This window comes from Ciona robusta, unplaced genomic scaffold (assembly GCF_009617815.1).
Source record: "Ciona robusta unplaced genomic scaffold, ASM961781v2 AP042737.1".
Taxonomy (NCBI): domain Eukaryota; kingdom Metazoa; phylum Chordata; class Ascidiacea; order Phlebobranchia; family Cionidae; genus Ciona; species Ciona robusta.
Window position 1 is genome coordinate 91064 of NW_028323116.1, and position 109690 is coordinate 200753.

Consider the following 109690-nt stretch of genomic DNA (forward strand, 5'->3'; position numbering starts at 1 on the left):
TTTTAGCTTGTTATTGCAAATACACTAAATATACATACTAAAAATGGTTTCTGTAAGGTTTTAAATAGTAAATGATTTTAAATTTAAGTAAGCAACAGTTTCAAGGGTAAATTGTAATAAATTAACTTTAAATTTTCCAAGTTTTTATATTCTTATTTTCACCCTTATTTGGCAATGTTGCATTTTTGCAACAAATAGTGACCGCCAAAATAGGGGGGTGAGAAACAAAAAAGTAGAAAATCTTAAACTTCACACATACATATATACCAAAAAACATAACAAATATTTTTTTGTATAACTTAATCATAAAGTGCCAAATAAAGGGTTAATCTCACAAAAAAACAATTTTAGCCTGCAACTTGAATTAATTTTACGTTACGACTTGAATTAAGTTTACGTTACAACTTGAATTAATTTTACGTTACGACTTGAATTATTTTTACGCTACAACTTGAATTATTTTTACGTTACGACTTGAATTAATTTTACGCTACAACTTGAATTAATTTTACGTTACGACTTGAATTATTTTTACGCTACGACTTGAATTAATTTTACGTCACGACTTAAATTAATTTTACGTTACAACTTGAATTAATTTTACGTTACGACTTGAATTATTTTAGCGTCACGACTTGAATTAATTTTACGTTACAACTTGAATTAATTTTACGTTACGACTTGAATTAATTTTATATCCGGTAAAATCGCTCATGCGTTTCGAAACTTCGCACGCAAAGCAAGGTTGTGTTTTAGTGCCGCGGTGCGTCACTGTAGAACGCAACCAATTAGTGTAATCTGTTTTTGTGGATGATTAGTGGCTAGTTTAATAATTTTCTTATGAAGGTAATGTAAAATGTCATATAATTGATTATAGGCTAAATTTCAAATCAATATGAAAATATTTACAGCAGTCAGCACTAGTATCACTATCGGTATTGTTGTCAATATATAAAAACTAACCAAGGAATGCCTCGTAGACGCGGAAGACAGAGCAGTTTGAATGAAAGAAATGCAAATGGTTTTAGACTTTTTCTGAACAACTTTAAGGGGGTGATTAGTACCTTAAGCAATCACGGTTTGAATTTATCATCGGCTGATGATCTCGAAACATCAAAGCAGAGACTAATTGAGGCATCTGGTACTCTTACTATGTTGTTACATGATGTTGGGCAAGGATATCATAATGATACACTAAATACTCTTAAGGCTTGAGCTGCCAGATGTATGTGAAATACTAAAAGGTCTTAATTTTGAAATAATGGACATTGTTCAACATTTAGATATCTCCATAAATACTGATGATTTAAAAAGAAATGAATGTACTATTTATTCTGCTCCCACTTTAAAGAATAATAATCAGGTAGGACGAAAGCGTTTAGAAATTACAGTCGATCAAATAAAACATCTCCGGTCTCTCTATTTCTCATGGACAAAGATATCAAAATTGTTAAACATTATGATTTGGATAAAATTTATAAAGAACTATCAACTCTTGAAAGTAATTGCATTGTAACTCCAAATATGGGAAGCAGACGCTTTATTGGTGCATTGCGAAGCAGGGGACTCAATGTGCAAAGAGCTCGAGTGACTGCTTATATACGAAGAGTTGATCCAGTTGGCACCGCATTGCGATGGAGGCTTGTTATAAATGGAAGAAAATATTTTGAACCAACACCAAATAGTTTATGGCATATAGACTCTGCACATAAACTCATTCACTATAAATTACTCATTCATGTTTGCATTGATGGGAAGTCGAGATCATTAATTTATGTGAAATGTTCTGACAATATAACAAGGCGGAAACTGTACTAAACTTTTTTTAAGATGGAGTTGATAGGTGGGGTTTGCCATCCCGCGTTAGGTCAGACTATGGAATGGAAAATTATCTAGTTGGTGCTTACATGATTGAAAAACGAGGTATAGGGGAAGTATAATTACTGGCTCCTCAGTTCTTGAAAGAAGTCACAGAGATATATACATGGGGGTGCTTGTATTTTATCATAAAATATTTGATGAATTACAACATGATAACAAATTTGACCCACAATGTGACATTCATATATACTGTCTTCAGTACATATATAAACCAAGGATACAAGCATCTTTAGATGAATTTGTGAATCATATGAATCACCACCCACTCTCTTCCGAAGGAAATATGTCACCACTTCAGTTGTGGGAGGCAGGAATGCTTGAAAATTTAAATTCAGACTGCTCTGCTTTAAATTTACCTGAAATTGAGGATTATGGTGTAGACCCTAATGGAGTTCAGACCATTGAACCAGGCTTATCAAGTCAATGTTGAGCCCTGCTCTATTGATGTTGATCCATCTTTTGTTAGACTACCAAAAATCCCTTATTTCATGATCAAAACTTTGGAAAAGACTTGTATTGGAAATCTGTTGCTTTACTGAAACATTTTTTTGCAAACAGAAGATGTATGAGCAATTTAATTTTCAAAGCTATCGATGATTTATCATCAAAACATTATGCTTATTAAAGGGGCAACCAACGAAAAATGAAAATTTGTATATATGGATAGATGAGATAGGTGGGGTTTGCCATCCCGCGTTAGGTCAGACTATGGAATGGAAAATTATCTAGTTGGTGCTTACATGATTGAAAAACGAGGTCCAAATAGGGGAAGTATAATTACTGGCTCCTCAGTTCACAACTGTAGAGTTGAAAGAAGTCACAGAGATATATACATGGGGTGCTTGTATTTTATCATAAAATATTTGATGAATTACAACATGATAACAAATTTGACCCACAATGTGACATTCATATATACTGTCTTCAGTACATATATAAACCAAGGATACAAGCATCTTTAGATGAATTTGTGAATCATATGAATCACCACCCACTCTTTTCCGAAGGAAATATGTCACCACTTCAGTTGTGGGAGGCAGGAATGCTTGAAAATTTAAATTCAGACTGCTCTGCTTTAAATTTACCTGAAATTGAGGATTATGGTGTAGACCCTAATGGAGTTCAGACCATTGAAGACCAGGCTTATCAAGTCAATGTTGAGCCCTGCTCTATTGATGTTGATCCATCTTTTGTTAGACTACCAAAAATCCCTTATTTCATGATCAAAACTTTGGAAAAGACTTGTATTGGGAATCTGTTGCTTTACTGAAACATTTTTTTGCAAACAGAAGATGTAGGAGCAATTTAATTTTCAAAGCTATCGATGATTTATCATCAAAACATTATGCTTATTAAAGGGGCAACCAACGAAAAATGAAAATTTGTATATATGGATAGATGAATAAAAATATGTAAACTTTATTTTGTTTTAATTTTTCGATTGAACCTGGCTGCATACTAGATTATGCTGACTCACCAATTTTTCAAACGTTGGTATGCCCCTTTTAGTTGGTTTGAACTAAAAATGCATAATTTTAAAATTTATTGAGATCTATTTTAAAAATATTGAAAATTCTAAACAGATAGATTTGATTTTTTAAATTGATTAGTTTGTATATATCAATATTTGTTAGCTGTCAAGTTGTCACATTTCCCCCAATTGCGCATACCCATGTTAGGCGCCTAAGGGTACGCAATATGTTTTCAATATTGGCTAAAACATCAGCAGCGCAAGAGAGGTTAACTTTATAAAATTTTATCTTAAAATCTAATTCTGATTTTTTTCTTATTGTAGAATTGTACAGAAAAATGGAACAAAATAATAATATAACACTTGAAATAAAGGATATTGCTGATAGTGCAATAAAAAATATCAACAGGTTGACCACATTGCTTGTATCACCAGCTACTTCAAGCAGCAACAACAACCCAACACATTGCAGAGTGTCTACTACTGCTACTAATGCACAGTCCTCTATTTCAAATGCTGTTTCAGAGCTACAAATGCGATTTCCCAGTACTGGATCTTCTCATCAGCAACGAAGAATTGGTCGATCAGTGCGACCATATGGAAGAATACCTTCAAGGCCACGACCTGGTCGGCCAACAGGTGGAATAGTTACAAGAAACATTGTTTTTGTTGAGAAAGGCACTACTAAAGTACCTACCAGGTTAGACAAGACATATTTTGAGGAACAAAAGTTTATTGTTTCGAGCTTTGATTGAAAAAAGCTGGACTCATGAACAGCTTTGTGAGGAAATTTCAAAGGTTGCACCAAGTTTCTGTAGTAATGAACCGTTTGAGTTTGTGAAAAACTCATGTGGTAGGCTTCTAATGCCTAATTTGCCCGACAACAAAACTATTGACGGGCTAACTCTAACTGTTGAGAAAGGCACTACTAAAGTACCTACCAGGTTAGACAAGACATATTTTGAGGAACAAAAGTTTATTGTTTCGAGCTTTGATTGAAAAAAGCTGGACTCATGAACAGCTTTGTGAGGAAATTTCAAAGGTTGCACCAAGTTTCTGTAGTAATGAACCGTTTGAGTTTGTGAAAAACTCATGTGGTAGGCTTCTAATGCCTAATTTGCCCGACAACAAAACTATTGACGGGCTAACTCTAACAAAATCTATTTCACCTTCTGGTGCAATATATGTGAGATTTTTAAATGACATTCGAGAGGAAGTTGGTTTGCCTGAATTAAATCTACGGCAGCAGCATCATTCAAGCTTTAACAATATGACATCACAACATAGTACAGACAAAGAAACAATTGACAGATACTTTTCCTTTAAAACAAGTGGTGGTCAAGAAAGAATCGTTTCCGAAGCAAGTGGTGGACAAAAGATTCTTAAACCCATCAAAAGCAATTTTAGCTTATGTCCTTTTAACATTAACAGTCCTTTTAACATTAACAATATAATTACTGATTGTTTAGATAAATCAATTACTGACCCAATTGAGATTCTCCGATTTCTACAACAACATATTGTAACGGGGAGATGCTTAGAAATTCAAGCTATAGACGAAGAAACTGAAGAGCTTGATACAAATTTTATTTTAGTGGACCGTCAAAAAATACTGATTTGCTCATTTGATAATTTCAAGTACATAGAAGATTTCCGATTAGTATTTAAAGTGGACTTTATGGGGGAAGATTCGGTTGATTATGGTGGCCCCAGGAAAGAGTGGATAAGACTGATGAATCATGCAATAAAGGAAAAATACTTTGGTGGTGAATCATTGAGAGAATTAATCAGCGAGGATTATGAAAATGTTGGTGTTATGTTTGCTATTGCAATTCTGCAGAATGGACAAATGCCCAAATATCTCAATGATGCATGCTTTCAGAAGCTAGTAGAAAACTCCTCTACCAATAAATGTGAAATAGCTTTCCTGAAAGGCTTAGAAAAGCTTGGCATGCATTCATGTTTTTTAACCTTTCCAAAATTGCGTACTCTTGTTCGTATCTTTGACTCCTCAACTTATAATTCAAAGTATTAAGCCACAATTTTCAGAAGAGGGATGAAATGCTCGGGAGGCTGAGAAGAATGTGTATGGGTCTTTTATAGTGTATGTACGCGAAGTAGCCAGTGGAAGGCGTAGTGTTGGTGGAAGGAAGCATATAGACTTGAACATTTACTTGCATTCATAACTGGTTCACCAGAATTCCCAGTACTTGGGTATTCCGTCTCTCCTACCATTCACTTTTATTCATCGAATATTGGATACCTGCCCACTGCCCATACATGCTCAAACATTTTGAACCTGTGTGTGGTTGATCCACCTGCTAAACGAGACATTTTGTTTAAAATGTGGGATTGGGCGTTTTCTGAAACCTATTTTGGTTTACAGTAGAGAGAGAGACCAAACTTTTTTTCGTTCTTTTCGTTTTCCTAGTTCATTTTCAATGTTGGGCACGTTAATGACTAATAGTTGTTTTTTTTTCATGGAACAGTGGACCTCAATTCTCACATCTTTGGCAAAAAATGTGCTCAAGGTTTCCGTCTTACCCCACCCTACTATATTTTAATTAATGTGCCTTTTCGTTATAGTTACTCTCTTCTTTTCTCAGTTGCTTCACATTCTAATAAAAATTCGTTTTGTTGCCAAATCGCAATTTTGAACCTGATGTTTTGATTACCACAATTACCACCAATCGGCATTTTGACCAGTTGGTATATACTCTACAGTTGTGAACTGAGAAGCTGAATCGGTAGAAAATACTACAAATATGACCTGCTAAACGAGACATTTTGTTTAAAATGTGGGATTGGGCGTTTTCTGAAACCTATTTTGGTTTACAGTAGAGAGAGAGACCAAACTTTTTTTCGTTCTTTTCGTTTTCCTAGTTCATTTTCAATGTTGGGCACGTTAATGACTAATAGTTGTTTTTTTTTCATGGAACAGTGGACCTCAATTCTCACATCTTTGGCAAAAAATGTGCTCAAGGTTTCCGTCTTACTCCACCCTACTATATTTTAATTAATGTGCCTTTTCGTTATAGTTACTCTCTTCTTTTCTCAGTTGCTTCACATTCTAATAAAAATTCGTTTTGTTGCCAAATCGCAATTTTGAACCTGATGTTTTGATTACCACAATTACCACCAATCGGCATTTTGACCAGTTGGTATATACTCTACAGTTGTGAACTGAGAAGCTGAATCGGTAGAAAATACTACAAATATGTTTTGAGACGAATATTCATATTCATAATTAATAGTTTTAGAAATTATTAAAATTTTATTTTAGAATCGGTACCGCTGGGGTCTAGTTAGTACAATGTCCAAATGTTATGTTAATGGCACCAGTAGAAGGTATCGAAAATGGCCGCTATAATTTATATATTATAGGATCACCTTGGTAACTAAAACACATAATCGTGCTTTGCCCGCGAAGTTTCGAAACGCATGAGCGATTTTACCGGATATAAAATTAATTCAAGTCGTAGCGTAAAAATAATTCAAGTCGTAACGTAAAATTAATTAAAGTTGTAACGTAAAATCAATTCAAGTCGTAGCGTAAAATTAATTTAAGTCGTAGCATAAAATTAATTCAAGTCGTAACGTAAAAATAACTCAAGTCGTAACGTAAAAATAACTCAAGTCGTAACGTAAAATTAATTCAAGTCGTAACGTAAAATTAATTCAAGTCGTAACGTAAAATTAATTCAAGTCGTAACGTAAAAATAACTCAAGTCGTAACGTAAAATTAATTCAAGTCGTAACGTAAAATTAATTCAAGTCGTAACGTAAAATTAATTCAAGTCGTAGCGTAAAAATAATTCAAGTTGTAACGTAAAATTAATTCAAGTTGTAACATAAAATTAAATCAAGTTGTAACGTAAAATTCAAGTCGTAACGTAAAAATAATTCAAGTTGTAACGTAAAATTAATTCAAGTCGTAACGTAAAAATGATTCAAGTCGTAACGTAAAATTTATTCAAGTCGTAAAGTAAAAATAACTCAAGTCGTAACGTAAAATTAATTCAAGTCGTAACGTAAAATTAATTCAAGTCGTAACGTAAAATTAATTCAAGTCGTAACTTAAAATTAATTCAAGTTGTAGCGTAAAAATAATTCAAGTTGTAACGTAAAATTAATTCAAGTTGTAACATAAAATTAAATCAAGTTGTAACGTAAAATTCAAGTCGTAGCGTAAAATTAATTCAAGTCGTAACGTAAAAATAATTCAAGTCGTAACTTAAAATTAATTCAAGTTGAAGCGTAAAAATAATTCAAGTTGTAGCGTAAAAATAATTCAAGTTGTAACGTAAAATTAATTCAAGTTGTAGCATAAAATTAAATCAAGTTGTAACGTAAAATTAATTCAAGTTGCAGGCTAAAATTATTTTTTTGTGAGATTAAGATCTAAAAAATAATACAACTTGTGATACAAAAATAATACAACTTATCGCATAAAATTCTTTTTTTCGTGTTGTATTTTGACCAGGTTGAGCCCTCATACGTTCTAGTGATTGTATTCCAGTAGGTAGTGTAAAAATGTAATAATCCTTACTCCACCAGGGAGGTACAGAGCCAATAGTTAAAGACTTCTAATCAGTAATAGTCAAACACTACTGTAACTGGATAAATACTTCCAACCTAGTATTTAAAAACTTAAAGACTAAAAAAAGTGAAACTGAATAAAGATGGTAAATTGTGTGTTCATTTATATTCTTTTTCTTTCAGGTAATATACGCATACCTATATTTGTAATAGTCAAAGACTACTGTTATGGATAACGACTTCTAACCTAGCATTTAGAAACAGTTAAAGACTACAGATGAAACTGAATAAAATGTTAAATTGTGTGTTCATTTATATTCGTTTTTTTTTAGGTAGTATACGCATACCCCCATGTTTGGTGCCTAGGGTCGAGTTGCAACAGCTTCGTCTTTACACCATATTATATATTTTAAAAGTCCTATAGTTATATTAGGCATGTTTTTATTTTCATATACATCAAAGCACATTGCATGTTTTGATTTTCAGATGCATTCAAAACATTGTAAGATGAAAAAGTGGAACAGGAAAATTGCAAATGATTAAAAAACATAATATAAAGAGAGAGGGTCAGGTTCAAGGAGATAGATGGGCTCAGTAAAACAATATTTGAGAACATTGTTAATTGTTGGTTTAGTTTTTGGCTGTTTCACCAAGCACCCAAGAGGTGTCGCCATTGTGTATGATTGTTAAGTTTGGTCAGGACTTTGCATATGCAACAGGTAGAACAACATTAATAACAATGTATTATACCTGATTCAAGTATGGTATCTATTATAAGTCATTCTGGCCAACATTACGGCTCTACATTTTTAACAATTATTATACAAAGGTTTCTTCAGATTTGGTTTTTACACTGCTGTTATAAAGTGGGTAAAAATTTGGTTGGTAGCATTAGAAGCATACCACGTGAAAAACAAGTTCAATGGAGGTCTCCACTGAAAGATGTAAGAGCTAACGAAAACAAGTTTAACGAAGGTCTCCATTGCATTTTGCGGTTGCTGGTGGTAAAGCTCAACAATTCTTAAAAATTATTATTACAAAGGTTTCTTCAGATTTGGCTTACACTGCTGTTATAACGTGGGTAATTTGGTTGGTAGCATTACAAGTGCAAACAAAACAAGAGAAGCATATCACGTCAAAGCAAGTTCAATGAAGGTCCACTGAAGGATGTAAGAGCTAACGAAAACAAGTTCAATGAAGGAGTTGGATTGAACAAGCGAAAATGTTGATGTTAAGGAATTGTTATACAGTTAACATAGTGTTTTTGCACGGAGTAGATTATCAGAATAGTTTGCCGTCCTTCTGTTTTGACTGCGTGACTGTTTAAGAGCTGAATAATGTAGAAAAGACCAAGGCTGGAAATCACGCTTTGACTCGTCGATCCGCTACTCTCGTTTTCGGCGAAGAGAAAAAGGTCAGTCGGATCGAAGCCGACCGATCCTCAATCCGCTCAGACTAGTGGTTTACGGGTCGGATTTAGCGATCGAGTTGGATTGACCAAGCGAAAATGTTGATGTTAAGGAATTGTTACACAGTTAACATTGTGTTTTTGCACGGAGTAGATTATCAGAATAGTTTGCCGTCCTTCTGTTTTGACTGCGTGACTGTTTAAGAGCTGAATAATGTAGAAAAGACCAAGGCTGGAAATCACGCTTTGTATATTAAAGCAGAATAGTTTGCCGTCCTTCTGTTTTGACTGCGTGACTGTTTAAGAGCTGAATAATGTAGAAAAGACCAAGGCTGGAAATCACGCTTTGTATATTAAAGCGCAAAAGAAGGAAAAAAATAATTATGCATTTGTAGCGTTCGTTGAGAAAAGGTCTATGACATATCTCATCTTCACGAACTAGTAGAACGGGGTAGAGAAACTTGCCAATGGTTTCTTTAAATGCTTTTATCCTTTAATCACAGACTAAATTTTAACTGAAACAGCTGTGAATAATGTAGAAAAGACCAAGGCTGGAAATCACGCTTTGTATATTAAAGCGCAAAAGAAGGAAAAAACAATTATGCATTTGTAGCGTTCGTTGAGAAAAAAAGAGAAAAAAGAATTTAAGAAAAAAAAAATCTTTAAATGCTTTTATCCTTTAATCACAGACTAAATTTTAACTGAAACAGCTGTAAGTAATCATATAATAGAAATGAAATTCTGTTAAATTTAGTTACCATTGTTTTAAAATAAAGGCTGTTTAAACCAAAGAACATAGAAACCAGAAAGTAAGGACAGCCATTGTTCACGTAAAATCGACAATGGACGCCCATGTTGTTTGCCACTAGAGATGTCCACAAGCCGGGGTCGGACTGTGGTCGGAGCCGGAGTCGTTAGACCCAGTGAGTTGTAGTCGTTGATTGCGACTGCAACGGTGACCGTGATGGTTGGGTGAGGGTCAGAATGGCGTTTCTCCCACGTTTTGTTTAGGTTGTTGTATATGTGGTGAGTTAGTGATATGTTTTTCTTCGCCCTGGACGACAGCCAATTAGTGGTGGAGCTTATAATGTCCACTGCTTCGATGGCCGTTTCAGAGTTTCGTTTGTTCCGGACTCTGCCCTTTGACAAACGGTTTCGTGATGCCCCTTTTTGTCGCAGTAATTGCAGAATGTCGAAAAGGCTGGAGATTATTGTTGTCTAGTTAGGTTCGTTGGCCATTTGCCATGTCCTTTGTCGCCACAATAACTGCACAATCGATCGTCGTTGGGGGTGTGATGTGCGTCGTTACGTATGTAAGTGTTTTTGGTTTGATTGGCGCAGTGTCTGTGTCAAACAGCTGGAATGCAGATCGTTTGCCCGATTCATTGTCCTCAATGAATTGAAGCGATTCATTGTCCTCAATGAATTGAAGGAATTTGTTGATCGATTTGTCTTGGTTCTGATCGCCTAACAGGGCTGCTTGTATATCATTGTCGCATATACCCCTGGATAGAACGTCACTAAGTATGTTGTCATCGGTGTAGTTCACATAATGTTCGCAATTTTGGCACCGTACTGTGAAGTTACAGACGCTTGCCTGGCCACGTAGTCGGGCACTCTGTAGCTGCGGATGGGTTCGTCTCTATCCTTTTTCATATGATGCAATTTTACCCTTGTGACCATGATATTTTCTTTTCTTACTGCAAGTTGGTGTATGGCCACAAGAACGTCCTTTTCAGATCCTCCAGCGTTCCGTGTTAGGTCGTTGCGATGTTCCTCGTCGCAACATTCCAAAAGCTGGATTACTTTGTCTGAACCCTTGACGCCCGTTGCTGTGACATATTCCTCCCATCTGGTGGTGAAATAATTCCATTCCTCTGTGGTGCCGGCAGATTTAATACTTGGTCTCTTTACTTTTACCGTCTTTGCGGCGTTCATTGTCTGTGCCTGGCCACTAGAGTGGCTTTCCGCGTGGATTTTTAGGAGAACGACAAGCAGGTCATCTGTCACGTCTTCAGTTTTGTACCCACAGACTGGGTATGGGCATTTTACTGACGGCATAATAAGTAGGCTCCAATCATAGACGATAAGGTACAACCTATTTCAAAGCTCGATTTATTTACAATAAACTTAATGAATGATTGGAGCAACTCTGCGGAATGAATTAGTTAAGGAAAGACACAATAAACGAAATAACAGTACGCTACAAGCATTAAACGCACGACTGATGAATTCGTGGTTGCATCACACCACGTGGCATTCACGGGCGAACGATGCCGTGTGTGACGTACCGAAAGACGATATTCGTCTAAACCCACAGAAATAAAAAACAGTAGAACGCGCAACTTTTCAAAACCGTGATATATTCTTTTTTCTATTCACGTGACCGCCAACTCCGTCCCCATTTCGCTTGGTCTCCATTGTAAAACATAGGTGCATAAGTATTTTTGGGAGGTTTTAGCGGTTTATTTCAAAACCTACACCAACTAATCAAGTTTATTAGTTATTTGGTAGGTTAACGCTTACAGTTTACCACTTTTTGGGGAAATTTAATTATTTAATAAATTTAATTAAAAATGTTGAAACAAACGGTTTGTTTGAAATATATAAATATTAGAAAATAGTTGTTTCACCCTAAAACTTTAAATTAAGTCAAAAAACGAGAAAAAAATACATAAAACGCCGTCGATTCCATTGACTACAATAGTAAACGGGAACGACCCGCGAAAGAGAGAGAGTGTATCACCTCTCTCCTTTGCCGACATTGGTATGCGCGTTCTATTCTTTTTTATTTCTGTGTCTAAACCTCGTAAGGAAATCCACTTTTTAGTTGATCCCCTAAATAAAGCACTCTGCGAAAATCGGCTGTTCATTATGTCACAAACCAGTTGTTAAAATATTCGCAAAAGAAAGCTGTTGTGTTAAAATATTCGCAAAAGAAAGCTGTTGTACTAAGTGCTTCTTTTAGAAATAATCCTCCACACACTGTGCGTATTGCAGAAGCTGTACTGTGACTAGAAGAAATATGTTTATAGTCAGTTAACTTTTTGAAAATTGTTCTGGCTTTTTTTTCACTTGTGCAGCAAGTTTGACATTCATGGTTTGATAGCGGGTTGGTTTGACGTGCATCATATTTTTGTACCAGCGCATCATGGAGCGTTATACTTTCTCTTAAAAATGCACTTCGCAAGTTTTTGAGCGTTATACCTTCTTTTATTCATGGTTTGATAGCGGGTTGGTTTGACGTGCATCGTGCTTAATTTAGGAGCAAGTTTCAGTTCCTTCCCCTCTTGCAAAGAAACCAGCTGCCCAACCCAATATTTTGAAACCTAAGGTATTTTAGGTAAGCCAAATGCATCTTAACTAGGTTAATTAGTAAAACTTTTGTAGTAGGTAAATAATATTTTTGTACCAGCGCATCATGGAGCGTTATATCTTCTTTTAATAATGCACTTAGCAAGTTCTTGAGCGTTATACCTTCTTTCAAAAATGCACTTTGCAAGTTCGTAAAGAGCAGCATATGAATGAAAATTTGTATATGGATAGATATGCTCAGATGTAACCTAAACGTACCATCAAAGTTTGCCAAAACGATACAGCTTTTAAAAAAACCGCGTGAAAAAAATCCGCTAGAGTAAAAAAACAGCTGTTTCGACAATGCATGGGATTTCCTATAAGAAAAAAATTCACTTAACTGTGATCGTGTTTAGTTTTTAAAATACTGAAGAAAATTCAAATTTTATTTTTGATTTGGTATAATAAATGCTTCTTCAAAACTATATAAAAAAAATATATATATAGTTATAAAAAAATGTGTGCGCTTTGTACAACTCCTCCTGTACCATGTGTTGACATGTAAAACTTACACTAGTTACCTTGTCGTCGCTTAAAGACGTTTGTTTTTGTGAATCTGTTGGATAGCTTAATCACGCAGTAATAGGTAATGAAAGAAGTTAAATTATTCATATTGTGGCGGCTGCATAGTGATTTATTACGAGCGGTAAACTAAAAGAGCGAAGAAACGAGAGACGCGGTGTTTATAACTGTTCGACGAAAAAGGATCTGTATGACCACCTACCTTACTCAACAATTCAAACTATCAATCACACCAAATTATTGAGAATTAATATAAGTGCGGAAAAAATCGCTTTATCAGCAACAACAACGCCAAGAATAACTGTTCGACGAAAAAGGATCTGTATGACAACCGATGGTGGTAGAGGCTCAAATGAAATTGCAACGTGTGTGTACAATGGATTTGTAATCAGCCACCAGAAATAAATGAAGTTTCATTGTACACTGACACATGCGGTGGCCAGAACCGCAATCAAAACGTTGCCTTCATGCTTCTATACTGTGTGCAAAACACCAACGATTCTAAAATTACTAATAATTTTCTCGATTTTCAGGTCACAGCTGCAGGGAGTGCGATTCCATGCATTGTTCAATTGAAAGTGCAAAAAAGTCTGTGGATGTTTTCTTGATGCAAGATTGGCAAAATATTTTTAAAAGTGCAAGAAGAAAAAAAAGGTATGCTCCTTTAACTGTACAATTGTGTAAATTGTTGAAAACTACTTTACCCATTCTTATCGTCGTTGTAGTTGTTGGTATTATGTTACAGATTTTTATTTTACTTGGTTTGTTTTATTGTTTATGGTTGTTATTGGTTGCTGCAAGTTTTATTAAAACAAATTGCATACAATGTGTGTATGTAAATCGGATTTTTGTACACAAGAATGTTTTTTGTTGTAGAAACAGCATGTAGTTGATTTGGTAAAAGGTGGTCTGAATTAAGTCTACCCTTTTTTAGTTTATGTTAGTAGTATTTGCTTTATGCTGGAGAAGCAAAATATACACCATCTGGGCTAAACGCATGGAATTCGCGCCAAAGTTAATATTGGGATTTTACACGAGTGTAGCATTTATACCACTTAAATACTGCGTTACGCAGATGGTGTATAGAAACAAAACTCGTTTAACAGTAAAAGCGTAGATAAAAAATAACATTGTTCAAACGCAATAACGTGCACCACGCAGTTATGAATCACAAGACCATTATTGTCTATGTCCACTGACACGGCGTAATTCAGTTGTTAATCAATTAAATAAGCTAATTATATTGTTACTCGGGATAGATGTGCCCATAATGTTACCATACTGATTTCTGAATTTATTATACAATTCTTAAACTTTAAACGCGATTATCTCAAAATAGCTAAAATGGACATAAACAGCAGCTATTGCACGCAACCAACGAAATACACATGGCACAGAACAAAAACATGGTGTTAAAAGTTCACAATAGAATAAAATAGACGCGTGTTTCAGTTTACACCAACAAGCACTTTAATTTTTAATGTGCATATTTGTATTCGATGGAAGTCCAATGTTGCATAACGGAACGAATTAACAAAATTCTTTTTCAAATCATCTAAAAAGTGTTGCAATAGGTCTCCAGGTAAAGTCTGTATAGTACTCTATATTAATTTATAGTTTTTGGGGTCAATGTCTAATTATAAGTCAGCTAAAAGTAAAAAACAAGTGTAAATTGTTAGATACATTATTGATTCTCTTGCAAACATTTTCCTGCATAGTTAAACTTACGGTGGCCCATAGCGGCCACGTCTGAAACACATTTAAAAAAACGAATCACACTAAAAAAGTGAAAAACATTTAAAAAGTGAAACACATTAAAAAAGCGAAACACATTTAAAAAGTGAAACACAATAAAACAACGAAACGCATTAAAAAAAGCGAAACATTAAAAAATCGAAACACATTTAAAAAACGAAACATTAAAAAAGTGAAGCACATTTAAAAAGCAGAAACACAATAAAAAAACGAAACACATTTAAAAAGTGAAACACATTAAAAGCGAAACACATTAAAAACGCGAAACACATTTAAAAGGAGATATCTGTAATGCAGCACGGTAAAGTTATTCAATTATGACCATTTGGTTGCAGTCCATCACCATCAAAAACAAGCACTTCATTAATAACTGGAGTTCCTAGTTTTAATCATTATGCAGAAAAGAAATCGGAAGAAAGGCGTGCCAAGTCCTACCGACCTAAGTCTAAACTAAAAAAGTCTAAAGAAGTTACCATTCAAATTGCCCTAATTCGGCGCAACGATTATTGTAAAGAGTGAATTCCATTGAGAGGAACGTTGCTCTTCCTCTGACCATAAGAAAAGGTGCTACAAGCGAAGAGATACTCGAGGCTGCTGTGAAAAAGAGGAAGTCTATTCGATGTTGAATTTGATGAAACTTTGCTTATCATTGGTGTTCAGAGATGGCCAGAAAATATTGTAAACGCCCCTGGGAATTTGAAAAACCTTATGAACGATTATGCTTATACCTCAGTGAACAACTGCCCGACAGTAAAAGAGAAATTGTAAGTGAAGCTTGTGATATGATTGCAAAATGCAGAGAAAAATCGTGCAGTATAGTGATAAAAGTTGCCAAAAAACTGAAAACGATACAGACAGTTTATCGTTTTTTTTTTACACCACGGAAGCCAAAATGCGTTGCCCGGTATGCAATCGACAGTACCCCTTGTCCGAGATAGAGATTCATGCTGATACATTTAAAAAGCAGAAACACAATAAAAAAACGAAACACATTTAAAAAGTGAAACACATTAAAAGCGAAACACATTAAAAACGCGAAACACATTTAAAAGGAGATATCTGTAATGCAGCACGGTAAAGTTATTCAATTATGACCATTTGGTTGCAGTCCATCACCATCAAAAACAAGCACTTCATTAATAACTGGAGTTCCTAGTTTTAATCATTATGCAGAAAAGAAATCGGAAGAAAGGCGTGCCAAGTCCTACCGACCTAAGTCTAAACTAAAAAAGTCTAAAGAAGTTACCATTCAAATTGCCCTAATTCGGCGCAACGATTATTGTAAAGAGTGAATTCCATTGAGAGGAACGTTGCTCTTCCTCTGACCATAAGAAAAGGTGCTACAAGCGAAGAGATACTCGAGGCTGCTGTGAAAAAGAGGAAGTCTATTCGATGTTGAATTTGATGAAACTTTGCTTATCATTGGTGTTCAGAGATGGCCAGAAAATATTGTAAACGCCCCTGGGAATTTGAAAAACCTTATGAACGATTATGCTTATACCTCAGTGAACAACTGCCCGACAGTAAAAGAGAAATTGTAAGTGAAGCTTGTGATATGATTGCAAAATGCAGAGAAAAATCGTGCAGTATAGTGATAAAAGTTGCCAAAAAACTGAAAACGATACAGACAGTTTATCGTTTTTTTTTTACACCACGGAAGCCAAAATGCGTTGCCCGGTATGCAATCGACAGTACCCCTTGTCCGAGATAGAGATTCATGCTGATGAATGTTTAAGCAGAAAGCAAACCGCGTTCGCATGTGGTACTTCAGAGGACCATCTGTATGAAGTTAAACGAGCAAGAGAACGATAGTGAATACGCAGTCTATTTGAGATACAACAAGTATAAATATTTTTTGTTTTCAGACCTGGCGAATCATGTTCCTATGTGGGTGCAATTCTTTTTAAAATTCAAGCCGCTGTACGCCATGGTTATGCAAACAAAAAAGCATGCACAGATGAGGCATGTAAATGGAACAATGATTTTGTTCCAAAGATTGATTGTGAACCCATTCACAATATTCATTTTTATTCAGAAAGTGCTGTAAAAAAGTTTTTAAAAAATTGACTCCGAATTAAGCGATACGTCATTTTCGAATCATCAACAGCAAAATGAATTTTTGGCAAAACTAATGACATTGAAAGAACCACCCGTTGTCCTTTCAACCTACACCAACTACTGTAAAAAATTTGTCCCCACGGTTAAAGCACAGGAAAGATCAAAATTACCAGAGTCACTTAGAAAATTATTTTCTGTTTCCAATGGTGCTTTAAGTTATGACATAATTTTCTTCATGATGTTCTTCGTTCCAGTCCAGAAAAAACATCCTACTCCTTGATTAAAAAGATTTGCGGAGGTGAACATTTTGGTAGTACTGTTCCAAATAATAAGATTAGAACACTCCAGTTTTAAAATGGATTCAGTAGGCTTGCGACTCAAGTGTGACAAATCATATATTGGCGCATCGCTTGATGCTGTGTTTTCCTGTGATTGTCACTCATTGAGTTATTTGATTGAGGTAAAATGTCCTTACTCGCTTCGCAGCACATCAAGCTTATCAGAAGCTCTTGAACGCAAGGAATTTTGTTTATCCCCCTCAACTGAGTTAAAGAAGACACATCGATATTACTCACAAATTCAGCAGCAACTGTATGTCTTCAATTTGTCTTTGTGTCACCTGGTGATCTGGACACCTAACTGGCTCCATATCCACTCAGTAGCAAAGGATGAACAATTTTGTTCGGAAATAATATCGAAAGTTCAGCCATTTTTTCTTAACTGCATTATACCGGAATTATTAACACGGAAGAATGAGCTTGCAATATCAAAACCAATTCAGAGCACAAGTGCAGGAAAGTTATACTGCAGCTGCAAATCTGCATACCCTTCCTTAAACTGGATCGGCTGTGACAGTAGTGATTGTCAATTTGAGTGGTTTCACTTTAAATGTGCTAATGTTAAAAGACCTTTAAAAGGCAAGTGGTATTGTCCAACATGTCTGAAAAATAAGAAAAAAAAATAAATATTTGTAAGTTTGTAACGAAACAAAAGTATATTGTCGAGGTAAAACTAAAGTAGCTTACGTCACATTTTTTCAAAACTTTCTCTTTTACAATTTTGCATGCTGTTTGACGACACATTTTGACAATGTTTGGGCAAGACTAAAAAATGTAAATGTTAAAACCTATATTGCAATCTCTCAATTTTTGTGTGTGGCAACTAAACAGTTTAACCAGTAAAATGTCATATTTAATTTTTATTAGCCCTTTGCCTCGACTGTGTCGATCTGTCCTGCTATCCTACCTAATAAATCGTTTCTCAAGTTTTTTTTTTGATAAAGCAGGGGCCCTTCCTTAAGATCAATATTAGGATTATAGGATAAAACTGCGTCGATGTGTGACTGTGTCCTGCTGCAGGACAGCGGCCCTTCCTTGAGATCAATATTAGGATCCTAGGATAAAAACAACTACTAAAACCAGTTGTAAATAAACCACATCTAGCTTCCAAATGAGCGGTCCAGTCCTAATATAGAGGACCACATAGCAATACCAATCATAACATTACTCCTTGTAAACAATACCAGATCCAAGATTAGTAAGAGCAGCAGTGACATTTAAAATCTTATCAATGCTTGCCAACTCAGCATTGGTGCACTCATCAGTAAGAGACTTAAGTGATACCATTGGTATGGGACCACTCAATATCTTGAAACGATTTTTTATCAAACCGATCACTCTTTCTATATGGATTCGAACTGATGAAATTTGTCGCGATACCTCCACTTCTCTTGCAGTCAATTGCGCTTTCCCTTTGGTAAAATGAGGGATTATCAACTCAGCACCACAGTTCAATGCAAAATCTTCAACCAACGTGAAACCACGATCTGCCAGAAGCTGATCACCAGGAACAAGGTATTTGGGACTGATAAAATTTGAACGTCTAACAATTTCAATGTCGGATGCTCTGCCACCCCAGACCTTGGACAAAAATGTAATGGAACCATATGGATTGCACACTATAAACACTTTAATTATAGAATGTTTTTTGTAGTTGGAGTAGACTTGAGCACGAGGTTTTAAGCCTTTTGGTCTGTCAATAAAAATTTCAAAACAATCCATTATTCCCGTTAGTCGTGGAAAATATTGGTGAAATACACGAGGGATGGTCTTTCTAGAAGCATCTGTACTTGGCCAATGTATCAAAAAAGCCATTTTTTGTACATCAGATTTATTCACCTCCAAAACATTTCATGCACCCAAGTACTGGATGAATGAAACATATCTGTCAGTCAATCAAAGGGTATGTTTAATCTAAGCTTCATTATTGTCAGCATCAACTGATCCTTCATTGCGACAGGAGATTTACATAGCCCCAAATTACATAAAATGAAATTAAAGATGTAGTCAAAAACATCACAGGTGATCCCGGTATAAAACTTAAATTTGTCTGCATCATTCCGAAACATTTCATATGAAAACTGCTTGCTTCGGAGATTTTGTATTTCTTGTTTCTGATCTGAGACTACCAACTTCTTCATCAAGCAACAGACGATTCAATTGAACTGCTTCAACTTGTTTATCATTTTCCAGATCTACATCGTTATCGTTAGTATCAGGGTGATGAACTGCTGGAATGCTGGTTTGAGCTTTTGTAGTCGTCGTTATATCAGTGGTTCTGGAGCTCATTTTTTGATAGCTTTCCCGCTTAGTTTTCTTTTCAAATTCAGACATTTGCCTGAAATTAAATAGAGAAGGCACAAAATCTGGATGGCACTCTTCCAATGAGGGTTGTCCTAAAAAGCAGCATACAGTCAACAGTCAGAAAAATATTAATGTTTATAATGGAAGAGCCAAATAGGCATATGCTAAGCACTTTTTATCTCAATATGATATACATTATACACCTGTACCGTAACAGCCAATACCTGTAATAAAGTGATCCTCGCAAATATAGGTGTGTTTGCTTGTTGGACTACAGTCAGATCCATCTTTTGCCTTCCTCTTACAAGCAACGATCCACTTATTTCTTTGCAATGGATCGGTGTTGGAAAAGCGAAACTTTGTGCTGTTGTTGTAACAGCCTATTGCTACACAGCTTGGCATTTTTAATTAATTAACTCTATAGCTCTATTTTTAACTCTATTTACGATCTCGTCTATACTGTACACTGCGTTGTACGGGTTTTCTAAGGATGCAGCAAAACAGTGATTATGACGCAACCCGAATCAGAGAATTGGTGCAGTTTTGATAGATAAGCAGATCAAAGCGTTTTTTAAATGCACATTAAACAGTAGGAAAAAAATGCCAATTCTCATTATATATATTACTTTTGTCAATTATAACACTAATTTAAACCCGGATCAGAGAATTGGTGCAGTTTTGATAGATAAGCAGATCAAAGCGTTTTTTAAAGGCACATTAAACAGTAGGAAAAAAATGCTAATTCTCATTATATATATTATTTTTGTCAATTATAACACTAATTTAAAAAAAGTAAACAAAAAAAACCTTTAAAATTGTGACACAGCTTAGAGGTTAAGACGTAAGCACAATAGTACTCACGGCATATGTCAAATGTGGTACAGGCATGGTATATTATTTAATCTAAAGACCTCAGTAAATTTGGAGTGGTACAGGCATGGTATATTATTTAATCTAAAGACCTCAGTAAATTTGGAGTAAATTAAATAAGTTAAATCTACCGCTTTCACACGTCGATCGCTACAGTAGTTATCAGAGGCTTCTTTTTTTAAAACCACAGATTTTTTTGGAAAATGCTCCTTATGCTAATGCCATTTTATTATTTGTTTATTTGAACCACTACTGTCACAGTTTACATGTTACTGTGTGTCCCCTGATTATTCATGAGTATCATAACGTAAACCTATACCAGGGCATGTATGCATTTCGCTGTGGTATTTACTAAGTCTGCTTTTAATAGAGTAAATTAAAGTAGTATTTTATATTGGTTCTTTTCTTTAACAGGATGATGTCTTTGCTGCGCTGGGGCGGGAGGTTTCTAGTGAGGAAGAATATCTGGACAAGCATCAGTTGTAGATGCTAATCTCAACCAGCCAGTTGATCCAGGTCTCTGCGACACATTTTTTAGCCAGTAAATCTGTATTTATCAAGGTAATTAAACAGTACTAGCACGTAGCACACATGTAATGATTATATTATCATAACAATATTTTTATATTATGAGATTTCTAATATATATATTTTGTTAATTTTACTGTGAACTGGTCAATCATAGTTTTAAAAACAGCTTGTTGGTTCCGACAGGATAAAGAAAATATGCTTTCTCTGTATATGCAAATATTGACCACAAATAAATATCGACAAAGCAAAGCTGTTTCTAAATAACGTGCTGAATGATAAATTTGGTATCCAAATCACATCAGTCGACACAATGACAACAAAGCGTAAGTATCAGAGTGACTACATGAGCTGTGGACCACTGATCTGCATGTATGCAAAGTGGCTTTGTGAAGGAAAATCATTGCTAAAGCCAATTACTGGATCAAAGGGATCCAGAGAACTCATTCTTCGTATAATTACCAAAAACACACCATTTAGTATTGATATATGTGGTTCATGCAGAAGAGACAATGATAGAACTAATAGTTGGGTTCAATGTACGAAATGCCCACAGTGGTTTCATACCAAATGTGTTAGAATGAACATGATGCAAGCAAAGATGGATACAACATTCTGTTGCCCATCAAATAAAGTATCTATACCTGAAAATGTGGTATCAAAATCACCTTAACATTACTTCTGTTAGAGAAACCTTATTTGATAAATGCTTACAGCAACTTACACTATGTTTCGTGTATGACCCGGCCAATGCTTATTATTCAAGCATATGCTATAACAGCAGCATACACTGTTTCGTGTATGACCCGGCCAATGCTTATCATTCAAGCATATGCTATAACAGCAACATACACTGGACCCGGCCAATGCTTATTATTCAAGCATATGCTATAACAGCAACATACACTATGTTTTGTGTATGACCCGGCCAATGCTTATTATTCAAGCATATGCTATAACAGCAACGTACACTGTTTCGTGTATGACCTGGCCAATGCTTATTATTCAAGCATATGCTATAACAGCAACATACACTGTTTCGTGTATGACCTGGCCAATGCTTATTATTCAAGCATATGCTATAACAGCAGCATACACTGTGTGTCTAAGACTTTGCCAATTCTCAATATATTACGTATCGGTACAATATGGCATTGCCGAGGTTGGTTAACATCTCCATTGTTTTCACACCATGGCATTGAAAACCTAACGATCACGCATACAAAGCGACCTTATGGGTGCGTGGTGGAACAGCTGACATATTGATTTTTAAACTAACTATTAAATATACTGTTCTAGTTTTCTACAACATAAAAATGAATGCAAAAATGTTATATAAAATTTATTATTCGGCCACCGGAACAACTTCGGCCGCCGCAACGACCTCGGCCGCCGCAACGACCTCGGCCGCCGGAACAACTTCGGGATCGTGAAAAAGGAGTAAAACTGGAACAATATATAAATACCAATAAATACAAACCTCTGATGCCCTCCTGCGCTTTATAAACTGAAAAAAATGTACAAATAAAAAATAAATCTGGATAATGAATGTATGGAACCTACGTCTTTAAATGGCAGCCATCTGCAAAGTAAAGTGATAATAAGTCATGGTAAATAAAATATAGCCTATCACAACACACCTTCTGTAGGGGGCTATCCTCTTTTTTCTGTAAAACATAAAGGTATTGTAACAAACCTAAAACACTTACTTCGATTCAAAACTAGGTTTTGTAACAAACCTAAAACACTAACTTCGATTAGAATTTACTTTTACATTCTTGCTTTAGTTTTTAAATTGAACTGGTTATAATAAATTATCTCTCACCTTTGCAAAAATTTAAACCGGTGAAAGAGGATGAATCTGTAAAAAAAAATATTTTTTTATGGTTTTTATTCATTGAGTTAAACTAACAATAAAAGTCAGAGTCAAGCTTACCCCCTTTCACCGCCTATTTCTTCATGTAAAAACAAAATGATCATTATTAGTACACTTTTATGTATATACATGCATCTGCTTATACACAAAAAAATTGCTTTGGATAAAACATTCCATTTGCAAAATTAGTCACTAATCTTTTATCCCTAGCTTCATGTTTATGGGACAAATACTTAATAAATATCTTTTCTGGACAAATACTTAATAAATATATTTTCTAAATCTTTCATAGCTCTAAAACTATAATCTAGTAAAAACATACTTTCCCCATCACCCCCTCTTCCGCCACTTCCTCCTCCTTCACCGCACCTTAACACCTCTTCTTCTACCCCCTCTTCCGACGCCCCGCTGGGTCATCTCTTCACTGTGATTATAAAGAAATATAAAAATTATTCCAATCTAATAATAAACTTGGTACTTGTCTGACAACATACCTAGTTGCACCGTTGTGCAGGCTTATGTTAATTTTCCCCATACAATTGTTAATTTTTCCCTATATACCATAAATAAAAATTAGGATTTAATGTTAGAGGTAAAGGATTTAAAATGTGAGGGTTGAATGATTGTTAAAGAATAACACGCTTTGTATATAACTCCAGCAATGAGTACTGAATTGTAAACTTATACCAGTTAACCGTACTTGCTGTGCCAACAAAGGACAACAATTTTGATTGTGAAATAATTAAGTAATATTGTAACTGGCGAGCGCCAGGTTGCGTAATCTAGCAATCATTTAAGCAGCGCGTTTCGGCGCCAGTGTTGCCATTTTGTGTTTATTTCTCTGTTTGGTTTATATGTTTTCGTTAAATAGTTGTATACGTGGCACTGCCTTTTTCTTTTCCTGCAGTCTGAGTCGTTTAAATTATTCATTATAAAATGTAATGGGCTAGACGCAGTTGGAAAATGTATAAGTCCAAAATTAAAGGTATGTTTCTGTGTTTTTGTGCTATAATTCGTATTTGAGTATTTATGTATAACTGCATTTTTCAGTTACGTGTCAATAAAGATTCTGTAACCTTACAAAAGACTGACGAGAGAAGAGGCACCAATCTTGGTTGAAGATCGGGCGCCGCTACAAATATATATATATATTACAAAAATTAGCAGTAACATTACCAGCTTTTAAAACATTAATTGTTTTTAAAAATTTCACGTATCTTTATTCATCTTAATTAGTTAGCCTATTACACAAATAATATAAAAGCAGACAACCAAAATTAACATTAAACAACAAATATGCTCCAGGGCTATGTCAAATTTTACCCAAAATAACACTAAACAACAAATATGCTCCAGGGCTATTTCGAATTTTACTTTAAATAACACTAAACAACAAATATGCTCCAGGGCTATGTCAAATTTTAAAAATATATGCTCCAGGGCTATGTCGAATCTTACATAAAATAATACTTAACAACAAATATGCTCCAGGGCTATGTCAAATTTTAAAAATATATGCTCCAGGGCTATGTCGAATCTTACATAAAATAATACTAAACAACAAATATGCTTCAGGGCTATGTCAAATCTTACATAAAATAATACAAAACAACAAATATGCTCCAGGGCTATGTCAAATTTTACTCAAAATAATACTAAACAACAAATATGCTCCAGGGCGGGCTATGTCAAATTTTAAAAATATATGCTCCAGGGCTATGTCGAATCTTACATAAAATAATACTAAACAACAAATATGCTTCAGGGCTATGTCAAATCTTACATAAAATAATACAAAACAACAAATATGCTCCAGGGCTATGTCAAATTTTACTCAAAATAATACTAAACAACAAATATGCTCCAGGGCTAAGTCAAATTTTACTCAAAATAATACTAAACAACAAATATGCTCCAGGGCTAAGCCAAATTTTAAAAATATATGCTCCAGCATTTAACCCGCTAGTGGGGTGCAAGGTTAGCCACCCAATTCGTCTTTGTCAAAGCTTGGTCCGGCGATACAATACGTTTTTTTCCTATTTTACTGATAGCAGGACTCGTATATTACCATCAATCAAAAGCTTGGATAGAACTCGTTTATCAATTTTTGTTTTTTATTTTATGCAGAGCACGCGATTCAAAACTTCCACTCATGCGGAGATGGCGATGCGACAGCGCGTATTTTAAGTTTGGTTAGAGACTGGGAAGGTGGAAGGGCTGCCAGAACGAAAGTTGTCTCAAGCGAAGTGGGGGAGAATATAGAACCAGAAGGATAAACAGTGACACTTTCATGTTTCCCGCTACCATTTTTGTGAATACATTTGTTCGTTATTATCATACCGAGTGGTTTTTTGAATGGAATCAGCATAATGATGCCATATATCATTAATCTTGTTACGACAGGGAACCTTATTTGGGCTTTCATTCGATTATGCTTGCTTATCATTGGCTGCCTGTGTTGGTCCACAGTCGGCGCGCCAGCTTTTCACCGTCATCGGATAAGTCTGTTTTAGTGTCAAAATAGGAGGATAAATGCTTGGTGCATGTTCGTTCCTATGGCCTATGGATTAACCATGCCGTTGTTATAAAGCGATCGAGGCCCGAAGAAAAAATTCTAACTGGGTACAAACCAGGCATGTGAAAACTTGCCACGGCTCAGGAAGAAATACGGCTTGTGAAAAAAAGTTGTAGGGCGGGCGAAGCCAGTTAGTTGCATATTTTTCACTGGATGTATTTTAATATGACAATAAAGCAGCTTTATTCTTCAGAAATTTATGCGTCCAAACTCCATATTTATACCAGAAGATAAGTTAGATAACACGCCCTGTTTATCATAAGATTAAAGACGAAAAAAAAATAGTTTATACCGGGGCCCCTCCTGTAAAGGTTGCATACCCATGTAAAAACAGTAACACCGACATAGTATACATACAGCGCATACGACACATAGCACCAATACAGCACACGCCACACCACATAGTATACATACGGCACATACCACACATGGTAGAATTTATATAGAACATACATCATATGTAGAGTACATATACATTGTAAACATACAGCAGAATACATTGTAAACATACAGCAGAATAGAGTGTATATATATCTCTTGTTCATATATTTTATTTGCACGAACGCAAAAATTATACACATTATAAAACATAACATAATGAACAGTAAATACGTACATTCAAATGTAATGTTTTAAATAGGACTGCCGCATTATTTACTTTAACCTATCCGTACGTGAGTACCTGAGAAACACCGAGAATATAATTTATTTGTTTCAATTGTTGCAAAAAGTTTTTTTTGTTCTTAAAGCCTCACTCAAAACGTGAGAATATTTTTTTGTATTCTAAAGAATTCTCACCTTTTGACTTCTTTTTACTGTAGCGGAATGAAAAATTATTTTTATTTTAATTATAATTGAAATGTCAATAAAATTAAACATTTATTAATATGCATAGGTGAGTTTCTTGGGAAGGCATCAAAATTTGCATCTAAAAAATTACAGTCGTTTACCAAAAGATACCGTACTAAAGCTCCAAGACATTCTGTTTTCCCAGAATAATATCTTTATAAAACCGCGGTATGTATAGCAATTTTAGTTTTATTTATTTTTCTATCATTAATAAAATTATTTATGCCAAATTTGTTATGATGTTTTGAACTGAACAATTGTAGATTCCACCCAGTAAAGACTATATGCACACCAGTTATAAAATTTGACTTCAGTTCTCCTTTAAGATACCAGATTCAAGACTCCTCGTTGAAGGTTGTAATTGCTGGAAGGGTTAACAACAATTGCTCTAACTGAATCGTTCCTACAGAGAGTACAAATTATCAGTACAGAAAAAAATACGGGAAAAGTCCTGTAATTTGTGTCAAATGAATGTTTGGGTTGCACCAGTGTGTGTACCAATATTAGTCTGTTTTCGTAGTATTCTAATTAGCTGATGCACCGAAAAAAAGTGTATAATTGATAAACAACACATATATATAATACGTCGATTATAAAGTGAAACAGTCAATAGGCAAGTAGACGCAGTTATCAGATTTGTCGAGACAGCGGATATATACTGTCTGGGAGTTAGGGAGCACTGTAAATCGTAAGGGTGGAAATGCAAATGTAGGGTGGAAATTACCACTTTCCTTAAATGTTCCACCCATAGGGTGAATTATTCCCACCCCTCTTAATTTTACAACTCCAAACGTGAAAATATTGAAAAAAGATGGGTGCTCTTGCAGAATTGCCAGATACAACAGTGGCTGGAAATGTTTACACTAAATTTTTGCAAAATGTGTATTAACATAAAAGTCTGCATATATGAGTATAATGCAGGATGTTGTCTCCCTGTTTTCTTCTTTTCATCAAAATTTGTTGCGCGTTAAAGATGGTAAAGTTAAAAGTGATAAAAATTATTTATTAGATAGCGATTGTTTTGTGAGCATGTTGGAAAATCTAAGAAATGAAGCAGTTTTTATTAGTTCCTGTAAATCTATTGGGTATGTTAAACCAAGACAAATTCAATTGGATGAAACTGATTCATATCAGTACATTCCTGTTTTAGAATCGCTATCAGAATTTCTTAAGCATACCGACGTATGTAAAGCTATACAGCACGACTGTACATTTGAAGGTAGTAGGCCTACTACAGTATTGGCAAATGCTACAGATATCCCTCAGTGCAAGTTCTTTCGCAGCTTTAAAGATGGTCAATATTTCAAAAACAATGTCTTTTATAATAAAAATGGAAATTCACTACGTTTGCATTTTTACTGCGACGAACTCGAATTGTGTAACCCTCTTGGGAGTTCAAAGAAGAAAAATAAATTGTTGGGTTTTTATTTTTTGGTTGGTAATATTGGAACAAAGCATTTCGCAGCTCTTCGGAATATTTTTTTGCTATGTTGTTTCCAAATAAAGAAATATGGGTACAAAAGGTTATTGTTGCCTCTGATAAACGATATCAAAACACTGGAAGCACATAGAGTTAAAATTGGGTCAAATGGTGATATTATTCGAGGGGGCATTGCTACTTTATCACCTGGGTGCTCATGACATAGGAGGCTTTCGCATATGTTTCAGCAGTGGACGGATATGTAGGTTTTGTATGTGCACATATAAAGAAATCTTTCATAAAACGGGTGCTACTAAAACACGCCCGGCGGGGCCCGGTGGAAAAAAATATACTAAAACACGCCCGGTGCGGGGCCCGGTGAGGACCCGGTGTTACGAGTCATTTAAAACACGCCCGGTGAGTATTTCGTGTAAAGGGAGCTTTCCCTATGCAAGAGCCACCAAAATGTGTGTGTGAAACAGAACTTGTAAAAAAATTGAAAGATATTGTATGTCTTCAAAGCATAAAGCGGGCAATTTTCGGTGATAGAAATTACATTCTTGCTCCGCACGTCATCGCAGTAACAAAATAAATAAAACATGGTGATAAAAATGAACACGTAATTCGCAAGTTCTTTAATTATCGCTCTGCTAAAACGGAAACAAACTTTGGATCGCGCTACTGAGGGCTTGTCCTAATACGGAAAAGCCTAACACGCTAACTAAAAGACCCATTATGTCTAATATTTACATTTTTCGTTTTAAAAGTTACATTGATCGTCTTTTAAAGTTTTTAATATTAAAACTTTGATTTTAATAATATAATATATTAAAACTTCTCGTCCCATTAAGTAGTAAGCAAAGAACATTCAAAGAATTATAAAACTAGATTCTTAGGACTCCCATAGAACGTTGTTAATTGTTTAAAACACCACGAACAGAAAATTTGGATCTTATGAGCTGAAGGGGATCGTGTTTCAAACAATTAACAACAGTCTATGGAATCATGAGGACATAGTTTTATAATTCTTTGAATGTTCTTTGCTTACTACCAAATGGGACGAAAAAAAGAATGAAAAGGTGTCCCATCTTACCCCACCCCCTATTAACAAAATTCAACGAATAAACTTTTGCTAAAAATGCAGTTCATTATGTAAGTGTACAACGAAACATACTTCGTACATCCTTAATCAAAGTTATTTTTCAAAAATCTCAACTCGGGGTTCTCATTAGGCTAAAAATCTGTATACACGCATCACGTTTTGGTGGATCTTGCATAGGGAAAGCTCCCTTTTCACGAAATACTCACCGGGCTTGTTTTAGTAGGACCAAATAAAACTTCGGACAGTGATTTTAAGAAACGGACCACTGAAGATCACCTTGCTTATGTTGCTAGCGTTGAAAATGACAGCAGTTTCAGCAGTGCTTACGGTGTTTCGTCAAGGTGCGCTCTATCTGACATCAGTGGGTTTTGTCTAACTCAGTCATTGCCCCCAGACATAATGCATGATTGTCTAGAAGGTGTTATTCCTTATTTTCTTCACTTTTTATTCAAGGGAATGGCAGAGTCCGGCAGTTTGTCAGTTAACGCACTAAATTCAAAATTCAAGTCTTTTAAATATGGACGCAGAGATTACTGTAACAAGCCACGCTGTCTACCAAATGATGTAGTTCAGAAAAATGGCAGATTATCTGTAAGCGCAAGTGAAGCATGATGCATTTTTAGACTACTTCCGTTTATATTACATAATTGCATTACAGCATCTGATAAAAATTGGAAACTTTATATTTTATTGTCGGATACAATGGATGTTATTTTTGCTCCTGTTGTTACGGATGCCATGTTAGCACAACTAGCACGACATATTTCAGACTTTTATTCACGTTTTTTACATGTTGCAGTAGATTTTGTGAAGCCGAAATTCCATTTCATGTTGCACTATCCATGGCTCATTCAGCAATATGGCCCATTAAGATATTTATGGTGTATGCGATTTGACTCATTTCACAAAAAGGTTAAACGAGTTGTAAAAACAACACAAAACTTTAAAAATGTGTGTTGTTCCATTGCTACAAGAATACAACGTCAGAAGTGTTTTGAACAAAGTGAGGGTCAGTGCTTAACTGACAGTACGGTTAATTTTACCAAACTAAATGATGTGAAATATGTTTTATTTGATGTAATAATTGTTAATGTAATTGATGAATGTCCCATATTTGCCAAATTGGAATATATCCCGTCATGCCTTGATTGTATTATTGGGCACGTTAATAGTGACCATATAGATCCTTTTTCGTCGAACACAGACTTTTATTCACGTTTTTTACATGTTGCAGTAGATTTTGTGAAGCCGAAATTCCATTTCATGTTGCACTATCCATGGCTCATTCAGCAATATGGTCCATTAAGATATTTATGGTGTATGCGATTTGAGTCATTTCACAAAAAGGTTAAACGAGTTGTAAAAACAACACAAAACTTTAAAAATGTGTGTTGTTCCATTGCTACAAGAATACAACGTCAGAAGTGTTTTGAACAAAGTGAGGGTCAGTGCTTAAGTGACAGTACGGTTAATTTTACCAAACTAAATGATGTGAAATATGTTTTATTTGATGTAATAATTGTTAATGTAATTGATGAATGTCCCATATTTGCCAAATTGGAATATATCCCGTCATGCCTTGATTGTATTATTGGGCACGTTAATAGTGACCATATAGATCCTTTTTCGTCGAACAGTTGTTCTTGGCGTTGTTGTTGTTGCTGATAGGGTAATTTTTTTCCGCACTTATCTTAATTCTCAATTCTAGCATTTATTTTTTATTCTCTTGATTGAAATCAAATCGTAATATATACTTGTAATTTTTGGACTAAATTTTCAGATTTAAAACCGCATGATTAGCGATTAATTAACGATTACTTTCCTCGTGTACTTTACATAGCGGAAACACCTGTCTGGAACACAAATCTGTTAAAATGCCAACATCGGGTTACATCGTAAAATGCTAACATCGGTTTAGTACAGTTTACGTCTTAAAATCAAAAAAGACTGTAATTTCTTTGCTAAAATGAGGTTGGTACTTACTATACTCAGCACTACAGAGATGGAATATTTAACTGCGGATTATTCAATGACCATTATTGGTTGTGTTTATAGCGGTAAGCATTAATTTCCTACGAATTCCTAAATAAAGCCAACTTAATAGAAAGGTATCCCAATGTTTACACACTTTCACTTTAGCAGCACTAGCATAGCAGCAAGCAACTAAAATTTGTAGTTACCTACATAAGTTAAGGCTGTTACATAAGTTATGAACGTAGTTTACGCGAAGACTGACATGCACCGATATTTATCTTTGCCCTGTACATTGTAAGTCATATTGTGTTGAGTATATAATCTATTATGCAGAGCAAACCTCAAGGAAAGCTTAGAAACTGAAAAGATGGTTTTCTATGCACAGCAACAAGGAATCGAACATGTGTTAGTTATTTCTCAAACAATAGTGATGTTACAGCGAGTTATTATACTTTCATCCATTCTTCACTTCATTCATACGTTACTTAGTTTCATTGCATCATCCTACTCGTATCCATTCTATGCTTATTGTCATAATTACCCAGTCACGTGGGCAGTTCTTTGTTATGAACCATGTTGTGTTATCAGCAATGTCTGGATATTAGGAAACCGTATTTGACAGTATTACGTTATAGCCACGTACTAGCCATAAGCTGAAGCAATTAAGTAGATTTTATGTGCAGTATTAGTGATGTACCAATTAGTTTACGTCTTTATATAAAAGTGATTATTGTGATGCTATTTACAGTGATAAAGTTGAAGTACATTGCTTGTTTGGACATTGTGTAATCACCATTGTGGATTTCATTCCGTCTGATTGCCTAACAAGTTGGTGTGTGTATTATTATTCATTGGTGGTAAGTCATATTGTGTTCTATATATAATATATTATGCAGATCAAATTCCAGGAAAGTATAGAAGTTAAAGAGATGATTTTTTATGCATGGCAACAAGGAATCGAACATGTGTTAGTTATTTCTGAGACAATAGTGCACTATAGCAGTATAATACCATATCATGTTTATGTACCACTATTCATAGGCGTTCATTTAGGGGTTCTGGGATGCGTTGTCACCCTAATTTAAAAAAAAAATGTGAGATAAAGTGTTAAAAAAATTGTGAGATAAAGTTTTACAGATCACCACAAATTTTAACCTGCTGTTGAGTGTCTAGCCTATAGAAACAATCAGGCCCAAACCATACTCGAATCATACTATTCAATGTGGTTTGTTTATGTTTCAAGCTGTGATCGTAAATGCATTTAATCACTTCACACTAGATTTTTAAAATGTGAATCCCGATGCCAATCTTAAATCACCGATTTGTTTTGTGCAATACTAAATTTGTTGGGTATTACCATTCAAAAAATGGGTTGTACCTGGTAATTTATTCAATACATTGTTATCATACAATAACATGTTTTACTTTTTGTTAAACACAAATGAGTTTCATAGTGAACTATTTAATGCAAAAATTTTTTTACATCTGAGTTAAACTAGGTCACCTGGTCAAACATAATGTGGCTTTGTGATATGCTAATTTTTATAAATGTGGACGAGACAGATATAATGCATAGAAAATAGAACTGTATTTCACACAATGCTTCTTCATTTGTTTTGGTATCCAAAATGTGTGCAGTTAAGTAATAAATGTGCAATAAGCTAATATACATAAACATTTTATGTATTCTTTGTCAAACTTTACTATTCTTTGTCAAACTTTACTATTCTTTGTCAAACTATAATGTTGCAACCCCCAATAGGTTTATTTGCAATATACCAGCAGTGGCGTTGATTTTATAAAAAGACAGATTCTATACAAAACGGACCCTGCGTATGTATTCTATACAAAATGGACCAGTTGTATATTTTTTTAGTTATACAAATATACTCCCGACATCCCAATAAAAAAATTTCCTACAGCCAATAGAATGTTACGTAAAAAGTAAATTTAGGTAAAGCTTGGACTTAAAAACAAATTTAAAGGTTTGAAAGTCTAAAACACATCGGTAATTTATTTTCTGTTTTAAAAAAAAGTCAAAAACAAGACCTAGAAACGGGTAATTTGTGAAATTTGGGCCCCCTTTTTGGGACGTTGCCGACGTAGCGGCCGTAGTGGACATAGTGAACTGAATATTGTGGACATAGCAAACTTGCACTAATTAAACGGACCAGTGACATTTTAGTCATTTAATAAGGGTAATTTTTATATTATTGTGCAAAAAATGTATTAAAAGATTAATAAAAGCTATTTTACACCTTCCCACAAAAAAAAAACGCAAACAAAACTTAACAAGTTTGTTTATTTTATATTTTATTTTTTCTACAGATGTTTGACAGGGTAAATGTAAGACATTTTACGCTTGCAACAAAACATAATTGTCTAAACACATTAAAAATTCAGGGTGTTTGCTTGAATCTGGACTCACAATAGCAGCAGTGAGACCACTCAGTGTTTCTTTGACCGATAGCATCTATCTTAATGTTTAAATTATACGTGCCCATCCATTAGAGCTTTGCTCTCTTGTATTAGTAGGCCGATTTTTAAAACCAAATTTTTTTGACAAACATTTACATGCTTATAATGTAAAAGAAACATCAGATTACTTGTTTATTGAACCTGGTTTTGAGCTACATTCACAGCCTTTGGATTTGTATCGGTTACAATCTGACAATTTATACATACGACCCCGTTTTAAAATTTGCTTACCATAGTGAAATTATATTTGTAATTATGCTTTTGTTCCCATATATGACTTAAATTTCATATAGTTATTGTACATAAGAACTTTGTTGTTTGTGTTAACCAAAACATCTGTGCTTAGCCTTTACAGAGATAAGATTACAAAATGGACGACTGTTCATTTTATGTGAAATGTCAGAATAAGAAAAAAAAGATTTTCTGCCGTAAAGATGAATTACGAGATAGAATTTAAAGTAAATTTATTATTAAAACGCCATACTACATTCAGTATTATCTTTTCTGCCGTAAAGATGAATTACGAGATAGAATTTAAAGTAAATTTAATATTGAAACGCCATACAACATTCAGTATTACTGTGATAAGTATGGAGATTGGGCTGATGTGGATTTTACCTAATTACGTAATTACTGCGTGATTATAGTTTGCCCAAATTCATGATGAGCAAACGTTTTTAAGCGACGACAATGTTAACCAGTGTAAGTTTACAAGTCAATACATGGTACAGGAGTCGTACAAAGCGTATTTACCCATATTCTTTACCAATCACTCAATCCTCCTACGACATACATCGTAAGTTTCATTAGTTATAAATTATAATACATGTATGAATGCATCCTGCCTACTACTCCACAGTCACAAATGACTAGAACCCGTTTTGCTGGTTACTTCTGATTTGTTTTTAATTAAGCCCAGTCGACCGTTGAGTAAAATGGTTAATTAATATGGTAGGGTGGGGGAAGATGGGACACATTTTCGTTTAGTTTTCTCTTTCCAATTGGTAGTAAACAAAGAATAATCAATGAATTAAAAAACTGTATCCCCACGACTTCCACAGACCGGTTGTTAGCTATTTAAAACACGATCAGGCTATTTGGATATTATGTATTAAAAGTGTCCAATCTTTCCCCACCCTACTATTTATGCCAATTAATTGAAGCCGTGCTCATTCATTAGATATGGGATCTCTTGTATATGTAGTACTGTATAGGACAAGATGGTTACCGTTAGCTCATATCACCTGTTTTGTAGGGTAAGATGGATCCCGTTAGCTAGCACATAATCTGATATTGTCTTATGAGGTAAGATGGGATTCGGTTAGCACATTATGTTACATAGACCTGTGGAGTAAGATGGGATACTACCGTTAGCACATTATATCTCTTATATAGTTCTCTGGGGTAACATTGGAGGAGATACCATACATAATATATATATTTTTTATAGTACTGTTGGTGGATACTGTTAGCACATTATATATGTTATATAGTCCTGTGGAGTAAGATGAAAATTGTTAGCATATAATATGTGCTATATGGTTCTGTGGGGATACTACCGTTAGCACATTATATCTCTTATATAGTTCTCTGGGGTAACATTGGAGGAGATACCATATACATAATATATATATTTTTTATAGTACTGTTGGTGGATACTGTTAGCACATTATATATGTTATATAGTCCTGTGGAGTAAGATGAAAATTGTTAGCATATAATATGTGCTATATGGTTCTGTGGGGTACCGTTAGTACGTAATATCTGTTATAAAACAAAAGTAAGATGTTTAAGTAAGATGGGATTTACCGCACACATTTATTATCTGTTACATAGTTCTGTGGGGTCAGATGGGATAACGTTAGAACAAATGTCTGTTGTGTGTAGTAAACTGTGGGGTAAGATGGTTACCGTTAGCACATAATATGTTCTATCATAGTTTAATGAAGAAGTAGTTTCACGGGTAAGCGATATCACGTGGTTCGTCACGCATGACTGTGGTCCCACTCCGCGGCAATTTGACTAGCAGAGTATAATGTTACTTGTATTGTGTTGATTAGTGGGGCGTCTCTAATGTTTGGTGTAGCAACACAAACTTGTCTTACAATATAAAAACTAAATGGTATCCATATACGCAATGACAACATCTAAGTACTGCAGTGAGTGTATGTGACTAGTATTTTGAATTGGTTTTTATAACGATTTTCTGTTGTTTTTGCTGCCAGACTTTGTTGTACTTGTATACCCCAATACCCGAGGTCAATTAGCAATTATGTGTACCATTTCTATAGAGTCTGATGAAATCATTCAAGAATTTATGAATATACCTGAGTTTGAAATTGAGAAAGCATTGATACAGAAATGCGTTTGGGATTACAGGAAACTTGTTCAAGTCTACCTACTGAAAGACTGGTAAAAGAAATAATGAAAAACTTGGATCCTTCAAGAGAACTTACACAACACTGAGAGGTGTTTGCCAAAAAGTGGATAGCAAATACCAATTGCAGAAAAAAAATTGACATTCTCAAAATCAATATTGCAGACTATCCATCCTTATGTCATGATTGTAATTGTTTTTTAATCCAGCACTTCCCAATAAATTCAGTGGTCCGCATTTGTTGTTAATGCTTAGCACAGAACGCTAAAAAAGTACAAGAAATATTGATAGCACTTCTGGACTAACTTATAAAGACATTAGTGAAGTGGAAAACGATGGAATTGAGTATTTGGCTGGTTACACCATTATAAAAGCTTTAAAAAAGTTTAGATCCGAAATAATGCAAAGCGATTTAAAACGCAAAACAAAATAAAGCTTTCTAAACTGTTGACCACACATTTGTTTTTTCCATGCATTTATTTATCACATAATATTTTTTTGATTTTATAACAATATAAAAGTTAATGCTTTCGTTATTTTATTTCTCTTTTCTATTTTTTTTTGTGCTCTGTGACCCAAATTTGGATCTCGAGGAAGCACCTTTGTCCGGATTTAAAACAAAAATAGTAAAAAATCTGAAGAAAAGATAAACTTGGATAGAGCAGCAGGTCCGATCAGAGAATAATCACTGTGAGTCAAAAGGATGTTGCCTGTTATACCATTTTTTAATAATTCGACATAGTTTTCTTGGTCTTTGTTCTTTTAATATATTTTCGTCACGCTTGACTTCTGTCTGTAGTGATCTGTTTTTCTCATTTTGGTTTTTCTAGAATTAAAACATCTTGTTTTTTGAAGATACAATAGCTTGCCAGCATATAGTACTGTTGTTGAGAGGACTAGTAAGTGCTATAAAGCTAAGACTTTGCAACGTCAGTTAGCAAAATTCTTGCTGGAAGAACTGATTTAAATAAAATGTATGTTTGAACTATGTGGCAACTCAGTGCCACTAATAAAATTGACTTCGTCAAAACAGACAATAAGAAATGCCCTGTTATCATCAAAACCTGGAAGTACACGTTTTCTAAATATGACTGGAGAATTGGGTAAAAAAGTGTTGTGGACACACATTTCTCAATTATATGATCTGGAAAAAAGTCTACCAGATTAACAACTTGGACCCGCCTGACAACTGCTCACATTAATCTAGCTTTTGTAAAGGTGTACTATACGATACCGGTAGTTTTTGTAAAGGTGTACGCCGTATAGCGTATCATACGATACCGGTACATATGGTATAATTAACAGACCCATTGTAATCAAATTAGAAAATACATAACAGATGAAAGGTAAATTAAATATCCAAGTTTTGTATTTTCTTTACAAAACTGACTTACTTTTAGATGGTACAACATCATGTCTTGCACAGGTGAACACCCATTGTATACGATGAACAATCCAAAATTGATTTGGTTAAAAAGACAATTTTCTGCCAAAAAATGGAAAGAGTATCAAAGTTAAATTTATTAGCATATTTTTAAATTTGTATTGTAATATACGCCTAAAAGCTAAAAAAACACTTTATGTAGATTTACAACTCATATTGATTTAATGTTAAACTTTGAAATTACATGAAACTCACCTCAAAAGGGCAAAGAATGCTTCCGTTCCATCGCCAACTAATGAGAGTATACTGTTCACTACACATAACTTTATTGTACTTGCTGAAAGGATTCTTTCTTTGCCCAGTATTAAATACATGTTCAGAAACTTTTACACAAGATATGCTTGAGGCAATGTTTTGAAATCTAGTATGAATTTTATAAATTTTATCTGCCAATTGCTTTAAGTTTCAAAGACAACTAGGTAAGTATTCCTAAAACCCAGATATCAATGAAGCTGCCTATAGAACCCAACATAATATTTAAAGACGAGCAATTACGAAAATGAAGGCGGGGAATAGTTCTCATGGCAAACAAATGTGTAGTCAACAGTATTACACAAACCAGTTAAGTTAAAACAAACCTGCATACTCATATTATTTATAGTTCTTCACCAAAACCAGTTTTTTTTTATAAAATAAATGAAGCAGCAACAACATATACAGCTGGATTAATTTTACACTTGCTTGTTACACTAAATATATTCTATTTAAATATCCCAAACTAACGTACAGCGCGGTAACAGCTAATGCATAGAAACATAAACCTATCTATGGCTGACGAGTGGGATTGAAGTCAACCGTGACGAAATATAATAAAAGAACAAAGAGTCGGTGAACTATGTTGTATTATTAAACTATGGTTCTATATTGTACTGTGAGGTAGGATGATTACCGTTAGCTAGCACAAAATATATGTTATGTTGTTCTTTGAGGTTAGATTGGGTTCGGTTAGCACATAACACATGTTATTAAAGGGGCATACCAACGAAAAATCAAAAATTGTTAATTGATAGATATGCTCAAATGTGATCTAAAGGTACCAATAAAGTTTCAAAATACGAAACGATTTTTACCACACAACATTTGTTATATTAGTACGGTGGGGTTAGATGGTTACCGTTGGAACGTAATATATTTTGTATTAGTAGGGTAAGAAAGATTCCGTTAGCTAGCACATATATCTGTTATATTGTCGTCTGAGGTAAGATGGGATAACGGTCGGTACGTAATGTATGTTATATGGACCTATAAAGTAAGATGGATATGGATAGCGTTAGTACATAATATCTGCTACATATTTTTCTGGGGTAACATAGGATACAACACAGAATATATATTTTGTATAGTTCCGGTAAATGTATGTTAGCACAATAAACTTTGTTATACGAACCTGAGGGGTACGAAGAATTACCGTTAGCACATAATACTGTTTTATGTTTCTTTGGAATAAGAATGGGGAATCGGTTAGCAAATATTTGTGTGTTATATATCATGGGGATACCACACCTAATATATTTTGTATAGTACCGTGGGGTAAAATGGTTACAGTTTGCACACTATATTTGTTATATGAACCTGGGGGGTAAGAATACCGTTAGCATATATAATATCTTTTATATACTCCCGTCGGGTAAGACGGTTATTGTTAGCCGGTAATATGTGTCATACACTGTAAATCGTAAGGGTGGAAAATTTTTCAGAAGGGTGAAAATTTTCACTGTCGGGGTGGTAAATTTCAACCTTCCTCGTCAGTTCCACCCTTAGTGTTGTTATATTTCCACCTATTTACCTAAATGTAGTCCGTCCCACCCTGTTCTTATTAATTAGGTTGCAAATTCATCTCCAATAGGGTGGTTTTAATTTTTACAAATTGTTTTTTTTTCGTTTCTTTTTTTTATCGTCATGCGAATTCGTTCGCAGCGGGAGTTAGCGCGCATATAACATAACTCTCTTATCTTTTCTTTTTAATGAAGAGTCACGGGAAACTTTGTAACACCGAAAATGCAGAAGGCAGTTTTGATCAGTTAGGTTGTTCCAGTTTTATAAATTAGTTTTATAAATTATGTAGAATTTTATAATCAGGATTGTAACATGTTTAATGCTTGCAGTTTTTTTTATATTTAGATTCATGGTTCGTGTTGAGTCCCCGAACTAGTTTAGGCTGTGAAAGTTATCTTTTATGTTGTGTGTTACGTCACAATTGCGCCAAGTTGGATTGCGGGAAACATTTTTTTTGCATTCCTATTTGCTATCGGAGTCCAAGTGGGCTGCCGTTTTGTATCTGTAAACATCTATTTGTTTGAGCCACCCTGTATGTCATCTTGCGACCTGAATAATTGTTCGGTATGTATGTTTTGGGATATAGTTGTAACCTTGATGTATGTAACCTTTTTTTGTGTGTGCAAATTTAGAAAACCGCATGCACGCCACACGTATATAACCAATTGCAGGAGTAAAAATATGTACAAATTTAGTAAAAATAGGTACAAGAAGAAACGAGAGACACGGTGTTTATACCGAAGATATAACGATAGGAAAACGATGCTCGTCTACGCTTCGGTGCACACACGCGGTTTTAAATCTAAAAAATTTAGTCTAAAAATTATAAATATATAATATGATTTTAATCAAGAGATTAAAGAATTAATGCTAGAATTAAGAATTGAGATAAGTGCGGAAAAAGTCGCCCAAAAAACAACAAGAACAACTGTTCGACGAAAAAGAATCTATATGAGTCAAATATGACCACTACGTGCTCGATAACGCTGGTTTTGCAATACCTCAACTTCTATGTTGCAGGTAAAATTGGTCAAGCGTTAAATAAGTACCGTTTCGCGCGCGAATTGTAAGAAGATGTGTTTCGTGTAGAGAATGCCATGGGTTGATTTTCTTTTTAATACCATAATTGTTTCTGTTTGTTAGGTTTAATTTAACAACAGAAGTAAGTGTCTGGTTATTTCATGGCGCAATTTTCGTTACCTTGCCCATGTGCAAACTGTAGCAAACTTGTACCAAAGCGTGAGCTTCTGGATCATTTATATTTTCAACACCATAAGTGTAGAGTATTTCGTTGCAAAATATCCGACTGTGGAAGAATATACTCTACTCGGGGAAGCTATAAAACGCATTTACATAGAATGCACAGATCAGTGTTTAGAAATACCAACGAGACGCCATTACAATGTGCTTCACCGGATTTATTGCTGGTTCATGATGATCCTCCTACAGAGGTAGAAGATAGTTGTGAATTATCTCCAGTGCAAGAAATACCGGAACAAGAAGATAGGTGCATTTGGGATAAAAGCAACTTTATTACAAATTTTTGCAAAATGTGCATAAAAATGAAAGAACATTATGTATTGCCGGACTCAACTTACAGATGTATAATGCAAGATATAATTGCATTTGTAACTGTTTTTCACCAAAACTTACTACGAGCAAACATCAATTTTATTCATGGCAAAGATGAGTATTTGTTCGATAGTGAATGCTTCATGACTGCATGGGAAAATATTCAAAATCACACTGTTTTTGACAGTTACTGTAAATCCATTGGTTACGTTGAACCTGTGCAAATTCAGTTAGAGGTAAATGAAACATATCAATACATTCCCATTCTTGATACAGTCAAAGAATTTCTTAGGCACAGTGATGTTTGGCAAGCTATATGCAACAACCTTTCATCCAATCACATTTTACAGTCTCAAGGGTGCAACTATTTCTATGATTTCACAGATGGCTTATTTTTTAAAAATCATAAATATTTCAAGGGAGATAAAAATATGCTTCGCCTGCACTTTTATTGCGACGAATTAGAAGTATGTAATCCATTAGGAAGTTCCAAAAGAAAAAATAAGCTTACAGGCTTTTATTTTGTGGTTGGAAATATTGGTACACGACATTTTTCTGCTCTTCGAAACATTTTCTTGGCTTTACTGATTCCGAGCAGGCTAATTAAAAAGTATGGCTACATAAAGCTACTGGAACCGTTGGTGCATGACATTAAAAAGTTAGAAACATCAGGGGTACAAGTTGGTAAAACAAACAATTTTATTTGTGGCACAATTGCAACACTCTCCGCAGATAATTTGGGTGCCCACGATATTGGTGGTTTCCGAAAATGCTTTAGTAGCGGTCGTATCTGTAGGTTTTGCATGTGCAGTTATAGTGACATCTTTGTTAAATCGTCAGACACAGAGTTTAAGGAAAGAACAAGTGAAGAACATGCAATCTATGTTTCAAGCCTTGAAATAGATGAAAATCTTGCTGCTGCTTATGGTGTGATATCTAAATGTGCTTTGTTGGATATAGAAGGGTTTTGCCCCACGATTTCCTTACCTCCAGATATTATGCACGATTGTTTAGAGGGTGTTATCCCATACTTCCTTCAGTTTTTGTTCAGAAGTTTTAATTTAAGGAAAGAACAAGTGAAGAACATGCAATCTATGTTTCAAGCCTTGAAATAGATGAAAATCTTGCTGCTGCTTATGGTGTGATATCTAAATGTGCTTTGTTGGATATAGAAGGGTTTTGCCCCACGATTTCCTTACCTCCAGATATTATGCACGATTGTTTAGAGGGTGTTATCCCATACTTCCTTCAGTTTTTGTTCAGAAGTTTTAATTTATCAGGCACTTTATTAATTAATGCAGTGAATGCCAAATTTAAATGTTTTAAATTTGGGCGATTTAAATTTGGGCGTCGGGATTTTTGTAACAAACCAAGGTGCTTACCGAATGATGTTGTTCAAAAAAATGGAAAAATATCACTGAGTGCAAGTGAAGCGTGGTGTGTTTTTAGGTTACTCCCATTTATAGTAGGCAATTGCATTCCTGTTACTAATGAGAATTGGAAATTGTATCTTTTGTTAGCAGACATTATGGATGTAATATTTGCACCTGTTGTAACAGACATATTATTAGAGCAATTAGATTACAATATTTCAGTTTTTTATTCACAAATGCTATGTGTTGCAAAGGAATTCGTCAAACCAAAATTTCATTTTATGCTGCATTACGCTCGTTTGATTCAACAGCATGGGCCATTGAGATACCTATGGTGCATGAGGTTTGAATCCTATCATAGAAAAGTAAAAAAAGTAGTAAACACTACCAAAAATTTTAAAAATGTTTGCCATTCTGTTGCTGTTAGAATACAAAGGCAAAAATGTTATGAGCAAAGTGAAACTTTATGCTTGTGTGATGACTATGTTGATTTTTCTAATCGTAAATCAATAGATTTGTTTGATTTGCCAACCCAGGTTTCTGATTTTGTAAAATCTCTCACTACCTTAAAAACTGTGCAATCATTATGTTGTTCTTCAACTGTTATGTTGTTCTTCAACTTCAACCTCTGTTTATTGCTCATTTAGTTTAAGTTTATTTAACACTGTACTGTTTGTGTTCTATGCAGATATGGCCCATGCTCTCCAGTGTCTCCCAGCATTGGTGAGAGAAAAAGACGACAATTTTCTGTTTTCTCACATGGTAAGATAAACACTTTTTAAACCAATCAAAACCTATGTAGTTTTCATTGTTTAAGTTTTGATTAATTTCAATCTGTAATTTTATAACTGCAGACTGGCAGCGATGACATCACAAGTACACCGTACCCAAGTATTTTTATCGATACTGATGAACAACCATTGATCTATCTTCACCGTACAAAGCTATGCACAGCAGAAGACCTAAAAGAAGCCGTGCTGTTGGTCTTCTGTTGTTACTGGGTATTCGACCTCGTGATCCCCAAAAACATTAAGAAAACAATCGAACTGATCGGTTTCCTCGCCGCTGACACAAAAGTACAAACAAACAGTGTACAAAACGTTATCAACCTTTTCTGCTAATTGCATTAATTGTTCATACCATAGACTCCTTAAGATAAGGACTGGAAGGTTACGACCTTGGGGTTTGTAACTTGAGTCCGAGGGTTAACTTGAGTCCTGGACTAAAATGACTTCTAGAGAAGCTAGAGACACATTCTTGGTATCCATATTAGGGTATTTAAGGATGGTGAGTTCAATAATGATACTTTCAACACCATCCGAGATCTATTTCAAGAACAAATATTATATTTTAATGTCGGATGGTGTTGAAAGTATTATTATTGAACTCACCATCCTCAAATACCCTAATATGGATACCAAGAATGTGTCTCTAGCTTCTCTAGAAGTCATTTTAGTCCAGGACTCAAGTTAACCCTCGGACTCAAGTTACAAACCCCGAGCATGGCAGGTTCCGGTTCTTATCTTAAGGAGTCTATGGTTCATACAGTTGTATTTCATGTCTTATTATGCAGGCTAAAATATGTAAATAAATTTCATTTTGAACAATTTTACTGAAAAAAATTATTGCATATTAGTGCCATCCTATGGGTTGCAGATTTAATAAAAAAGGGTGGAAACAATGGGTTGCAGATATAATAAAAAAGGGTGGAAACAGTGGGTTGCAGATTTCAACAAAAGCAACCTCAAGGTTGCTTTTGTAAAAACGCGGGTGGAAATGTGGGTCCACCTTTTCTGTTGCTTTATTTGCAAGGTTTCAGTTTACAGTGTATAGTGCTGTGAGGTAAGATGGATACCCTTTAGCACATGATGTCTGTTATAATACTGTTGGTAAGATTTTACCGCACACAATAATATATGTTATGTAGTTAAGTTAGATACTGTTAGCACAATATATTTGTTATATGGACCATTGGGGTGAAAAGAATGCCGTTAGCACATAATATCTACGGTTACCGTTAGCATATTATATCGGTTATGTTGTTCTTTGGAATAATAATGGAATCGGTTAGCACATAATATATATTATATGATTCTGTGCGGTAAAATGGGATATAGGCTACCGTTAGCTGCATAACATCTGTTATTATAGTACTGTGGTGGAGTAAGATGGACACCGCACATAATTTATGTTATATTGTTCTTCGGAGTACCATGGGATTCGGTTAGCACCTAATATCTCTTTCATAGTACCGTGGGGTAGTAGGTTGGATATTGTTGCACAGATTATCTCCATGGTTTTGTGCGGTAAGATGAGATACCGTTACCACATTATATGTTATATAGTCCTGTGGAGTAAGATGAAAATTGTTAGCATATTATTTGTGCTATATGGTTCTGTGGGATACCGTTAGTACATAATATCTGTTATAAAACAAAAGTAAGATGTTTACCGCACACATTCATTATCTGTTACATAGTTCTGTGGGGTAAGATGGGATACCGTTAGAACAAAATGTCTGTTGTGTAGTAAACTGTGGGGTGAGATCGTTACCGTAAGCACATGATATCTGTTATATGGGTGCCGGGTGGTAAGATGGATGGTTATATGGGTGCCGGGGGTAAGATGGATACCGTTAGCACTTGATGTCTGTTATATAATACTGTGGGTAAGATTTTTAGCGCACACAATATATGTTATGTAGTTAAGATAGATACTGTTAGCACAATATATTTGTTATATAAACCATTGGGGTAAAAAGAACGCCCCGTTAGCACATAATATCTACGGTTACCATTAGCATATAATATTGGTTATATTGTTCTTTTGAATAAGAGTGGAATCGGTTAGCACATAATATACAGTATGGTGGGGGAAGATGGGACACTTTTTAGCTTTATTTTCTCGTACCATTTAGTAGTAAACAAATAACATTCAAAGAATTATAAAACAATAACCTCACGACTTCCATAAACCGTCGGTAATTGTTTAAAACACGATTGGGATATTGTGATAATGTGCTGAAGGTGTCACATCTTCCCCCACTCAACTATATATTATATGGTTCTGTGCGGTAAAACGGGATATACCGTTAGCTGCATTAGAACTGTTATTATAGTACTGTGGTAAGATGGATACTGTTAGTGCACAATATGTATTATGTAGTGCTGTGGAGTAAGATGGACACCCTCTACATAATAATGTTATATTGTAAGATGGACACCCACATACTATATGTTATATTGTTCTTCGAAGTAACATGGGATTCGGTTAGCACCTAATATCTCTTTCATAGTACCGTGGGGTAGTAGGTTGGATATTGTTGCACAGATGATCTCCATGGTTTTCTGCGGTAAGATGAGATACCGTTACCACATTATATATGTTATATAGTAAGTTGTTTACCACACACATTATCTGTTAGATAGTTCTGTGGGGTCAGATGGGATACCGTTAGAACAAAATATATGTTGTGTAGTAGTGTGGGGTAAGATGAATGGCGTTAGCACATAATGATTGCCTAATATACCTGTATAGGTAAGATAGTTACCGTTAGCACATAATATGTGTTATATTGTACTGTGAGGTAGGATGATTACCGTTAGCTAGCACAAAATATATGTTATGTTGTTCTTTGAGGTTAGATTGGGTTCGGTTATACATAACATATATTATTAAAGGGGCATACCAACGAAAAATCAAAAATTGTTAATTGATAGATATGCTCAAATGTGATCTAAAGGTACCAATAAAGTTTCAAAATACGAAACAGCGTTTGAAAAAAATGAGTTTCAAAACCGCAAATTCAACCGCTGGAGTAAAAAAATTGGCCGTGGCACAATGCATGGGAATTCCCATTAGAAAGGGTTATACTAATTTACAGGAATACGGAAATACGGGAACGACGGGAATCGCAACCTAATTTTCGGGAATACGGGAATGTGTTTTAAGCCTACACCAATTACGGGAATGTGTTTTATGCTTGTTTTAGGTATTTACTAGTTACGAGAAGGTTACGGGAATGTGTTTTAAGCCTATTACAGTTACGGGAAAATTACGGTAATATGTTTTATGCTTGTTTTAAGCCTACACCAGTTACGGGAAAATTACGGGAATGTGTTTTATGCTTGTTTTAGCTATATTGGGCAATGTTTGCTTAGGTGTCCCATCTTCTCACACACTACTAATATTGGGCAATATATGCTTAAGTGTCCCATCTTCCCCCACACTACTATATTATAAGACGAGTATGTAAAAACACTAGGACATCATTTATTGTTTTGTACAAGAAAAATATGTTTTCGAAAGACCAACTTTAGCAGGTAAACAACATTTGCGAACCATTTTCTACGTGTTACAAAAAAAAATTGCAGCTGTTTTTCTTTATTTCCGCTGCAGTTAAGATCTTCGCATTCACCCCCAATTTAGCGGGTTTGGCGCTTTGCCGATTACACTTTCGAACTCCTGGGTTTCTATTGTGATTACTGCTTCTTCTGCATCTTGCCACACTTTTTTTGCTTGTTTTTTTACAAGGCTTAGCGGTTTTCTTGATTTCCTTTTGTTTTTTTAGGTTGTTTATTTACGATTTGCTTTATCCATTCTCTGGTCAACGTAGACGAGATAGAGTTGGGCTTAGTGGAAGTTGATTGATGATGCTAAATGCGTAAGCAATGACATGTACCCAACAATCAAACGAATTTGTTTGCTGAGGTACGCCAAGACAAAATACAAATGACCAGTCCTTCATTTCTGTTGATGTTCCTGCTATGGCGTAACACACCTTCACTATCTTAAATGTTGCAGCAAAATGTTGTTGGAGCGAAGAATCAGTACTATTTAAAGAGTTCGTTGATACAATTTGTTTTGTTTTGAAAAATAAAAGGCAAAATAGTGAAAAACTATTTGATACGAGGTAGTATCATCTTCTTGATATTACTGTTGGCCAAGATTTTGTTGTACCACTTGTCCTCGCAAACGTCTAGCAGATTCGCCGGTGGCTGTTTCACGAACGTGACATTATAACATTCTGCTATAGGAGGTTTTCTAATGAATATGTTAGGGTGCTTGCACACATAATGATGAATGAGTGCCGTCCCGTCATTGACCTCGGTAGCATCAAACGATCTCCACACGCTCCTGTGCGCCGTCCAGCGGGCAGAAAATTTATTCTTGGTTTGGCCTACATACGGACTATCGCAAAATTTCCAAGTGGCCACGTATATGCCGTAGCATTTGCAGTTGAGGGTTTGTGTGAGGTGTACCGTACCTCGTGGCGTGGAAAGTTGCGTGTTGGGGCTGACCATGCTCGTTTTGTGCTGGCCGTGCATGCCACAGTGGCCACATGGATACGAACCGGGAGATTTAAAGTTATCTTTCCCATGCGCAATACGCCTGTAGTTCGTCAATATATTTTGGAGGTTCGGTGGTTTTCTGTAGGTAACGAGAGCATTGTGTTACAATTGCCTCTCCTTATCTATTGACTAGGTGTGGGAAGCTCGTAGCCCAAACCAGTATTGTGGGATGTTCCTTGGTATCTGAAGTCGTGTTGAACTGGTGTTTCCAAGTTTCAGCTTGTCTTAGAACATCGGTGACTAAATCTTTAGGGAAGCATGATGCTAACGCCTTAGATTCAAGTCGGCGCAAACTGTCACTGAAATCACTGTACCTTTGATTAAGTCGTCGCAGTCGAAGGGCCTCTGAAAACATAATAGATCTGAAGGTGGCTCGCGGGTGATGTGAGGAACCATGTAGAAACAGTCGTTGTGACGCGGTGGCTTTTTGTGTAATTGCGCGTGAGGTCCGGCGCCGTGGCTCAGTGGTTTGGGCGCCTGAATCGAGAACCGAAGTGCCCCCGCTGCTCGACGGTGGTACTAACACTGATCGGCGTATGTGTCCTTGGGCAAGACACTTAACGGACATTGCTCCAACCCAGCGGTCACTAATGGGTTGTCCAAGTTACAGTCATATACAGGAAAAAAACAATTACCCACAAAGTTGCATATATGTGGTGACTCGCTGCCCAGACGAGGATAAATCTTCTGTGGAAGCGTCCGGTTTTGACGTTGTGAGTACGAGTGTAGTTCTCAAATGATGTTCGCGAATCGTGTTAGAACGAGTTCGCAGAAATAGTCCGCAGATGGAGTCCTATATTTACGGGTCAAGAATTGGGACAGAAAACAGGACTTGGTCGGAACGGAGAACGAGTTCGCAGAAATAGTCCGCAGATGTAGTCCTACGGGTCAAGAATCGGGACAGAAAATGGGACTTGGTCGGAACGGGGAACGAGTTCGCAGAAATAGTCTGCAGATGGAGTCCTATATATACGGGTCAAGAATCGGGACAGAAAACGGGACTTGGTCGGAACACTGGAGACGGAACATGATAACAAGAACTTCACTACCGCGAGCACCTCACTTCCGGACGTACAAGGGTGTTGGGGTAATGGGCCAAGTCTGGCCTAAATCCCAGGTTCTCACGGACCTCACCCATACAAAATAGAATAGAATAGAATTGCGCGTAATGAAATTACATGGTGACATTGGGTCAATGACATGGTCCACATCTAGAAATTCAACACGTCCGCCACATTCCTTTGAGTTTTACGAAATGTGAGTTGAAGGCCATACCTAAATCAAACTAATTCCATTTAAGTCGGGACGTAATAAAAACGATAATCTTATACCTTATTATCATTTATCGTAATTGAAACATTATTTTTAAATAAACATTATATGATTAATATTAACTTCTAACATTACCTAATTATTGCGTGATTATGGTTTGTCTAAATTCATGATGAGCAAACGTTTTTAAGCGACGACAATGTTAACCAGTGTAAGTTTACAAGTCAATACATGGTACAGCAGTCGTACAAAGCGTATTTACACAAATTCTTTACCAATCACTCAATTCTCATACGACATACATCCGTAAGTTTCATTAGTTATAAATTATAATACATGTATGAATGCATTCTGCCTACTACTCAACAGTCACCAATGACTAGAACCCGTTTTGTTGGTTACTTCTGATTTGTTTTTCCCAGTCGACCGTTGTAGTGAAATGGTTAATTAATATGGTAGGGTGGGGGAAGATGGGACACCTTTTCGTTTAGTTTTCTCTTTCCAATTGGTAGTAAACAAAGAACAATCAATGAATTATAAAACCGTATCCTCACGACTTCCACAGACCGCTGTTAGCTATTTAAAGCACGATCAGGCAATTTGGATATTATGTATTAAAAGTGTCCAATCTTTCCCCACTCTACTATTTATGCCAATTAATTGAAGCCGTGCTTATTCATTAGATATGGGATTTCTTGTATATATAGTACTGTATAGGACAAGATGGTTACCGTTAGCTCATAATACCTGTTTTGTAGGGTAAGATTGATCCCGTTAGCTAGCACATAATCTGATATTGTCTTATGAGGTAAGATGGGATTCGGTTAGCACATTATTGTACATAGTCGTATGGAGTAAGATGGGATACTACCGTTAGCACATGATATTTCTTATATAGTTTCTGGGGTAACATTGGAGGAGATACCATACATAATATATATATTTTTTATAGTACTGTTGGATAAGATGGATACTGTTAGCACATTATATATGTTATATAGTTCTCTGGGGTAAGATAAACACTGTTAGCATATAATATGTAGTTACAGTTTTGTGAGGTAATATGGCTACCGTTATCTATGTTATATATTACAGTGGGGTAAGATGGTTATCGTAAGTATATGATATCGGGTTTAAATTGTTCCTTGGAATTAAAATGGATTCAGTTAGCACATAATATCCGTTTTAAAACACTGTGGGTAAGGTGTTTACCGCACACATTATCTGTTTCATAGTTCTATGAGGTAAGATGGGATACTGTTAGCACATAATATCTGTTATACAGTGCTGTGGGGTAAGATGGATACCATTAGCACATCGGTCTGTTAAATAATATATTGGGTACGATTTTTACCACACAACATTTGTTATATTAGTACGGTGGGGTAAGATAGTTACCGTTGGAACATAATATCTTTTATATTATACTGTAGGATAAGAAAGATTCCGTTAGCTAGCACATAATACTTGTTATAAAGTAAGATGGATATGGATAGCGTTAGTACATAGTACCTGCTACATATTTTTCTGGGGTAACATAGGATACAACACAGAATACATATGTTGTATAGTACTGTTAAATGTATAGCACAATATACTCGTTATATGAACCTGAAGGGTAAGAAGAATACCGTTAGTACATAATATATGTTATAAAACAAAAGTAAGATGTTTACCGCACACATATTATGTGTTACATAGTTCTGTGGGGTCAGATGGGATAAGTCGGATAACGTTAGAACAAAATGTCTGTTGTGTAGTAAACTGTGGGGTAAGATCGTTACCGTAAGCACATGATATCTGCCGTGAGGTAAGATGGATACCGTTAGCACTTGATGTTTGTTAATACTGTGGGTAAGATTTTTAGCGCACACAATATCGGTTTTATAGTAGTATTGTGGGATAAGATGAATGGCGTTAGGTTACCGTTAGCACATAATATGTGCTATATTGTACTGTGAGGTAGGATGATTACCGTTAGCTAGCACAAAATATATGTTATGTTGTTCTTTGAGGTTAGATTAGGTTCGGTTAGTACATAACATAATTCAACCGCTGGAGTAAAAAAAATTGGCCGTGGCGCAATATGCATGGGAATTACCATTAGAAATGGTTATACTAATTTACGGAAATACGGAAACGACGGGAATCGCAATCTAATTTTCGGGAATGTGTTTTAAGACTACACCAATTACGGGAATGTGTTTTATGCTTGTTTTAGGTATTTACTAGTTACGGGAATGTGTTTTAAGCATATTACAGTTACGGGAAAATTACGGGAATACGTTTTATGCTTGTTTTAAGCCTACACCAGTTACGGGTAAATTACGGGAATGTGTTTTATGCTCGTTTTAGGTATATTGGGCAATATATGCTTAAGTGTCCTATCTTCTCACACACTACTAATATTGGGCAATATATGCTTAGGTGTCCCATCTTCCCCCACACTACTATATTATGAGACGAGTATGTAAAAACACTAGGACATCATTTATTGTTTTGTATAAGAAAAATATGTTTTCGAAAGACCAACTTTAGCAGGTAAACAACATTTGCGAACCATTTTCTACGTGTTACAAAAAAAAATTTGCAGCTGTTTTTCTTTATTTCCGCTGCAATTAAGAGCTTCGCATTCACCCCAATTTAGCGGCTTTGGCGCTTTGCCGATTACACTTTCGAACTCATGGGTCTCTATTGTGATTACCGCTTCTTCTGCATCTTGCCACACTTTTTCTGTTGTTTGATGATGCTTAATGCGTTAGCATGAAGTTGATTTATGATGCTAAATGCGTTAGCAATGACATGTACCCAACAATCAAATGAATTTGTTTGCTGAAGTACGCCAAGACGAGATACAAATGACCAGTCCTTCATTTCTGTTGATGTTCCTGCTATGGCGTAACACACCTTCACTATCTTAAATGTTGCAGCAAAATGTTGTTGGAGCAAAGAATCAGTACCATTTAAAGAGTTCATTAATACAATTTTTTGTTTTGAAAAACAAAAGGCAAAATAGTGAAAAACTATTTGATACGAGGTAGTATCATCTTCTTGATATTACTGTTGGCCAAGATTTTGTTGTACCACTTGTCCTCGCAAACATCTAGCAGATTCGCCGGTGCCTATTCCACGAACGTGACATTATAACATTCTGCTACAGGCGGTTTTCTAACGAGTATGTTAGGGTGCTTGCACACATAATGATGAAGGAGTGCCGTCCCGTCATTGACCTCGGTAGCATCGAACGATCTCCACACGCTCCTGTGCGCCGTCCAGCGGGTAGAGAATTTATTCTTGGTTTGACCTACATACTGACTATCTCAAAATTTGCAAGTGGTCACGTATATATGCCGTAGCATTTGCAGTTGAGGGTTTGTGTGAGGTGAACCATACCTCGTGGCGTGGAAAGTTGCGTGTTGGGGGTGACCATGCTCGTTTTGTGCTGGCCGTGCATGCCAGAAAGGGCTTAGTGGCCACATGGATACGAACCGGGAGATTTAAAGTTATCCTTCCCATGCGCAATACGCCTGTAGTTCGTCAATATATTTTGGAGGTTCGGTGGTTTTCTGTAGGTAACGAGAGCCTTGGGTTGCAATTGCCTTTCCTTATCTGAAAATTTGACGAGGTGTGGGAAGCTCGTAGCCCAAACCAGTATTGTAGGATGTTCCTTGGTATCTGAAGACGTGTTGAACTGGTGTTTCCAAGTTTCAGCTTGTCTTAAACATCGGTGAATAAATCTTTAGGGAAGCATGATGCTAACGCCTTAGATTCAAGTCGGCACAAACTGTCACTGAAATCACTGTACCTTTGATTAAGTCGTCGCAGTCGAAGGGCCTCTGAAAACATAATTGATCTGAAGGTGGCTCGCGGGCGATGTGTGGAACCATGTAGAAACAGTCGTTGTGACGCGGTGGCTTTTGTGTAACTGCGCGTGATGAAATTAAATGGTGACATTGGGTCAATAACATGGTCCACATCCAGAAATTTAACACGTCCGCCACATTCCTTTGTGTTTTACGAAATGTGAGTTGAAGGCCATACCTTTGAAAAGTTTCTTTAAGGGTCGACTCGATTTCCGCAGTGGTACCATCTCCAAACGATATGAATAAGATGTCATCTATATATCTTTGGAATACTTCAGCCTTCTTTAGAACTGGACAAGCAGATAATAAAATGAAGTGCACAGCTATGTTGGCCAGTGAGACGGAGTTGTTATTGCCAGTCACAATCCCTTTTTTCTGATTGTAAAAGGTATCGTTATGCCTTAACACGACATTCTCAACACAAAACATAGTTAGTTCGACAACGGCGCTGATACCACGTGATGGGAAAGTGGAATGATTGCGAAGTGCGCAGTACAATGCTTCTCTAATGAGGTTCCGTTCCAGGTTGGGATATAAAGCTGTAACATCTCCCGCCACAATATGGAGTGTGGATTCTTTTAACCTGCCCTCGATGTTTTCAGCTTCCCGTTCTTCCCATTTAATAAGAACTTTAAGGTACTCCGTACTGTCTTGACAATACTCATCGATCAGTGATCTGCAAAAATCAATGCTAACGGGCTTAAGAAGGTGTTCCAAAAAAGCTGTGATTCTCGACGTCGCGATATTGGCAGCAGATTGAAGGAGGCGCACAGGATGTCCTGGATGGCAGTAGTAGCAAGCTGTGGTGGCAGTAATTTATGCGTTTTGAATACAGGGGCGGCTTCATTGCTACAAAAATGTTTGGCCGTGCATCCCCCAACATGAACATATTTGTGACCAAAGCGTTTCATACCAATTACATGATAAAGCATTTTGTCATCAATAACGTTTAGATATATATTTCTCTCTACTACTAGTGGTTGGGCTTGATTTTTTTTGGTTAGGTTTTCGTAGCACCAGATCATTATACTGCATTTCACTATACTAGAATCGTTCAACTATATGTACATCAGATCAGGGTCAGATTCGCGGAATTTATTACAAGTCATAGACTTTATTATGTTTTAATTTTCGATTGAACATGGCTACATAATATGCTTAGTGGTTGGGCTTGATTTTTGTTGGTTAGGTTTTCGTAGCACCAGATCATTATACTGCATTTCACTATACTAGAATCGTTCAACTATATGTACATCAGATCAGGGTCAGATTCGCGGAATTTATTACAAGTCATAGACTTTATTATGTTTTAATTTTCGATTGAACATGGCTACATAATATGCTGACTCAGCACTTTTTTATATTAGTTAATTTTTAACGCTTTTTTATATTAAAATGTTCAATATGTCTGACTGGTACCTGCTGTACCATTTTATTTTTAAAAATGTCAATTGTTCGTGGTAAATATTAGATTTGAAAAATTGCGGGGTCAGCATAATCTGGTATGTAGTTAGGTTCAATCGAAAAATTAAAACATAATAAAGTTCACACTTTTATATTTTTTTATATATTCACAAAAAGAAAGCATTCATTATACCAAATCCAAAATAAAATTCGAATTTTCTTCAGTAATTTAGAAAATAAAAAAAGGCTCAAAGTTAAGTGATTTTTTTTGTTTTGGGAAATCCCATGCATTGTTAAAACAGCCGAATTTTTTTTACTCCAGCGGATTTTTTTCACGCATTTTTTTAAAAGCTGTATTATTTTAAGAAATTTTGATGGTACCTTTAGGTCACATTTGGGCATATCTCTATCCCATATACAAACTTTTATTTTTCGTTGGTATGCCCCTTTAAGGTCCTGTATCGTGTGCGGTAAGTTGGAATATCGTTAGCACACAATAACTTATCACAGAAATCAATAAAACATTTTTAGACGATTTTTTAAAGTAATATGTTATTTGTGAACATATGCAATCGGTAATTTTGATGTCCGCTAGTGCAGTGCACTTCAACCGGTGTGCACGACCAAACTAATCCTGGGGTGCACCAGTGCAAAAGGCTATACAAGGGTGCATCACAAACTTCAAAAATTTTAGCAATAATATTCAGTTTTGATCATTTTTAACAAATTTAGCCACTTTCCCACAGTTTTTTATATGAATTCTATATCTTGCATCACTGAAAATTGCGAAACTAGTCTTTTCTTTAACTGCAAACTACCTGCTCCTAATGATTTTGATTAGCGATGCCTTTCAATTAAACTGGGACGAATTTTCGTACGCAGTTCTTTAATTTTACGTTAAAGTAATCAGGAGTGCAGGAGTTTGTCGCAACAACTTTAGGGGTTTACCAACCCCAAAAAAGGTTGAAGAGCACTGCTCTGGGCCATTTATTGCTCTTGTGGGCCGCAGTTTGGGAACCCCGAGTTATACGATCATATGTGCATTTTTGTTTAAAAACATTACCATGTTTACATTTGCTGTAGTAGGTGACAGCGGGCCATGAGCAACATTGTAGGTAGACGCGCTGCGTTAAGCTTTTGCCACTGTAGCGGATCAGAGTCTGATGGCTGCGCAGGTTCGCGAAAATATGCCTCAATTTCGTCTTCTGGTGCGACTACTGTTTGCTTCTTTTTGTCTTTCCAGCTCAATTCCTTAAAGGGGTCAAATGTATGTGTATGTGCTTCGTTTGTACCTTCACTTTGAAGATGTTTTTCGAAATCAAAATTTTTAGCAGCAAACCCTGTGATCTGTCCTTTAAGACGATCGTACACTTCTTGCCTTGTGGCATCATTGTCTAATTTAAGAAACTTATGTCGCGGATCCGACACTAATGTTAAAACAGGCAAAATCCTATTTATGCCAGTTAGATGCAAAAAAACGTTTACCAATTTGTTATCGATCAGCTGTTTTGCAATGAGCGGTTGCACCACTGTCAATATTGCATGACCCCATTTGTCATGTTGCAAGTGAAAATTCACAACCACTTACCACACACTGTTAATCATATCGGATATCTCCAACGGAAATCTTAACCGAATACCACTTTAAAAATAAAACAATAATATACATGTGTGAAAAATGGTACAAGTTTGCAATTGTTATCCATATTGCATAGTGTCAGTTATCTACCTTATCCTACCAATTTCTGGGAACTAGTACCTCTTCTTCCTGAAAGACCGCCTCGAAACCATACCTATTCAAATAAAATGACCACCTTTCTGCCACATTACTAAAATTTACAAATACTACTAATATTTAACAGAATAACCTAAAGTCAATAAACCTTTCATTGCGCTTAGATGTGCCCTTTCAAGGTCTAAAATGCTCTTATGCCTGACAGCTGGCACAGTAGTATTCCTTTCCATTGACTTTTTGCGTGAAGTTGTGAAAAAATGTCTGCTTATGGCTTAGATCCTTGTCTTAATCTGTTGGCACGTATGTTTTTTTCTGGTGATGTCATTGCTATTAAAATGAACTTCGCAGATTGCAGTTCTACATTATATCAGACTATCACAATTCCATAATAAATTTATTTCAGAATTGTATCACTTAATTGAAGAATAACATTTTTCTAACTAGGTACTTTCTTGGACTCAAGTAAAAAATTGTGCATTTTGGTATATCTACAAAAACTATCAAATATAAATAAGATTTATACATTTCCTCTGTTAGCACATCCTTTATTTTATCACCAGCCTGTGTACTGACTGATAAAATTAGTGAGCGTGTCTGTCTATGTTTCTTTTCTTCCTCGGTTTTTCCAGTTGCTGGACGCAGAATTGTAAACAATGAGTGTGTTGCATTTATCCTACGCCTGTAACTACAGCCAGGAACAGCACAATGTTGCAGGCATTTTGACTTATTATACAAACGATATTGTCCTAAATTGAAAAAAATGTGGCAAACAGTAAAAGAGCATTTAACAACAACGTTGTTAGATGCGTGCTTCGTCTATGTCGCATTCACAAATTCAAGCGATCTAAAATATAGCAACTCGCTGACTTTTCCGCAAATATAGCAACTCGCTGACTGCTTTGCCTTAAACTCGAAACGACTAGCTTTACGCTTTGAACTCATATCAATTCTAATAAGATAATGAACAATTTATAAAAAAACACATACAAATGGATACAGTAAAAATGCTGGACGGCTCCTCGTTCGCATGCCAGAAAAACGATTATCTCCTTTTACTTTAAATTTAAAAATCATATAATACGTTTCTTTTTAACAGAAGACTAAGATACTAATTAAACAGTAACTTTATTTACAGGAGTGAATACCATAAGGCAAAACAGTATTACCACGTCTACGTGTAATTGGTTAGTGTCGCAATACCGCTTGTTACATGCAGTCATTCATACGCCGATAAAGGCAATAAAAGAATTATCTACGTAACAATATTACTTGTGACGTAACAATGTTTCATATTTAGACACATGTTAAATTTGTGTTTTATTGAGTTAGAAACAGAATTGTATTATTATTTACGGTTTTGCGGAACAACGTGCATACGAAAAAAAATTTAAATTTAAAATATTTGTTTCGGGTAAAATATTTCCGCATTCGTTACGCATTTCCGCGGTCGCGGGAAAATTGTACACTGGCCACTCTCTTCACCTAAGGGTGGGGCGCAGTTCGCCCACTCCACCTGCTAATCTAACCCTCCACTTCCTTAACTATCTCCCCTTCCAACTTCCCTCACAAAGCTCCTCCCCCCAAAGTAGCACCCTCGACCCTACGGCCTGTAAAGCTCGAGTCCCCATCCCCTCTTTCCTACGCGGCGACTGTGAAGTCACCTTTTTCATCATCCCCTCCGTTAATTTTTATAGACCCTACCTCTCCTACCCCCTCAGGATGTTCTGGCGTAACCGGAACATCCTCCGTCACTGCTCCCTACACAGGGTCGTTCGAGGCTTTGTCCGAGAGCGACTCGTCCCCCATCCTCGGTCAAAATCGCCGGCGAGGACTCCCCTTGAATTCCTCTGCGAGTTCCGGCTCGCGGGGGTCTTTCCCGATCCTGGGTAGGTCGTCCCTCCGACCACAGCGTCCCCCCGTCCGTTCGCTCGAGCTCCCCCATTCCTAACTCCCCCAGCGTCCGTAAGCTCCGTGGAGGCACACTTGTCTGACTTGTTAGACAGGGTGTCATCCGGAGAACTGCGACCGCTGTCCCCCACCCTGCCTTCTTCAGGCTTTTTTGGCCCTCGGTTGCCACCCCCGCGGCCGAAAGGCATCTCCTTCAAGCCTTTCCTACCAACCCTGTAGAGGTTTAAAAATCGCGTCCTTTCCCTGCCTCACAGAGGGTTAGGTTGGCTGCGACGCTGAACCCTAATTATCAGCAAACCTCCCCCCCGTCTACTCCGAGTTTTTCCCCAGTAATCAAACCCCCTAAATTCCCCCGGTCGGGCGCCAAAGTAAAATCTAAGTCCAATCCCCCCGGTGCCCGACCACGCCGTGCCAAGCCAAATGAGCCAGGGACCGAGTCGGCATCACCCGTTGATCTCGACACTATTATTAGTAGTTCGGTTCTCCAGAAAACAGAACCCCGGATTTTTTTTACGAGCGAAAGTGGCCCGTGAGTATCTTAAGTATTCACGAGCGGGAGGATTTTAATTTTTTTAAATTTGACCGGGATCTGGAGTATTGGACGCAGTTGCTTTCAGGCTCCCAGTCGCGCGTCCTACAATCGTGGTGCGGCGAACCAAGCGATGAAAAACCGCGATTCCGGCCGTAAGGATTTCGATCCCCGGCCGGTAGCAGGCCACAGTAGTGGAGGTGGCACCGAGCTCGGTTCGCGGCCACGATACCCTAAGGGCGCACGTCTTCGTGCCGACTTCTGGAGGGACATGAAAGGGACGGTCCGTAAGTTACTTGATGGTTCGAACGGTGAGCGTCGCTGCGGGATTCCCCTCGATATCATAGAGCGGAAATTCCGGAAAGTATCCATGCCCGGCTGGATCGCCCACAGACGGTACGCGGCCGACGCGTCCCCGTCCCTAGTAATCCAAGCTGAAGCGGATGTTGCCATCACCAGTGAGGAGGTTGAGGCGGTCCCTCAGTGGCCTAAACGTTCAGTCCGCTCCGGGCTCGGTTGGCCTCTCTTATCGATTTTGGAAGGGCCTCGATCCTAGTGGTCGATTGTTGTCGCGCCTTTTGGAAATCGTTAGGAGGCACGGTCGTATTCCGGACGCTTGGCGGACTTGTAGCGTCACCCTGCTCTGCAAAGATGCTCAGGGTGACGTTCAGGACGTGGGAAACTGGAGACCGATCAGCATCTGCCGCACTTTGTACAAATTGTACGCGGCTGTGACCGCCAGACGTGTTCAGATTGGGCGAAACATGGCGGGGTGTTCTCGGCGCCCCAGAAAGGGTTTATGCCAGTTGACGGTGTGTTCGAGCACGTCTTCATGTTGGATACCGTCCTTTCCGACGCCAAGCTGAGGCGCAAGAATCTTCTTGCCGTCTTCCTTGACGTTCGGAAGCGTCCGGTATGAATGCTTGCTCGAAGTTCTTCGGTACGTCGATGCTCCCCATTACTTGGTTAAACTCGTGAGGGATATTTACACCGGTGCGACCTGCCGTGTTAGATCATCGGCTATTGAGACCGGTGATATGTGATCGAGGTGTCAGGCAGGGCTGCCCCCTGTCTGGCATTCTTTTTAACCTGGTGGGCTGCCCCCTGTCTGGCATTCTTTTTAACCTGGTAATAGAGGTGCTAATATCGGGGCTCAGTGCCGGGAATGATGGCTACCGGATGGCTTGCTTAGGTGGTAAGCTCACTCAAGTCCTGGCCTACGCTGACGATTTGGTGGTAGTCACGGAAAACCGTGATCAGATGCTACGTCAGCTGGGTGTGTGTGAGGAATTCGGCCGTTGGGCAGGCCTTGCATTCAATCAACGGAAGTGTGGCCTGATCGGCTGGAGGACGTTGCGGGGAGGGAGGAGGGTCGCACTGGAGGAGATCCTCTGCTCCTTAACGGAGTAGAGATGCCCCTGTTGCGGCCCGGTGAACACTATAAATACCTTGGCGCCATGACTAGCGTCATGAGTGTTCCCCGCACCGGATCCCAGCTGATTAAGGAATTCCGTGCAAGGCTCCAACGGCTGTTTACAACGTTCCTCACACCACACCAGAAGCTGATCGCTCTGAAACGGTTTCTGCTGCCAAGTCTCAGCTTTTATCTGAGGGTTCGTCCGAGAGGTCGGTATGCAGTGAGAGCAGCATACTTGACGGTCGCCCAGGGGTTCAAGATGTTAACGTCACCCGACGGCACAGTGTCCGCGACGGCTTCGGCGCGCCTGAAGCTCTACGCCGCTAAATTTGGCGGCCTCACTGAAGCAGGTCCTTCGGACTAGGCGCGTTATCTATCTGGTGATGACGTCAACGGGAATAGCACTCGCAAACCCGGCGCCAACCTGCCTTCTGGCCTGTGGACTCGCGTCCGCTGTGCCAGCAGGCAGTTACGTGCTGTGTGGCGCGTTTGCCCGGGAAAAGGCATCACTGTGCGGGTGCGTAAAATTCTGTGATTATCTCCCGAGACCGACGGAAGCTCATCAGATCCTTCCACGATTGCTCTAATAAGCAGTGGTTGCTTATTAGAGCGGTATTGCGAAACCCAACTTGCCTGTCCACGAGATTAAAGGGTCCCAGGCGTTTTCTAACATACACACACAAACAGAAAATGGTGACACCAGCTTACTGATTAAGACGTAGTTTTACACACGGCATATGTTAACTGTGTGGTACAAGCATGTACTATTATTCAAACTGTGTGGTACAAGCATGTACTATTATTCAATCTAAAGACCTCAGTAAATTTGGGGTGAATGTTTATTAGACGAACAAACGTGAGGATGCTGCCCTCCAAACACAGAAAATGAGGACTTTATGGAATGAAACACATGTGCGAATGCAGTAACACGAAAGAACGTTTTACACTGAAAAGTGGCGTCTGTTCGCTGAACGGCCGACTGGGAGTTTCCTGCCTTGTTGGAAAAACGCAAGATATGTCGCTTAATCATAAACACAGTTACGCCAGATGGAATAGTTACGCAATGCGACTGTTTAATATTCGATCTTTACGCATAAAGTTAATTTGGAAAACCGTAATATATATCTGTGCTCGAAACACGCTCAATCGCTACATAGGCTGCCACCACTCGAAATGTTTTCATAGCGCGCATATTGTTCATTGTACCTCATCTTAAATTGATCGTCGTTACTTCACTTTTCACGACAGTTTGTAGGTTGCAGAACGGCACCTTTTGTTTTGTAGCATGTAGGCTAGGCTCGATGAGGAGATTTGATGTATACTTGCTCGTGCCTTTATGATGAATCATGTGAGGTGGCCAGATATGCAAGCGCTCGGTGCTCCAGCGGCAGATTAACTGAAAATGCTATTAAAACGGTAGTAAGTAAATAATACGACGTTAACATAATATGTTTAAATAATCTTAGGGACAGAACGTTATGGTATAACTGCAAAATAGATATAGATTAAGGCATAGGAGAAGAAATAGGCTTGTGGGTCACGTAGACCATGGCCTACTCAATACACCGAAACTAATAAAATGCCCTTTATAATACTGTTACGTCACGGTTGATTTCCTTCATTTTGAATGCAGTTTGCAATTGTTGGTAGGTTTAATACCAGTTGTAGGTTGTTTTAACTTACAGTTTATCACAGAACGTATGGCAGAGATATTTTCTTGGTTGGTTAAAATCATACCAGACATATAAAGCAGCGCAAAATGTTTATTTAGCATAAAGTTTATTTACCATAAAGAGAGATGAGCAATTAGATTCCGTTTACCAACACAGAAAACCTACGTTTTGGTTATATTTAATCGAGTAGACAGGCATTTGGCAAGTTTTATAATGCAGCACACCTTCATAATTTTATTTAGATTAAATTTGAAGCCACCAGAATTATTAAGCATGGTCAATAAGTGAGACCATCAACACTAAATATTCCAGCCACTTAGAAAGCTTCCTTCCAAGCGAATATTTCAACAAGATCAATTTCCCGAGCTTGTTGAAAGAGACAAAGTCAAATCTTTCATGGACTTTTCTGCTGATCACTGTCCAGGTTTTCAATTTCACCGATGTGAAACACACGCAACATACTATAAAATGAAGTTTGACTCTGAAGGATTTCCTTCCATATACGAGGCAATAATCACCATAGACCCCAACTTGAATGAATTGCAATATAAAAACATCCCTGTGCCTCTTCCAAATTGGTTTACTAATTTTAATAAAAAGTGCAGATTGGAGTGTTTTTCAATGTTGGCCAATTTTTCTAGTTACCTCTCGAACATAGAAGATTCGTTGGAAAATAGAAACAACATTGTGACAGAATTAAACAACAGAAAGTTGTATGAAAAAAAAATCACAGGACCCATATTCGTGTGATCTAATTCGTTTTTCACTTTTGTTGAGGTACACATCTGTACAAGCTTATAAATTGTTGCTGCAAAAGTTTGCTTTTCCATCGATATCCTTGCTACAAAAGTTAAAAAGTAAAAACGTCGATGCAGTGATAGCCGTTAAGCTTTATGAAAGAACAGGGTGGTATTTCAAATGATGTTGCGTTGATTGCTGATGAAATGTACTAGCAGAAGTAAACTGGATTGAAGAAGTCGGTACCGATTGTTATCAAAGCATGCCCTGAAACGAAAGTGGATGGTAAATGAAAGGCCGAAAAATTTATTGATTGTTTGTCTATTCTGAGTGGGCATGGTTTTTCTGTAAGGGCAATTGTTACTGATAATCATTCTGCAAGCGTTCGAGAGATTTTCAATTGCTCAAACAATTACAACCAGGAAATGATTTGTACATCCAACACCATCCTCCAGTTGTGTTTCTTTGAAATTACAGAGACAGTGGTTGGAACAATATTCCTGGTTGACATATAGTGAAGTAAAGCTTGAGGCCTTCTGTAAAATATGCGTCGTTTTTGCCCCAACACGAGCTGGCTGGAGTGCATTAGGCACTTTCGTTAATCACTCAAAGATAAATATCAAAAAAGCTGGAAAGCTAATAAAAGAACACTATCAAAAAGAATACCACCGAACGGCTCAAGCTCGAGCAGAAGGGTTCCTCACTTCATAGAACCCATCAACAGGAACTGTGATTGAGCAAATGGGTGGAATAGTACGACAGAATCGAGAATTTTTTAAGATTGTCATCGATACCGTGAAATTGTGTGGACGTCAAAACTTTGCACTGAGAGGTCATAGAGATAGCGGCCCTTTAAGTGTAAATGACGGAGATTTTGAAAGTGGTATAAACGAAGGGAACTTCCGAGCATTGCTACGTTACAAGGTTTCTTCTGGAGATAAAATATTGTTAGATCACATTAAAACTTCCCCGCGTAATGCAACCTACATTAGTTGGCAAGTCCAGAACGAAATTATTAATTTGTACGAGAGCAACATTCGGCAATGCATCGTGAACAAGGTGAAAGATGCGGTCTTTTACTCAGTTCTAGCAGACGAAACTAGCGATGTTTCGCTAATCGAACAACTGTCTATTTGTGTCCGTTATGTGGAGGTGGCCAACGACAATAAACCAGAAATTAGAGAAGACTTCTTGGGTTTTGTGGCTGTGGAAAATATGTCCGGGCATGCGCTTGCTAATTCAATTATTGAAACGTTAAAGATGTGGGGGCTCGATCTATCCAATTTACGCGGTCAAGGATATGATGGAGCGGCAAACATGGCAATGCAGTTTCGTGGTGTTCAAGCGCACGTGCTGAACAAATATCCGCTAGCGACATACACACACTGCAATTCACATGTTCTAAATTTAATTGTTTCACATGCTTGCAAAGTACCTTCAATTGCTCGCACTTTTGCGTTTATCCAAGATGCAGCAATTTATTTCAAAACCCCGCAACGGCAAAAGGTTTTAAGCTCTTCGATTGAAGCTTTAATACCCAGGAATAATCGGCCACTGCCAATAAATTGTATTATTTTTACATTACATTGAGAAATATTATTTTTATTGTTTAGGAAATCAAACCAACATCCTACTCACTAAATTGTATTATTTTTACATTACATTGAGAAATATTATTTTTATTGTTTAGGAAATCAAACCAACATCCTACTCACTTATTTAACATTTAATAACGTTTTTTTTGCAATTACATTACATTGAGAAATATTATTTTTATTGTTTAGAAAATCAAACCAACATCCTACTCACTTATTTAACATTTAATAACGTTTTTTTTTGCAAAACAACTCTAAATCTTTGTTGAGCTACATTCTTCAATACTCCACGCCTCGGATTCGCTGAAGGATTCCCCAAATACTGCAACTGCCAACAAAGCATCCAGTCTTAAGTCTAGTTTAACGGATTTTGGTCTCATCTGCCGTTCAAGAATTTTGGCCAGTGTTTTGTCATACTCTCACCGACTGTCCACATCGCATTGCAAGGTAAAAGTGTTGACTTAATCTCGTGCTACAACATTCTCTCCACGAAGCTTCAACAAATAAAAAGTGTGAACGAAAATTCACGGCAATTTTTTTCTGAATTGTACCATCAATGTCTTGACTTCGCATCGAATAATAATATTTTAACAAATCTAATACTACCTCGAGGAATTCAGGCCGCAACAGCAGAAGATCATTTACACGATTCCGTTTTTAAACCATTCATAGTTGACATATTAAAACAAATAGAAGAGCGGTTTTCTGTGTTGTTTCAAAGGGCAATGACCTGCTTTCGTTTGGTCCCAAAGCACTTGCTTACCACGGGTAGTATGTATTTTAAATTTATAGTATTGGCTTATTTGAATTGTATACAGAAACAACACCTTTCTCCTTTTTACAGATTTTACAGCAGTGGACGAGCTGGTAAATTGGTATAAAGCTGATTTGACGGACGATGTGCAGGAAACATTTCATTCTGAAATAACTTTCTGGCAAAATAAGTGGAAGATTTCAGATGCTGACAGCCTGCCGGTAGATATTTTAACTTCATTGGCTTCCGCTAATCCTGGCTGAGTTCTTTCCAAATATACATACACTTCTGAAAGTAAGTAGCGCGTTATTTCTTTTTCGTTAAGTGACCTTTATCCACGAACGATTTGTATTTTTTAGATAATAGCGACCCTTCCTGTAACAACATCATCGTCGGAAACATCGTTTTCAAAGTTAAAACTGTTGAAAACATACCTTTGCAGCACAATAGGACAGGAACGCGCCTATACGGTCTGTCATTGCTCGCAGTTCATCGGGACGTTAATATCGATTCTGACGAAATTGTTATGCAGTTTAGACAGCAAAAAGCAAGAAGACTAAAGTTACTTGTGTAAACGTATTCTTTGTATACAAAAAAACATTTGAAACTTACGTTATCGTGTAATAAAAATCTCGTTTTCGTAAAGGTTTGTTGGTTTCGTTGGTTGAAAAACGAAGCATAGTCCACAGCCTCGACGTAGTGCATGTTTTATTTAAAACGAACCTATACGTTTTCAAGTCATAGCCGCATAACAAAATTTAAAATTTAATTTTCAATTCCCCCCCAAAAAATATTATCATTTTTTTTTAAATATATTTTTTTTATAAAAGGGGGGGTCGCGACCCCCGAAATCCCCCCTGGCTGCGCCACTGCATGTGCGAAAGCAGTAACAGGAAAGAACGTTTTACACTGAAAAGTGGCGTCTGTTTGCTTTCCTGCCTTGTTGGAAAAACGCAAGATGTGTCGCTCAATCATAAATACAGAGTTACGCCAGATGGAATAGTTACGCAATACGACTGTTTAATATTCGATCTTTATGCATTACGAAAAGCTAGGGACAAAACGGTAGGACAGCAAGAGTGTATAAGCAAAGCATATATACTAAAAGCAATGACGCTCTTTACCGCCGTTGGTGGATTTGCCATTCTTCTCAGCTTTACGAGATTATTCACCGTCACGCATGGTTGCCTATATTAAAGCTGCAGAGAAACAATTAGTTAATTACTGAAGTTACACACAAATGTCTTTCTTGGAAACTGAATCTGCTTTAGAGAGTTTAATATTGGAAATTGAGGTCGATGTATCCGTTGAAGATGAGACGGAAAATAATGCAGGTTTGCTGTATGTCAGTTTAGATGATTTGTGGATGAGAGCTGCTGAAAAAGTGAAAGAATATTTACCAGTGTCCCCAATGCAATATCAGTTTTTGGGGGATTAGATAGGTATTTGCGCCAGTCCAATGACATAGGATGTTATGTCGGGAATATATGCAACATTTCTGACAGAACGAAGTGTGAATTGCTGGAATCACCTTGGATTCCTTCCGATGATTTTGTCTTGCCTCATTCAACACATCAAAAACAGGGAAAGATTGAGAAAAGATTTTTAAAGCACTCACATTTGAAAAAAATTCCTTGGCTTGTCTATTCGGATGTTGGAAAGGGGATTTTTTGCAAGTACTGCTGTTTATTTGTTGTCGGCGGGATGGGAGGATCCAATAAACAGGTGCACCTAAAAAAAACTTGTAACAGCACCCCTGACACTCTTCGCAAAACTTTTGGGCAAGGACGGTGAACTTGTTAAACACGAACAGCAGCAATATCACAGAGATGCTGTCGAAGCCGCAACGGACTTTTTGCGGATGTTTTTTGAACCGAGGAACGACATCGCCAATAAAATTCGCTCGCATCGACTTCAGCAAGTTGAGGAAAATAGGAAGCGGTTAAAACCTATCGTCGAAACCATTTTGTTACTGGGCAGGCAGAACATAGCTTTTCGGGAACATAGGGACCACGGCCACGGAATTATTGAAGAAGCAAAACCTTTGGTCAACGAAGGCAATTTTAGAGAACTTCTAAGGTACAGAGTTGCTGGTGGCGATACTGCGCTGAAATGTCATCTAGAGAATGCAGCGGCCAACGCAACATACATCAGTAAAACTGTTCCAAACCAGTTAATTTACTATTGCGCAAAGGAAATTAAAAGTGTCATTCTCGAAAGAGTAAAAAAGGCCAAATATTACTGTGTAATATTCGACGAAACGACGGACATTTCAAACTCTTCACAATTGTCGTTGTGTGTGGCATATGTGCATAACAACAAAAGACGTGAGGATTTTATTGGTTTTTGCGATGTGCATGAAAGTTGTTTTGAAGGCGTGTCAGCTAGATTTAGATTTTAGGTCCATGATTATATTTTTAATTTCAATAGAATTGCTTTACATTTAGCAATTTATACTGCAGGGGGTTTTCAACTAAGATACTGATATAATAAAAAAATAATATTTTGAAAATATATTCGAAATTTGGTCATTTGCACTTGGTGCTAATTTATGAGAAGTGGCTTGTGCCAAAAACAGTAGTAATACCCAATTTGTAGCAAAAATAAAAACTGTATTAACAGTTATTATTAATTTTCTGTTATTACAAGTTCATATACGTATGTAGGATACAATATTTATCCATTTATGTTCGAACAATACTCATTCTCGTTCAAACAATACCAATTTAGGTAACATGTTAAATATAGCAGTAGGGCAAGAAAAAGAATGTTTAAACTTTGTTCGAACAAAACTCATTCTCGTTCAAACAATACCAATTTAGGTAACATGTTAAATATAGCAGTAGGGCAAGAAAAAGAATGTTTAAACTTAATTTTCAAAGCGTACAGGTATTATTTCGTGTTATTTACGTTATATTCCTATTTATAAAAACACTTAATAATTAAAATTAAAAATGATTTTAAACTGTCCCATTTTTTCCTGTGTGTTTTCGAATTTGTAAAATTTCAGTTGTTATGCGGATCGCTAAATAACTTTTCTTGTGTTTTATTAGATTTTATTAAATTGATGTCAATTTATAAAGGAATGATAGTACTAATTCGTGGTATTACCATAAATTGTCATCTATTTTGATTTTGGAAATATTTGGCAATATGTGCTTTAAGAATCCCATCTTCCCGCATTAGTTTTGTTTTTTTTGCCAACTTGCATACTCTATTCATACTATTCAATGAAGTTTATTTTTGTTTTATTGTAAATGCATTTAAATCACATCTCCCAAGATTTTCGAACACAAACAAACATCTGTAATAGCATGATGTAATAAGATTATTTAGGCTAATTTAATTTCACTTACGCAAATTTCCCCTGATTGCAGAGATTTGTTTGAAGAGGTTTAAACAACCGCTTGAAACCAGCTGCAGAGGTGTCAACGTGGACGGAAAATACAATTGAAGCACTGGAAAACCCTATAAAGGAGGTGTCGCAAGAATTTGAATGCGGGTTTATTTACACTCCAGACTTGACAGTGACAACGATAATACAGCCACAATAATGAGAGTGCTCCCCTGCGAGCAAATGAGCGGATAATAGCGAGTGGGGAGTCGACGAAAAAAGAACCGACTGAAACGGGACACACACGAAATGATGTAAGACAATAGTTTTAATGTTACTTTGTAAAAATTAACAATCGGGTGACTATGATTTAAGAAAAGTGATTGAATTTTGCTTGACACAGTGCAAACCACGTTAAGGAGCCACTTTTGTATGTGGAGACAACATAAATTCATAACTTTTTACTTGTAGATAGAGTCAGAGGAAGTTGTTTATGAGTGTTTGGTTGGGTGAAAAATGATCTGCAAACAAGGAAACAATATTTCTCCGCTTTATACCAATAATATATTTTCCAACTTTATTCAAATATCTACGATTACAATATGAGAAAAAATACATTTTTGCAGAGATTTATTTAAAAAAGCTCTACTGTTTTGTATCAAACCGGATAAACACGTAAACGCTAACGGAAAATTTTGCACAAAAAATCATGAAAACAATTTGTGTTCCTGATCATATTTCTTCGCTTTATTCAAATCTACGTTTGAAAAATGGGAAAAAAATTATTTCTAACTTTGTTCAAACATACACGATTGCAATATATAGAAAGAATATTCATCCAAGAGGCTAATTTCTTCTTCTTGTCTATTGTGTTATTTACTGAAAAAGATCTTGTTGGTGAAATATCTGATTGCAGAGATTTGTGAAGAGGCTATCTACTATCAAACCGGAATTTAATAAAGAAACGTAAACGCTGGACGGACCGCGCTTGTCAAGCATAAAATTGACACTGGAGCATCACGGCCTATACGCCAACCGCCACGAAGAATGTCGTGGGTTAAGCACGAGCTTGCCGAAAAGGAGATTGAGAAAATGTTACGTGAAGGCATGATTGAGCCCAGTCGAAGCCCGTGATCCTCTCCTATTGTTTTGGTAACTAAAAAAGACCGTACTCAACGATTTTGTATAGATTTTCGTAAACTTAATGATGTTACGAAAAAAGATGCGTACCCCTTGCCCAACATTGAGGAAATGCTCGACGTCTTAGGCGGGTCCAAATGGTTTTCCACGTTGGATCTTGCCAGTGGCTACTGGCAAGTAGAAATGGACCCCGCACATAAGGAGAAGACCGCGTTTTCGTTACCCGGAAAAGGTCACTTTCACTTTAAGGTGATGTGTTTCGGGTTGACGAATGCCCCGGCCACGTTTGAACGGTTAATGGAACGAGTATTGGCTGGGTTACTGTTTAAATCGTGTGTTGTGTATATCGACGATATTGTTTGTTTTTCTACCGATTTCACGAAGGCTCTACAGGAACTGGAAGTCGTGTTTTGTCGCCTCCGAAGAGCCGGGTTAAAACTTAATCCAAAGAAGTGCGAATTCTTGTCTAAAATTACGAAATATTTAGGTCATATAGTGGGTGAGGACGGAGTTCGTTGCGATCCTGAGAAAACGAAAGCGGTTGGTGAGTGGCCAAGACTCAATAATGTTAAGGAATTGCGAAGTTTTCTAGGTTTTGCTTCATATTACCGACGTTTCATTCGAGGGTTCGCCTCAATCGCTGCTCCACTAACAGCTCTAACGCACAAAAATATTTTGTTTTCCTGGTCTCCCGTGTGCCAATCTTCCTTTATAAGATTAAAGTCGGCCTTGACGTGTGCGCCGGTGTTGACGTATCCTTTACGTGAGACTCAGTTTGTCTTGGATACTGATGCGAGTGACACAGGTATTGGAGGTATTCTTTCCCAAGTAGTGAATGGTGTGGAAAAAGTGGTTGCCTACTGTAGTTCTACTTTAAGCAAAACGGAACGTCATTATTGTACCAGGTTTCGTGAATTATTAGCCATGGTAAAATGTGTAAAAAAGTTTCGACATTATTTGTGGGGTCAGGACTTCTTATTACGCACCGATCACGCTTCCTTAAAATGGCTACTGACCATGAAAGCGCCGGAGGGCATGTTGGCACGTTGGCTTTCGGTTTTGGGCACTTATAACTTTACGGTTGAGCATAGACCCGGGGCACAGCATATCAATGCAGACGGGTTATCCAGACAACGCTGCAAGCGGGAGGCTTGTTTAGATTGCGGGAGCGTTGAGAGCACCGCGCCTATTGTTGCCGTCTTACAATCAAGAGCTGAACGAAATCCTCAAGAAAATAATTCGTCTGATGAATGTAGTTGGCTTAAACAATGGACGCTCGAAGAGCTGCGTCACTGGCAATGTGAAGATCCTTCTATTTCGCTTATAATAAGAAATAAGAGTATGAGTCAATATGCGCCGGATACTTTACGAATGGCAGTACACGAGACCACGCATCGGTATATTCGACAGTGGGATTTGTTGGAAGTCCACCAGGGCTTGTTGTATCGGTCGTGGAGACCCAATAATAATATTGATTCTTCCATTTTAGTACTGGTAGCTCCACAAGGGCTTCGGCGGGAAATATTCCATCATTTGCACGAACTGAGAACGGCGGGTCATTTTGGCATCACTAGAACAATTCATACGATTCATCGTCATTTTTATTGGCCTGGTTTAGCTGAAGACGTGAAGCAGTGGTGTAGATGGTGCATCCCGTGTTCTCGTCGTAAACCGTATCATGGAAGACCACATCGACCTCTTGTGCAAAATATCTCCGGTAAGCCACTGGAGCGGGTGGCCATTGACTTTCTCGGTCCACTGCCTCGAACTAAAAATGGTAATCAGTATATATTAGTGGTGGCCGATTATTTTACTAAATGGACAGAAGCCTTTGCCTTGCCAAATCAATTGGCCACTACCACAGCTGAAACGCTGGTTACACAGTTTTTTTACGATTTGGGTTTCCCAAAGTTTTGCATTCTGACCAGGGTAGGGATTTCGAATCCCATGTTTTTCAGGAGATGTGCCGTCTACTGAACGTCCGTAAAACAAGGTGTAAACCGTATCGACCTCAGTCCGATGGCCTGGTGGAAAGATTCAATCGCACCATTCTACAGATGCTATCCACATGTGTAAACGAATACCACGACGACTGGGATGTTCATTTACCCTACCTTTGTTTCGCTTACAGGTGTTCTCGGCACGAATCAACAAAGTTTTCACCCAACAAATTGATGATGGGAAGGGAGACTACGCTGCCGTTGAAACTGATGTTTGGGCCTCCTCCAGCAGCGCACCATTTTCAATGCCACACTTCTTACGTGCAAAAGATGCAGAAACAACTAATAGATTCATTCGAGCACGCCTATCGGACTCTGAGAAAATGTGCCGTTCGTCAGAAGCGGAATTACGACCGCCGAGTCCGAACCACGGAGTCTTTCACGGTCGGAGACTGGGTCTGGTACTTCTACCCTCCTGCAGCACGGAGAAAACTGGGTCATGGTTGGACGGGTCCCTACCTGGTACGACAACAATTAAACAACGAACTCTTTGTTATTCAGAGTAATGCAACCACTCAACCTAAAGTAATTCACGCCGACAATCTTCGAAAGTACGAAGCGGAACATTTGCCCGAGAATTGGACTCGTGTACGAAATTTGGATGCTCGAAATGAAAATGTGGACGTTACATCTGAGCCAGAAAGAAACGAGCGCAATTCTAGATCCGATTCGCAATCATATTCGATGGGGTCCGGAGAGGCCATCGATTGGTCACCTGATGAAACGATACCTAGTAGTGTCGTAACGCCAACAGACGATGTTTCAATATATGGTCGAGTGCGTCGCCGACCCCAACTGATGTGTATTAGTAAAGTGTTTTTTTTCGTGCGTTTTTTTTATTTTATTTTCGTTTGGGGACAAACGTGTTTAAGTGGGGGGGGGGGAGTGTAATGATCTATATATTCGTTCTACTGTTAGTCTATTTACTCAATTATTTTTAGCCCGTTTTGTTAACCACAGCCAGTTTTATTTTATTTCAATGCCGAGATACAGCGCGCGTGGTGATTACCATCGGCGCATTCTTTCGTTTATTTTCGTCTTAAATTCCTGTGTTTTTCGTTGATTGATTGGTTGTTTTATTGCGTAAGGGCCGTTTCGTTTGCTACTTCTTTTTAGTCGGAATAAAGGAGTTGTTGGTTGGATCGCTAAGTGAACGGACTTGTTTTTTGTGGATAAAGAAGCTAAACGCTACAGTAGCAACAGATTTCACTTAAAGTGCCTTAAATAATATACCAAGGGAAATTTCACCATCTAATTTAAAGAAAAATATCGTAATAAAATCCATGATATATGGTCCTGCCAAACCTCTTCCATCATCCCAAACCTTCGCTTTTCTTAGCTATCTGATTCTGGCTTATCAGAACTTTACCTTTCTATCCCCAGTTAAACTCACGTTTTTACAACATATAACATAAACAACCAAGAAACAGACGATTCATTTGAAATGATCCCACAAGACATTTATGTTACAGCACTCGTATTTATCAAAAAAGAATAAATTCACAACCATAAGTTTAATAACCCAAATAATTTTGCAAAACTGGAGGCACTTATTGCCTCGTTAAACTTTAAACCGGATATTGTTTCAATAACGGAAACCTGGATCGTGGAAAATCAACCCGGCCACTACAATAACTCACAAGGATATTCATTCATTTCTAATAACCGATCTAAATGTAGAGGAGGTGGAGTTGGGTTATACTGGATCGTGGAAAATCAACCCGGCCACTACAATAACTCAGAAGGATATTCATTCATTTCTAATAACCGATCTAAATGTAGAGGAGGTGGAGTTGGGTTATACATAAAGTCTAATCTAAACTTTCATATTAAACAATGTACATCCATCATGGAAGAAAAAATATTCGAACCACTGTTTGTTACTTTAGAGGACATAAGTTTTTAATACCACCAGTAATTCATCGCAAAGTAGTTCCCTTATCTGTCGCGTAATTTACAGATCACCTGAAATCCTAAATCTAACCTTGAATTCCGTACTTATCTATCTTCAGTCCTAGATAAATTAGAAACTAGAAACTCCAAATGTATTATCATGGGGGACTTTAATTATTACCTCATAAACGAAAACAACACAAACACTAACGATTTCATAGATTTAATGCATGACTATTGTGGTAATACTGCCGCTGGTGACCAGTGAAAATTATGGTTTCAAAATGTTTCTTACGTCTCCCTGATACCCGCTGTATATTTAAAAAAAAACTTGGGCGTTCGTGTTGAAAACTAACTTTGAAAATGTGCAAAAACATGCTGCGTCGCCGTAATTCGCCTGACTTGCGTATGGTTAACGATATATTACGTCACAATAGTGATATGTTACGTCACAGTAGTGACATATTACGAACGTTAAACTACGTTATAATCTTGTTTTTCGCACCGTTTTATGCTAGGGAAAACCCCAAGCCCCAACCCATAAATCCCCCCCAAAACTAACAAATTACGTAATCTGTAACGTTAAAATCAAACGTGGTAATTCGCATTCTATGACGTAATAATCTAACCTTTGTTTAATCCATGACGGCTCGTGTGGAAAATACGGTGACGCAGCACGATTTCGCGCATTTTCAAAGTTAATTTTCGACACGAACGCCCAAGTTTTTTCGAAAACAAATTATACAGTGGGTATCAGGGAGACGTAAGGAACATTTTGAGACTAAAATTTTCACTGGTCACCAGCGGCAGTATTACTGACTATTGTTACCAATCATCAATTATAAATAAGCCAACCAGAATTACAGATAAAAGTGCCACAGCCATTGACCATATTTGGACTACTACTATCAATAGCTCACAAATCAAAGCAGGCAAAACAGACCCAATATAGATCATTTGCCAATAATCCAAGCAATCAACCTCAAAATTAATAACAGCCAGTCTAACATCAGTTCAAGAAATTTTAGCCAGAAAAATATAATAAATTTCATTGGAAAGTTAGCAGATATGGATATCAGTGAAGTTCTACAGGAAACAGAACCAAATCTTGCCTACCACCAATTCCAGCAACATTATATGACAGAATTTAGCAGTGGCTTTCCGGAAAATAAAGTAAACAAATTTGACCAAAGTAAATGGTTTAACAAAGATCTTTACCTTCTTAACAGAACCAAGCAGAAGTTATTTAAAAAGTACTTGCAAAGGAATACATAAGAAAAAGTACAATGCAGCTAGAAACAAATACCATCATGCAGTTATAAATGGAAAAAGAGCATTATAGAAAGCTATTTAGTGCAAACAGATTAAACATGAAAGCCACCTGGAAATCTATAAACTTAATACTTGGTAAAATCAAACTCAATACACAAAAGCATTTGTAATAGATAGTAAACTGACTACTGATCCACTCGTTATTTCTAACAAAGTTAATGACCACTTCTTTAAAATCTCAAAACTCCATTTTCATTTGTCCAACAACCCCCGAACTGAAATTAAAAATATAATCATGGACCTAACATCTAAATCTAGCTGTGGCATGGATGGCATCCCAAGTAGATTGATAAAATCCACCCCTGAAAACATTTTGCTTGCCTTATCCCATGTGTTCAACCTATCTTTACAAAATGGAACCTTTATTGATGATCGTCTTTGGACGAGAATCGAGCCTACTACAAACGTGACACTTCATTGAGCGACTTTCGCCATCGCCCCGGAAGTTTCTTCGCCGAGGGAGCACCGTTTGAACCAACAGTTGTATTTTTTTTGTTTTATAGTTAACAGCACCATTTTTTTGTTTTCTTATATATATATATATATCCTTTGTAAAAATATTTACGCCCCCGACTATCGTGGGTCAGCTATAATAAAATCTATACTAGCCGTACGACATCTTAACACTTTACGTTTTTTCTAGTTATCGCACACAGATGCAAGGCATGAATAACAACTGGCTATCCTCCACACATACCTCGAGTAATCTAATTCCTTTCGTGAGGTTCGCTAACACCACATCACCACTCATGCCGGAACCGTTCACATCTAACACAAGCAACGCTAAACCACATCCGGGGTTTTAAAAGATTAGTGGCATTTCATCTATGTTGCACAATATCGCAAGCACACCGTTCGACCTTATGTCTTACAATAGCGCCGACGGTACACCAGTAACTAGCGCGCCACACAAACCGGACTATATGTTTAGCACCCCAAATGCCCCTGGTAATAGTTCGGTACCTTTTTCATTTTATCCTACAATGCTTAACGAAATGAAAAACCCCAAACGCGTTAAACTGCCTAATTTCTGGACTTTTGCCGCAGCGCCCTGGTTTGGTTGTGCTGAAAAGTCATTTCAGCAGCAAAATGTTGTAGCGCAAGCAGATAAATTCCTTGCGGTCATTGGCGCACTTGGTAGTCCGGAAATATCGCGTGTAGAATATGGACTTGCACCCGAATCAGAAAGCGCTTATTACTTACTAAAAAACGCCTTATTGCGCGCTTTCGCATGGGCGGAGAGTGAGAAATTTGACGATATCGAGAATCTAGACATCGGAAACGACACACCAACCTAGTTTGTAAATAGAATGAAATCGATTTTAGGTAGCGACCGTGAAAACCCCTTCGCTGTTAAAGCTAATGCGAAACAAACTTCTCAAGTGTGTCCCTCGCGACGTCGAAATTACGCTGCACTCCCGCATGAATTTGAATTTTGAAGACTTGGTTGAATGTGCGGATGAGGTAGTAAAGGGCAGCAGTTTACGTAATAGTCACAAGGATAACGTTACGAGCAGACAGGACTTCAGTCCTATCGAAGCTCTGGGGAGGCGAGTCGATCCGGAACTTGACTGCACATTGTCATGAAAACCCGCAGTTTTCTCAAGGTCAAACATACCCGAGACCCCGCGTATCTTATAGTCGCGACGCACCGCGTTTTAGTAATCGGCAAAACCAAAGCGCAAGGTCACAAAACAGCGATCGTCGACACCGCGATGTTAAAATTCTTCGTCGCGCGCTCCTGACGACTATAATAGCAGTCAACGTAGGCCATCCCGGATTTGCATATATCACGACCGATATGGAAGCGATGCAATTCGATGCTCACCTCCATGCGGATGGCAACAAAAAAACTAAATTCGCGCGTGCGACGGAGACCAGCGACTCGACAGCGCGCGCGTATCAGTGCTAAAACATAAACGCCAAAACCCTCGTTTTTTTTTCGTGCACGATACTTGCAACAATATTCAATTTCTGGTAGACACAGGCGCAGAGATATCCGTGATTCCTCCACTAAATAACGAAAAATCTCTTTTTCACGCACTGAACGACACTAACATTAAAACTTATGGGTATCGGCATTTAGCTATTTCTTTGACTAATTAAGGAACATTTCGCTGGAAGTTTTGTGTTGCAAACGTACGTCACCCGATACTTGGCCTAGACTTCTTAGATTACTTCAAAATAATGATAGATGTAAGCAACCGTAAAATGTTCTGTATATCGCGTCCACCCCCAAATACCGTTAATACCCACACGCCCCAACCAAAGACATTAAAGAGCCTAAACACACCCCACGTCACTTTTATTTTTTATGGTAAATTCATAAAGCGACCGTTTTATTGATTCCAAAAATACTTTGCTTATTAAAATTGGTCCAGTATAGGCGGAGATATTCGTCCTCAAACAGTGATCTCTAGCGCTATCTTTTTTTTACTACGAGCTCCGTGATTGTGACGTAGGAACGTACTAGTCACGTGACTGATTCATTCGTAAAAGCGAAACCTGCGTTTTTTTTGTTCTCTCGTTTTTCGCTGAAAACACTGCCTCTCGCCTTTCTGAATGAGAGCGGCCACGCTTCAACAATTTTGTGACGTGTTTGTCACGTGGGTAGTACACTTCTCAATTTTTTTCGCCACGCATCTTTCAAATCGGTTTTTTGAATTTCACGGTGTTTAAGCTGGAATATCTTAGGTTATACAGAACCGATTAAAACAAGTAAGGTGTCGTTGGAATTAGAAAAACACACTCTATCGATTAAAGCGAAGTACATTTGGGGTGTGTTTAGGCTCTTTAAAACCAATGAGTGGAAACTTTGACGTCATAATGGCAAACTGGCGCACTTGTTTTGTCCCCGTCACGCTCTAATGCATTGCAATAAAAACCGTTGCTATAGAAGCCTGAATTCGATACGATTTGGTGTAAACGCAACTTTTTGGCGTGTCTAAAATATGTTGTCTACCTGGTTGCAGCAACCGCTGTACTGACTGTAGGTTGTTTTGCTTACCCGCAAAAAAATTATGCAAATCAGCAAAACGGTTGTGGGCCGATGATCTTGAAAAAGTTATTCGGCGATTTCGAAACGACAAATTTTTAAACAACCTGTATAAACGAGACGCAGTGAAAATATGCGAAAAACACTTTCTTCTGTCTGACGTAATAAACAGGAAGAAAGTCTTTTTATTAATTTTCAATTTTTGCAAACTACTCATTTCATCATTTACAGAAGGTAGACGGAAAGAGCTCGGTGTGGGAGCAATACCAATGTGAAGCATTCCACAAACGGCAACACTGTGTGCGGCGCGCGCCGCTAATAATTACTTTCGGGTGTTCCTTCTTTTGTCGCCACGTTTCACCATTTGTTTTAACTCCCGTCTTTCAGTTGCAGTGTTACTGTTTGAATTAGCTTACTGAGTTTAGTGATATCATTTCCGTTGTTATTTTAATCTATATCTAATATTCTATTTGTTTAAGGTCGTAGTTACGTTATGTTAAATAAAGCCTAAGTTTAGTTTAAATAAACAAGGTCTCGACAATTTATTTAACATAACAAATGGATCAAAAGATACTTCGACCAAAGGAGTTGTCGGTGGAACCCTCGTCAGTAGATGCAGCTAAAGTTTTTAAGTTTTGGTTACGGACGGTTGAAGATTTCATATCATCGCTAAGTGAAAGTCAAAGTTCTTCCTCGGCGATTAACAAGAAGCGGATAGTCATAAGTTGTTTGTCGCCCGATGTCTATCCGTATGTTGAAGAAGCAGAATCCTATGAAGAGATTATCCGAACCCTCCGAAGTGTCTACATCAAAAAGAAAAACAATATATATTCGCGCTATTTGCTTCTCAGTAGGCAACAATCGCCTGAAGAAAGTATTCCGGAATACATACAAGAATTAAAGTCGCTCTCAAGACAATGCGAATTCACTGCAGTAGAAGCCAATCAGTATCGGGAGGAACTGACTCGAGATGCCTTTATTAACGGACTTTCTTCTTCTGTCATCCGACAGCGTTTACTGGAGGTAGATTCCTTGGACTTGATGAAAGCGTTTGAACTTGCGGATAGTCTGGACCGTGCGCAGAAGTATTCCACATCTATGGGACGAAACGCCGCACCCACGCCGTCTTTTGCTGCATCTGCCCCACAGCACCAACACGAACCAAAACGATCTGCCCCACAGCACCAATACGAAGAAACTGTATGTCGACAGCAGGTCCGAGGTAAATGTATCTTTTGCGGTGGTTTTGCGCATAGTCGGACCAATTGTCCCGCCAGAAATGAAGACTGTTTTAAATGTGGAAGACGCGGACATTTCTCTAGAGCATGCCGAAGTGCACGATATGGGAACCGAGTTAGGATGATGGCTATGGATAAGCAAGATGAGGATCAGCCATATCTTGCTGTAATGCAAACTCCTTCAGTAGTAGCTGGGGCGCCAGATTGCCTTGGTCCCGCCGTGGTAGATGCGATTGTGAAAGGTCAATCCATTAAAGTTCTCCTCGATTCCGGTGCCTCCGATAATTTCTTGAACAAAAAAGTAGCTCACCGACTCAATTTACGTGTAGAAAAGTCGTCTGCGGTTATCGGCATGGCCACAAATGGACTATCAGCTACAACTCAAGGAAGGGCATCGGCTTCAATCTCTTTGTTGGGACGTGATTACACAAACGTTCCATTCCAGGTACTAGACGGTTTGTGCGCGGATATTATCTTGGGTAACAATTTTATGTGTCGGCATTCTGAAGTTATTTTTAAAATGAATGGCCCGCGACGTCCTCTGACGATCCCTCCTCTCCAAAAAGCAGTGTTAGGTCTTTTGGCTGCAAAAGTAGACCCTCCTGACCTCTTTAGGCACATGCGGCCAAACTGGAAACCGCTGGTAACCCGATCACGTCGATATAGTAAGGAGGATCTAGGATTCATCAGCCATGAGGTGAAACGGTTGCTTGAAGAGGAAATTATTGAACCATCCAATTCACCATGGAGAGCACAGGTTCTGGTGGCTCGCGAGGGATCAAAGAAACCAAGGATGGTAATTGATTATTCACAAACGGTGAATGTATTTACAGAGCTAGACGCCTATCCCTTGCCATCAATCGAGTCCATAGTTAACAAGGTGGCTCAAGATAAGGTTTACTCCTCCTTGGATCTGAGATCTGCGTATCACCAAATCCCGTTGAAAGACTCAGATCGACCCTTCACCGCCTTTGAAGCAGAAGGTCAGTTATATCAGTACAAACGCCTACCTTTTGGGGTCACAAATGGAGTATCTGCGTTTCAACGAATAATAAATCGATTCATACAAGACAATCATTTAAATAAGGTATATGCGTATTTGGATGACATAACTGTTACAGGAGAGACATTGGAGGAGCATGATAGAAATTTAAAGAAATTGTTAGTGGCTGCGAAAAGGCATAATCTAACCATCAATGAAGAGAAGTCCAAACTTCGAATGACCAGTATTGACTTTCTCGGCTACCGGATCTCTTACGGTGATGCACGTCCTGATCCGGAACGCCTACGCCCTCTCCTAAATCTACCGCCACCAGATACACCCCGAGAGTTGAAACGTATTCAAGGTATGTTTGCTTATTATGCGAAATGGATCTCGAGGTTCTCACACAAAATACAACCTTTACTTTGTATAAAGAAGTTTCCACTAACAAAAGATGCACTTGTTTGTTTTGAAACCTTAAAAACAGAGCTGGCGGCTGCAAGCTTAGGAGCCATTAGAAGTGAAGAGCCCCTACAAGTCGAAACGGACGCATCGGATTACGCAATTGCTGCAGTTCTTTCCCAATCCGGGCGCCCAGTGGCGTACATGTCTCGAACTCTAAACACGTGTGAACGGAACTATCCCGCGATCGAGAAAGAGGCGACGGCGGTGGTAGAAGCGGTTCGGAAATGGTCACATTTTCTTAAAGGTAAATCTTTTACGTTGGTTACGGACCAGAGGTCTATTTCGTTTATGTTCGACCAAAGAAACCGGGGTAAAATAAAAAACTCCAAAATTCTAATGTGGCGATTAGAGCTGAGTCAGTTCGCCTATGACATAGTTCATAGACCGGGACGTGATAACTTCGTCCCAGATGCGCTGTTCCGAGTGAATGCTCTTAATCGTGATTTGAAGGAACTCCAAACGCTGCACAATAATCTAGGGCATCCAGGTTTTTCAAGATTGTACCACTTTATTAAAACTCGTAATCTTCCCTTCTCTAGTGAAGAAGCTAAGATTATTTGTCGGCAATGTAAAACGTGCGCAGAAGTTAAGCCAAGGTTCTACAAACCAGCTTCTCGGAATCTGATTAAAGCAATGAGACCATGGGAGAGATTGAGCATGGATTTTAAAGGACCTGTCAAAGGTCGCAATAGCTATTTACTTATCATCGTCGATGAGTATAGCCGCTTCCCGTTTGTATTTCCTTGTAAAAGAATGACTTCCGCGGTTGTCATACAGTGTCTCACGAATTTATTTTGTTTATTTGGCTTTCCAGCTTACGTACATTCGGATCGTGGATTGTCGTTCATCAGCCATGAAGTGAAAGTTTTTCTGACGGAGCGTGGGATTGCAACCAGCAAATCTACACCATATCACCCTCAAGGTAATTCTCAATGCGAACGCGTCAATCAAACCATTTGGAGAACTGTTAAACTACTTCTGCACGGGAAACTTATGGCCGAGGAACAGTGGGAGGAAGTCTTACCCCAGGCGCTTCATGCCATTTGGTCTTTGGTGTGCCTAGCCACCAATGAAACTCCACACGAACATTTTTTTTTTTTTTTTTTTTTTTTTTTTTTTTTTTTTTTTAACAAAGTAATTGTATTTGAATAATATTTACATACAAAACTTTATTTGCATGAAAACACAACAGTACAGAATGAAAATTGTCACAGTTGCGTATATGCATGGCCTACCAACTCTGACTTTAATTAAGCAACTTGAATGCATTGTCAGCTAAATCGTGGCTTGAATTGATACAAGCCATAAACTAGCGTAAACAAACGAGAATGTTTCTCATTATATTTTCATACACGTAATTGTGAATAAATAACGTTCACTGCATTGCGATTATTTTAAGAATGTTGTTTACAAAAAGTTCAGAACGGATTTTGTTTGGAAATTTACAAGCGCTTAAATTAGCGTTTCAGTTTTATGCCTATATATAGTACTCAAAATCGAGAATGCGAGATTTAAATTAAATATACACGAAGTCATGAAGTATGTCGTACATACGCGAACCCTACATACGCGAACATAAGACATCCGGATGGACGGGAAACGACTGTTTCAACTTCTGACCTCGCCCCGTACCCCAGCATTGAGCCAACGGATCCGGACAGAAATGAACATGTAACGAGTGAACGATTCGAAACTCAGGAAGGGACCGCCAATGAACAAACCGGTGACAGTGAAAGATCTGAAATCATCGAACCCAGCAACGAAACGACGTACGAGGTGCCATTACGTCGATCGACACGGCAAAGAAAAGAACCCCAGCGCTACGGGTTTTAAACCGCGTATTAATCCTGTAATTTGTATTGTATTGTAATTTGTTAAAACAAAATTTTGTGGGGAAGAATGTGAAGCATTCCACAAACGGCAACACTGTGTGCGGCGCGCGCCGCTAATAATTACTTTCGGGTGTTCCTTCTTTTGTCGCCACGTTTCACCATTTGTTTTAACTCCCGTCTTTCAGTTGCAGTGTTACTGTTTGAATTAGCTTACTGAGTTTAGTGATATCATTTCCGTTGTTATTTTAATCTATATCTAATATTCTATTTGTTTAAGGTCGTAGTTACGTTATGTTAAATAAAGCCTAAGTTTAGTTTAAATAAACAAGGTCTCGACAACCAACATTGAATCTCCCACCGAAACGCGGTAGCTTTAGTGGCTGCAAGTCCACTCCCACTAACCAAGATCATCATCACCACCACCCCACACTTTGAAACTTTCAATTCACTGGCTCAAACACCTCTTCCACTTGGCTGAAAAATATAAATAAAAATAGCGAGACTATTAATTAATTTTTTGAAGATGGTCATGACCAACCAAAACTTCATTTGAAAATCTTCAAGGATTTCAGGGTTTTGGCTTCCTTTATGGTTGGGGTGCTCCAGATTGTATACAGTTAGATGTTTAACATCAACCTCTTGCTGAAGCCCTGAAATCTGTGTTTCAGTACAGAACTTGTAGTGTACTGCTGGGTGACCTAAATCCGGGGTGTGTCATTACATGACCAAGGCCAGTAACCTTTCTGGAAGTTAGATTAATTCCAGAAGTGAACATAATAACGCATAGGTGAGCAATAAGACAGTATCTGTACATGTAGGCCTAATCATGCATTACATTTTAAATTTAAAAAAATATTAAATCTTTAACACATTCTAATCAGGGCAGAAAAGTGTCAGATATTTATGAAAGATGGACAACAATGCAGAGAATGTGGGTGTGTTAAGAAAAAAGTAAATAGAAATACAAACCGAAGAAAGATTTACAAGGAGAAGGTAAAAAGAATACCCCTTAAAGGATTCAATGTGGCCACACAATAAAGGAAAGAATCAAATGCTCATTGGAACAAAAAGATGTTCGGTATTGACTATTGATATTTCTTTCTAAAAACAGTGCTGAATTAAAATGCAATTACTTGACAGAATCACTGAATTGGAAACAAAAATTAAAAAAACTTTGAAACTGAAGAACGTTTGGTTGTCGTAGAGGCAGATTTAGCAAATGATTTCAAAAATTTAATGGCCCAAGGTACAGTTTCAGCAAAATAAACAACCTTTCACCCTTTAACCAGCTTTTTTAACTTTAGCCTGTGACAAGCAGGAAGTTAATGACTTTTATAAACTGTTTTGGGAAGAACAGATCAAACTTAATGGTAGCAAAACAAAAGGTGAACGTTACCACCCAGAGATTATTAAGTATGTATAGCTACTAATATAAAAGGATTATGTATATACGGTTTACAGACATTCGGTTATTCATGTGTTTAGATTCTAAAAGTAAAAGTTGTTACGAGGAGCTGCGGGAGTCTGGTTTGCTTCGCCTACCCAGTTCCAGAACATTAAATGATTATGTTCGAATACTCATGCTACTTTTCATTTGGAACAGTTCTAAATGGTAAAAAATACTATTTTAGGAATCTTTACAGCACATCACCTGGTATCCAACAGCATGTGTTGCAGGAGTTGAAGTTGGAGGCTGTAAAACTGCAGTCTCATCAACGACTTCTTGTAATGTCTCTAGATGAAATGAAGGGGGTAAGTAAATATGTTTATTATTACTTCTAATTTTATATATTGTCATGATTTCGTACATTACTTACAGTTTAGGAAAATATTATGTAGGATGCCACCACCGACTCCATAGTTGGATTCGTTGATCTTGGGGCTGAAAGAAAAAAGGAAACGATAGCTGCATCCCATGTGCTTCAGCTATATGTTAGATCCATCACGAGTCAGTTCTCCAGACCATTGGCTTTTTTTCTCCACCCACAACACCAAAGCATATAAATTGGCCAGCATGTTTTGGGAAGAAGTTTCAGCAATTGCCGATTGTGATTTTACAATAATAGCACTTGTTGCAGATGGTGCAGCTTGTAACAGGAAATTGTTTTCTCTGCTAAACAACCTGGATTTAGATATTCCGAACAAATGTACAAATATCTACCAACCGGAGCTTTCAATTTTCTTAATATCTGATCCTCCTCACTTGCTTAAAACCGCAAAACAAAATTGTAATAATGTAAAAATTGTAATAATGTAAAATCAAGTCGTCCAAATGGTGCTAGACTTTTAAAATATAGTGACCATTTTATACTTTGGGAACATTTCTGCCGGGTTCCACAGTTGTTCGAAACAGATCAACTTCGGTGCTGCAAGTTGCATGATGGTCACTTTTCGCAAAAAAATTTCCTCAAAATGCGAGTTTCTTATGCTGCTAGGCTGCTGTCAAATACAGTTGCGAGCTTGATGGAAAGTAGAGGTGATGACAGAATGAAGCGCAGTGCTTGGTTTGCTCGTCTGATGAACCGATGGTTTGATCTGATGAACACTCGCTTGAACGGTGGATATAACAAGGATTTGCGAGATCCACGACTGAGTTGGCTGAAAGTGGACTTCTTAAACGAGCTCCAAAACTGGAAAGAGAGCATAACTGGTGACACTGCTACAGCAAAAGGAAAACAGTTTTTAAGCCAACAAACTTACGATGAATTAGTGATGTCAACCCGAGCAATGGTGGAGCTGATAGAGTTTATCTTTTCTGTAAGCCCCAGCGACACCTACATTTTAATCCACTTGAAGCCTATTTTGGAAAAATGCGTCAACTTGGTCGTCGGAGTGATGTTCCAGATGTTAATCAATACTCTAAATTTAAGAATATTATTTTATGTCAAAAAAAGAAAATCTGTAAAAGGGTGCAATGTATCACATACCATTTGATTAGAAGAATGGTCCAGTGGCACATTCCAAAACGAAAAAAAAAATTTAATAAAAAGTTGATTTTTTATGTGATAACGATGGGCCACCATACTGCTCTTTCGTTAGTAAGATCAGAAAAAATATGTTTGTTTATTGAGTTCTTATTTTCGCAATTCTTATTTATAGTTTATATTTTGAAACGCCAGTGCTGAATTAGTAGAAAGTTTATTAGGCGAGCATATGCATGATGTTAAACGATTAGAAGATTTAAAGACCAGGCAAGTTCTATCATATAATTGTATGACATGAATAAGATATTGTCACTATATTACTATATATAGTAGGGTGGGGGAACATACGAGAACTTTTTTTAATTTTCGTTTTACGGACCCCCATTTAATGATAATCAGGAAAATATTGTTACAGAATTATTTCACAGTATTACCACGACTTGATAAAACGCGCGATTACTGTTTTAAATATTAAAAAATGCGAAATAGTAAGGTGCTTATTCCGAAACCAATCCCGGCGATGCTTAATTAATAAACGGACTGCTTCAGGAAGATATGACGGTGCAAACAGTACAGCACTTTCTTAAATCTATTTTATCTCAAACCTCAACGTCGTTAAATGAACAGTTTAAAACTCCCAAGTTACAAAAGGCTTGATTTTATTAAGAAATTTGTAATTTAAACGTATTCTATACACTGAAAGGTTTGTGAGTCACACAGTTATTAAGCATAAAGCTCGGTCAAAAAATTCAAAATGACGTAGGTGTTTTACGTCACAATAGCGAAATAATGTACAGACAATAGTCATTACTTTATATCCGTTTTTTAAAACTGTCTAATAACTTTCGTCGCTGCTATCGAATTTTAAGGTTGTCAGTAGATTCATCTAAGTTCATAGTGACGCACGGTTTATCACACAAAATAGTTTTACTCTATTCCTCAACCATTTCCCTATCGTCCCCCGCTTATTTGGGGTAAAAAAATAGTTTTCTTCCGTCCCTCCACTAGTTTTCCTCTCGTCTTCCCACCACGTTCCTATACAGAATGCAAAAAAATTAAATCGAAGCTGCGTAGCCTTAATAGGACGACGTATTTAAGCAGAAAATAAGATTGACGACAAAGAACGTGCATATATAAAATATTACAATAACGCAACGATCGTATACATTATTTTATATATTTTTTTTGCAAGTCTGTAAAGACTTAGCAGCGAATTTACGGTGCTTTTATTGGGTTTATCGCCTGTTTCATACATATTTTTTTTTAGAATTTATTACATATATATAACGGCTACATTTATAAATGATGGCAGTGATGCTTCAAAATTTGGGAAACCAACCTTTTGCCTTTGTTGTGGAAGTCTCAAATGTCCCGACACTTAAACCGTGTGGCGGAAGCGCTTACTCTTTTAAAGGCAAAAATTGGCAGTCTCGAAATGATTTCAATAACGACGATACTTTAGCTCGATAGAATCGGCTCACCAAAGCGGGACATATGTACGGCAGTTTACTTTTTATCCAGATTTAGTAGTTCATCTTGCAGAAATGAATAAATTAGTAAAACTTTCAATGGCAAATTCGGAATTGAAGCAGGTGGTTTTATGTGACACTACATTTTGCTTGGGGGACTTTAACGTGTCTGTTCTTGTAGCACGAAATACAAAATTGCAGGATGATCCGATATTTCCAATAGCATTTATGCTCCATGAAATGAAATTTCTCAAATACCATCGAGAATTCCAACGCGACAGCTTGTCCTTAATCGGAATAACGAAAGCCAAAGATATCCCGATAGTTACAGATAGAGAAAAGGGAATGACCAAATGCCTCAAACACATTTTCCACGTCTTGTAAACGTATTCTGTACGAATTACATCTTGAAAGACGTCGAAAGATAGATTAAAAAGCAAGACGGAGAGAAGGAGGACGATAACGTGCTAAAAGATGACTTCGTCTCATTGATTGTACGTAAAAGAGTGATTTTGATCAAGTTTATTCAGTACTTTCAAGTACTATGACAGAATCTTTCAAAAAATATTTTGATACTAATTTGGTACATCTTGAAAGACGTCGAAAGATAGATTAAAAAGCAAGACGGAGAGAAGGAGGACGATAACGTGCTAAAAGATGACTTCGTCTCATTGATTGTACGTCAAAGAGTGATTTTGATCAAGTTTATTCAGTACTTTCAAGTACTATGACAGAATCTTTCAAAAAATATTTTTGGTTCAACACTTTTGCAAATTTATAACTGCATCATTCGCTGCATTCCAAGAAAACGGGTAGCACTAATTTAAGGAATTCGGAATTGTCGGAATTGGCACCAATTCAATGAATCGTCGGAAAAGTCACGAAACTAATTTAATGAATTGTCGGAGTCGGAAAAATCGTCGGAATCAGCATTTTCTCGTCTGTTTGTCCATGCGTCTATTTTTACGTTCATATACTACCAGGTTTGGTGTCGGAATCATGGCCTACTGCCTACTAAATATATCTTTCTGCCTACTAAATATATCTTTAGTAGGCCACGGAATTGAAGATTTTTGATCTTACACTAGACCATTATTTCATGGCATAAAGAAAAAATTACAGTTGTAAATGCTATTTATTTACTAAGTATATCAAAAAGAATGGTATATAAACGAAGCAGTTGTACGAAATCAATTTAAAATTGGATCATGTTTTATGGACGATTGTTTGTACATGAAAAGTATGTCCCATCAAATGCAACTTTGCCTGAAAGGCAATTTTTGTGAAACCACTTTCTGCATGAAACACACAGAACTTGGAAATTCCTTGATTTTATTACCGGGACCTTGCATTTAGCCCAATAACCATGAACGGTCTCCGCGTGTTGCAGGATCAACAACGTTTACGTGCAGGGGAAATTTCCTCGTCCAAATTGGTTCTACAGAATTTCTAGCTTTATTTAATTTTCTTCTTTTTTGGGTTTTTGAAAAACAGATTCGTGCTTGTTGATCATGGTGTTTACCCATCCCCTAGTCGGGACGGACGCTATTATCCGTGGTAACTGAAGTTTGTTCACCAAACAATACCAATCAATCACCGTATGGACTCCGCAGTCCGGAACAAAACATAGTATTTTAACCTCACCTTCAGTACAAAAATTCCACAACTGAACGAATCTTTTTGTGTTGGGTGATTTATAACAACAGATTGGTTCCACGGAACTTTTAAAAGCTTTTTGTCTTTTTTGTTGTTTCGAATTTGTAGATATTTCCTATAGGACTGCCCAGAACAATTGGATTATTATAGACGAATACGAAATGGTGTGAATAATGACAAGTTTAATGTATTTTTAATCTTACCAAAATCTTTGTATAAGCAGTTGTGCACGTTTGGTTTGTGGTAACTGAAGTTTGTTCACCAAACAATACCAATCAATCACCGTATGGACTCCGCAGTCCGGAACAAAACATAGTATTTTAACCTCACCTTCAGTACAAAAATTCCACAACTGAACGAATCTTTTTGTGTTGGGTGATTTATAACAACAGATTGGTTCCACGGAACTTTTAAAAGCTTTTTGTCTTTTTTGTTGTTTCGAATTTGTAGATATTTCCTATAGGACTGCCCAGAACAATTGGATTATTATAGACGAATACGAAATGGTGTGAATAATGACAAGTTTAATGTATTTTTAATCTTACCAAAATCTTTGTATAAGCAGTTGTGCACGTTTGGTTTAAACCAGTTGGCTCGCCCAACCGTGTTTAGATATTGTAATCATACAACAAGTACCATATTATAATGTTAGGACAGACACACAAAGTTAACAAGGAAAAATGGTAAAATAAAACATATTTCTTCATACTTTATTTAGGGAATGCGTGCGAAAATATCATCTTTTCCCTCCAAAATGCTAGTTACTACAAAGCAGTCCAACACCAGAACATTCTTCCTTTTAGAGATCAGATTGAGATAAAAATCAATGGTATGAGTAAACAGGTGGTTATTAACAAAAATACTACATCAGTTTCTACCAATCAATCCAGCCAGTTTAATCCAGACAATGTCTTCAATGAACACTCCCTGTAAAATAAAGTTTTCAGTGTCCAAATAAGATTTTCTGGTCCTTTTTTTGAAAAAAATGTGAAATTTGTCAAATGAACTCTGTAATGAGCAGTATTATCCTAAATTTCAATTTCCATTGGCAAAAGTTCTTCATTATTTGATTTTTTGTTTTGTTCGTTCCATTCGTGATTTTATTTTTTGTTCGTTCCATTTATAAAGCATTCCTTTATTTGGTCCAAACATCCCTTTTCGATTTTGTCAATGATGTACAACCTGTTAAACGAACCACATTTCAAAACATTTTTTTGTATTACCTGAGCTAAAATATCAGATACAAAAACAGTTGGTTGCACTTTAAAACTTAGCAGTCCATCTATATAATCCCTTGCACCTTCATGTCACAGCAGGGTTTTGGCTTTTTATGTTGAAGTTCACCATGCCTCCTGACTGAAGACAAACTTTTGAAAGGAACCGAACAATGTTTGCACGGATAACTTTCAGATGAAGAATCTATAAAACAAATGTCATATATTTTACATCCAGTTTTGTGAATCAAGCATAATTCTAAATAGATTTGATTATGCAAACCATCGTTTTGCTTACTGTCAACTTGCTTGAGCAGACACTCTTGTTTCGCTTCAGGAACAGGGATGGCTGAAAAATCAATTTCAACAGTTTTAGTTGATTCAATGAACCGTATAAATCTATACGTGCCAAGGCGAGTCATAACAAGCGTTTTTTATTTCATAATCGTCATACGATTTACAAGTTGACACATGTAACTGTGTGGGTGATTATTTTTTAATTTTATTTTTTATACGGCTGTAATTATTGACAAACAGTTAAAAACCACTGGGAAATCGATTGTCGTTAGTGTTTTGTCCAAGGTTTATAAGCGATATGACGACAGGCGAAAATAGTAACAGATGCAAATTTCCAACCCATATATCTTTAGGCCAGAAAAATGCGCGTTTACTAATGCCATGGCATCTCGGTTTTTAAAAAAAAAATTGTGGACATTCATTTTATACAAGAACAATTTGCACATTACAGCGCATCTATATAAAAAATTAAAGTAAATAAGTTTTTGTTGGATCTAGCCGCAAGCATATTTATTGTACAATGTAAATCGATTAAGTTGACATGCAAATTATTGTGCAATATACAACATCCGTTTTCGGCTAAGACATCCGACGCGCCTGGTAAGCAAGTTCCACCATGTTGTCATGGAGATTGAAAATAACAGTTACACGTAAAAACACAGCTGTTATTGGTTGCTTATTGTTTGATTGAATTCTCTAATTAAAAATTAATTACGTGCTGTACGTGCACAATGAGCTGAAATGTTCTCTAGCTTGACAGATGTCAGAGACCATATCTTTTAAATGGTCTAAATATTTGTGTTCTTGGTAGACAGAACACACATTAAACAACTACAACGAAGTTAGCAAACTTAGGCTGGTGCTAGGGCTAAATACCCGCCATCTAGACTTTGCGTCCACAATCTAAAGGTTATTATACCTAGTAAAAAGTATATGCGTTTACAAGTACGCAATAAATACAAAGAATACACAACAGATTTATAATGTTACAGTTGGCGCTTGGTTCTCGCTCAAATCCATTATGTGTACATGTTCATACAGTGTAGTACAAAAAAGTTACGGACATACCATATTTTGAAATAGTCGGTATAGTTATTTTTAAATTAAAAAAAAAAAACATTTTTAAATTAAAAAAAAAAATTCAAATTAAAAAAAAAAATAAAAAAATTTAAATTAAAAAAAAAATACATGTTCATACAGTGTAGTACAAAAAAGTTACGGACATACCATATTTTGAAATAGTCGGTATAGTTATTTTTAAATTAAAAAAAAAAAACATTTTTAAATTAAAAAAAAAAATTCAAATTAAAAAAAAAAAAAAAAATTTAAATTAAAAAAAAAATACATGTTCATACAGTGTAGTACAAAAAAGTTACGGACATACCATATTTTGAAATAGTCGGTATAGTTATTTTTAAATTACCATATTTTGAAATAGGCAGTATAGTTATTTTTAAATTAAAAAAATATATATTTTTAAATTAAAAAAAAAAACATTTTTAAATTAAAAAAAAAAATAAAAATTAAATTAAAAAAAAAAAAAACGATTTCGAAAATGAAATTGAATTTGATTTTCCTCACGTAGCCTGCGCTATCAATCCCATGCTGTTTGAATGGGCGATGGCCCAGCGCTATCAATAAGAAGAGAGCAAAGCTCTAGTTAGTGCGACGGATCGGGAAATTTACTTCTATTAAGCCAGTTCATTTCCAACTGTCACTGCCTGCGTGCGGCCAGCTAAAACGAATATGTGCGGCAAATCAAACCCAAAGTTTTTTTTTAAACCAAATCAAACCCAAAGTTTTTTTTTTAAACCCAAGGTTATATATTTTATATTTCAGTACTATCACAAAATCCGATTTCTATGTTACTACAAAATAGTAGCCATTCAAGCGTAACAATAATGCGTAGCCACTAGTCTAGCCAATAGCCATATCAACTGAAAGGCTCTTTACTGTTGTTTATTTCTTAAGAACTGTTTAAATTTAAAAAAAAAAAAAATTAAAAAAAAAAAAAAACGATTTCGAAAATGAAATTGAATTTGATTTTCCTCACGTAGCCCAGCGCTATCTCAATCCCATGCTGTTTGAATGGGCGATGGCCCAGCGCTATCAATAAGAAGAGAGCAAAGCTCTAGTGAGTGCGACGGATCGGGAAATTTACTTCTATTTAAGCCAGTTCATTTCCAACTGTCACTGCCTGCGTGCGGCCAGCTAAAACGAATATGTGCGGCAAATCAAACCCAAAGTTATATATTTTATATTTCAGTACTATCACAAAATCCGATTTCTTCTATATTACTACAAAATAGTAGCCATTCAAGCGTAACAAAAATGCGTAGCCACTAGTCTAGCCAATAGCCATATCAACTGAAAGGCTCTTTACTGTTGTTTATTTCTTAAGAACTGGTCAGATATACTGTTTTCGTAGTTTTAAACAGCCGTTATAGTTAAACATAAGCTATAAAGCATGACGTATACTTACAACTTACGCATGTACCTATGATTTTATACCAGATTTGTAAGTTTGGAACATAATGTGGCAACATAACTTGGATTTAAAAAAGTTGTTGCAAAACTGTGTTACTAAAAATATGAAACGGAAAAGAAATCTTATATCTAGTCCAAAAAAAGTTTACTCAATACGCATGGAGCATTGACACCCCGCTTGAAGATGTGTGTGCTGCAATTGATAAGGAACTACAAGACACAGGAAAACATTTGGGTTACAGAGCAATGAATCAAAAACTTCGATGTCATCATAATATATTGGTTCCAAGGCACCTTGTTCAACATATTTTGATCGAAAAGGATTCTGAAGGAACAGCTTTAAGAAATGTAAAGAAAAAGGCTAAAAAACCCAAACAACCATTTCAATGTGATGGACCTCAGTTTCTATGGATGGACATGACAAGCTGTGTGGTTATCAGAATTATACGTTTCCACTTGGCATATATGGTGCAATGGATATACATTTTCCAGGAAAATTTTTGACAAGCTGTGTGGTTATCAGAATTATACGTTTCCACTTGGCATATATGGTGCAATGGATATACATTTTCCAGGAAAATTTTGTTCTTGTTTGTTACTTATTGTGCAATGGATATACATTTTCCAGGAAAATTTTTGACAAGCTGTGTGGTTATCAGAATTATACGTTTCCACTTGGCATATATGGTGCAATGGATATACATTTTCCAGGAAAATTTTGTTCTTGTTTGTTACTTATTCTAACTCCAACCCATTAATTATTGGAAAAAAGTATCTGGAATACATTTGTTCATCTTATGTTATCATAGTATACTTAAAACATATAGTACAACGGCAGCCATTGTAACCATTATGACGTAATTGTTTGGTCACGCTTCAATGTCACTGATCTCGTTGGTAATTATTTGTCGTCTGAAAATTACAGGCGGCAGAGTACACGCTATACTGAACATGGCGCCTACGCATTGTGCTGTTCCTGGTTGTAATTGGACCCGCAAAGCTGTTGCCAAGTACGGAATGCAAAATAGAAGTCTGTTACTGTTAAAAATCCGTTATTTGTAAAAACTGCTTGTGAAAAAGAACATTTTACCTCATTGACCAACTTTCTTTTGTCAGTAAGAGACGTAAGTGGAGGGGACAGAATAAAGAATATGCTGCATAGGGAAATGTTAGTAACTTTCCTTCGCGATATGTGTCTGCTTATTGCTTATTTAACTTAAAAACTTTACCAGTTTTATGATATGCTCTATAGTCTATACATTGATTTATGTAAAACAAATTCAGGGCAGGAATATGTGATGCACATTTTAATGAAGACGATATCATTAAAACTGGCAAAATAAAAAAGCTTAAGATCGGTGCAAGACCATGCCTACTGCTCCCCAAAAAAACATCTTTTTCTGCACCACAAAGAAAACTTCCAGCTGCAAGGAATACACTACAACAAAAGAAAAAACATAAAAATGTACAGGATTTAAAAAAGTCTTCGCAACGCTTGAATTTCTCAGGTAGGCTACAAACATTTGAAAATAAGCATTCTACCACTATTTTTAACCTTAAACTTCTAGCACGATATAACCCTGCCATATCTTCCAATCAATGTTGTGTTTAGATATTGTAATCATACAACAAGTACCATATTATAATGTTAGGACAGACACACAAAGTTAACAAGGAAAAATGGTAAAATAAAACATATTTCTTCATACTTTATTTAGGGAATGCGTGCGAAAATATCATCTTTTCCCTCCAAAATGCTAGTTACTACAAAGCAGTCCAACACCAGAACATTCTTCCTTTTAGAGATCAGATTGAGATAAAAATCAATGGTATGAGTAAACAGGTGGTTATTAACAAAAATACTACATCAGTTTCTACCAATCAATCCAGCCAGTTTAATCCAGACAATGTCTTCAATGAACACTCCCTGTAAAATAAAGTTTTCAGTGTCCAAATAAGATTTTCTGGTCCTTTTTTTGAAAAAAATGTGAAATTTGTCAAATGAACTCTGTAATGAGCAGTATTATCCTAAATTTCAATTTCCATTGGCAAAAGTTCTTCATTATTTGATTTTTTGTTTTGTTCGTTCCATTCGTGATTTTATTTTTTGTTCGTTCCATTTATAAAGCATTCCTTTATTTGGTCCAAACATCCCTTTTCGATTTTGTCAATGATGTACAACCTGTTAAACGAACCACATTTCAAAACATTTTTTTGTATTACCTGAGCTAAAATATCAGATACAAAAACAGTTGGTTGCACTTTAAAACTTAGCAGTCCATCTATATAATCCCTTGCACCTTCATGTCACAGCAGGGTTTTGGCTTTTTATGTTGAAGTTCACCATGCCTCCTGACTGAAGACAAACTTTTGAAAGGAACCGAACAATGTTTGCACGGATAACTTTCAGATGAAGAATCTATAAAACAAATGTCATATATTTTACATCCAGTTTTGTGAATCAAGCATAATTCTAAATAGATTTGATTATGCAAACCATCGTTTTGCTTACTGTCAACTTGCTTGAGCAGACACTCTTGTTTCGCTTCAGGAACAGGGATGGCTGAAAAATCAATTTCAACAGTTTTAGTTGATTCAATGAACCGTATAAATCTATACGTGCCAAGGCGAGTCATAACAAGCGTTTTTTATTTCATAATCGTCATACGATTTACAAGTTGACACATGTAACTGTGTGGGTGATTATTTTTTAATTTTATTTTTTATACGGCTGTAATTATTGACAAACAGTTAAAAACCACTGGGAAATCGATTGTCGTTAGTGTTTTGTCCAAGGTTTATAAGCGATATGACGACAGGCGAAAATAGTAACAGATGCAAATTTCCAACCCATATATCTTTAGGCCAGAAAAATGCGCGTTTACTAATGCCATGGCATCTCGGTTTTTAAAAAAAAAATTGTGGACATTCATTTTATACAAGAACAATTTGCACATTACAGCGCATCTATATAAAAAATTAAAGTAAATAAGTTTTTGTTGGATCTAGCCGCAAGCATATTTATTGTACAATGTAAATCGATTAAGTTGACATGCAAATTATTGTGCAATATACAACATCCGTTTTCGGCTAAGACATCCGACGCGCCTGGTAAGCAAGTTCCACCATGTTGTCATGGAGATTGAAAATAACAGTTACACGTAAAAACACAGCTGTTATTGGTTGCTTATTGTTTGATTGAATTCTCTAATTAAAAATTAATTACGTGCTGTACGTGCACAATGAGCTGAAATGTTCTCTAGCTTGACAGATGTCAGAGACCATATCTTTTAAATGGTCTAAATATTTGTGTTCTTGGTAGACAGAACACACATTAAACAACTACAACGAAGTTAGCAAACTTAGGCTGGTGCTAGGGCTAAATACCCGCCATCTAGACTTTGCGTCCACAATCTAAAGGTTATTATACCTAGTAAAAAGTATATGCGTTTACAAGTACGCAATAAATACAAAGAATACACAACAGATTTATAATGTTACAGTTGGCGCTTGGTTCTCGCTCAAATCCATTATGTGTACATGTTCATACAGTGTAGTACAAAAAAGTTACGGACATACCATATTTTGAAATAGTCGGTATAGTTATTTTTAAATTAAAAAAAAAAAACATTTTTAAATTAAAAAAAAAAATTCAAATTAAAAAAAAAAATAAAAAATTTAAATTAAAAAAAAAATACATGTTCATACAGTGTAGTACAAAAAAGTTACGGACATACCATATTTTGAAATAGTCGGTATAGTTATTTTTAAATTAAAAAAAAAAAACATTTTTAAATTAAAAAAAAAAATTCAAATTAAAAAAAAAAATAAAAAAATTTAAATTAAAAAAAAAATACATGTTCATACAGTGTAGTACAAAAAAGTTACGGACATACCATATTTTGAAATAGTCGGTATAGTTATTTTTAAATTACCATATTTTGAAATAGGCAGTATAGTTATTTTTAAATTAAAAAAAATATATATTTTTAAATTAAAAAAAAAAAACATTTTTAAATTAAAAAAAAAAATAAAAATTAAATTAAAAAAAAAAAAACGATTTCGAAAATGAAATTGAATTTGATTTTCCTCACGTAGCCTGCGCTATCAATCCCATGCTGTTTGAATGGGCGATGGCCCAGCGCTATCAATAAGAAGAGAGCAAAGCTCTAGTTAGTGCGACGGATCGGGAAATTTACTTCTATTAAGCCAGTTCATTTCCAACTGTCACTGCCTGCGTGCGGCCAGCTAAAACGAATATGTGCGGCAAATCAAACCCAAAGTTTTTTTTTTAAACCAAATCAAACCCAAAGTTTTTTTTTTAAACCCAAGGTTATATATTTTATATTTCAGTACTATCACAAAATCCGATTTCTATGTTACTACAAAATAGTAGCCATTCAAGCGTAACAATAATGCGTAGCCACTAGTCTAGCCAATAGCCATATCAACTGAAAGGCTCTTTACTGTTGTTTATTTCTTAAGAACTGTTTAAATTTTAAAAAAAAAAAAAATTAAAAAAAAAAAAAAAACGATTTCGAAAATGAAATTGAATTTGATTTTCCTCACGTAGCCCAGCGCTATCTCAATCCCATGCTGTTTGAATGGGCGATGGCCCAGCGCTATCAATAAGAAGAGAGCAAAGCTCTAGTGAGTGCGACGGATCGGGAAATTTACTTCTATTTAAGCCAGTTCATTTCCAACTGTCACTGCCTGCGTGCGGCCAGCTAAAACGAATATGTGCGGCAAATCAAACCCAAAGTTATATATTTTATATTTCAGTACTATCACAAAATCCGATTTCTTCTATATTACTACAAAATAGTAGCCATTCAAGCGTAACAAAAATGCGTAGCCACTAGTCTAGCCAATAGCCATATCAACTGAAAGGCTCTTTACTGTTGTTTATTTCTTAAGAACTGGTCAGATATACTGTTTTCGTAGTTTTAAACAGCCGTTATAGTTAAACATAAGCTATAAAGCATGACGTATACTTACAACTTACGCATGTACCTATGATTTTATACCAGATTTGTAAGTTTGGAACATAATGTGGCAACATAACTTGGATTTAAAAAAGTTGTTGCAAAACTGTGTTACTAAAAATATGAAACGGAAAAGAAATCTTATATCTAGTCCAAAAAAAGTTTACTCAATACGCATGGAGCATTGACACCCCCCTTGAAGATGTGTGTGCTGCAATTGATAAGGAACTACAAGACACAGGAAAACATTTGGGTTACAGAGCAATGAATCAAAAACTTCGATGTCATCATAATATATTGGTTCCAAGGCACCTTGTTCAACATATTTTGATCGAAAAGGATTCTGAAGGAACAGCTTTAAGAAATGTAAAGAAAAAGGCTAAAAAACCCAAACAACCATTTCAATGTGATGGACCTCAGTTTCTATGGATGGACATGACAAGCTGTGTGGTTATCAGAATTATACGTTTCCACTTGGCATATATGGTGCAATGGATATACATTTTCCAGGAAAATTTTTGACAAGCTGTGTGGTTATCAGAATTATACGTTTCCACTTGGCATATATGGTGCAACGGATATACATTTTCCAGGAAAATTTTGTTCTTGTTTGTTACTTATTGTGCAATGGATATACATTTTCCAGGAAAATTTTTGACAAGCTGTGTGGTTATCAGAATTATACGTTTCCACTTGGCATATATGGTGCAATGGATATACATTTTCCAGGAAAATTTTGTTCTTGTTTGTTACTTATTCTAACTCCAACCCATTAATTATTGGAAAAAAGTATCTGGAATACATTTGTTCATCTTATGTTATCATAGTATACTTAAAACATATAGTACAACGGCAGCCATTGTAACCATTATGACGTAATTGTTTGGTCACGCTTCAATGTCACTGATCTCGTTGGTAATTATTTGTCGTCTGAAAATTACAGGCGGCAGAGTACACGCTATACTGAACATGGCGCCTACGCATTGTGCTGTTCCTGGTTGTAATTGGACCCGCAAAGCTGTTGCCAAGTACGGAATGCAAAATAGAAGTCTGTTTACTGTTAAAAATCCGTTATTTGTAAAAACTGCTTGTGAAAAAGAACATTTTACCTCATTGACCAACTTTCTTTTGTCAGTAAGAGACGTAAGTGGAGGGGACAGAATAAAGAATATGCTGCATAGGGAAATGTTAGTAACTTTCCTTCGCGATATGTGTCTGCTTATTGCTTATTTAACTTAAAAACTTTACCAGTTTTATGATATGCTCTATAGTCTATACATTGATTTATGTAAAACAAATTCAGGGCAGGAATATGTGATGCACATTTTAATGAAGACGATATCATTAAAACTGGCAAAATAAAAAAGCTTAAGATCGGTGCAAGACCATGCCTACTGCTCCCCAAAAAAACATCTTTTTCTGCACCACAAAGAAAACTTCCAGCTGCAAGGAATACACTACAACAAAAGAAAAAACATAAAAATGTACAGGATTTAAAAAAGTCTTCGCAACGCTTGAATTTCTCAGGTAGGCTACAAACATTTGAAAATAAGCATTCTACCACTATTTTTAACCTTAAACTTCTACCACGATATAACCCTGCCATATCTTCCAATCAATGTTATCATTAGCTAAGATTGATAAAACTAGCTATTGACAGAATAATAAGTTCCATGTTTTATGAAGGTTCATGGATATTTTATGAATCCAAGAGCAATTTTGTGGCAGAAAAGAGAATAGATAGTTTTCTAATACCTCATATCAGGTTTGTTATTTATATTATTCAGATATATTATTTGGAATAATATTAAGCAAATGAAGCTCAAATCATGTAGTCCATCATAAAGTCTTAGTTTTGCTGAAAGTTAAATAGGAGTTCATTGAAAATATGCTGGAATATAAATTCTATGCCAGGAAACTATTTTATTTATGTTTATACAGAGCAGTTTTTAAAAGTGATGCAAGTCTTGCAGAGGTAGCTTATAGTGGATGGCAAGTTCAGCTTAAACAAATAAATGTTGGAAACCCTCAATATGAAACGTTATTCAGTATTTTACGTAAGTTGTGTTCCCTGCTATAAATGATACATTGAATAAATATTGAGTGTTTATGAAGCTGTATTGCAGATGATTTGGAATGCATAAAACTGTGTGAAGGAGTTTCAGAAGAAAAAATCACCAAATATAAACTACACTCTCTGCCATATTGGGATCACAATCAAATTAAAGCAAGGAATATATTTCGATCGTCTTTGTGCAGAATTATAGGTAAAATGATAGTTTTCAGACTCAGTTATGTGTGTCAGTGTCACTGTATTTATTATCTTGCCTCACCAAAGCCCAGAGAAAAATTATTTTTATTTTCCATCTAAGTGAACAGCGATTGTGATCATCATATGTGTGAATCTTGCCTTGCACAGTCTAAAAAAGAATTGACTAAAATTGAGGTATATGAAGATGATCATCCACTTAATGTAAGAGACTAATTGTATTGTATAGGCTAAGTGCAGTAATTAAGCATTTTATAGATTTTTTATAAACTAAACATTTATGATTTCAGTGAAGTCCTTTTTTATAAACTAAACATTTATGATTTCAGTGAAGTCCTATGTTTTATTGAAATATACATTTGAAGGAGACTGACTTGGAAGAAAAAGTTACAAATGAATGGCAACAGTTGTTTTTTCAACATCAGAAGGAGAATATGAAAAAGTTCCAATAGACGGCGTTATCATCCAGACATAATACGTTGGGCAATAGAGTTTTACTGCAGATCGCCTGCTGCTTATGAACATGTTCGAAGCAGTGGAGCTTTGATTTTGCCTTCAGCTTCAACAATCAGACAATATCGGTACGACTAATTGTGTTTATTTACTTGATTTCTCAAATAATTTCATTAATGCAGAAATTGCTTCAATCCAAAACCTGGAATCAGTTTAATTGCACTGCAAGAAATGGATCGTTTACAGATGGAGCACAAGTATTTGCCTTCTTACATTACATTAGATGAAATGAAAGGTGTGGTTAAATCAGAATCACAACTGTAATTTCATCTAGAGATAATCACATTTTCTTTTTAGTACGAGAAAATCTGGTCAATAAACAAGGGCAGTTGGTTGGGTTTGTTGAAGGTATTCATGGCACTGATGCAAAATTAGCAAGTCATATATTAGGTAAAGCTACTCAGATACAATTATATGGTTGCATCTGTGATAACCCTGTTTTTGCAGTATTTTATGTACGATCTATAAAAAGGGAATTGTCACTTCCTGTGGCATGGTATCCTACAAGATCTGCACCAGCAGAACAATTAGCCTTAATATTTTAGGAACTTCTCTACGAATGTGAAAAACGAAATGTTCAAATCCATGCTGTTGTTGCAGATGGTCTGTCAATTAACCGACGCTTTTTCAAACTGATTAGTGGTCATGCAACAATTCCACTTGATAAATATTTTACTGCCCCTAATCCCTTCACTCTTAATGATCGAGTAGTATTTTTGTGTTCTGATTCTTCTCATCTTCTTAAGGTAAGGTACCTGAATTTCATGTAATGTGATAATAATTTGGTATTATTTTGAATTTCAGACAGCGAGAAACTCTTTATTTCAATCAAGGCCATCTGGTACGAAGTATATGAATATGAATGGACATGATATTTTATGGAATCATATTTTACAACTGTATGAAACTGAAAAAGGGTCACCATTGCTATCCCGCACACGGTTGTCTGAAGCTCACGTCAAACTTAATCCATTTTCTAAAGTATGTACTTCAGAATTGTTATCACATGTTAAGTGGGCAACCTTCAATGTTTGATTTCTTATAGATGAAAGTTGGATTGGCAAAAGACACATTAAGTTGGAAAGTTGGACAATGTCTAAAATTAATGCCAAATGCTGAAGGTACAGCAAACTACGTGTTAATGTTTGACAGGTATGTTGCTAGTATTTCATTCTTGTGTGCTACATAAGCACCGATATTATTAATATTACACCACTAAATGAACCACAACCTTCAATGTTTGATTTCTTATAGATGAAAGTTGGATTGGCAAAAGACACATTAAGTTGGAAAGTTGGACAATGTCTAAAATTAATGCCAAATGCTGAAGGTACAGCAAACTACGTGTTAATGTTTGACAGGTATGTTGCTAGTATTTCATTCTTGTGTGCTACATAAGCACCGATATTATTAATATTACACCACTAAATGAACCACATATGTCCCTACATTTCAATTAAAATTTCTACCTGTTGCACCTTACAGTATTAGTGTGTTGTTATGAATGCTTGATATTCCTTAACTCTTTGTACGACAGGTGGTTTGATATAATTAACTGTAAGGCCTCATATCCAATCAGGCATGTTAATGATGAAAGGTTACAGTGGTTACAAGATGAATTTATTGAAAAGTTAATCAAATGGGAGGTAATAGTTTTTAAATAAAATGATTATAACATGTAGTTTAAAAGTTAAATTGGTGAGGTTTCATGCGATTCAGTGTACAATTTTACATTAAATAAATATTTTTTATCTTGAAATTTATTGAAAAGTTAATCAAATGGGAGGTAATAGTTTTTAAATAAAATGATTATAACATGTAGTTTAAAAGTTAAATTGGTGAGGTTTCATGCGATTCAGTGTACAATTTTACATTAAATAAATATTTTTTATCTTGAAATTACACTTGATGCCAATTTTAGGAGGAGGTTAAAAACAAACATGGAAATCAACGGAAACGAATCATTGCATATCCCACATTGGAAGGTCTGATATTTACATCTAGAAATATGATTGGGCTGTGTAAACAACTGCTGCAACTGGATTGTCTTGAATATGTCTGCCTTCACACTTTTACACAAGATGTGCTGGAAGCATTTTTTGGAAACGTAAGTAATTTATTATTACACCTACGACCTATATTTTATCTTTAGACATGTGAATGTACAAGCTTCAGTTTAACAGTATGTATAGTTTATCCATTGTTACTAGGATGTTTTATTAAATAAGATATTTTAATTACAGCGTAGTCATGGTGGTCGGTCAACAAATCCTGATATATCACAAGTAGCATACTCAATTCAGCATATTACCCAAAGAAAAATTATAAAAAAAATTAAAGGTGGTAATACTACTCATGGGGCTCAAAATCCTTGGACATCAGTTTGTCATTCACCCATGCCAAAACGGGCCAAATTCTAACTTTATTCCATCTTACATTAACTCATAACCGATCACATGACACATACATGTAAAATTTGCTTTTATTCATTAATGTTACATTCGTTTTAAATCACCTCTCAGCCCACGTGACTGCTTGTTTGAATATTGAAGAAGCTTCTGCACTAATTTTCTGGTATAACTGTATGATAATACTCTAACAAATAATTTAACAGAGTATGCCACAACATTTTCGAGATCCTTAGAGTTTTGTTCAAATTCCAAACAGCCTGATTTAATGTGATTGATAAAATAAATGAAATAACTACTACTGCAAATACTATCAGACAATAAATTGAAATTGATATCTACTGGTGATTTATGAATTTCCTGCGTAAGATATAAATAAGACTTTTGTAAAAGATACATAAATTCATCAGAGGGATATTTAAGACATCCAGCTTTTTTCTCCATAACAGTAATCAATGTTCCATTCGGTTTATCAGTTTGAAGATATTGCAGTGCCGGGTGATCCTTAAATTTAGATGAGGCCTTCCTTACTGTATAACCTCCTAAATACTCTATAATATCATTTTCACTTTCTTTAATGGATCCGAAATTTCCTTCAACTTTCTTTACACTATCTGGCTTGGTGATAATTCTTATAACTGTTAATAAATGTTTTGCTGCTGTACTATTCTCTAATTCATTTTCAAAAAAAAGGTGCGCTTCCATGCAAACTTGGGGGTACTGCATTAGCAATTCGGCAGATTTTTTATTGCTGCTGAACCGTTCTATCCATTTGCTAACAAGTTCGTTTCCCCTTCCGGTTAAAACTAGGTCGTTTTTAACTTCCTTAGCAACTAATATGGGTGTCAAGACTCGAGATTCTACCGCTGATGAGGTATGTTGACAATCATTCGATTCCCCAAAATCAACAAACGAAAGTTCATTGATGATGTTAGCTGGCAGTGTACTCCAATCAAAACTAGGGCGCATAGAATCCATAATAAAGTAATTAAAAATACCACAAGTCTTACATAAAACTGAAATTTATGAAGTTGCACGAACAAACGTATATTGAGTTGCCCAGCAACCGTGTGGCGTGAGAGCAGTTACATTTAAGCGTGACGAAGACAATGGACAAGTTCAGCCGTCATACTCTCTTTTAGTATACTCTGATGTTATGCCACGTTTTTTAAGACTAGACAGGGGTACAGAAACTGGTGTAAAATGGCAACGATACACTCATTTTTAAGAAGCAAACATGGCGACTTGGAAGATCCAACAGACAGTGTTATTTATGGACCATCTAATACCAATAAAATTGAACGTTGGTGGAGGGAACTTCACGACAGGTTAGAGAAGTTTTTTAAAGTTCAACTGAAGAAGCTGATGCTGAATGGAAAATACCATCCACATTGCATGACGGATCGACAACTGCTTTTTATGTTTATGAACCAATTGTATCGAGAGAATGTGAAATTTTTGTGAGTAACTGGAACAGTCATCGAATACGCCATCAGAAAAACATACATTTACCGACTGGTATACCGGACCATCTATTTCAGTGCCCTGAATTTTATGGCACGACATGCAAAGGTTTAACGATTGCTGGTGTGTTATGTGCTCCAGATGAATGGCTTGATGAAGATTTTAAAAAAAGGTGCATGTTACCCAACCCAGAATTGATTGCATCAAAAGATGCGGCTGAAAAGTATTGCTATTTACGTCACAAAACACCTCTTCTGTACCTATGTTTTTTGACCGTTTAATATGTACAGACAAGACAACTTTTGGGTTGTTTATTTTGTGAAAAGAACAGTAGTCATCAAAAAAATAAAAAGCTATTCTTGTATTTGTTCTAATATTGCCAAATTCATCATTTTACAGAACTTATTGCATGTATTAAAGGTAAGACATTTCCACGTCCTGTAAACGTATTCTGTACAAATTACATCTTGAAAGACGTCGAATGATAGATTAAAAAGCAAGACGGAGAGAAAGAGGACGATAACGTGCTAAAAGATGTCGTTCTTCGTCTCACTTGCCCTGTTTACATGATCGGATTGGATTTGAATTCAATCCGACTTGATGTGACGTCACACGAATTTCAAATCCGATCCGCTAAAACGTCATATTTACATGACGCGTTTCAATCGGATTAAAACTAAAATGGGGACCGAAGCGTTTGTAGTCGCCAGTTTTAATAAACCTTATTACCCGCAATAGGTTGTTATCAGTATAGCTTGAAATATAACAATCAGCAGCCTTTAAGTGCATATGTGCTTTATTTTTAATCTACTGAACTGGTTTATCTAAAATTCCAAAGTACCTGTTATTTATGTCCTGACATACTTTAGATAGGTTTTTGCTATTAATTCAGACAATGCTGATCCTCTCATAAACATATTGTGTTTCTGCTAGCTGAGTTCCACAAAAATGTGCTAAGTTTTGGTCCTATGCTTTTAACAAGTATGACATGTGTCAAATGAATGGTTTTATTTGTTTAATTTATTGGTAGTAGGTACTGCAACAATAAATTATTAACAAAAGCAAAATATACAGAACAGTAAAGCCACATGTTAATCTGCACAAAACAGAAGTTTATTCAGACATAAAAGTTTGGGTATCATACCACATACTTTATACAGACAACCAAATACACTTTGACAAAGAAGTCAGAAATACTTTTACATCACAAACACTGTTTTAATGATGTTTTTCTATTAAATAAAGCAGCGTTTCTGTCGCATAATCGATCATAATAAAACATAAACATATTAGCTTGTGAAACCATCATCAGTAAAACTTCATTCTTCCTGTTTCACAAGATGTTGTTCTCGTGGTGTTGATGGTTACTGAAATATAAGTGTAAATTTCAGTTTTAATGAATGCACTAAAAGTCCATCCAGGCATACTAACCTTTTTCTCATCTGCTTTCTTTAATCTTCCATCACTTCAGTCACTCTACCATTTTGAATTCAATGCATAACTTTTGTTGTTCTTTTGCTGCCAAATGTGTTGAACAATCCTCCAAGACAATTCATAATAAAAAAAGCAGTTTGACTGTAAACTACTACTCTGAGTATTGTGTTACTTGACTGGTACATGTACAAGCAAGTGCCCTTGCAAATAATGGTGGTCTATCTCCTCTATACGGTAGTAAAATTTGTACTGGTGAAGAATGCTCCCAACAATATTTTGATACTATATTTAGATATCGTTACAGATTAGGGAATACGCATGTGGTTGGAAAATTCTTCAGTAGCACAAATTTTGCTTGTAGACTATAAAAAGCTGGTTTTTACCTATTTCAAACAGCAAAATCTGCATTTGTCGGGTAAAATTTAATTAATTTGTCATGTTAATTTGTTGCCAGATGTACACGCACACTGCTACTACAATATTCGGTGCAAAAACACTACGTTAACTGTATAACAAGTTCTGAACATCAACATTTCCGATTGTTCAATCCAACTCGATCGCTAAATCCGACCCGTAAACCACTAGTCTGAGCGGATTGAGGATCGGTCGGCTTCAATCCGACTCGCCTTTTTCTCTTCGCCGAAAACGAGAGTAGCGGATCGAAACCGTCATGTAAACAGGGTAACTGATTGTTCGTCAAAGAGTGATTTCGATCAAGTTTATTCAGTACTTTCGTAAACAGGGTAACTGATTGTTCGTCAAAGAGTGATTTCGATCAAGTTTATTCAGTACTTTCAAGTACTTTGACAGAATCTTTCAAAAAATGTTTTGATAATAATTTGAAAAATGACTTGGTTCAACACTCTGCAAATTTATATCTGCATCATTCGCTGCATTCCAAGAAGATGCCTTAACCAACAACATCGCGGAAAGCATGAAAAACCACATGCCCAAAGGAATAACAGAACATAAAATATTCCCAATTGACCTGATGATAATGGTTTAAAGTACAGAAAATTAACAACTATGACTTTCTTCGTGGGGTGACTGGGTTCGGAAGATACAAATTAGAACAGGAATTTTCTTATTTGCAGCAATTACGTTGCGTATTCCAGCAATTTCAACAATGGAAAATGTTGTTAAGGAGATACGAACAATTTGAAAAATGACTTGGTTCAACACTCTGCAAATTTATATCTGCATCATTCGCTGCATTCCAAGAAGATGCCTTAACCAACAACATCGCGGAAAGCATGAAAAACCACATGCCCAAAGGAATAACAGAACATAAAATATTCCCAATTGACCTTGCGTATTCCAGCAATTTCAACAATGGAAAATGTTGTTAAGGAGATACGAACAATTTGAAAAATGACTTGGTTCAACACTCTGCAAATTTATATCTGCATCATTCGCTGCATTCCAAGAAGATGCCTTAACCAACAACATCGCGGAAAGCATGAAAAACCACATGCCCAAAGGAATAACAGAACATAAAATATTCCCAATTGACCGATGATAATGGTTTAAAGTACAGAAAATTAACAACTATGACTTTCTTCGTGGGGTGACTGGGTTCGGAAGATACAAATTAAAACAGGAATTTTCTTATTTGCAGCAATTACGTTGCGTATTCCAGCAATTTCAACAATGGAAAATGTTGTTAAGGAGACACGAACAAATTTCTCCGTCTGGCGATTTTGTTATAGGGAAAAGTTAAGATTTTTCACGTGTGGCAGGGTGTGTCGTGCTAAATGTTAAGATTTTGTTATTTGAAAAAACGTGCGGCAGGGTGTGTCATTCTAAATGATAAGAACTTCTCCGTGTGAAGTCGTGCTCAATGCTAATGTTTTTGGGGAAAGTTACGAGTTTTCACGTGTGACAGGGTGTGTCGTGCTAAATGTTGCTTTTGTTTGTGGAAAAAAACAAAAATTGTCTCGTGTGACAGGGCGTGTCGTGCTAAATGATAAGATTTTGTTACTGTGAAAAGTTAAGAATTGTGCTCTAAATGTTAAGATTTTGTTACTGTGAAAATTTCGGAATTGTCTCGTGTGACAGGGTGTGCTGTGCTAAATGTAAAGATTTTGTTACTGTGAAAAGTTAAGAATTGTCTCGTGTGACAGGGTGTGCTGTGCTAAATGTTAAGATTTTGTTACTGTTAAAAGTTCGGAATTGTCTCGTGTGACAGGGTGTGTCGTGCTAAATGTTAAGATTTTGTTACTGTGAAAAGTTAAGAATTGTCTCGTGTGACAGGGTGTTTCGTGTGAAATATTAAGATTTTGTTACTGTGAAAAGTTTCGGAATTGTCTCGTGTGACAGGGGGTGTGTCGTGCTAAATGTTAAGATTTTGTTACTGTGAAAAGTTAAGAATTGTCTCGTGTGACAGGGAGTGTCGTGTTAAATGTTAAGTTTGTTCCAACTTTTTTATATAGAAATTGACTGCTTCTAGATGGAAAATAGATTTGATTTCAGGTTTTGCAAATTTATATCTGCATCATTCGCTGCATTCCAAGAAGATGCCTTAACCAACAACATCGCGGAAAGCATGAAAAACCACATGCCCAAAGGAATAACAGAACATAAAATATTCCCAATTGACCGATGATAATGGTTTAAAGTACAGAAAATTAACAACTATGACTTTCTTCGTGGGGTGACTGGGTTCGGAAGATACAAATTAAAACAGGAATTTTCTTATTTGCAGCAATTACGTTGCGTATTCCAGCAATTTCAACAATGGAAAATGTTGTTAAGGAGACACGAACAAATTTCTCCGTCTGGCGATTTTGTTATAGGGAAAAGTTAAGATTTTTCACGTGTGGCAGGGTGTGTCGTGCTAAATGTTAAGATTTTGTTATTTGAAAAAACGTGCGGCAGGGTGTGTCATTCTAAATGATAAGAACTTCTCCGTGTGAAGTCGTGCTCAATGCTAATGTTTTTGGGGAAAGTTACGAGTTTTCACGTGTGACAGGGTGTGTCGTGCTAAATGTTGCTTTTGTTTGTGGAAAAAAACAAAAATTGTCTCGTGTGACAGGGCGTGTCGTGCTAAATGATAAGATTTTGTTACTGTGAAAAGTTAAGAATTGTGCTCTAAATGTTAAGATTTTGTTACTGTGAAAATTTCGGAATTGTCTCGTGTGACAGGGTGTGCTGTGCTAAATGTAAAGATTTTGTTACTGTGAAAAGTTAAGAATTGTCTCGTGTGACAGGGTGTGCTGTGCTAAATGTTAAGATTTTGTTACTGTTAAAAGTTCGGAATTGTCTCGTGTGACAGGGTGTGTCGTGCTAAATGTTAAGATTTTGTTACTGTGAAAAGTTAAGAATTGTCTCGTGTGACAGGGTGTTTCGTGTGAAATATTAAGATTTTGTTACTGTGAAAAGTTTCGGAATTGTCTCGTGTGACAGGGGGTGTGTCGTGCTAAATGTTAAGATTTTGTTACTGTGAAAAGTTAAGAATTGTCTCGTGTGACAGGGAGTGTCGTGTTAAATGTTAAGTTTGTTCCAACTTTTTTATATAGAAATTGACTGCTTCTAGATGGAAAATAGATTTGATTTCAGGTTTAGCAATGTGGCACTTTTTAGTAATCTAAACAACCCCAACGGTAACAACAACTCAGACTCCAGCAATTCCAAACCGTAAGTCTTTTGTTCCCAAATTGCGTTACTTTGTAATTGCAGATTGTTGTTAATCATTTTTATTTTTTGTAGAACAACAACACAAAAAAAGTAGAAAGTAAGTATAACAAATCTTTTTTGTCTGTATGTTAGTGGCAATTTATATATATTTATAATAAAATTTTATATATCGGCAAAAGCCGGTTTGAGTTTTTGCAACCGTAAGTGACAATGATGTTTTTGTTTATAACCTATAAAAGTTAAACATTCAAACTGTCTTAACTTTTATAGTAAAGAAGTTATTCCGAAAGGATTTAAACATTCAAACTGTCAACCTATAAAAGTTAAGACAGTTTGAATGTTTAACTTTAAACATTCAAACTGTTATAAAAGTTAAGACAGTTTGAATGTTTAACTTTAAACATTCAAACTGTCTTAACTTTTATAGTAAAGAAGTTATTCCGAAAGGATTTAAACATTCAAACTGTCTTAACTTTTATAGTAAAGAAGTTATTCCGAAAGGATTTAAACATTCAAACTGTCTTAACTTTTATAGTAAAGAAGTTATTCCGAAAGGAAAAAAGTTATATCTACAGTGTTTAACTCGAGTGTCGTGATAAATGTTAAGTTTGTTCCAACTTTTTTATATAGAAATTGACTGCTTTTAGATGGAAAATAGATTTGATTTCAGGTTTAGCAATGTGGCACTTTTTAGTAATCTAAACAATCCCAACGGTAACAACAACTCAGACTCCAGCAATTCCAAACCGTAAGTCTTTTGTTCCCAAATTGCGTTACTTTGTAATTGCAGATTGTTGTTAATCATTTTTATTTTTTGTAGAACAACAACACAAAAAAATAGAAAGTAAGTATAACAAATCTTTTTTGTCTGTATGTTAGTGGCAATTTATATATATTTATAATAAAATTTTATATATCGGCAAAAGCCGGTTTGAGTTTTTGCAACCGTAAGTGATAATGATGTTTTTGTTTATAACCTATAAAAGTTAAACATTCAAACTGTCTTAACTTTTATAGTAAAGAAGTTATTCCGAAAGGATTTAAACATTCAAACTGTCAACCTATAAAAGTTAAACATTCAAACTGTCTTAACTTTTATAGTAAAGAAGTTATTCCGAAAGGATTTAAACATTCAAACTGTCTTAACTTTTATAGTAAAGAACAACAACACAAAAAAATGGAAAGTAAGTATAACAAATCTTTTTTGTCTGTATGTTAGTGGCAATTTATATATATTTATAATAAAATTTTATATATCGGCAAAAGCCGGTTTGAGTTTTTGCAACCGTAAGTGATAATGATGTTTTTGTTTATAACCTATAAAAGTTAAACAATCAAACTGTCTTAACTTTTATAGTAAAGAAGTTATTCCGAAAGGATTTAAACATTCAAACTGTCAACCTATAAAAGTTAAACATTCAAACTGTCTTAACTTTTATAGTAAAGAAGTTATTCCGAAAGGAAAAAAGTTATATCTACAGTGTTTAACTAAATTGCAATTGTTGTACTAAATCTATATATTTAATTTCAGGTTTAGCAATGTGGCACTTTTTAGTAATCTCTAAACAACCCCAACGGTAACAACAACTCAGACTCCAGAAATTCCAAACCTCCAGCAATTCCAAACCTTTTGTTCCCAA

The 109690-nt window shown here is 36.4% G+C and overlaps 5 protein-coding genes, 6 long non-coding RNA genes and 6 pseudogenes across 15 annotated transcripts; 10 read left to right on the top strand and 7 right to left on the bottom strand.

The window, feature by feature from the left end:
• Positions 1 to 791: 791 nt before the first annotated feature.
• LOC149724231 (uncharacterized) lies at positions 792 to 6005 on the top strand (annotated as a pseudogene).
• LOC149724232 (uncharacterized) lies at positions 2443 to 6005 on the top strand (annotated as a pseudogene).
• A 12337-nt stretch (positions 6006 to 18342) lies between these two features.
• Positions 18343 to 20138, bottom strand: LOC149724233 (uncharacterized). The gene is made up of 3 exons (XM_089893196.1): positions 19855 to 20138; positions 18480 to 19722; positions 18343 to 18396 (listed from the first exon to the last, which is right to left on the bottom strand). The coding sequence occupies exons 1-2, from the start codon at positions 20030 to 20032 to the stop codon at positions 19397 to 19399; spliced, it is 504 nt and encodes a 167-aa protein (XP_089749322.1). The 5' UTR covers positions 20033 to 20138; the 3' UTR covers positions 18343 to 18396; positions 18480 to 19396.
• Positions 18491 to 19141, bottom strand: LOC149724234 (uncharacterized). The gene has a single exon (XM_089893227.1). The coding sequence runs from the start codon at positions 19139 to 19141 to the stop codon at positions 18491 to 18493; it is 651 nt and encodes a 216-aa protein (XP_089749353.1).
• Positions 20139 to 20565: 427 nt separating the features above from the next.
• LOC149724235 (uncharacterized) lies at positions 20566 to 24051 on the top strand. Its single transcript, XR_016386722.1, has 2 exons — positions 20566 to 23889; positions 23955 to 24051. It is a non-coding gene; the product is annotated as an uncharacterized LOC149724235 (long non-coding RNA).
• Positions 24052 to 29059: 5008 nt separating this feature from the next.
• Positions 29060 to 33155, top strand: LOC149724236 (uncharacterized). 2 transcript variants are annotated; one of them, XR_016386721.1, is made up of 3 exons: positions 29962 to 30907; positions 31158 to 31656; positions 31721 to 33155. It is a non-coding gene; the product is annotated as an uncharacterized LOC149724236 (long non-coding RNA). The 2 variants fall into 2 exon arrangements; XR_016386720.1 differs by having other exon boundaries at positions 29060 to 30907; positions 31158 to 33155.
• A 2445-nt stretch (positions 33156 to 35600) lies between these two features.
• On the bottom strand, positions 35601 to 37988 carry LOC149724237 (uncharacterized). The gene is made up of 3 exons (XR_016386729.1): positions 37319 to 37988; positions 37074 to 37165; positions 35601 to 36505 (listed from the first exon to the last, which is right to left on the bottom strand). It is a non-coding gene; the product is annotated as an uncharacterized LOC149724237 (long non-coding RNA).
• Positions 37989 to 40257: 2269 nt separating this feature from the next.
• LOC149724238 (uncharacterized) lies at positions 40258 to 41586 on the top strand. Its single transcript, XM_089893228.1, has one exon. It carries the CDS (start codon positions 40258 to 40260, stop codon positions 41584 to 41586), a length of 1329 nt encoding a protein of 442 aa, XP_089749354.1.
• Positions 41587 to 42506: 920 nt separating this feature from the next.
• On the top strand, positions 42507 to 43122 carry LOC149724239 (uncharacterized). The gene is made up of 2 exons (XM_089893201.1): positions 42507 to 42606; positions 42699 to 43122. Exons 1-2 carry the CDS (start codon positions 42535 to 42537, stop codon positions 42963 to 42965), a joined length of 339 nt encoding a protein of 112 aa, XP_089749327.1. The 5' UTR covers positions 42507 to 42534; the 3' UTR covers positions 42966 to 43122.
• A 3620-nt stretch (positions 43123 to 46742) lies between these two features.
• LOC149724240 (uncharacterized) lies at positions 46743 to 47815 on the bottom strand. Its single transcript, XM_089893229.1, has 2 exons — positions 47326 to 47815; positions 46743 to 47294 (listed from the first exon to the last, which is right to left on the bottom strand). Exons 1-2 carry the CDS (start codon positions 47761 to 47763, stop codon positions 46743 to 46745), a joined length of 990 nt encoding a protein of 329 aa, XP_089749355.1. The 5' UTR covers positions 47764 to 47815.
• A 3630-nt stretch (positions 47816 to 51445) lies between these two features.
• On the bottom strand, positions 51446 to 53146 carry LOC149724241 (uncharacterized; annotated as a pseudogene).
• Positions 53147 to 56905: 3759 nt separating this feature from the next.
• Positions 56906 to 60034, top strand: LOC149724242 (uncharacterized; annotated as a pseudogene).
• Positions 60035 to 60136: 102 nt separating this feature from the next.
• On the top strand, positions 60137 to 64915 carry LOC149724243 (uncharacterized). Its single transcript, XR_016386735.1, has 3 exons — positions 60137 to 63776; positions 64174 to 64377; positions 64443 to 64915. It is a non-coding gene; the product is annotated as an uncharacterized LOC149724243 (long non-coding RNA).
• Positions 64916 to 73518: 8603 nt separating this feature from the next.
• On the top strand, positions 73519 to 76219 carry LOC149724244 (uncharacterized; annotated as a pseudogene).
• Positions 76220 to 77077: 858 nt separating this feature from the next.
• On the bottom strand, positions 77078 to 77811 carry LOC149724245 (uncharacterized). The gene is made up of 2 exons (XR_016386749.1): positions 77670 to 77811; positions 77078 to 77580 (listed from the first exon to the last, which is right to left on the bottom strand). It is a non-coding gene; the product is annotated as an uncharacterized LOC149724245 (long non-coding RNA).
• Positions 77812 to 80789: 2978 nt separating this feature from the next.
• LOC149724246 (uncharacterized) lies at positions 80790 to 86703 on the bottom strand. Of its 3 annotated transcripts, XR_016386747.1 has the most exons (4): positions 83995 to 86703; positions 83460 to 83924; positions 83112 to 83407; positions 80790 to 83028 (listed from the first exon to the last, which is right to left on the bottom strand). It is a non-coding gene; the product is annotated as an uncharacterized LOC149724246 (long non-coding RNA). The 3 variants fall into 3 exon arrangements; XR_016386746.1 differs by having other exon boundaries at positions 83460 to 84260; XR_016386748.1 differs by having other exon boundaries at positions 83112 to 83404; positions 83460 to 84259.
• Positions 86704 to 98179: 11476 nt separating this feature from the next.
• Positions 98180 to 101216, top strand: LOC149724247 (uncharacterized; annotated as a pseudogene). Its single transcript, XR_016386725.1, has 8 exons — positions 98180 to 98593; positions 98699 to 98799; positions 98961 to 99343; positions 99406 to 99498; positions 99556 to 99854; positions 99913 to 100089; positions 100154 to 100469; positions 101030 to 101216. The product of XR_016386725.1 is annotated as an uncharacterized LOC149724247 (transcript).
• The last annotated feature ends 8474 nt before the right edge of the window (positions 101217 to 109690 follow it).

Coding starts and splice junctions, on each gene's coding strand:
- LOC149724234 (XM_089893227.1), bottom strand. CDS start 19,141: ATGGCTTTTTTGATACATTGGCCAAGTACAGATGCTTCTAGAAAGACC.
- LOC149724233 (XM_089893196.1), bottom strand. CDS start 20,032: ATGCCAAGCTGTGTAGCAATAGGCTGTTACAACAACAGCACAAAGTTT. Junction 19,723..19,854: donor CGAGGATCACTTTATTACAG/GTATTGGCTGTT, acceptor GCTGCTTTTTAG/GACAACCCTCATTGGAAGAG.
- LOC149724238 (XM_089893228.1), top strand. CDS start 40,258: ATGCACAGATCAGTGTTTAGAAATACCAACGAGACGCCATTACAATGT.
- LOC149724239 (XM_089893201.1), top strand. CDS start 42,535: ATGGCCCATGCTCTCCAGTGTCTCCCAGCATTGGTGAGAGAAAAAGAC. Junction 42,607..42,698: donor ATTTTCTGTTTTCTCACATG/GTAAGATAAACA, acceptor TTATAACTGCAG/ACTGGCAGCGATGACATCAC.
- LOC149724240 (XM_089893229.1), bottom strand. CDS start 47,763: ATGTCCGTTAAGTGTCTTGCCCAAGGACACATACGCCGATCAGTGTTA. Junction 47,295..47,325: donor CTACGAGCTTCCCACACCTA/GTCAATAGATAA, acceptor CAATTGTAACAC/AATGCTCTCGTTACCTACAG.